This window comes from Sander vitreus, chromosome 12, assembly GCF_031162955.1.
Source record: "Sander vitreus isolate 19-12246 chromosome 12, sanVit1, whole genome shotgun sequence".
Classification (NCBI taxonomy): domain Eukaryota; kingdom Metazoa; phylum Chordata; class Actinopteri; order Perciformes; family Percidae; genus Sander; species Sander vitreus.
Genome location: NC_135866.1, coordinates 11,863,356 through 11,984,632, shown reverse-complemented (window position 1 = coordinate 11,984,632; position 121,277 = coordinate 11,863,356). Strand labels below are relative to the sequence as shown.

Sequence of the window (121,277 nt, the reverse complement as noted above, 5' to 3'; positions counted from 1 at the left end):
CATAAAAAAAACACTGCAATGTAATGATGTTTTTGCAGCGTTGTTTTTGCTATTGCATTGCGAATGTATTTTTCTGATAAGTATACATAACAAAAACACATTTTGTTATTTAATTCTTATTTGGCTTTACTACCCGAGCATTAATATGCTGCAGAGCTTTGTTCTGCCCCGTGCCAGGACACAATATAAATAGACGTATAGAAAAGGAAAATAACGTATATTTTAATTAATTATTTATTCATCAGTTCTCGCATAGTAATTGGTCAATGCCAAAACAAAGACCGCACATACATAACATGCTTTTGTCCAATGACAACAATTGTATTATCTCAACTGAATGTTTGGGATTGTTTTGAAGTCTGTTTTTTTCCTGAGGAGTCAGCCAACTGTCCCTCTAGTGGCTGAGTTTGGACTCGTGTTAGCTGCTGATCAAACCACCTGCCAGTGGTACATTTATAACCTAGCATTGTCACCAAAGGTTTAATGACCTATGCCAGCACTCATTACACCAATTACATCTACAGTAACAATGCATGATGGACTTCATAATTTTGACATTTTAATAAATTTGACAATTTATCATTGTGGTTGTGTTTATACCTGTATTGTGATGTCTTGCTGTCCTCTGTTTGCTACATGTCTGCTTTCCTGGACTGTGTGAGGAAACAGGAGCACCTGAAGGAAACCGACAGAGATACAGGGAGGCACATGCAAACCACCTTTCCACACAAAGACTGTAAGGCAACCCTTTTTCATTAGTCACATTGCACGTTTCTGTTATCTATGGTTTATGTGAGAGTAACAGCTGAAATTTACACACACACACACACACACATAATAACAAAAACTTTTTTTTCTCCATTAAATATGTATTTTGTTTATGCAAATGGTAATGATGTACGTTTTTATTTGCATATAGAATGGGGAAGTGAGATCAAATCACAAATGATCACTCAAGATGCACGTTGAGATGCATGTGGAGACTAATTCTAATGCCGACACATCTAGTGTGAAATTTGCATATCTCTCACAGTATAATGAATTAACTGGACACAAGCTACAAAGAAAGTTCTCAAATCTGAACATATGTGATATGTCTGGGTGGGGCGGTCAATTAAGTCTAATTAAGGAACATATTGCATAATAAATATGCAATAGTTTTTGCCATTTTATTATTTAAAATACTGTGATTATTAACCGCTGAAACAAACAAAACAAATAAGCCAATCAAAATGGTTGTTGTCTTGATCGGTATCCAGCCGACAGATGAAACAGAGTGTGTAGTGTGATCTATACTGGAACGAAAAAACAAGTTTCTAGATAAGGAACAGACCAACACCAGATGGCAGAAAGAACTAGCCAGTCTTGACTAGTACTTGGTGCCTTGTGCTCTGTGTCAGGCTGCTCTGTGTCAGGCTGAGCCACAAGAGAAAAGGTGAGAAGTTTGTAGCATGTGCAGCCCCAAAACCAAGTAGGATGCACATTTAGACTCCCATACCTCAGTCACACACATTCATGTAAAATGAATAGATGGATATACAGATATGGATGTTTAGAAAGATGTATAGAGAGATAGCTGTATAGACAGATATAAAGCCACTGGAAGGATTGCCTTACATATATAAGATACATATATACTGCTACTAAAGTAAGGGGATATATTCAGTGCCTCATTTTGATGTTTTTCAGACACACCATCAGACTGAAGTGAGCAGGACTGTAACTAACAGCACAAAATCAAAACAAATGGAAAATCTAGCACATTATCAGTACTTTGAAACATGACCTCTGGATGGAGTCATTTTATTCACGTACTAGCAAAGCCTGAATTAAAATTGGCTTTCAGCATGTAAAAAGATTCCATCAATTTAACATGAAATGGAAATGTTTTGAGTGCCACTGGAGACAAGCGTCACGTCACTTCAGCTAATCCACCCTTATGCAGTCAGTGACGCAGACATCCTAAATATGTCACTGGAATAGGATTCATAATATCCATGAAAACCATTGTTGGCTCAAAAACATGAGACATCACAATGAAACGTAAATGTTTCCCTTGTTTGATGAAAGTAAAAGTGTGTCAGTGACGCAAATCAGCTCAGCAGGCCTCTATAAAAAAAGAAGGGCATCCCCGGTATGAGGGGGTGGAGTGAAACAGCTACAATATACAGTATGATCATCAGTTATAACTGCTAGTACCACTCAAACAGCATGCTGAAGACATCAAACAGTGAGTCAAGTAGGATCATCTTGCAAGTTGTTTGCACTTAATACTGATACAATCATGTGGTTAAATAAACACACAAAACTGGTTTAAATGTGTAAACGTCAATGTTACACATTGAGGCCAGCAAGGTTGGTGTCTTGTTAGAGAGACTTAACCTCAAGCTCTAAAATGAATGCTCTGTAGCTGAGCATGTGGAGGGTAATGACCCAGGGAGTCATGTAGTAAAAAATATCGACGTGGTAATCTAACTGTTAAGCAATTTGTGTGAAGAGATTAAAGCAATGCAATTTGGTATATCATTGTCAAATAAAAGCACAGATTAAATAGAAAGCACTCAGAATAGGCAAATATACAACAAAGCTGTCAGTCTTTATATTGACCTTTTGGCACGGGGGTCACTATTGGGCCAAATTATCTGTAAAGTCTTCAAACATTAACTACGTTTTTGCCGAATTTAATTGAAATTAATTTTAAAACGTCCAAAACATTTTCACTCACTTACATTACTTATATATTTTTGAAACATTTAAATCTTCTCTTTCATCCAAAAGACCAGACACCTATGAGTAGGTTTTTCTGAAATGTGACACCCAGGGGCTTATAGTATTATAACACAGTAAGAGGACGCAAGCAAAGGCACATTTGTTTTCCCAGACAGAATACCACAAAACTGGCATACAAATTCACATACCTAAAGTCTATTTTGGGCTTTAATCTATCATTAGTCTGCAAATAACCTGATATATGGAGGTTGGGCATGCAGTAGGAGGAAGAAGCATACACTCCCACAGGATAAACAAAGTCTACAGTCTTCCTCCCACTCGCACATGAAGTGGTGCTCTTTTCACAGTAACAGCAGTTTGAACTACATCACTAGTAGAGATCCAGAGACTGCTGCCAGATGATGTGGGATACTTTCACATCAGGCTACAGATACAAGAAGCAATATGGGATGGACTGCTGCCAGAGAAAGAAATACAATAATGGCACATCATGACTCTGTGACTCAAACACATCTCTCTCCCTGAGCATCCCACAGAAAACATCAATTATATGGAACATATGTCCCATAGGTACATCACTCGTGACTGTAAAAGCAGAACAGAAACTACATAAGTTTGAGTCACACACAAACGTTCTTCTCTTCAAAAAAGAACTATGAAAATGTTTCTCCACCTACTCCTACTCTTGGATTAAAAACGATTTATATATTTGTGTTCATGACAATCATAAAGTGCATCTCAGGTGTCTGTGTTCCCATATCCCTTACAACAAAAGTGACCTAACATAAGGTAAAGCAACAATATGCCAGCATGAAAAACTAATTCTTTATATGCGATAAGTCAGTCTATTTAATATAGTCCACCAGAGCAGCTAATGCATGCCAATACAGTTACCTTCCGTTTAGAATTTTTTAGACACATTGTCTATATTATTGAAGATAAAGCACTTGCAGTAGTGCCCACTCTGTCAAGTGGGCACTAATGCATCCCCCATTTAAATAACTGACAATACTGTTTTGTATTACTTAACACGAGTGCCAGCCTAATAAAAGTCCACAGACAGCTTTTTATGCTTTTCACACATCAGCAACTCTCCATCCCACAGCCATTCAGTCGGAAGTGATTCAGTTCCTTCATCTAGTGGGCATGGAGGGATCACCCTCAAACGGACACATATGGCTGTGGAGATGCATGCCTATGAACGCATCACTTTATGGCACTATGAGCCCAGACTGCTTCAGTCTGTGAACACACTACCTCCCACATGCAAGTTTGTCAGTGACATGTAGGCGGGTGTCAGCACACCAATATGAAAACTCATGAATTCTGCCACAAACGTGACGTATCCCGCAGATGGCCTCGTCTCTTCGTCAGAAGGAACAGTGTTGCTGTTGCCCACCGCCACCAAACTCGATTGAACTGCCAATTATAAATTGCAGTAGCCAGGTTATTTGTCATGCCAAACTAAACCAGGTGACATCTGCTATTTTAGACTGAAGACAGTGGAAGTATGAAGCCTGGCATTAGGTTTACTGCTTGCCAATGCTTCGTCAGACAAGGTGCCAGAAAATCCAAATTGAGACATCTTTCAATTGGGCAAACATTTTCCAAAACACATTTTAAGCCTTAATATCTTAAAATTGGAGCAGTAGTTTTCAGCATCAACACTATGACAAAAATAAGGGGGTGTTTAGTCTATATCGACGATGTTTCATTTACGGGATTGTTCCGGTGCCACTGGTGGTGCCACCAAATGTTCGGCAGGATATCCTTCATTTCCGTCTGGATGTCACTCACCTTCCGCTTTCTTTGTGTTGGCATTCTAAACTCTGGTTCCCTCACTAACAGATCAATTTGGGAAACATCCTCCGAGCTAGAACTGACAATCAAATTATATTTATCTTTTTTTTTTAGTAAAATTCTTATCACACACTCGACAGCCATTTTAATTCCAGAGCTCGCCTCACTACGCACATGTTCCACCAAAACAAGTTTCTTCCCGAGTCCATTTTGCAGAGGCACCATACCTGTGTCCGGCGCTAAGCACCACCCAAGATGATTGTGATTGGTTTAAAGAAATGTCAATAAACCAGAGCGTGTTTTTCTCCTATCCAGGAATGCTGTGTGAACTAGCCAGAGCCTATTTCGCAGCGCTGTGGAGATAGGCCTGGCAATGCGAGACTAGAGGGTGTTAAATTAACTACCGAGGCGCTGCCGTTGTATGGGAAAGTATTGACTGGCTAAATCTAATGGTGATTAGAGAAGCTTTAAATTAAGACAGTCTCCTCCATATTGTAGTGTGATGATGTCATGATGGTTGGTTTGGTCAAATGCCCAACCTAGGCATGCTAATAAAATCATACATCTTCATAATAAAAGACATTTTTCTCAAGTGATTTGAAGGGCTACAGATTAAGTACAGCACAGATTAAGAGAGATTTTATCTGCCAATGTGTGTTGAATGATCCGAAGGTCAGCAGTTCAGAGCAGTGTTTTATTTTTTGGTCATGTTAGTTTGATAGGGATTCCATTTGTTACTAATTTTGGGATTCTGAACAGCTTCTCATAAGGTTACATTTCCTGCATGACCCCAATTCACATATGGTTGAAAGATCCTGGGAGGCAGATGACAGGTTGTACATGCCCCTTTTATAAATAATTCCTCTTATTGATCAGTGGATGCTTCATAACAGAATTCTGTCCACTTCTAGAGCCTGACAGGATCCCACTCCCAACATGGTAGTCGGATATATTATTAGATTAGATATATTAGTCAGCAGGCTACAAGCAACACTTCACACTGCACTTGTACAGCTCCTCTTCCAATGATGATTATACATGTATGCCACGTCAATGCACTTTTGAATGAAATAGGTAAGATAAATTAATGTCATCCACCATGTTAAACAAAAACAAGGGTGGTTTTGAATGAAGGACCTTTGATCACTTAGTCCTCAACAGATGAATAGACGGTATTGTATAAATGTATTAAGCACCAGTCGTTTCCGCACCGTCAAATTGGTACTGAAGGGGAAATTAATGTCTTGGGCATATGGAAATCACCTATTAACTGAACTACTATCTCATGTAGATGCTGTAGGCTAGGATGTTTTTCCACCTTTGTTCTCCAAAATCATTGAAAATCTGCCTTACATCAAAACTCTGATCTGATCCCTCTCTCACAAAACAAGAGAGGGCCAATGTGATATTATTATTCAGTTAATTACGATTTCCTACATCAGCAACTTTTTTTTTTTTTTTTTTTAAAGTCAATCAGTGGTCGGAAGTGATTCTGTCCCTCCATCTGACACCAAAAACTGCTGATAGTTCAGATGCATCTACAGGTGCATTATTCATTCTTTGTGATTTCCAAATAAAGCTTGTCTTTAAAAATGTGTAGATGACAGAATGGATACGGTCCATTATATCTTAAATGCCCATGTTTCCTGCTCGACTGTTAACATGGTATCCCTTTATAGTACTGTCTGGAGCCCTATCTGCTTCCATCTGTGAACACACTCCCTCCCACATGCAGGTTGTCAGTGATGTGTAGGCGGGTGTCAATACTCCTATGTGCAAACTCATGTCATTTTCTCTAACCAAACGTGACGTATGCCACAGATGGCGTCAGCTTTCCATCAGCAGGTACAGCCTTGCCGTCGCCTACCACACACTTCCTATGCCAAATTATATACTGCGTCGTCAGGTAGTTTTCATTGAATTATAACTAATACTCCAATAATGCAACAGCCCATAAGAGAGGTTGCTTCATTTGTCAAATGACAAAGCAGATTATTTGGATAACATAACTGCATGTAAACATTGTGTTCTCTACAGAACTCAAAAGGTAGAAATATTAGGGATGTAAATCAATGACATGCAGCAAAGGGCCGCAGGTCGGAGTCGAACCTGGGCCTGCTGTATCAAGGAGTAAACCTCTATATATGGGAGCCCGCTCTACCAACTGAGTTATCCGGGTGCCCGGCTCAAAATTCTTTATGCATTATGGGAAAGCAGTCCGTGTATTGAAGCTATAGTAAGTGATGTTAATCTACTACACTTTTCAGCAAATATCTCCACATGGTCATCTACCTCCATTTTCTGTGTGCTCTGAAAAAAGAATCCAGTGTTCCTATACAGCCCTGGCTTTGTAAATGCAAAAGAAACAGAAAAGAGCGCACGAGCCACACAACACTATTCCAGGCCACACAACACTATTCCAGCCAATCAGCACTAGGTGACGAGTGCAAGCGAGTGATTGAAGCAGGGGAGAGGGGGAGGCAGCGGCCGGGGGGACAGGAGTTATTAGTATCGGACCAGTATAGGCCAGACCTCTCCCCACGGGCTGCGGAGGGGGGACTGGCTAGTCCACATAACATTCGGGGATAGGAGAAAAACGCGCTCGTTTATTGGTATTTTTTTAGAACCAATCACAATCGTCTTGGGCGGCGCTAAGCACCGGATGGATCAACGGTGCCTCTGCAAAATAGCCTCGGGAAGGAACTTGTTTTAGTGGAACATGTTTACGTTCAAAAGTTGTTTTAGTCGTGCAAGAGAAAACTTAGATTCGACAGTCTAGCTGTCCGGATTTACCCTGCAGAGATCTGAGGAGTTAACCATAGTCTTCATAAATCGACCGGAGTTTAGATTGCCAACACAAAGGAAGCGGAAGGTGAGGAACATCTGGCTGAAAATAAGGTACATCTGGAGGAACCTCCGGCGGCACCAGAACAATCCCGTAAATGAAACGTCGTCGACATAGACTATGATATGCAGATATTTTGGTTATAGTCGATCGGATATTTTTTGCTCTTTTTGGGAGGTACCAAGAAGCAGCCACACATAATTAGAATAAATTGTTGTTTTAAATAACTTTGTGTCATCTATGACACAAAGTTATTTGACAAACACCATTTTGCAAACAGGTAAATTCTGAGATTGAAATATCGTTCAGTCCAGCATAGGAGCCAGTCAGCAACAGGTCAACCAGTACTGGTCTGTGCTGAGTCAGATTGTGAGGCTGCTAGTTTGAGATAAAGAAAACCTGTGACTGAACAGATTAGCCTACATGTGCTCAAAGTACAGATGCATATTAATAACTGGCATAAGCACTATTACAACAGTACACCAACAGCCCAGTGAAGGCAGACTTGGTACAGCACATCAGCAGCCATAATACTGGGTATATATCGCCCTCTGCAGGCATACAACAGCCAAGACTCTCAATGGTGTATCTCAATGGTTCTTTACACCAAATTGAATAAAAAGCTTTAAGAACATCTTTGTAAACTGTATACTAGCAGCACGTCTCCTTCTCAATTCAAAGTCAAAAAAGTAATACAAGAATTTGTTTAATTAATTTTTCTATAACATGTACAAAAAGTCAAAGTTGACAATATCAAGAGCATGTGGTTAACAGTATTTTAACAAATGCATGGGCCATAGCATGGGCCTACTATACTTCTGATTTTAACTACATCCTTTCACCCCACAAAATGTGCAAAATTTTACATTTCTATGCCACTATAACATTTCCAGAAGTAAACTTGAGGTTATCAAATCCATTTTCCCCAAGTGTCTTAATACTATAAGGGAAACAAATTGTATAAATGCAAAATGTGGGTGTGACTCAGTATAAAATGGGTTTGTTGTATTGTCAGTTTCAGGTCTGATGTTGTAGTTGACAGCTTAAATATCAGGTGAATAAAGTGGTGGCAAGAGGCACAGTCTCATGGACAAACAAAATCAGATCAGGGATTTTGATAGAATAAGAGTTGATTAGTAACATTTTAGAGGTCAGTAGTGACCACGGGAGTGACCCCGTGAATGAGCAATGTTGGGCCCAGGTCCTGACTCAACACGGCCACCTGGTGGAGGTAGGCATGGTAATGGCTGGTGTCTGCTGGTGGCCGGGGTAAATACAGGAATCGCACAGCAGGCTGAGGGGCACCGTGTCTGCGAATCAGATCGTTGACAGCACAGATATACTCATCTGTCAGCTGAGCAACATTATTGGGAAATGTTTGGATATCATCTTCCTTTTCAGCTTTCTCATCCTCTGGTCTGTCCCTCCTTTCCTCATTCTGTGCAGACTCTACCAGATTCCCTCTCTCTCTTCCTCCTTGTCTCTGCCAGTGCAGTGCCACCACCGGGTCCCATGCCACCATCTGCACCTGAGCTGAAATCCTTAGCTCCTTTAGCATCATCCGGAGCTTCTTCTCCTCCTCTTCTTTCAGACTGCAACCAGCCTCCACACACAGGAAGAGGCGGAGTCTTGCCTGGCTCCAGGCACGGGTCTCTTTAAGCACGCCGGCCAACTGCAGCAGGAACAGTGAGCAAATGTCGACGTAGCCGCAGCCGTCTGGTCGAAGCAGATTCAGAAGCCATACGTCAATGAATTTCCCCGTCATGCTTCGGTTACCCCCAATCTTTCTTCCTGAGCCCATGACCTTCTCCCGGTCAAACTGGTTGAAGTAACGAGCCAGTGTCACATTCTTCCCCATTTTTACAGCGTCAGCGATCACTGACACATATTCCTCTTCCTGAAGGTCTTTGAGTTCCTCAGCATCCCGCACATTATGGAAGAAGGGGGACCATTGCTCTCGGGGGTCTATGGATGGAGTTTCTGTATCCAAGCAACCGCCTGAAGACAGAAGAATTTTACCTTGGAGATGGTCTTGAGGGATGCAGTCATCATAGAAACCCAAGACAAGGGTGTTTGGTCTCATTCCACCTAGATGCAAACAGATGTTTCAAATCTGTGGTTTTGGATAAGAACTGTAACGTTTTTAAGTAAAACGTTCAATGATGGAAAATCAACATTATACAGCAGTAAAGTAAACTTGGCTACCAAAGCCTGTGACGAAAAGCAGGTTCTGAACTCCGTGTCGGACAGAGTCTGCCAGGGTAAGGTTGACAAATGCCTTGATGTTTAGATGGTCCACTAGAGACAGCCAGGAGTCATAATGGCTCTGCAGAGGATCAGAGGGCAACCCATCTGCAGAATCACACACAAAGACTAATGTAAAATCTGTGAGAACAGAACCATCTCATTCCTTCAACGGCAGCATGTGTTAGTTTGTTGTGAGTTACCAACATAAGCAACTCTCTGCAACATACGGCTGCAGTGTATCTAGATGTATTTTGGTAAAAGTATGACTGATGGGAGCACACTAAGTTGTGGCTTAGACTGCAGGAGGGGGTAAGGAAGTGCATGTCCATTTTGACACTTTTTCCCCCTCACCGTGAAAACTTGTTGTCGACATTAAAATTCATTGCAACCGATATGAATTCAAGTTTACCATGGCTGCTGTTCCTTATAGCTTTTAACGACAAAGGCTTCAGCTAGTAACATTTAATGAAGCCACCTTTAAAGTCTTCAATAGCTGAGTTTTACACACACACACACACACACACACACACACCTTACCCAGTGAACCCAGCTTTACATGTCCCAGTACATAGAGGCCACTCTTCTTCAGGTCATTAATAAAAGTCATTAGACCTGTACAGCTGCGAGGGTTTGCCACCATCAGCAGCAGCTGGGGCCTCCAGAACTTCACATGGTCCTTACGCCCATCCAACATCAACAGGTACTTGCGCACCTGAGTGAATAAAGATGATGTAGTAACTCATACAAACTTGCTTCTTATTGTTGCATTAGTGAGAGAGATGGCCTTCTTTATGACACCTGGTGGTAGATGAGAGCCTGGCTTATGTAGCCCCAGTTGCTGATGGGGCCGAGGTAGTGGATAAGCATCAATAGCAGTAGCATAAAGGCTATGCTGGCAAATGCATAAATGGCATTGATCAGGAACATCATGACCAGGCAGCCAAGAATGCCCAGAGTGCAGGTATGCCATGTAAAACAACGGAATGAGGGTCTAAATTCAAAAACAAAAAGACAATGAAAAACTATGAAAAGTAAAAGACCTTTTCAACCAGGATTGTGCAAATAAATTCCAAAACAGAAAGCCTGCCAATATCCTGCACAGTACCTGAAGTTTGGTGCAGAAGCCCATTCAAGAGCCAAACAGGCCAGGTTCACAGCAGCATAGACCAACAAGAAGAAGATAGTTACAATACCAGCAATGGTGTTCAATTTACCAGCAAACAGCACCACCTAGTGGGAAAAATAAAGAAAATGAATTTGGCTTGCATCTAATATCTAATCAATATTTTTGTATCTCTTGCTGCTTAAATATTCAGGTTGCAGCTACAAGTTTTAACATTGTAACATTGATCATTAACATATGTAATAATTCTAGCAATACAAGTGTGCAAGCTTGACACACACATTCATTTAGTGTTGCTGAGAACAATATACAAACATAACTCCCCATATCTATCTACATGAGTAGCTTCAGACCTCTGGATGTCCCTTGACCCCATTATGACCACACTGATAAACAGCTTAACTGGTTTAAATTATAGCTATATTATTCATGCCCATGACTAAGAATAGTGTAACAAACATTGCTATATAGTTAATATACTGATGCTAAGTGGCATGGTTGTGAAAGGAGGAATTCACTTACTAGTGTAACATGACAGTACCCTGCTTTGCCTCCCTGGCAAAACCTTTTAAGCTTTTAATGCTCTTCATTTGACAAATGTTCAGCCAATCAGAAGCTGAGCACAAAATGTTTTGCATCGCGGAGTGGTCCGTGAAAGACCAGTCGATCCAAATCTTAGTTATCCATTAAAAATGGTCAGTTGCTAATTTATCTTCCTCCATTGCAGCTCTACCCTTAAGTTTACATTCCCTCAGGGCAGCACTGCATTTCTTTACCAACACATTTGCATAAACAAACAAGCAGTGGCAATATACAGTATAATGTCAATGTTGATGTCATTCCAGCATTTGTGGATTAAACGATTAGGGCAAGAATGTTTAAACTTTGTCTACTTCATCTTTCTCATTACGGTTACACATTAGAAGCAGAGCGCAAAATGGAAACCACAATTAAAGACAAACAATTATGGTGTAAATTAGTTTTTTTTTTTTATTATCATCTTCATCTTCTGTTCAACTTTAGCTATTAATAATGGTTTATTCATAGCCGTAATGGTAAAAACAACAAAAACAGCTAACAAGTAATTTCACAGGTCAAATTTGTAAACTAGGTCAATAATCTAACATGCAAAAGAGCAATATGAACAGCAAGGGGTTAAAGGACAATTCCGGCGCAAAATGAACCTAGGGCTTAATAACATATGTGTACCGAGTCGACCGTTCTCTGGGACATGTTTTCATGCTAATTGAATGTGTCTTGAAACAACCTACCGCAAACTGGTGAACTGGGTATCCTGCTCTGCCTTTGAGAAAATGACTGCTCAGATGGGCCGATCTGGAATCTCCTCCTTATGATGTCATAAGTAGGAAGGTTACCTCCCCTTTCTCTGCTTTGCCCGCCCAGAGAATTTGGTCCACCCATGAGAGAGAGAGACATCACGGCTTTCAAACGAGCAAAGTGGCAGTTGGTAAAGGCCACACCCCCACTGTCCACCTTACACCCCCCTCTCCTCCTCAATAGTTACAGACACAGAAATGGCACATACTAAGGAAAGCTCGTTGTGGAACTGGCTCTAATGCCTGCACCAAGGCTGAATTTCAGGAAAGAGACTTCAGATACAGTATTAGGAGAAAACTAAGGCCTATATAAAAGCATCCAAAGAGCACCATGTCATGGCACATTTAATAAACTGTCTGTACACTTACAAAGTTCTCAATGCTTCGGTTTACATGTAGGGACCCTCATTATGCTACCGTTGAAGTGTGGTGCTATTTTGAGCCTTGTTACAGACACATTCGATTAGCATGAAAACATACCTCGGTGGACGGTGGACTTGGAACCCCTAGGTTCATTTTGCACCGGAATTTTCCTTTAAGGCCAAGAGAAGTGAGCTTTAGTAGAGCTCAAGCAGAGCCACTCAAAACTTTTTGAACGGAGGCAAACTGTCATCGCACCTTGTTAACAGTGTATTAGCCTACCTGTATAAGCAACCAGGAGACCAGCACAGCAGCCCAGGGGTTCCCACTCTGAGACGTTTTACTTGCCAGAGCCAGGACACCACCTGTAGAGATTTAAAACATTAATAAAAGCCACTTAGTCATTGCCAGTGTTGGGCAAGTTACTTCCAAAATGTAATACATTAAAGATTACTAGTTATTGTCATTTGGAGTAATTAGTTATATTACATTACTCTCTCTGAATTGCTTTACGCTACTTTTGCGTTACTTTTAAGTTACTTTTACCAAAATAACAGTGGAAGTAGGCTATGACTTAGCAGGTAGCTTGTGAATTTCACCATGGGATCCACATATCCATCTATATTATTCCCTTTAATACAGCATAATTTATTCATATTTTATATTATTAATCTGCAAAATAATTAAAGCTTTAAAATAAAGAATGAAATAAAATGTACAATAGCCTACCTGACTCTAGAAGTAGCCTATAAAAAGTAGTAGAAAATGAAAGTACTCAATTAAAAAGGTAGCCTACCTTACAATTGTATTGAAGTACTTATATACGGTATAGTTATACTTTCCACCTCTGATAAAATGTAATGCTAATAATTACATGTAGCAAGCCTAAACATTCATTCCCGACATGTTTATCTGTAACCTGCTCGGACACACAGCTGTCCACTGACGTTACCTGCTGGGTAACCTGCTTGCTTTAACGCAGCGTAAAAAACTCCTAAAAATAATGTCCATCTCGCAAATGTATCCGTCTCTGCAGACATTTCAACCACCGGATTCCAGCAACAGGAAATAACAGTCGCAGACTTTTTTCTGTGCTGAAATGTTTCGTGGTGTTTGGTGAATTAAAAAAAAACACCACTAAATGTTGGGTTAAAATGTGTTGGAACTCGCGTTACTGAGATTGTAAGGGGTATAATATTACTAAGTTGTTATTAGTAATGCGTTATATTACTGCATTACAGTAAAAAAAGAATACATTACTGTAATTGCGTTACTTTTATAAACGCGTTACTCCCAACACTGGTCATTGCTCATGGTCATAAATCAGATAAACAAATGAGTCATCCTGCAGTCCTGAAGCCAATGAGGATTTTTTTTTTTTCTAAGAAAATCACAGCAAGCCATCTGTTGTCAAACGATGCTTTCCAAATTAACATGCCTCCACTCGAAACACGAGAAATGATGAAATTAATAACAAGTGTCAATTTCTCACATTTGAGATGGGAGGCTTCTTTCAACAGATGGCTGATTATTGAAATGTTGACTCAGCTTTATGGAAGACCAGCTAGAGTTGGATATGCTTTCATATAGTCTGGATCAACTTTTTAGCCCTGATCATAACCTAAACAAGCTAGATTAGTACTTAAATCCTTCTATGTCCAGAAATGATCAGATGCCACATCAGTTAAAACCCCATTCCACCAATAAAACAATAATTTGGTATGTAATTTTCTAATGTTGGGGACAACAGGCAAAACTAATTGCAAACATTGGGCAATAGGACATGTTCAAAAATCTCACCAAACAGGTTGTCTTTGGACAGCGCATACAGGACTCTGGAGGCTCCTATCAGGTTACTCATGGCAGCAGACAAGGTGGAGGAGTAAACCCCAATTGTCACCAGGGGCGTCCATATATTGATGTCTCCCAGGAAACTGTAGTCTTTTTGGAGAAGATGACTAAGGATAATGGATAAAATTCCAAATATGAAATAAGTCAAAACATAATTACATAGACTAGATTTAATGTGTTAATAAAACCACATTTAAATCCCTTGTAATGTATACAAACACACAAGTAAAATCTCAAACTACAGCAGAGCAAAAATATGCAAAAGCGCTTAAATGAAGAAAAAAAAATAGTTAAATATTGAAATGCACAGTAGCATTTGGGTAATTTATCTATAGACTGAATAAAAACTTGTTTAATATATTTCAGGGTATATGTACAAGGACTACTTTGTTTGACTGTGTCTGTGTGTGTGTTGGTGCGTTTGTCTAACCGGTCACAGGATAACGCAACCAGCAGGCTAAGCAGATTGTATGTGATGAAAGTTGTAAGAACAGCTGCAAGCGTCCCTCTTGGGATGGAATAGCTTGGGTTTTTCAGGTCGCCTGGAAAATGCATGACAAAAGTTGCCTCTTAAACAAAACCAAAATGATTAAACATCTTAGAATTTTTTTTTGTCAAAGTTCACCCTTTCCCAAATATGTACATATATTGTGTCTTAAAGACCAGGGGCTGATCTACGAAAGTCTGCATTTCAAGACCTGCAATAATTGGTTGGTAGAAGGCTCCTCTGCAAATGTAGCTTTCTCCCCACCCCCCCTACCCCACCCAAGTGTGAAGTATACAACTGTATCATTTGTATCCCTCAGTATTGCATTAACCATGAATAATATCAGGCATAATCACGTGGCCATGTTTATAATTACTAGGTTTTTCTCTCAGGTGGTCAATTGTCACTGGTAAATACGTTATCAGCAGCCTGGATATGCCGTTAGTCAAAGGACACTAGCCTCTGAAAGACCCACCATGATGGGCTTCCTGTTTTGGTATGGTTTCCTTCCTTCACGTAGCTAGAAAAAAGGGCCCTTTGTTTGCCCTTTACAAATTTGATTGAAGTTTTTTTAACACCATCTTACCTGACATGTTGGAGCCTGCCATAATCCCAGTGCAGCCATTGAACATCACAGCGAACACTGTGGCAAAATTCATCATGGCACCAGTGGTGTAGTCTACTGTGTAATTAGCTAGGAGGTACAGGAGAATTGTATGAATGATCATACATAAAAACAATGTTATCTTCTGCTTAAAGTGCTCATATTATGCTTTTTCCCTTTCCTTTATTGTGTTATATGTCTTTTTTGTGCATGTTGTAGGTTTACAAAGTGAAAAAGCCCAAAGTCCACCCCAAAGGGACTTACCATCTCCAACAGAAAACACTGCTCCAAACAGCTCTATTGTAGTTCAGCCTTTAGTTCCGTGACAAATGCGCTTCATTTTGCGTCACTTTGTAACACCTTATAATGCTCACCTAGCTGCTAGCGTGGCACGCCCTCATACTCTGCTTCTGACTGGCTAGTAGTCCTTACCTAGGTACTGCATGACTCGGTAGCTAAAACAGAGAGCTCAACACACAGGGTGAAAAGAGGAGCTGCAGCAATGTGCAATACGACAAAAATATGGTGCTTTTGAAAATTAAACCATGTAAAGCCATTTTGTTACAACCCCTTAATACAATTATGAACCTGATAATGGGCATAATATGAGGTATTTAAGTAATCAAAGTCCTTATTGAACAAATCAGAGCTAACATAAAGGTTGCCTTAGTGATGTTACGTGCGTTGCCGAGGCTTCAGAGCGTGTCGTGTACTCCACGAAGTTTTCCGTAATGTGCGAATCGAGGCTTATATCGTCTTAGACCAATGATGTTATCGATGGCACGCGCAGCAAGATATCGTTCCAGAATAAAACTAATAAAGTCTCCCCTCTACATGATTTACACAACCATATTCACTGCTCTCTGCCAAGTTTACAAGCACATTCACTGCCCTCTACCTGGTTAAAACACTGCTATTTTTCAGTTTTAGAACAATAATTTTGCCCCTGCTGCCATTATGAAACAGTTATTTACCAAAATGACTGTTATACACATTTGATGCATTACTCACAAGACACAGTTATGTTATCCAATCTGCCTGTAATACACACTTTGACCAACAGACGGTTTTGTGTGCACAGCTTCGTGAAGATCATCTCGCCACTACTACTAAATATTGTTTAAATAGGTTTAAGATTATGAAAGCTAATAAAAATGTCACTTACGCAATAGGTTTCCCTCCAAGGTGTGGAGCTGAGGGCCAGTATAATTGGTGGTGCTCAGCCTGGTACTGTTTAGACCAGGCAGAATCACCACAATGGGCCCCACAATGAAAAAACTGATGAAGATAGTAGCCAAAACTGCCGCGACTATGACGATGATAATAAAGGTGGCTTTGGCATAAATGTGGGCTCCAACCTGTAATGACAACACAGTTAAAAATATAGGAACTACTGACTTATGTTAGATATCTATCTATCTGTACCGTAGCACCACTGTCAAGTCCAATTTTCTCTTGACTGTCAATTTGGCCCAAAGCAAAGTATCTTGGAAAAAAAACAAAAAAAACTACCAGTTATAGTTTGCTAGTGGATATTCACTGTTCTCAGTGGATTTTCCTTTAGCACCACCATAGCCAGAATTTATTTTACATATCAGATAAGATAGTACTTAAAGTACACAGTAAAACACAAAGTAAAATGAAAACAATGAAGTCTTACCAAGCAGACAATAAAACACAGGAAGAGCAGGACAGTGCCGTACAGCAGAGACCACCAGTATCCTGAGGGCAACACCTGATGGAGACCTGCAGCACCGTCTGAAGGACAGTGAAACAGGGATGATTGATATATCAACACACTCACATGCCTAGATGTCCCACCTTGTAATAATAATAATAATAATAAATCCTTAATTTGCCAAGTACATTTTACACATACAAGGAATGTATCCTCTCCATTTTACTTTAACTAATTAGGAGCCGTGGGCAGTCATAGTCCAGCGTCCAGGGACCACCTCAAGTTGTAATGCCAGTACCTACGTCAAGGGCAATGGCAGGAGTTCCTAGCACGATTGTCATTATGGTGGGAGGAAACCAGAGCAACCGGTGTGCAGTGCCTATTTTCTGTGAGGCAGCAGTGCTAACCACTGAGGCACGGTGTCGCCATCTCCTAATGTTCCTTACCTTCTGGGATGCCAAAGGTAGACATGATAGCCTCAACCAGACCCAAAACATAGAGAGCACTGCCACACACATTGGCAAAGAAAAACATGATCCCAATGCTGCCGCCAAACTCTGGACCCAGGGCTCGGCTGATCATGTCTAGGGATCCAAGTTGAGGGATTTCTGACTCCAGATTTGTACATGTAAACTAGGACCAGACACAATATCTCACCTTTATAAAGATGATTAAAGATCAACCACTGGTCAGACTTAGAACAAAAAGGAACCTGTGCCAGTGGATACAGCAAATCATGAGGAGAAATAAAGAGCAAGAACATTTTTTTCTTAATCCATTAGTTAGGCTTAATCACAGACAAACACCCAAGTGAGGCTTTTTAGCTACAACATAAGTGTAGTGTTCACAAGCAGTGTGTCGAAACTCTGATTAAACACCAAGTTAAACCACAGCCAAGGAGTCGTAGTAAGTTTGACCATTTGCTGTCACACTTCTTCATTAACATGCTGGTATACTGGTAACTGTAAAGACAATACAAAAATATTCAGTCTGTAACTAAACATTGTCAACACAATAAGTCTCTCTAAGTAGTAAAGGATACAGTAGGCACCTCCAGCATCTAAAGCCCCATTGGTGGAGATGGCACAGACAGAAAGCACGGTCATTGTGATGATAAAGTAGGCCACCAGGAACATGGCAATGGACTGGTAGAGCCCTGCTTGACCCACAACAAATCCTGCAAGAGGTTGGAGGAAATCTTGATAATGTAGTCTAATGTTCACCTCAGGCCAGTACCATTACTTTTGTTTGCAAAGTAAAATGCACGATCATTGTTTCACTGATTTATTCTATTACTACATTATGGACACAACAGATGGAATAAATTGGCGCAAATGCAGTAACGTTAAGCCTATCACAGATGGTTGAGATCATCTGTAATATAATTGCTTGCATAGTTTGACACTCTTTGACTAACAGGTGGTTTTATGTGCACATAAAGCCTCGATAAATTAACGTTAACCCTTTTGCGAAGCTGATAAGCTCCAAAGCTTCATCTCGCTATCCTAGTTAGCATCAACTAATCTCAAACCTGTTTCGAAATGAACCGGAAATGCCTTTATTCAGAATATGTACATTTGTGTTTTTGTTTACTCTAATGTGTTCTTTTTAGGATAATAATGTTCCAGATTTAAGATTAAAGTTGTTTTGCCTCCTCTACTTACCAATTCGCAGAAACAAAACGACGCTAAACATGGACAGCACTGTTGGTATGACCACGCCAAACACCACTCCGAGCTCCCGGGCGGTCTTGTCCTTGGTCCGTCGACCGTCTCTGCCAGCCTTGATCCCGCTGTGTTTAGACACATCTTTCGACCACGGGCTGGTGCTTGGTGCGAGTCGGTAATGTAGAAGAGGAGACTTTTCTGACATGGTGTTAGGTTAGCGGTCGTTAGCGCTGGTGTCAGCTGAAAAAACACAGTTTAAACCGCACTTGCTCAATTTAAGCCTAACCTCTTTTCTATCACTTTTTGCTAACATTCGAATCAGCGTTTAGCTAACGTTGGTCAAGTAGGGCGTAGGCCATGAACCTCCGGACTTCCACACCTAGCCCTAAGCCCGGTACACCTTCTGCAGGTAAACGGTTTGCTAATGAAAAAATGACGTCGCCTCCTATAATGGGCGCATCCAATCAGTTGTAACTAGTTACCCTAACATTAAAAAGTAAACGAACGAAATAAATACATTATCAATAAATAAATGGCCGGATCTATGAAATTTAGAGTTTATTGCATATTATATTGCAACGGTTTTGTATCATAAACTAAATTGTATCAATATAAAGTGTAGCAAAAATGTCCTCTTAAATGCAAAATCCGGGTATTTACATAGACAAATTAACAAAGACACCTTAAGATAGATTTCCTGAATTTGTAAAAAAGCAATACATAAAAGCATGCACACATTTACAGCAAATCAATAACTTTTAAAATAAAAATGTAAACAGAGGTAAGATCTAAAAGTGCATTAAGAATAAACCACATTTGCTCACTAAAGTCATTCCAGAAATGTAGGCTATAGGAACACCTTCCATGATTCTTCAGTAAGTGTCTTTGATTTTTTTTTTTTTCCACTAACAATGTGCAAGGACTGTCTAATGTTAGCAGTATCTTATTTGCAAAAGCGAACTTGATTGAAATTAAAGATAAAACATTTTGGGGACTGGATATGGGCTGTGAGATTTCATCCACTTTTCAAGACCTTTTTACCACTGACTAAGGAGCAAAACAAATCTGATATAAGAACATGAATCCAAACAAGTTGACTTTTTGGATTGGCCATGTAATCAAGCAGGACCACAACCTCTGATGTGAAACAATCATTCCGATTAGGATCATTTTACATCCAGTGAAGACTTGGAAAAGCTGCCTGTAGGCTATGTACTCAAAAAAAAACATTCCTATTTTTATGTAGAATGATACAAAAAAACTGCCCTTCTGTCATATATTCATTTGTCCATAATGTTCATACTTGCAGACATATTGCTGTCCGTCATTTTTCTGTCTGTCTCTACTTCTCCAGCTGTAGTTCCTCCTAATGACCAGCAGAGAAGGGTGTATTTCTTCTTTTTACTTTTTACCGAGTTGTTGTTGTTGTTGTTGTCCAACTTGTGTTACTGGGAAATGCAGCGGTCTTCCAGGTTTATCATGAACCGCTCCAGTTTGCCTATGATCAGTTGGTTGTAGTTAACGAGGACTGTGCTCAGACTCTGCGTGTTTCGAGGAACACAAGACAGTGCTGGACTCCCCACTGGCCCCTGCTGGTCCAAACAGAACACACCAAAAATGAAAATAGTTTTAAAAATGAAACAGAAACAGACAGGAATAAAAGTAAAAGGAGGCTGGACATTAGTCCAAAAAGGATGGTGACATAACCATCCATGTTGATACTGTTGGATTGCACAAAACTTTCTTCAACTCAACAACTCAAAATCAGAAATCATACTGTTCAGACCCCCAAACCTCATCAGTCTTATTGAGAGTGGCCTTGGTCCCCTGTCTGCCATGTGAAGGCCACTGCAAGAAATGTGAGAGTAGTATTTGACTCAGATCTAGCCTTTCAACCACACATCAAACAAGTTGTCCAGTCATGTTTCCTTCAAATAAGAACCATGTCCAGAATCAAACCCATGCTTTCACTCTGACCTGGAAAAAAAAGTCATTCATGCTTTTATCTTCTCCAGACTTGACTACTAACTCCCTCCTCTCTGGCATCAACCAAAAGTCACTCTCTCTCTGTCTATTGGATCCCTGTTTGATTTAGAATAGATTTTAAGATTTTACTGATCATCTGGGTCGCGTTCCAAGCTATATAGCGAAGATGTTACCCCATATCAGCTAGTTCGCAGCTTTAGATCCTCAGGTGGGGCCCTTCTGGCCGTTCCAAAGTCAAGGCTTAAATGGCTTTTACCATCAGGGCCCCTCGACTTTGGAACAACCTGCCTGGGAAAGATAAGGCTCGCAGAATCAGCAAACTCTTTTAAATCACTTTTAAAACCCATTGGTATAGACTTGCTTTCATGTGATGTTGTCTCTTTTTTTATTGCTCTTTATTTTTATTTATTCTATTTTACTTATTGCTTTTATTGTTTTTACCCTTTTTTTTAAAATCTTTTACATTTATTTTTTTATTTTGTCTTCTTTTTTATTTTCCCCAAATTTTGTCTTGCTATCATTTGGCCCCACTGTTAAGCTCTCTGTTGTTATATTGCCCTCTGGATATCCTGCTTTTGCCTTGCTTTGTCTGTCAAAGCACTTTGTTAACTCTGTTTTTAAAGGTGCTGTATACATAAAGTTATCATTATTATAACACCCAACACAGATTATAAAAATGCCACTATTTACTGATAGGAACACTTAAAAAATGATTACTGATTATTGACTATTAATCCACAATTTAACTTTTTGAATTTTATGACATTATGTAAACACAGATCACAGGACATCCATCTTTCACTCTGTCTCACTGGGAAAGTATGCACTGCTATCTTCTTCTTGTCCTGAGGAAGGAAGGCTTGGGGTCACACAACATAACATCATCACTCCCAGGGCACAGACACTCCGGAAAGCCACACATTTATGAGAAACCAGGATATTTCCACACCAAAGGAAACTGATAATGCTTCTGAATCAGATTCAAAACCAGTGAGAGAGAAGCCCATCAACACGTTTTCACTCACTTTGTGTGAATGTTCATCAACACAGTGATACATTTTACTTGGCTGTTTGTGTGTGAATGGCGATAGCTTTGATTTGGTGTTTTACAGGTCAAAAGGCATCCAGACGATAAACTCAAAAGTTAAATTTTCTTAGAAGTCACATCTGTTTCAAAAGCATTTCATTGTCTATATTGATGTGCACTTGGGAGCTTCTCAACTGTGAAATATAGATATTTAAATTGTTATATGGATCCAAGACGTCCATAAACTACCATTTATAGAAACATGTACACTTTTTTTGACCAACAAATTACCAAAATCAGTGCTTGTGTGCTTGTTTGCATGCAGTTTGTCACTGTGATCGCTTCTTACACTCAGCTGAAGGTGTGTGAGAATGAGCAGGTAGTTGTTGATGTTGTTCTCCAGTCTCTGCAGTAGCGAAGCAGCACATTCTGGATGGCTTGGGGATTTCACAACCTTCACACCTTCAATAAGAAGACTCAAGGATGCAACTATGTCTCCTCTCTTCTCCTGGTCCTGCAGTAACACACACACACACACACACGCACACACACACACACACACACACACACACACACACACACACACACACACACACACACACACACACACACAGACACACACAGACACACACACACACACACAGAGGATATTATTAAGACAAGGTAAACCACTAGGAAGCAATTAAGAAAACCACTGTGGTAGATGATTTTGGACTCATACATGTGCCAACATACTGATTTGTTTTCCCAAGATGCTACATGAAGCTCGATACAGGGTAGCTGAACCGGTGTGGATAGGGTTGTCGAGCCATTACAGTTACTCTGCAAGGGAGGAGACAGTTGACACAAGCCAGACAAATAGTTGGAATACAGAGAGACACACTGATGGGAGACTACAGGTAACAGCAGACAGGAAGGAGGATTAGATACATTACCCCAAAAGGAGGCAGAGAGACAGAAATGTTGGGAAAATGTATCTGTAACAGTCCTCACCAGTACACTCCCCATCTCTGCCACAATATTCATAGCCCTCCTGGCACCTTTATTACACACAAATTCTATGGGTTTGGTCTCAGCATCCCACACCTCAGAGGCTAGCATACAGAGCAGCAGGAGTCCTGGACAAACACATAAACACACGCTGAAGCTGAGGCACCACAAGCCAGCATGTTCAGCTTATAGCAAGGGCATTGAAATCCTCACAAGTCAAACTTTTTAGGCTCACTACTCACTGCTTAAAGCCATGCCCTGCTCGGCCGCTCCTGATGAATCCACATTTGTTCCATTAAGAAGTGTGTGCCAGGTGGAAAATGCCCCGTGTCCACTGTAGAGGAGCTGTGTGTCCTTTTTGTCTTCTCACCACTTGATTTCCCACCTTCTCATTCAGTAGTGGGAAGTGCGAATGTTATCTAGCCTGAGAGCAGGATGCGCTCCAACTTCCCTGCTGCGCAGCATAACAAAATGTTATAGACTGAAAATGGCATTTCATTGATAGCAGGACTATTTTGCTTCTCGTTTGGCCAGAGTTGGCTTTCAGGGCGTTGAGAGTCAGCATGCTTGCTGACTAAAAGGTTAATGATTTATTATTGTGAAAGACTCCATTTACACAGCTGACATCAAATATGGTCACTACCACTGGAGGCTATTTACCTTTTGTCAAGGTTTGTTCCAACCAATAGAGGTAGCAGCTTGGGTTCATATAATCCACAAAATTGGTGTCAGAGGGAGCTACACAGCCCACATACAGAATGTGGGTGTGTTTGGTGTGACTTAGCTGTGTCTGTACTTGGGAAAGGTTGTTAATGTACCAGCAAGCCAGACTGTTTTCACATTTAGGTTCACAAAAGTGTATAAAGATCCAAATTGTGCCAGGATTTTGTATTTTATTGTTTTTTTGTATTAACTCTTACATTTTGACTATGCTGCTTCATGTATTCTTACATGCATGTGGTGCAGGGAGGACAAGGTGAAATCACTGCCGACGTGATTACCCCTCTGAGGATCGTTTAATAGCCTTACTGGCTGTATTTATTACCCAGAAGGAGAAGTGAACAAGCGGTTTTCACCCTGATACATACAATCATCCATTGGGTTGTGATGCCTGGGGGTGCAGCTGGAAGACGTGGTGACGCTCCAATTCAATGGGGGGGGTGTGAGGATGTATAATAGCTGTCAAATACACGGATAAGAGAAAACATGGGTCAATGCACCATCCATCCTCATTTCAGACACTTGGTCAACCCCATCACCTCAGCCCGGACATTAACTGAGCCCCGAGCCTCTTCTGATTAAGACACATGTGGTCTAATATTAAGTGTGCGTGTTGTCACATATGCTACAAGGAGAAGGAGAGAGAGAGAAAGAGAGAGAGAGAGAGAGAAAGAGAGAGGGGGGGGGGGGAGATGCAGAGAGAGATAGCATGAACACTAAACACATGCTTTATTTTTCTCCCCCCAAGCCTCCTGCTATCTCTGCAGACATTCTCTACCGCCGTTAATTGAGACGAATGTGCGCCGCGGCTCCGCAGATAATGACCGGAGCGCATGGATTTCTGCACACGAGGAGAAAATTGCGGGCCATGGCACTGACTGTACCCGCATTGCATCACGGAAACGACACCCGGTACCCCGTTGTCTCCCTCCCACTTCAGCTGGAGCCGATGAGGAGACTGTAGCACCCTATCATATGTTTTTCTTTGCCTCACAATCCCATGCAGCCGCGCTCTCAGACGGCTGGCTGTTGTCGTTCCCGGTCTCCAAAGACAGCAGCAGCTGCCTGCTCCGCTGTGCGCTGCTCTGGAGGCGCAAAACCGGTAATTACGCGCCGTGTTGACGACCTGTGGCGCGCTGCTGTATGGATTGCGCATCAGGAACGGGCCAGTTTCTGGGATCTACTGAGATTTCAGACGGGAGTCATCAGCTGCCCGATCACATCATCGATTAAGTGTGTGCGCTACAACCTGTAGCTGCGTGCCCCTTCATTTCAGTCATTGTTCCGCCGAGGCACAATGGAAGGACACAGCTGACGGTTTTGAATCTGTAGCCCGAGGAGGAGAGAAGAAAAAAGAGGAGGAAAGCAGACTCAGGGGAAACCGTAAGTATGCTGCGTCCTGACAAGATAGATCACAGTCTCTTTTCTCTTCCCAAAGTCTCTAATCCATGTATGTCTCCTGAACTTTGTCCATATCTGGCTCAAGGGCAAATGGTAATTGAAGGTCTGATTGGGTTATAGTGTCATTTGCTGGTGTCATTTTGTGATTTTGTGATTTAAATATTTTCTGTCAGCTGAAGCCAACAGGGAGTGACTAATAATTGAGAAACTTGCCATACAAAACAAAAAGAGGCACAGGTGGTTGTACATCATAATATGCGTACACCAAGGACTCAAGGTCCTTAATACTGTAGATGTATGGCAGTAAAAAAGCATACATGTGTGTGAGAAAAATTCATTCGCAGACATTCATGACTAGGATGTCAGATTAAATTATTTGTTACTGTTACTCTCCTGTCCATGATAAAAAATGATAATAATGAATGGTAAGAAATTGTTGATTACTCCTCTGACCTCTCTAAATTCAAGACGTAGCGTTCCTTACGACACATACAATTAATTTAGAATTAAACCAAACTAAACCAAACATTCACTTAATTTTACCATTTCATAATAGGGTCTGGAAAATAGATGTGACTATTTTCTTATGCTTTCCAATCATGTGCACGTTAAGCTCTCTTAATACAGGAAAACCATTGATCTTTGTCTTTACTGTCACACAGGACTCAGGACATTTTTTGTGTGTTTTTCCTCTTGTATTTTGGTACCAATCCTCCATGCAGAGGTGGGTGGTTTATATTTCTAAAGAATCCTGTGGAGATGGAGAGATATGGGTCAGTGTGCTGCTCCTTGGGGCTGCAGAGCACCCAGATCCTCTGCTGCCGGGGCCACAGTACTCCTGCATGTGGCTGCCAGCTCCCTGATAAAAATAAAGTCGGTGACACTCTTTACCCTCAGTTATGAGGTAGGGAGATGATGTAAGGACAAGTTGTAGATGCAAGGTGCATTATGAACCTGAAGTGCATGAATAATGACATTTATGAATGATTTTTTTGTGAAAGTGTGCTTTTGGGTGAAATCCCTCCCATCACTTGACATTCTCAGAAGCCCTAGTTCATTCTGGTGTCTGTGGTCCAGGGCTTTGAACTGGTTGCCTTGCCAACAGCCAATCAGCTGCAGTCTTGTGCGGGACCATTTTTATCTGACAGTTAGTCAGAGGCAGTGACTCCCAGGGGAGTTAAGTCTTTTAACCTGTAAAGGATCAGAGCGTTTGATATTCAATGCTCGCAGGCCTGTGACCAGTTAAATTGTTTAATGTAATGCCATCAATTTAAAGCTTAATTTCATGAGTGAACTTGGTGGTGCAATCTAAAACAATGGGGTGGTAAGGCAAGCATATTTGTTGGGGCCTGAGAAAGTTCTGAACTCCTGAAAATGTAAACGATATGAATTTCCCATCAAACGAAGGGCATATTGGCAAACATGAAGGACATTTGGCTCCTGACAAAGCAACAGCAAATCCTTGGAACAGTGGTTATCTTTCGGGTGCGAGTCTCACTTGGCTCCACATCTTTCAGTGCAGTAGATATCCCTGCCAGTAAGTAGCACCTCCGAAAAGCCTTTTGTGAAAGCCTGGAGAGATGAGCTTACAGTATTGTTATACATGTGTCATCTGAGGAAAGAAAGTGATCTGAGAGTGTAACAAACCTTCATGTGTGAGCTTAGAGTGTTTGATACAATCTCTACTGAGAGGTGCTTCTGCAAACGCACACATACACTCTAACACACAAGGCAGTTTTATGGCATATAAGCCTCAACAGTGACTGCTGCTGGTGCCCATGAGCACGGTACTTCACTGTGAAATGCTCCTTATGGGGCTGTTTGGCAGCAGAAGATTGTGGCTCTTCTGAGTAAAATATACTCAAATATGAGGCAGTGTATAAATTCCAACATAAAGTGTCTTAGTAAGGCTTTGGACCACTATGAGAACAGATTCAATGCTCATTGATTCTACAGATCGCTGAACTTAGAGGGGTGAACACTATTTGCCCACTTGATATTGCCTCATTTGCTTTGATGATGATGGTGATCTGTCCAAAACATCCAATAGGTGTTCAGTTGGGTTGAGATCTGGTGTCTGTGAAGTCAGTCAGTCACATAATGTTCATACTCATTCATTGACCTTTTGTGCCCTGTGGATGGGGCTGTTGCTGGAAAGTCACTTTAATTTGTCAGCCATCTGTACACTGCTTGTGAAAGTCTTTACATTCTCTTCACTTTGGTATTGTTGTTCTTTATGTTTTCCATCTTTCTAATATCACCTGAAAGCACTGAAAACGTAATGCTTCCATTTTTCAAAAATAACAACAGCCTGTCTAAGAGAGTAACTGTTATTCCAGTTCAGATTGTATCAATGTGAGAACTTTCAAAGGGGCATTCCACCGATTTTAACACATGAAGTTTAGTTAATTCGTCATTCACCTGTGAATGTCATCAGGGTTACCTTGAGTTGGGTTCTAAGAATTTAGATGTTTTAAAAGATAGCTTGTAGGAAGGTGTATTTAAATACATTGAGTTGCATTATGGGAAATCTAAGATCCCGTTTTTGGAGCTTGACCCAAAAAGTATGTGGCCCTTGAAGAACACCTAACAAGTAAAATAAAATAAATAATTGAATGAGATTTAGAAAGATTATCTAAAATCAAATCCTGAAATTATAAACTGATTGTACAAAATACTGGAGCCACTTCAATTGAAACTACTTATAGGCTACACGACAATGAGGTACAGACGAAGTAAAAGGCCATGGCTACTATAAAGTCTCTGGGGTCAGCCCTATGTTCCCACATTTCTAAGATTTTTCTTAAAATTAGGCCCTATGTTCCCACATTTCTAGGACATTTTCAAAATTAGGTCTTGTGTTCCTACATTTCCCTTCAATTTAAGCCCTATCCTCCCACAAAAATTTTTTACGGATAGGATTAGGGGTTAAGGGGATAATATCTGATACAAATTTATGAATTCAGAGAATTTAGAAATGTGGGAACATAGGGCTGTGGGAACATAGGCACGCTCCAAAGTCACTAATGGGTGCTCAGCCACCATTCTGTATTCACTTAAAGGGATAGTCTATTATAGGACTGTAAATATGTCGTTATGACATTGACAGAGCCATATATCTGCCTAACACAAGCCTGACCCTTGTGAATTACTCATCACACGTTTGATCAATCCAGTGATGACTCAAATCGGGAGCAAAGGACGGATCAGAAACACCACGCAAGAAAAGAAAAAAAACAAAACATCCAAACTGTCTTTTATTACAACTGTAGCCTATCTGCTCCTGCCTCCGCACAAAAGCACAAAACATAATCAAATCGAGTAACTCCAGAGAGAGAGAGACAGTAGAACAGAGAGTGGAGGAGGGGGGCGGTATTTTGCAGTCAAACCGCACCAGCGCTGCTGCGAGGCTAGCCGGCTATAGCCTACTCTCATCTCTCGCGCACACACACACACACACACACACACACACACACACACACACACACACACACACACACACACACACACACACATCGCAGCGGCGGCGTTTTGCATCATGCAGGAGTGCTCACGATAAGAACCCTGTTAAACGCTGCCCATGTGATGGCAGGCATCCGCGCCGGGTCCTCCTCCGTAGATTAATTAGCGGATTTGCGACTTCTGAGAGTCTCGGATTGAGTGTCTTAATGAGGATATTGCGGCAATGGTGAAGGACAAGGCCGAAAACCGGACGCTTCAGTATCAGCAAACTTTGGTGAGTTTCGGTTGAGGTCATAGATGATGTTTTCGGGCATAGGGGGGGTGTCATGGATGCCGGATTTGGCCGAAGGATGGAGAGCTGCCGGTTGCTCAACTGTGTGGGAATTGTGTGTGCAGCTTTTTTATGGAATATTCCTATATAAAAAATCTGAATCTTTATGCGTTGATTTGATTGCCTTTTGCTCTGCTTTCCCTCTAGTTGCTGCTATGCTGCTCTCCATACATTTACCTTGATCCACAGGTGTTGCATCACTCTCTGCCTGGCCTGCCTTCATAATTAATTCTTATTCATTTGGATTTTACCAAACCATGTCAGATTAATTTATTTAGCTTGAAGAAATGCATGCATGTATGACTATCTCTGATTACTTTATGTGTGGCCTATTAGGTCATTATTAAGATGTTAATATCCTTGAAGTATAAGATAAGAGCCTCACGTTGCTTACTGAGCTCTAATGTATTTTGTTCACGTCCTGTGTCTTCCTTATCTCCTCTATTTCTCCTGCAGATCTTGTCCCTCCTCGTGCCCCCTTATGTATTCCTATGTCATCTTCCCCTTAGCCCTTCCTGTTTGCTAGAGCGGCCCCTTTTTACTTATGAACCAAAAGTGGAGTGTTTCTGAATATAAATTGCCTCATGCACCAGTTTCCCATGTCATTGCAGGACTGACAGTGGTACCCTGGAGCAATCCACGCAGGGATATCTATATTCAGATAAAGGCACAGACAGATAGGCTGGCAGTCAGTGGATTACAGTCTCCTTCCACCCTGATTTGTGAGTCTGTAGCAGCAGTTATCGCTCATCTTCCTTTCCTCTCTTCTTTTTGTGTCTATGTATTTTCACATGTGCACAAACTGTCGGTCAGTCCGTGTTCGTGCAATTGTGATGGGCCAGGGGTACAGAGGTGTTATTTCTGCTCTTTGTTGTTGTGAAGATCAATGCCGTGCTCTGTGTCTCAGTGCAAAGATCAATAGTAATATAAAATGGCAGTCAGAGTCTGAGGATTGAACACCCCCTTTTTGACCATAGCACTTAGATCATCCACTCCCTGCATACCAGTCCATTACCCCTAATGCATGTGTGTTTCTGCACATGCAAGCGATAGCGCAGTTTGTGTCCCGATACTTTCCCAAAAGTACACAGTGGCAACACTATCATCAAATACCTTACCTCTGGTAAAACAAAGCATCTTTGTTTTCCTCTTAGAAAACTGAATGACACACAGAGATATATATTAACCATACATTTAAATCAGATAAGTGAAGGCTCACAGAGTTTTTTGTCTGCATAGCTGCAGTCTAAAATTGGATTTTAGTGTTGACAAAAGGATCCTCTGTGTTTTATTGTTTGCCATCAGCAAGATTCAGAAGTTTTTCAGTCATGTGGTTGCTTGAATTTTCTGGCAGCACAGAACCACTGATGCTGTATTACGGGATGGAGCAGATGATTTGAAGCAGATAGAGAAAAATATAGATCTGTCTGATAACTTCTCCCCGAGGAAGCAGCACAGAAATGTCATCTCCTCATTCATAGCTCCTGTACTAAAAATTGCCATTCCCTCCATTGTATATACATTTCTAGCAATACTCTTTTTATAGAATCAGCAGGCTATAGCTATAGATTGGCTATAGTGTTTACCAAGACAATGGAACAAAATATCCCTTTAATTTATGGCTACTGTTTTAGAATCAATGAGCATTGCTGTGTCAATCCATTAAAATAAAATGTGGTGGGTGTCATAAACTTATCATATAAATGAGCTGAACAGCTGAATAATTGATATAATTACATTGCAAATGGCCATGATTGCATTTCCCATTGTGCAAACTCATCCCTAAAGAAAACAATCATTTTATATGTAAATGATAGCCATTCATATATCATACACAGCAGCACTGATGCTGTATTTTCAGCCACTGCACCAAACAGATTTCGTGGAAATTTCTTAGAAAGCATCCCCACTAACCTCTCTGAACTCATTATCCAAAGTAAATAGTAAAACAGAGAATAAACAGGCTATTTATAACCATTAAGATATTCATGAATACAGCAGTGTGTAGAAACTCTTTATCTTAAGCAGCAAGATGTTATTTTCTAGGTCCTGTGCAGAGATGCAGGAGAGATCCTTTGAGCAGCAACTGGCAGTTGGAAAGCAACCAGGGTCTGGTGCATGGGTCAATGGCTTCTACAACTGCTGTCAGGTGCAGTGCATGCTGGGATAGTGGGCAGTGGCTGTCTGTCTCCTTGGTGTCGCGTGGGATGGTGGGATGGAGCAGATAAAGTGGAGAAGATGCAGGTCAGGGACTGAAAAGAAAAGAGGCCGCTGGTGTTGTGGTGACTTGGTGTTGCAGCCTTCCATCTGAATTCTTTTCAAAAGCTTTTTTTTTTCAGAGGTGTAGGAGGTCTGGATGTGACATGTATTTTCTCTTTTTAAAAGCGTGGGCAACTTTACTCTTGCATTTAGTGTGTGTGTGTGTGTAGGCGGGTATGCACTGTGTACCTGCCTACACATTCGTGCTTAAATGAGTGTGGTGAGTCTCTGTCGAAGCAGATGTTAGAGACGGCATGTTCATGTCCTTCCAGCAGCGGGAGGCTTTGGCTGCTGCAGGGATCAAAGTGAGTCCACCTGAAGAGAAAAAAGCCTCCACCCCACACCTTCCCTCACCCCGCTCCCCGCCACAGGGCACTGCAGCAACGCGGAAACCGTACACAGCACACAAGCTGCCGGCCTTTCTGAATGTATGCGTGTGTGTGTTGTTTCTGAGCAACCTGCTGAACTGACTATCAAGACATGCCACTAAGAAGATCCAGTTCTCACCCTTCTCCTTCCATATGTCTGTGGTTGATTCATATTTAAAGCAATGCTACTGCAACAAAGATTTATGTAAAAAATATGCATAAAATGGCGCAGGAGAAGAGAACACCGTCTCTTCTGTCTCACTGAGACAAACTGTTGGCAGCCGATTTGTCTAAATTCATTGATTATGATTTCTCCAGCTACAAAAAAATCTGTATGAATACAATTACACACACAGTATTAAGACTGCACATACTTATATATTTGTATACTGTTAGTTTGCACTGTGCAGCATGCGGACAGAAGGACAGATTGTCTTTCTGAACAGCAGTGAGCAAGCGCTCTGTCCACAAAACACTAGACTGTGAGATCTGTTGCCTCTCTCTTCTCTTTTGTATTGTTTGGTGTAAAGTATCACAGACCAGTTTGGTTGGTAAATATGCCGTTTGCAATTGACTTCCATCGCTTTAAAGGATTTTTGCGTTTTATAATGTGTTTCCGTACATCTTATCGCCATTTGGTGCAGCTTTGATGAGAAGTTTTATGAGAAAAACTCATATTTTTAATAGAATTTGACTGTCATACACATCTCTGTTGTATCTTAGCATCTCTCTTTCTCTCCCTCTGTCACTGTTACACATGGACATAAAAGCGCTGTCTCTTCAGGGGGGTCTAGTTCCTCATCGTCAGCATTCTGTCCCTTTCTCCAACGCAGAAGCTGGCTTCAGTCCATTTTAGCTCCTGTCACTTGGAATAGTGCTGTTACCTGCACACCACTGAACGGGCCACTGCAGAGACTGCAGACAGAAAAAATCCATCTCAATTCATTTCACAGTTAAAACAGACCTAGCTCATTGTACTGTACAGGGTGTACTCAAGAACTAATTCCCCAAATATATACTTGTACACTCTTTTATAAAAAAAACCCTCAGAGGATGTAGGGCAAAATCATTTGTAATAAACATTAAGCCTAGTTGATAACCCCAAATGACTATTATATAATAGTGTGTACTATTGTGAAATATGGAATTAAGTATTGAGATCCTTTACTTGAGTAAAAGAATGCAAGTATTATCAACCAACTATTTCTTATGCAGAAGGCCCTTTTTAATAACATTATATATTATATTATTCTCCTATTATTAGTATTATAGATGCATTAATATGTAAGCAGCCTTTTCATCGATGTGGAAATAACTGCTTAATATGCTGTAATATGCTGTCGGGTAGTATGTTTTGTATGTACATTTTTACTAATGAGTGGCTATATCTGTCAGCTAGGGCTACACCTAGTATTTTCAATATTAATGAATCTGTATTATTTATTCTTGATTAATTGATTAAAAAAAAGATAACATTTAATCTACAATATGTCACTAATGAAAAATGCTCATCACAACTTCCTTCAAATTTCTTGTTTTGTCCAACCATTAGTCTGAAACCCAAATATATTTATATTGTCATATAAGACAAAAAAAGCAGAACGTTTTGGTATTTGAAAAGTTCAAACATTAATCAATTATCAAAATAGTCGGCAATGCATTTTCTGTTGATCAACTAATCGATTAATCTTCTACTTGGTTAAGCTCGTCTGTCAAATAAATGTAATAGAGTAAAAAGTTTATGACTTCTTCTAAAATGAGGAGAGAGAGCAAGGTCGCCCATTAATCACAGAGTTGGTGGTTTGATGTTGACATGACCTAGAGCAAGACACAATTCCTCCTGATGAAAGGTTCTGCCATCGCGGTGGGAGAAGTGCTCTGAATAAAAGCACTACATATTCAAATGTAGTGGAGTGTAGAAGCATAAAATGTAAATACTGACTTTATAGTAGTTAGAATTACAGTTCGTAAACTTACATACTTCAAACCAGTGTTGGGCAAGTTACTTCCAAAATGTAATACATACTACTGTCTCTGAATTGTAAGAAAATGGAAATAGGCTACCTTATAATTGTACAGTATAGTTAGTTTCCACCGCTGTTAAGATGTAATGCTGTAGCAAGCCTAAACGTTAATTCCCGACATGTTTATATCTGACAAATCTACAAAACCACAGACAGACTTTCAGTGTGTTTATATCCCTGTTCTAACACCTTACGCTCATTTTAAACCTGGTGCAAACGTAATCTCTGTGGATGAGTGTCATGATGTTTGCAAAAACAACCAGCTTCCCTCCTCAAGTCTTTTTTTGACAAGATGTCACTCTCTCAGCTTGATCCCTGACATCAACCTCCTCCCAAACCTCTCCTATCATTTGTGCTGCTTTCTACTAATATGATCAGAGTGTGTGTTGGTGTATTTTCACTTGTCACGCAGGGTCTGCTCGACAGCATCAAGGTGTGTGTGTGTGTGTGTGTGTGTGTGAGAGAGAGAGAGAGAGAGAGAGAGAGCTCTGACTTATAGGTAACTATTCTGAAAGCAGCCTCCGCTACTTTTATTAATGCAAATGTAGACAGTGGGATGAGTCAAATTTGTCACTTTCTCCTCTAATTCAATTTTCAATCTTGTCCCTGGAAGCTCAGATTAGTCTGAGTGCTTTAGTCCTCCTGTTATTCCCCTGGTCTCTCATCAATACACACTCACCACACGTTTAAGTAATCACACCGCCACAACAGTAGGCTGTGTACTATAGGAGTTTAAGGGGGGGGGGGAACATCCATCTTTCCTCCGCAATGATGGGTCCCTTCACTCTCACACGCTACAAAAAAGAAGAGATTGAAATCGCTTTATGAATATTTATTAGTGAAAAGCAGCAAGGATGAGAGTTTTAGATTTTCAAGCCTTCATCATTGTAATGTGTGTCAAATATTTGTCCTTGCTGTTTCCTCACAATGAATAAATTATCCTGCAGTGCCTTTGGAATAGCTAAATAACAAAGAACTTTTTTTTTTTTTATCTCATCTGTTGTGCTAGGGTTGCACGTGGTCTGACTGTGAAAGGCGGCAAAGTGAGCGATGTAGCAGTAAAGTGGGGGGTCTGACGCAGTAGAAAGTTGGTGGACATGTGGTGCTCTTTCCGTTTTACTGGATAGTTTTCTTCTTTTCTTTTTTTTCGGTAGGTGATCTTGTGCGGTAAGTAGCGCTGTAGAGTGACATGTAATTGCTGCAGGATAGCTGGTAGTAATAATGGTGCGGCCCTTGTTAGTACATAGAAGTGGTGTGTGATATAGCCTGTCCAATACTGGATGTTTGAGGATGTTTTGAACACATAACATGAACAAATAATCTTGTATTTTTTATTTTTATTTTTTTTTATTCTGAGCAAAATCCATACTGAGCAGGACAGTTGAAAAATCAAGTGCTTTCTAATGGACAAAGTATGTAATGGTGACACCTTTTTTAAATTACCTTAAAGCTAGTTCAGCATTTCTGCACTGCAATTTAATATTGCTTATCAACCAACATACCGATATGTACGTGATATTGCTGTATCAGCATGACATAGTAAATTTTCTGGAAACTTGTTTGAGGACCTATTTATAGATAAAATAGCTAGAAGAGAATGTCCGTTTTTGGATAATCCAATCAATTCATTTTTTGACAAATGAAGGTGTTTTATCACACTGATGCAACAATGGTGTGAATCCAATGTTTTCACAGTATCTTCATATTGCACCCCTGTAAATTACTATCGGTTGTAGTATGGGAGACACATGGTATTGAAGTGTCCAACAGGATAAAATGACAAAGTGGTGATATTTTGTCTCCAAATGGTCAAAGGTCAACTTTACTGTGACATCATTATGTTCTGCAAAAACACCTTTCTGGCCATTATTCAACGCCATAACTCAGGAACAGAAGGTGAGATTGTGTGACCATATTTCACTTTTGATCGCATACTCAACTGGTGACACTAATTTTGGGTGCCCACCTTGAAACTGTGATGATTGTATAGATCTTCTGTGCTGCCGGGTAAAAGATGTGTGTGAAGCATCCACGTTTTAAAATGTGTAGCTTCTTCGCAGCAACATCCACATTTGAGGCATTTTCTACTGTCATGCAGGGACGTCGTTAGGCCTATTTTAGGGGTGCTGAAGCTACCCCAAAATGTTCCTAAGCCCCCCCAAATAATAATAAGAAAAAGAATATATATTTTTTTACAGTGCACTCTGTATCACTCACTACTTTTAATCAATCTTCCTTCACCATTCATCTGTTTGTGTCGTCGTGCACAGCAGTCTGTCTGTTTTATTTATATTTCACAAACTGTCAGCTGGTGGAAAAGGTAGAGACAGAGGCTCAACGAGCCCGCGTGCACGTAACGGTATGTGGACAAGCGAGGTAGAGAGTGACTGAAGAGAGAAGAGCGCCTGGCGGCATTAAAACAAAGCAGTAAATCCGAGAAATAAAACGTTTTTGCCGATTTATCACTCGAAATGCAACTGTAGCAAGCATCTCACTATCGCTAACGTTATCCAAATTCATATTTAGAAACAACAAATAATATATCCAGCTCCAAAAATGCCGGAAAGTCAAAAGTTAGACAGAAGTACAAAGAGTCGATGGCTATGAAGATGATACACCGTTCTGTCCCGTCTCATTGGTGTCTTTCTTTGGTCTGAACTTGCTACTGCACACACAGTGAGTGATACAGAGTGAAATTGTAAGTTGTTGTTAATGACTTTTACTTGCTTAACTTTAGCTACGTTTACTTGAGGTAAAGATAAAGGGATATTTTAGCTGGCTATGGTAAACAATAGTCTAGCTAGAGTGAATGAGTGAAATATAAGAAATAACTAATCTAGTTAGCTATCCGAAGTTCTCTATTCTTTGCCATTAATATAGTATGCTATCGCTATAGTATTAAAAACAATATCAGTCGCCACAGAATGTTGTCACTGAAAACTAAATGTCATAGTGTCACTGTTAATGCTATTGTACCGTTATATCCTTCAATTTATTGAGCAGATGGATACTGGAAGATATTTTGGGAGAGAGGGAGAAAGAGAGGGAGCGAGAGACAGAGAGAGAGAGAGAGAGAGAGAAGCAGGAGTTTGGCAGGGCAGCTGATTCTGAGGAAAGTGGCTTGATTGAGGTCAGTAAGTGGTCTGCTACAGGGCTAAGAAAGTGTGGGGTGTTTTGTTTTCTTCTAACAACTATAGGCACTAAGGCAAAGCCTTAACTAAATTATTTTATGATATTATATATGCTATATTCTGACCAACTTTCTGCATTCATTTGCTGTAATACATTCAACAATTATGTAGATGTTGTAGGCTAGGCTATACATGAGCATACATATATACATATCAGTCCCTCCAGGAATTTGTGATGTCGCGATCGCAACAATTCACGCGAATTCAACCAATCACCGTGGTTTTTATTTTTAAAGAAGTATGCAAAAAAAATCAGTTGCAGTTTTCACTGTCTCTCGGAACTTCATTGCAACAAAAATACCAAAGACATCGCAACTTTTATCCTCTACCATGCAGTAACAGTAATTAGTGTAATTAAATAGTCTTATTTTGACCTCCAAATTATCTAATAGAGAGAGGAATTAGGTGGTATTACTTTATCACACATTTACATGAGCAGATGGATAGCATTTAAGTCATAGCCTACAGAATAACTCAGCAGGAGCACAGTCCGGCCTAAGTACGTTCCCCCCATGCAGCTTTGATGTATCTAAAAGCTAACATTAGAATAACGTAAGTAAGATTTTGCAAGGGAAAGTGTTGCAAAGCCTGGGGGCTAAGCCCCCCCTGTCTTTCAATCCTAGTGATGTCCCTGCTGTCATGAATACAACTTTGTGTTCTATCCTGTTCCTCTTGTCGTCCACCACAAGCTCATTGGTTTTGTTGATGTTGAATGTCCCTGAATCTGTCCTCTGAACGCCTCTGTAAAAAGTCTCTATAAGAGATGACAGCATGTTTCTCACTGGAAATTATTCACTGGAATACATGTCAATATAGTGATAACTTCCATTTTGCCAAGAAATACACATAATACATTTTATTCCGTCAAAGTCTTCACTTCATATATTATATGAGTCTGGACAGACATGGATGTAAATTGCAACTTGACTGGTTGGTGGACGCATACAACAGTAAGGCGGTAATTCTAGTTTTGTGAGATGTTTGAAGGCGATTGTTGGTACTACTGACTAAATACAATACAATATTACAATATTTATTCATATTTTTGTTTTATCTCAGTAGAGATGGTCATCGCCTTGTAGTCCCAGGATATCTGGACTGAACAAAAGCTGCAACTCTGAGTGGTAAAGCTGTTCTAAAAGACTCAGGCTGCCGTTTCTCACCAGATGCAAAGTCAATATTTTCTTTCCACTAAATGTTTGGGTCTGAATAGGTAATTTTACTTAATCTCATTTGTTAACTTGGCAACTACGGGAATTGTTGTTCAAATAAGGAGGAGAATTATGACAGGAGCCATGTTTGATTGACACATTCAGCCTTGGTAACTACTGCTCTTCAACTCACTTAAGCTTCCTCTCCTTTTTGTCCAAATTTGGATGTTCTGGATTTTCACGTTTGGATGGAGTGTACAATTGAAATAGTTAGATGAATGTGAGTTGGATTGTCTTTCATCTTTTTACACCAATTTATGTGTGGTAAACATAATTTCATCCCATGTGAAACTATTTTGCACCAAACTGGAACTCTACTTTCTGTAGGCATTACAGCCTATGACAACCCAGTCAGTAGCAACCTGTGGGAGGCAGGAGTTGTAGAGGGTTGTGATGTGGGAGGTAAACTGACTAATGTAGATACAGAAGTTGGTCACATGGGAGGTGAACTAGTTACAGATAACAGCTCATTTAACCCACAGGGTCCCACCTGCTGCTCTCCCAGGAGGCCGTGCTCCAGATGGCCAGTGATTGCTTTCACACAGGCCACATAAAGCACCACTAACAGGCCCCGTTTAAACTCCCAGTGGGTGTTTGTCTGGTGCTGGTGGTGCGGTATGTGTGTCTACAATATACTGTATGTGTGGGCGCATGAAAATGTTTTTGCCAACACACAACATTCAGTAATAAAGTTGAAATTAGTGTAGCTGTGAATAGATTTTAATTCCCCAGTGTAGTGATGATTAAAATATAGACCAGTTACCAACCAGGAAAACCAAGTGTCTGTCATTTTTCCTCCATGCACGACTTCATTGGTTAAGATCTTTAGAAGACAGATATGGTTCATTTAATTTAGGAAATACGAACACAGCCATATTGATTGTCTTTTGATGACGAATCATTTTGGGGGTTTCAGATTCTGTGTGGATACTTTTTTCTCATCTTAACTGCTTTCCAGCCAAGGCATAAAGCCAAACACAATCTTAATATGTAATTACTAGCAATTATATTGTTGCATATTTGAACGCCTTGTGGAGTTTTAGAAATTATGTTGACCACTGTGGTGTGAAGGTTGTGTTGTCTTTGCATTAAAAGCCCCACAAAGCTGGAATACTAAGTTGCACTACTTAATTTTCTTTTTTCATTGCAGCTTTAAAACCCAAAATAATCCACGTCAATGAATAGCACTGAAGAAAAGCAAACCTTGTCAATATGAGAATTTGCCAATTATTTTATACCACTATCATTTGTATGTAAGAATAAAAGTAGATCTGGATTCTCTTATTTACGACGAAGGGTGATAATTTGGTCAAATATGACCATGTTGAAGAGCCCATTTTTGCCTGAATAGTCTCGGTTTAACACTGACTTATTTGCTTAATTCTCCTAATATTTGCCATTCAACTCACATGCAAACTGCTCTGCAGTCAGTTTGCTTTATTTGACAGCATTTTTAACCAGTGTCAAAACATTTTTACATTTCACTCCACTGACGTGTATGCATGTTCACAACGGCTGTTTGTCAGCTGGCACCTATTGGCTGATTCCTCTGGGATTTTTTGGTTTATAGGTGAGGCAGTGCTGCTGTCTGAATATGATGTATAGCTACATTTTGCTTAAATGCTTCCCAGCAGGTTGGAGGTCTAAGTGGATAGAGATAAGCATCCCTGACAGAATGGTCCTCTCTGCTCGTCAGACTGAACCTATACGGCTGCTCTGCTTTCCCTCTGCACCGCCTGTGCATGTGAGCAGTAAGAGGGAGTCTGGAGGAGTCGTGATGCCCATCTCAATGAGAGGAGGGGGTGGATGGGTTGGAGTGGGACAAAAAGGGAGGTGGTGTGCAGAGCAGGGAAGGGAAGATATCGCAATTTGTAGCATACAGAGAAACCTAGAGGGACTGTTATCAAATAGTGTGTGCGTGTGTGTGTGTGTGTGTGTGTGTGGGGTACTGTAAAGCTGGTTTCTAGTTAAGCACATTTAATTTCACAGCTTTGTACATGTCTTCGTACTATATTGTTACATTTTCAGTTTTGTATTAGCAAGTATTTAGTTGTAATGCAACCTTGTGATTTCTCAGCACAAATAAGGAAGAGGGGTTGCATTAAATGCTCAACTTCACTGCCTCTGCACAAAATCTAACTGCAAAAAAAATATATATATATACACACACACACAGGTGCTGGTCATATAATTAGAATATCATGAAAAAGTTGATTTATGTCAGTAATTCCATTCAAAAAGTGAAATTCATTCATCACACAGACTGATATATTTCAAACGTTTATTTCTATTAATTGTGATGATTATAACTGACAACTAATGAAAATCCCAAATTCAGTATCTCCGAAAATTAGAATATTACTTAAGACCAATACAAAAAAGGATTTTTAGAAATGTTGGCCAACTGAAAAGTATGAACATGAAAAGTATGAGCATGTACAGCACTCAATACTTAGTTGGGGCTCCTTTTGCCTGAATTACTGCAGCAATGCGGCGTGGCATGGAGTCGATCAGTCTGTGGCACTGCTCAGGTGTTATGAGAGCCCAGGTTGCTCTGATAGTAGTCTTCAGCTCTTCTGCATTGTTGGGTCTGGCATCATCCTCTTCTGCATTTCCATAAAGTTGGTCAGCAGCAGGAAGCATGAAGTGCTCTAAAACTTCCTGGTAGACGGCTGCGTTGACCCTGGATCTCAGAAAACACAGTGGACCAACACCAGCAGATGACATGGCACCCCAAACCATCACTGACTGTGGAAACTTTACACTGGACGTCAAGCAACGTGGATTCTGTGCCTCTCCTTCTCCAGACTCTGGGACCTTGATTTCCAAAGGAAATGCAAAATTTACTTTCATCAGAGAACATAACTTTGGACCACTCAGCAGCAGTCCAGTCCTTTAGCCCAGGCGAGACACTGACACTGTGTCTTGGTCAAGAGTGGCTTGACACAAGGAATGCGACAGCTGAAACCCATGTCTTGCATACGTCTGTGCGTGGTGGTTCTTGAAGCACTGACTCCAGCTGAAGTCCACTCTTTGTGAATCCCCCCCCATTTTTAAATGGGTTGTTTCACAATCCTCTCCAGGGTGCCGTTAACCCTATTGCTTGTACACTTTTCTACCACATCTTTTCCTTCCCCTCTCTATTAATGTGCTTGGACACAGAGCTCTGAACAGCCAGCCTCTTTAGCAATGACCTTTTGTGTGTCTTGCCCCTCCTTGTGCAAGGTGTCAATGGTCGTCTTTTCGACCGACGTCAAGTCGGTAGTCTTCCCCATGATTGTGTAGTCTACAGTACTAGACAGAGACCATTTAAAAAGGCCTTTGCAGGTGTTTTGAGTTAATGTGATTAGAGTGTGGCACCAGGTGTCTTAAATATTGACCCTTGTCACAATATTCTAGTTTGAGATACTGAATTTGGGGTTCTCATTAGTTGAGTTATAGTCATCAAAATTAGAAATAAACACTTGACATATATCGTGTGGAATGAATACATTATACAAGTTTCACTTTTTAACTGAAATAAAGCAACTTTTTCATGATATTCTAATTCTATGACTAGCACCTGTATAGCATGTGACCTTCAAGTAGGAAAATATAAGACCAGACCCAATTGTAAGCATGAGCTTTTAACAAGCTTTTTATTAAAAGGCTAAATCTGGCTGCCATATCTGACGGTCATCTCGCTGATTTGAAAGGAGCAGATAGTCTCTTCTCAGTCAGCATCACCTCTCCGCTTGATACTACAGCCCTCTGACTTGAGGAAACTTTCCTTATTGCAGCCACACTTCTTCCTGCAAGAAGAATGGAAAGTACATCGTCACTTAACATGTTCATAATCCCATACAAAAGTGATAGTCATTTTGTAAAGCACAAATACAAACATTTGGTTAAAGCTTCTCCAAAGTAAGAACTGCCTTCCCATTTGCACCAATCCATCTAGTCGGATCAATAATTTTCCACCCCCCCAAATTAAAAATGTAGATACACACTCACTGCGAGGAGTGTAACATAAGGCCAATGACCATAGTGCTAACAACTTATTTGGCAGCCTGCTGTGGCTTAAAGCTTTTAACAGGAATACCATTTCATGACAGAAATGGCATTTTTTTTTAGTGGTCTCCAAACCTGCTCTTGGAGAGCTACTACCACACCTTTTTCAGCTCTCCAGTAGCAGGGTTGAGACAAGCTGTCAAAATCTTCGGTTACTTACGTTGCCGGTGGCATGACTGTTCACAGGAGTTAGTGCTGCTGGGAGAACACACTGCCGTAGCACAATGGAGGAACACCTGAAAAATTAAAAGTTGCATATTCTGTAGGAAACTACAACTAGACTAAGTTGTTTTAGGGACTGATATTGCGCCATGAGTATATTACCGCATCTTGCTTCGTAGAATAGGTGTCTTGAGCCACAAATGTGAACATTTTAACGCTGAAACGTTTGTAGTGCGTTGGGTAAGAAAGCCCAGAGGAGCCATCCACAGGAATCACTGTGGTTAAATAACGGTCATCATGATAGGGACAGCCGTCAACCAGAAGGTCCCACTGTGGCAGGCTGCGAGGATTGGGTGCAGAGGTGGCCCAGCAGTGCTCCAGGTTCAGAATGAGGTTCGGATCTGACCTCTCCAAGATGTTCACCTCCACATACAAAGGTTCTCTCAGCACTTTAGTGATTGGGTAGTCCGCTGCAGTGTAGAAGGAGCTATACGCTGCCTCTTCTGCAATCACAACATATAGTTTAGTATGTAAAATTCTAAACTAGCTAGCATCATTATAAGGCTCTTGTGCCACTCACCCTGCACACACCCCTTTGAGTGACACTGCCCGTTGCCCAGTCTGAGCTCCACTCTAAGAGGTCCTGTAGCAGCGACCGACACAGGTGGAGGAACAGCATTCACCTCCATAACGAGAGCCTCCACAGCTGAGCCAGAATACTTGCACTGAAACAATAACCTGTTGGAGAGCAGAACTTGTAAATCTCAGTGGACCATAAAACCAATAAGGAGATCAATTTTACACACTCACTCAAAATGGCTGTCCCTGGTGATCGATCCTCTGGGTCCAATTCCCACTTCATACGAAGAAGACATGTGGTTCTCGTATACCACGTAACTCTCATCCTCCTGCAGGAGGAAACCAATTCGTCATTTATGAAGGCAGACATTTTGTTTCAATCTTAAATGTGACAATTGCCAATATCTCGTGTTTACATCATTGTAGACTGAATTTTGGGCCAGGGTAACACATGCCAGCCTTCCTTAATTTGACATTTTATAAACATGAAAAAAATTTGTCAGACTTAACTTGTATAGTAACTAAAGCAAAAACTGCACCAATCACCTTGAGTGTAGTACCACATGCAGTAACAGGGAACTGAAAGATGGCAAAAGCAGAGGTGACGCCCACAGGGGTACAGGAGGGGTCATTTGTTTCCAGCAGGCTGACCGACTCCACATCTATGTGGGGCAAAGTGGCATCTCGAGCCACGACCACCACAAACTGGCCATCCCTGGTGCACTGCACGGTCACTGGGTGAGGAAAAAAAATAGATGAGAAAGTTGCAGATATTTTACCCTTTCCATGCAGCGTTTGAGAGGCACTGGAAACTAGTCTAGAGCACATACCTGCTTTCCCATAGTAGCACTGCTGCCCATCAAAGCAGCAGTTTATGTTTTCACACTGTTCAGCAGTGATATCTTCAGTCCCACACTGGATCTTGTTTTCCTGCATCACCAGGCATTTATCAAAGGGAGCTGCAGGTGGAGGGACATTAAATGGCTGTTGAGACCGCTGAGAAGGAAGAGGAGGTTGGTTTTGCTGCTGAGGTAACATCCAGTGATGCTGGGCAGTAACATCACAAGTCAAAACAACAACTACTACAACCATCACCCCAAACAGATTTTTGAAAAGTTCCATTATGGTATTAGAACTGCACCAAAGCTCTAACAGCACATACGGATCAGACGCAGGCTTTATACATGATTGATTATGCGTTGTTTGCTGAGAACTCCTCTCATCGTTAGGTGTCAATTGTGTGGCAGCCCTGCAGAGTTAATCAGCTGGGAGCTGGCAGGTGGAGCTCATTGTCTGCTCATCTCTCTGAAAAGAAGTCATTACACAGTCAAAACTGAGTGGATTTTTATTTCTTAAAAAGACAGGCAGAGTTGCAGGCAGTGAATTTTTCGACACCTGGCCATGTTTACTCTGAGTTTGAACCTTAGTGTGTTTACACAAGCTGACTACCTTTACTGTGACCCAACACTGTATTATGACATTTCTTTTACTGCCTCCCACTGCCTACCACCTGCATAAAAGCTGTCTTTTTTTCTGTCTTTCATGCGCACAGATGTATGGGCGGTACACTCAGGAGCTGGGTGTGTATGCCAAGGAGGAAGCAGCCCGCCTACGAGATGGAGGAGTGCGGAGGAACACCAGTGTTCGCAGTCGTGCTGCAGATCTGCTGGATTATGAGAAAGAGCCATGTGCAAAGTGCCATTGTAAGTGATAAAGGTCTAAATCGTCTTCACAGTGTTCTTGCAGAGACAAAGTGTGCAGGTAGTGTAGTGCTCATGTTCGGAATGTCAGACTGTGTGTGTGTGTGTGTGTGTGTGGGTGGGGCACTCTGGCATGGGTTAAAGTTGTGACAACATTGAGTACAACAGAGCGGCTACCTGACAAGGGAGCAGGAGAGGATGTGAACATGACTGATCTGAGCAATGACCTCCAGCCAATAAGGGCTGTCTCAGTGTTAGACAAAGACTGCCCCCTCTGCTGGCTGCCAGTGGCCCACCGTGTACACAAATGTGTGTTTGTGTACTGTGGAGAGATATTTGCTTTGGGGTGTGTGTATTTTTGTGAGAACTCTGATCTGAACTGTCAGATTATTTTATGTCTAGTCTTCCCAGATGACTGCAGATAATGGAGTGGCACCGGAAGAGAGCTCTACTTTAGGTGTGTGTGTGGCAGACTTTGCTTATTTGTATCTATTTATTTAACCTTCATTTATGCAAGTTACTGAAATCAAAGAGATTTTTTTTGCAAGTCACCCAAATTGAAACATTAGAACTACTTTCCCCTGTAGAAATAGTCCCCATAAAACTATTCACACTGAATACACCGAGAATTTCCTGGTTTTCCTAGACTTCTATCATCATAAACTAAATATCTTTGGGTTTTAGGGGTTTAAATATATTAAAATCATAGAAAAAAAGACACTCTTCATTACTCCAGAACTTAGCTGATTTTCAACAGTATCAATGTCATACAGGGATACTGTAGGTGTTTTGTACATCTATTGGCATACTTTTATGGTGCCAAAATGTAAACAAAGATAAGCTTAGAAATTGGCTCAAGTTTTAGCCTGTGGTGTAACTCTTTGAATCCATGATGACAATATACTTCCTGTTTACATTCCCTAAAGTATGGGAAATGTAGTTGCAGTTGTCTCAATTCTATATTGGGGGGGGCCCACAGAGTTGAACCTGTCCTGGACAGGTTAGTTGCACCCCCAGATTTAGTTGAACTGACCTTTTTAGATATAAAAATCAACACAAAGTCTTAAAACATGATTAGATAATCTCAAAATTGAGAAAATGTACAAGGAGAGAAATCCAGTTTGTTTTCACATGTGTTTGCACAAGTGAGCCAGTATGGCTTTTTTCCCACAAGCCGTTTCTGCCTCTTTGTCCTGGTGACTAGTGATCTGATTAAAGCTCGATACATTGCACCACAGGTGAAAGCTACACTATATCAGCCTAGCCTCGCTCGCTCGCTGTAATGGAAGCCATTTAAAACAATCAGTCTCAGATCAGGAGCCAGCCAGAGTGATTTGTGTGCTTGCTGTCAGTGTGCTGTGTGCTCGTAGATCAAGCTATGTTTGTATTTTTAGCCTTGTCTTTAGATAGACGCTCAGGCTGGACGCTCAGGCTGGACAGGCTCTGCTGTTGTCTTGTCAAGTCATGTGTAAAGGAGAGAACCTTCAGATTTGGAGGATGTGGGAGTTTTAGTGTTTTCCTCTCATGGTGTATCTGTGTGGGAACATCATCTCTGTGGATGATGGACTATGAGTGTGCCTCGGTTCAGATCAGTAACTGGAGCTGCAGCTTTTGAACAAGGCAGCCTACACATGCAGCCAAGGGCTCTGCTACTGGTCGTGATGAAGAGCGGGAAATATGTACTGCCTCACTGCATTTATTTTGACTCGGTGTGATCTTTCTGGGATTTTATAGCATCATTATGTCTTATGTCACATCATTGCATATACTGTTTTTAGTAGAATTTGTTTTGGTATTTTTAGATTTATTCCTGATTTACATATAGTTGGCTTTAAGTGATGCAATGCAGGACTAGCAGAGGTGGAGAAAATGTCTGGCGTTGGGTGTGACTTTTATAACGGGATCAGGAGAAGACATCTGCGATCGCCACTGAGCCTGCGGATGTTAGTGCGAGCCAAGGTGTGTGTGTGTGTGTGTGTGTGTGTCTTCCCAGCTTCGTCCACATGGATCTGTGCAGTCTAATCTGCACAGATATGCTGTATTTATGTTTAAATATTTCTCTCTGACATTGGTGTATCCACTGTGTGATGGGTTTGTCTGCACATGAGTGAGTTTGTATGTGTATGTTTTCTGTTGGCAACTTACCATCCAGCAGGTGGCCTGGCCAGGCAGCCTGCCCCGTCATACACACAGTTCCCTCAGGAGACTCCGCATCGCCCCCTGACCCGAATTCTTGCACCAGAAAGACTGATGCAATGTCATTTAGTATATTGTTTATGATTGTCTAGACCGTAGCAATGTCATTCAAACAGCAAGAAATATTTGTGAACGCTATCATGAAGGGGAAGTACTACTATTTTTCCAATTGTACAAGCGGCATAGTCACAAATTTGACTTATTGTAGAAAAAGAAAAGTTAAAACTATGAGTTAAAACAAGGAAAGGATAAGGGGGGTAACAATGTCTCTGTGAGATTTCTGTCACGTTATGTTTATGTGATTTTAGAAATAGTTTGAGCCATTCTTTAATTTTTAAAGCTTGAAACTTTCCACAAGTAAAATGTCCAGATGAAATAGTTTTAAAGTGGAACTCAATTCAGCCTTAAAGGATAAGTCTGTCGATATTCTTTACTTTTAACAGATCCTATTAAAGAAAATTCTATAACCAGTGATGTGTTAATCCCTCTGTGACTTCCATACCTTGTCTGTGGCTATATGACTTCAAAGCGGGAGAGTAAAATATGAAATTTATGAAATATGGATCTGGTAAATGTGTTAGTAGCATATCTTTAGCTTCTCTTGGGATGGGAACATCTATGAATGCTCTCAATGTTGAAGTGAATTCCAGGTTTTGGCTATCCGCAGAGAAGGAGAGGAAATGAGTCCAGTGATGCTTCTTTTAGCTGACCTAGCTCAGAGTTATAGATTATAATGTAATGGTAGAATTTAAAACTGTGACCCATTTTTGTTTTGTCTCTGTATTTTTGATATTTGAGGTGGATGAAGCGATGCTCACATTCAACATATTCACCACATAATAACCTCCAGTTTGTTATTGTTATTTCAGCTGCTCACTCGCACCGGTTAAATGGATAATAGCTCTCTCTGTCCAATCTAATCATTGTATCTTTATAATACACCATTCTCCTTTTTAGTTTTTCATGTGAAATTGGATCCTTTATTCACACAGCATGATAATTGTTTTTTTCTTTCTGTTCAGGAAATTTTAGCTAATTCAGAATGATCTTACCAGAGTAGAATACAACAGAATAGACATTAATTTGCTAAATCTTGTCTACAAATCTCTCAGTAGTTTAGGACCAAAATACATTCCTGATAGGGCTGCAACTAACTATTATTTTCTTTATCAATTAATCTGCCGATATTTTTGTCGATTATCCTATTAATCATTTGGTGCCTGGATAGCTCACCTGGTAGAGCAGGCCCCCATATATAGAGGTTTACTACTCGACGCAGCAGCCGCAGATTCGACTCCACCCTGTGGCCCTTTGCTGCATGTCATTCTCTCTCCCCTTTCATGTCTTCAGCTGTCCTATATAAATAGAGGCCTAATATGCCCCCCCCCCCCAAAAAAAAGTCAGAAAATAGTGAAAATGTCCATCCCAGTTTCTCAAAGTCCAAGGTGATGTCTTTCAATTGTTCTTTTAAAGAGTCACACGAACAAATATATTTCTTCTGTCTCTTTTCACACCTTGAAGATTAATTAGAGATTTTACTTTTGCATTTCCTCTGTCCCTTCCTGTCTCTGTGTCGTCAGTGTGTGCATCCCGCTGCCAGAAGTTCCTGATCTCGCGGGTGGGGGAGGACTGGATCTTCCTCATTCTGCTGGGGCTGCTCATGGCTCTTGTCAGCTGGGTCATGGACTACGCCATCGCCTTCTGCCAAGAAGGTAGGAAAGAGACAGAGAGCCAGAAAAAAGAGGAAAGGGCTAGAAAGACAGGTGGATAGAAGACAGTGAATAAAGGGCAGCAAAGTATTAACCCAGGCCTTGTCCGGTGTGGTGTGAAGATGGTATTAATACATATTACTGGCATTCTGCCGCAGAGTTGTATTGAGCTAATAAAGTTTTTATTTTATTTTTTATATTTAAAGGATCCAAAAATTAGATTTTTAATTTCCACATAGCATCAAATGCATCCATCTTAACACTGACCCTTGAATTAATTCACCAGGTCCCTAAATGTATTAACTATAAAGAAAATTTGTAATGCAAAAAAGAAAATCCTCTGAAATGATTAATCCTAAAACAGTACATTACTATACAGATAACTTTTTAAGTCCCTCTTTCACGTCAATACAATATCTGTAAATAATGAAAAGAGTATCACAACTGGTATACACATCAATTTCCAAAATCTCAGTCACTTTACACTTCTACTTCAGTTCAATTCAAAGGCACATATATTTATTTGACAGCTATAGTTACTAATTAGTTTTCAAATACATTTTTTTACACAAAAACATAAGCAAAACAATGCATTGTTACAGATGGATTCATTTAAGTTCAACAGTTTGAAGCCAAAAGATGTATCCAATATTTAACATAAAATCATCTTCCCTACTCCATGACCCGTCTCCAACCCCTCAGTATTTATCTCGTGACCCTTTAGAGGGGCCCATCCTCTAGGTTGCGACCTACTCAGTCTCGCTTTGCCAGACCCTCCTCCAAAGCGCGCTGGAGGAGAGTCTGGCTACAGCAATCGTCTTGGGCGGTGCTAAACACCGGAGAAAACCCCGGGGTGCCGCTGCAAAATAGGCTCGGAAGGTTTTGGTGGAACATGTGTTCGTTTTAAAAGTTGTTTTAGTTGTACAAGAGAAAACTCAGATTGGACAGATAGTCTAGCTAGCTGTCTGGATTTACCCTGCAGAGATCTGAGAAAAAGTTAACCATAGTACTCATAAACAGGGGCGTCGGACTGGGGGGGGGGGGAGTACCCAGGACCCTCATGTGAGGAGGGCCCAAAAAGATGCTAGAATGAATAGCTGTGGATGCGGGGAGGGGCCCATAGAAAATGCCTTTCTACAGGGCCCAGAATTTTGTGCTACGCCCGAGTTTAAAATGCCAACACAAAGGAAGCCCAAGGCAACGGATATCCGGCCTAAATGAGTAAAATCCGGCGGATTTTCCGGCGGCAACGGAGCAATCCCGGAAGTGGATCATCAAGGATATAGACTACCCACTGGACTAAACTAGAGAATAGTTAAATAGGCAATTTTATGTGTAAAGACTAGCATACTTATTAAAGTATATATTGTTGACATTTCTGAATACAGGACTTTAACTTGCAATGGGGTAGTTTCACATTGTTGTATTGGTACTTTTACTATTTTTTTACTAAAAGGTTTAAGTACTTCTTCCTCCATTGCCCTGCCCAATGCAAGAGTGTTGTTTTCGCATTTATCCGCTATGGAGTGTGTTTTAGAAAAACTCTGCTTTTAGTTGTGAAAAATGTCGGCCTAATGGAAAGAAAAAGATGCATTATGGATGTAGATATATGGACAAGAAACGCTTCCTCTAATGTGTTGGTCTGTATCTGTATGTCTTGTAATGTGTTGTCTAATAAGGAAAAGGAGGCCACAACGCTGCTACAGGTGCAGACCACTGCATGAATAAGGCAGAGATGGGAGGTCAAAGGGTGGGAATGAAGTAGGGCTGGGTTTCGCCAATGATTTTCCAAATCCATTCGATTCTGATTCACAAAGTCCCGATTAGATTTTTCAGTTTCAGAATCAATTTTGCTTGTATATAAAAGAGATTCTCAGTGAATGTATGCTGTAAATTGTACAAGCAAGAAGCAACCTAATGTTTACATTAAGAATTGACCCCCAAAAAGATCATTAAAACAAAGATTGATTTTAGTTGGAGAATTGATTATTTTAACCCATAGTGAAGATCAGAGGAATTGGGTGAATATATTCACAACCGATAAATATTGTTAGATGGGGAAACTTGTTGTTAAATGGTTTAGTTTTCTACTGCATTATACTGAGATGAAGTTATGTGTGTGTGTGTGTGTGCAGCACAGAAGTGGATGTATGGTGGACTTGACAGTAACATGCTTCTGCAGTACATCGCCTGGGTCACCTACCCTGTAGTGCTCATCACTTTCTCAGCAGGATTCACACAGATTCTGGCCCCTCAGGCTGTGGGTAAGACGCAGATACACACTTACACACATTTGAACAAGTCATGCATAAACACATGTATTCAAATTTCCGTCATATTTCTGTGTTTGAATATTGTAATTGACTCTATAATGCACCATAAGGCCTCCAAGGACATATGCTGTAGGTGTCTTAGTGGTCACGGCTGCAGGAAATCCATACAATATCCCTCTGATGAGATGTGCACACAGAAAACTATATGCAAATCAATCATCTTTTCCCCTCACCCACCTCCCTCGCTCTTCATTTATTCCCCTCATCCCTCTCTCTGTAATTACTTTTCTTTCAACTAATCCTTTCTCGCCACTCCATCACCACATCCCACCTGGCATCTCTTTCTTTTTCATTACCCAGGTTCAGGTATTCCTGAGATGAAGACGATACTGAGGGGGGTTGTCCTGAAGGAGTACCTGACGTTTAAGACATTTGTGGCCAAAGTCATCGGTCTGACCTGTGCTCTGGGCAGCGGGATGCCTCTGGGGAAGGAGGTAGAGGGTTTCTTTTTCCTTCATCTCTTACCATCACAGTCTTCTTGGCTATACTAATGACACATGACAGATTGCTTGACAGTTTTTGAAGTTTCCTGTTGGGAAGGATATAATAATTTTGCTTCTTCTAATCTCATTAAAGTCGCGGCTGCGAAAAAAAGAAAAGGGGAAAAAAATGAAAGTGATTTACTGCTAATAACACTTGCATTTTCCTATTTGGGGGGTTGTAAAGTTGTTTTTAATTTGAGTCTGAGCAGGCTTTAATCGTGCAAGGTTTATGCCCCTGAACCTGAGTGCAGCAGGCTCTACTAAAATGTGCTTTTAATCATATCCTGTCTACTTACATCCTGATTTCTCTTCATCCTTCCTCTCAGGGACCCTTCGTTCATGTTGCCAGTCTGTGCGCCGCTCTCCTGAGCAAATTCATGGCTCCTCTTTTCGGTGGGATTTACATGGTGAGGATGGTAACCACATTTAAAGAAGGAATGCCAATTTCCTGATGCACAGATTTTAACCTGTTTGAGTTTACTTTTAAAAGAGACCTATTATACACTGTTTACATATAATACCGCATCTGGGTAGATGCTAGATCGCACCAAACACACGTGTCAACACTTGGGCTTCCCTTCCCGTCCGTCATTGCAGCCGAAGACTGACTGTTGCGGAGTATAGTGGCACTTTCTATCGTGAGAAATCACCAATAAAGGCTTCTAAACCAAAAACTACACAACCGGACATGTTCCAGTGGGAATGTGATCCGAAATTGGGAAGAAAATAACATCTGCAACCAAGATTACAGGTTTCCCTGAAGTTAGCATGTCGCAGTCAGAAGTGTGCCTATTCAGGTTCAGAGCAGATGATCATATCGACAATGGGCTCGGTGTGCCTTTATACCAAGCCGGTTGTCTATATATGGTCCTCTGCTCCGAATTGAGAGATTAGACATTAAATCATCGGCGTTTTTTAATTAACATGCCATTATATTTACAGTAGTTGGTGATCTCTCTACACTTAAATATTTAAAAAATATTGATCATGTTTGTGTTAGGTCATACCAGTCCTGTTGACGACGCAAATGCAAAATATCTTCTAACTTAATCACTTCAGTTCAAATTCAGTGACACTGCACGGCACCTCCAACAAATCCAACATCACATTACAGATTGCAGCTTTAAAGGAATAGTTTTCGATTTTATGAAATTTTGCTTTATGTCCAAAAGTGAGACGAGAAGATTGATATCACTTTCATTTTGAGTTCCACAACAATCCTGTTTTAATGTTTTTATGTATCTGTGTACATGTAATAGCGGATTATTTTTTTCTTCGAATAGGCTTGTTGTCCTTTTATATTTGTCTTTAAAAAAAGACAAATATACAGCTTTAATTTGCATATTGCATTTTATGCATATGAAACTCGCGAGGCGGGGGCCGCGACTGTATCAGGGTGGCCGTCGCCACTGGTGACAGTACTTTAAAACATAGGTTTTTTTACATAGCTACTTGATTAGACTAAATTGAAAGATTTATTTAAAGGCATTTTGGGTCCATTTGAAAGTGTGAAAGTATAGAGAGGCAGCGTGCACGCACACACACACACACACACACACACACACACACTCTCACAATCACAGATATTCCTTGTCTTTATGTTTTACTTGACTTTCTGCCGTTCCCCAGGACACACTCTCACCTCCACTCATGGCAGTGGAAAGTGTGCAATGCTTCTCCTCCATGTACCAGCAGCACCAGCATCACCATCAATACAGAGGAAGATAACCTGCAGTGATGAGGAGGAAGAAAAACTCATGTCAGCGCAGTTAGACAGACTGAAATAGTCCAGGGGTCGACTGTGCAGCCATTAAACATAATCATTTTGGGAAAATGATAATACAGTTCACTGCCGAATCAAGACTGTGCTGAAGCTCATTCGCCGCTTGTTTTGATTTTGTGTGGTTTGGATAATAAGTTGGATGTCTTCCAGGAGCAGAAATAGAAGGTAACCTCTGCACTTGTACAGATCGCACTCGCACACATTTATGTCTCTTTTTTTTTTTTTTTTCTCTTCCACTTTCACTGCTAAAGGAAGAGCCCTTTGAGGGAAGCAAGGTATGAAATGCACGAGTCGGATAGTTTCTTTTTTTGGCATTCCATCAACATTAGTAATCCATGCTGTCCATTTCAGAAGCAGAGTTAGATTGATGCTTTTCCATTGGTCTGCGCCGTTTGATTCTGTTCAGCGAACCATCACAGCGAGGCATTGATTTCAACACTCAATCCTGGGTTTTCAGTTATGGCCTCCCATATCTCACCACTCATATGTAATCTCATCCAACATCAAAAGATACAGCAGCAGCTAAAACCGTTGCATTTGTTTTTTCATGAGACATGCATTTGTTGTATTGTGTATTTGTGGAATTTGCACGTACATGTACACCTGTGTGTGTGTGTGTGTGTGTGTGTGTGTGTGTCTGACTCTTTTCGGACAGAACGAGCTGAGGAACACAGAGATGCTGTCGGCTGCCTGTGCAGTGGGTGTGGGCTGCTGCTTCGCTGCTCCCATCGGAGGTAAGACAACATAGCTGCAGCCTCTGATTGAAAGGTATCTAGTTATGGTCGATAATTACGGGAGCTAATTAGATGGAGGAGAATATTTACCCCACTAGCAGGAAAGCAGTTGCCAATCTTGGTCAGTCTGTCTGTCTATCTCTTTGATTCAGAGCAACAAAATGTGTCTCAGCAACTATTGGCAACGATTGACATAACATTTTGAATGAATAGTCACGTTAAAGGATGTTTCCAATTGTTTTAGGTGACCCCGTAACCTTTCCTTTAGAGCCACTGTCAGTTCAAAATGTACCCTTTCATCCAAACTTGGATCCACGTCTAGAAATTTAGATTTTAAAAAAACCCCTCTGCAGATACATCATACATCCATACATCACTGTATGTATTTAATGTCTTGTCTGTCCATGTATGTATCATATATGTATTTTTATGTGGTAGCCAATTTGTCTAAGACAAATCTCCCTTGGGACAAATAAACTAGTGTGTGTGTGTGTGTGGTGCAGGGGTCCTGTTCAGTATTGAGGTCACTTCCACGTTTTTCGCGGTGAGGAACTACTGGAGGGGCTTCTTTGCAGCCACCTTCAGTGCCTTCATATTCAGAGTGCTGGCGGTGTGGAACCAGGAGGAAGGTAAGGGGGAATTTTTTTTATGTATCAAGTCCTTATTCGACATTTGTATAGCAGTTTTTCTGCGTTTGTGTAACTCTGTATGTGACGTTGCTATGGTGTGGTTTTTTGTTTTGTTTTTTTTCAGTTTTCTGGATTGATAATAAATAAGATCTCATAAAATTAGAATTGGAAAAAGCTTTAGGTAGTAATTTCATCATACTTTATATTATGAATCACTTTAAAGGAAAGGGTCAATGTTATTATTTAAACCTCCATGTGTAGAATTGAACATCACGTAATTTGTGATTCTGTATCTGTAAGCAGATATTTTAACACAGTATACCAATATAAACATGTGGTACTAGTGTCCAGTCCCTTTTTTTAAAAGGTCAGTGTAATATATGTGCATCTGTAACAAATAGACATATTACTATGCAGTCTACACACAGTGACAACAATCTTCTTTTTTCTCAGAGACCATCACTGCTCTTTTTAAGACCCGTTTCCGTCTTGACTTTCCGTTTGATCTTCAGGAGCTGCCGGCGTTCGCCATCCTCGGGTGAGTGTGTTTCTCTGGACTGACGCCACATAAAACTGAGTTCTGATCCCAGACCAGTTTGGAGCCTGAGTTACTGAAGAGATCATTGTCTGTAGTCTCCTCCCGTTCACATTCCTGCTGAGAGTGATGATCGGGGCATGAAATTGACTTTTTACTCTGCTGATTACAAGTAGAGACTGTATCCACATCAGCACGTGCCAAATTTGATTAGTTTGATGCCAAAATGTTTTTATAGAGAAAAACAAGAACCTAATATCGGTTGGCTTCCTGTCAAAAAGCCCCAGAAAAGTGACTTAACCAGGTGCAGTCAAATTGTATTTCAGTGACAGTGTGATTGCTTTTCAGTTTTGTCCCAGGATGCTCTTCTGTTTCACCTTCAATAGACTGAACAGGTGTGTCTTTGTCTGTCTGTAGGATTGCCTGTGGTTTTGGTGGTGCTCTGTTTGTCTACCTGAACCGGCTGATTGTAGAGTGCATGAGGAAGCAGAAGACTATTAACAAGTTCTTGCTGAGGAAGTGAGTATCTTATTCCTGATGTTACACAGAACATTTTTGGAAATGCACTTATTTGCGTTCTTGCCGATAGTTGGGTGAGAGGATCGATAGCTTTCTCATGAGAGGGGTATCAATCTTCTCATCTAATACTTTGCAAGAAAGTGAACATGTGTATTTCCCAAAATATTGTATTTTTCCTTTTAAAATCCCAACAAATATCAAGAAGCATCTCGAAAATCCAGATTTGAATCAGTTAAACTGTAACTACTCCAAGAAGGATCAAAATCATGCTTATGTGCCCCTAAACTTGTATTTAAATGTTGGTTTGCTTATATCACAATGTTAATGTAGTATTGAGAGATGTAGATGATGTCCTTTGTATGAGTTGTGTCAGTTTCACACATCACATGGAGTTATTTATAGTTCTTCCATTCTCACCACCCAGAAATCAAACATGCACATACAGTGTGACAAGCACACCCATTAATGACCCCACAGTCCATCTCTTCCTGTCAGGCGTCTGGTGTATCCCGCTCTCGTCACCCTGCTGATCTCCACTCTGACGTTCCCTCCGGGCTTCGGGCAGTTCATGGCGGGACAGGTGAGAACATACTTTCACACTCTTATGACAGCATGAATGCCAGCCTTGACTGTTGTTTCATGATTGATGGTAATTTCAAACGAAGTGAGAGTTGGTTGTGTGCTCCTCTTATTACAGTATATACTTCTAGCATAAACTGTTCAATAGCTGTGTTTTTTTTTTCCTGATATGGATTACTATAATGATAAAGCAAAGCTAAAACAAGTTTTTGCTTTTGAACAAATGCAAACAACAGAAAACAAATGTTTGTTGTCTTAGTATCATTTTATATTTAGGCTTTTCTACGTGTGCTTCTTGATTGATGAATGTTAAGAGTTGCTAAATAAAAGACTTGCCAGATGCAACGTTGCAGCATTTGTGCAAAAATAAAACTATACACCTCTGGTTGCAGACACTTTGTACTGCCACTGGAAATGTCTGACAATTGACACAACAAAGTGAAATGTAGTTTGAGCTTTTTTTAGAGATACAGCAGAGCACACCATTTTAGTGCTGGTGTTGCCTCTGGACTTGCCACACTGCACAATCGTCCTGCACAACAATCCATTTACATCGGTTTTGAGCCTTTCAGACTGTCAAAACAAGAAAGAAACATCTGCTAGTGAGTTGAGAGAATAGCTTTTATTTGTCCTGTGCAGTTTTCAGACAGTGGAAAAGTATTGTCAAAATCCTGACACAAAACGGAATAAGACAAGTTGCTGAACTGGCATCAAAAATGTTACACTTTGTTTTTTGTTTCTAGACAATATTGGAAACAATTGGAGTTGTAAAGCAGGTGAAATGCTCCTACCCTGATAGCAGTTTATTTTTATTTGTTTTTAAGTCAATAACACCCAAAATGACAATTTAAAATGTAATAAAAATGTAATCTTTGTAGTCCACAGATTACAAATTTTAATTTAGTTCAATATACTTTATTTCACCCGGGTAATCCACTCAGTATCATTAATGCTATCATTAAAGGAGTCCTGGGATTTATTGAAAACAAACTGTAATAAAACAATTAAAACATATCAAGTATCAAATGCAGCATTTTTGGCTGCAGGGATTTCCAGCAGATCCCAACACAGCCTTTGCTGCTGACCTTTTAAGGCCTCCTGCACAGGTCTGTCAGGCATGGTAGAATAAGAAACAGACATTCACATAGCCTTTCTCTCTCGTCGACCTGTCAGCTGACGCAGCACGAGTCTCTGGTCGCACTGTTCGACAACCGCACGTGGTGCCGCCACGGCGTGGCGGAGGAGTTTGACTACACCAGCCACCACCACGCCTGGAAACACCCACAGGTCAACGTCTTCATCACACTCATCCTCTTCATCATCATGAAGGTAGGCCTTCGACATAATGATGTCTAGAAAATGTGTAGGATTTGATGACTGACATGATTCATCACTTGTCTCTCTGTTTCAGTTCTGGATGTCTGCCGTGGCCACCACCATGCCGGTTCCATGCGGGGCCTTCATGCCAGTTTTTCTTATCGGTGAATAAATTCCACTGTTTTCTAATGTTTCTACTGCAATGTAAAGAAACTCTTTTAATAACTCCTTCCTCTCTGCGTGTGACGGACAGGTGCGGGATTTGGCAGACTTGTTGGAGAGGTCATGGCAACCATGTTTCCTGATGGCATACATGCTGATGGCAGCGTGTATCCCATAGTTCCCGGCGGTTATGCTGTAGTTGGTGAGTTCTTTTTTTCGTTTTCTTTTCACACACTGTGCTTTAAATCCCCATTTTGTATCTAATTTGCCTTGATAACTAATTTTCAGGCCAATTTTCACTTTTCCTCTCTCCTGTGTGATTGAAACCGTCCCCCGCTGCAAAGCTACAGCCATTTTAATCACTTCATACCAGCTTATAGAATGTGACTGATGAAAACTGATTCCATTTAAGCTGAACACTACATTTTGGACCGAAGTAAAATAGAAAATCGTTCCATACGAAATTGTCACGGTCATGACTCACTGGTAAGTGTGACAGGGTGGCGCTAAATGTTATGAATTAGAATGACATCCTGCAGAAAATCTGGTTTGGATTTGCTGTCTTGCAGGAAACTGTTATCTGATTAATAACACACAGCTTGCACATTTAACATCAAATATGAAACAGTCTAATTTTGTAATTCCTCTTAAAAAAAGGATGCCTGGTCACACACTAAAACCTCCCCTATTAAGTGAATGAATGGCTTTAAAGAGAAGACAGAAAAAAGATGTTTCTTTAATTCCCTCCTACACAGGTGCTGCAGCGTTGTCTGGAGCAGTCACCCACACTGTATCCACAGCAGTCATAGTGTTTGAGCTGACTGGTCAGATCTCCCACATCCTGCCTGTGATGATCGCTGTGATCCTGGCCAACGCCGTGGCCCAGTCGCTCCAACCATCACTGTACGACTCCATCATCCGCATCAAGAAACTCCCTTATCTACCTGAGCTGGGCATGGGACATCACGAGTGAGTCTTTGTTTGCAGCGTTCCAATGAATGCTCAGAATAGAGTTGTCCCTTTTTTTTTTTTATATTTGTTATTCTTGATTGTGAAGTGATTCTGTGCCCTTGTTTGTTTTGTATCTCCTCTCTCATTCTCTTACCTTTCATTTCTTTCCCTCTCCTGTATACACATCTCTCATGCTCCCTCTTCTCATCACTTCCTCCCCTCTTCCATCTTTCAGGAAGTACAATATCCGAGTGGAGGACATCATGGTCAGGGATGTGCGCTACATCACTCTTATCTCGTGCTATCGAGACCTGCAGGAGATGCTGCTGACTGGTCAGCTCAAAACACTGGCCCTGGTTGAGTCTAGTGGTAAGTAAAGTCTCGGCGTTCAACTTGATACTAGTCAATTGATCCTGTCAATTTTTAGAACAAGCTGCTATTGTTTTCGATACTAGTGCTGATGTAATACCTGCGTTTCAGTATAAAAAAACAAAATCATACTTTATCTATACCTTACTTTCTGGATTATAGTCATGCTTTTCTACCATTTTGTTTGTTTTTAAACAAAAAACAAACCATGATTATGAAATGCTATGAAAACACAATCAGTCAAAATAAAATAGACCAATTGGCAACATTATGATTTAGAAACTGAAGTGAAGAAGAGAAGCAATAGTTGTAATTTGACCGTTTTTAGAACTTAATGCAACAAGCATTCAATTGTTTCCCAGTTGAAATGACTTCACCCCTTTTCAATAGGATTATTCAGAGAATATCATAAGTAAAATGATCATTTTAAACCTACAGTACACTTAGTCAACCTGCAGTCTAATTTAACAATCCTGCAATAAATCCTGTCTTCATGAAGGTTGTTCCTTGTATATCAATGAGTGTAGACTAAATCTCCGGCTTACTAAAACTGACATTTGTTGAAGTGGTTGTATCAGCATTGCTGATACAACCACTTCATGACAGTTTTTATTTTTTTATTTGGTGTTCCACTTTTACCTGTTTCTTTGTCTGCATTACACTCCCTAACACATTTCCTGTCACTTTTTTTCTTCCTCTTCCTTCCTTCTCCTTCAGACTCGATGATCCTGCTGGGCTCCATAGAGCGACTGCAACTCCAGTCGCTGCTCTCTTTCCAGCTGGGCCGCCAGCGGAGGCTGGAGTACCTCCGCCGGCTGGCCCAGGACAACGGCAACCACGATCCCCTGCCCAGCCTGAACACCGACAGCACGCCCAGCTCCCCCTGCTCCCACACCCACATCAACGCCTCCACCAACGCTCGCCAAGTGGTGCGCTTCCTGGTGAGCACCCAACAGGTGTGAGGCGTGCGGGGGCGCCAGGGCTGGGCTGGGGCAAAGTCTGGCTTGGGTTGGGATGTAGCGGTAGATTAAATAATGGATCAGGCACAGCATGTGTACTGTGAAGCATGTAGCAGTAGGTAAAGGCACAGATGGTGTTTTTGGACAACACTGTCGTGGTAAGTGTTAATTGTTAACTGTATAAATGTGCTTTATTTCTACATTTACATTAATACATGTCTTCTGTGTCTCTGTCGTCTGTGCCCTTACCTGTGCTGTCCTGTTTTTTTATCTGCATGTGCTCGTGTTTGTCTTTTCTGTGTCTTCTGGGGCCATTTGTGTGTGCATGCACGCTTGTGTCTGGCTTCCTCTGTTAATACATTTTCCATGTAGATATCCACAGAGGAGTCTTCCTCCTTCAGCCCAGGGGTTTCCAACGTTCAACTCCCTCTAAAATCTGCCTTGAAAACTGTGTCAGCCATCAGCGACCCAGAGACGGCAAATAGTACGTGCTTTACATTGCTGCAAAAGAACACACACACACACATTAAGCCACACATTAAAACACTGACGTAGGATACTGAGAACAAGCAGATCCAAATGGAATAAACTCTGTTTTTTGTTTTTTCTCTCTGAGGTTCTCAGACCCTCTCCTGTGCTGACCAAGACAAGGACTTGCTGGAGGTGAGAAAGAGAGAAGGATATATGTGTGGGTGCAAGTGTACTTTATGAATGTGACACATATCGTATGCGTGGGTGTGTGTGCTCTCTCTGAGTCCACGCATATGCCGTCCACGTCTTCTCTGCTGATTGGCAGGATCCACCCACAGGCAGCAGGGTTTTCCTGTGTGATCTCATGCTGTGGAGTTCTGTTTTAAAACTTCTGTGAGTCATTGCCGCCTCACTAAATAACAGATTCACCGCCTGTCAAACGTTTTTGAACATTTTTTGGTTACCTTCTAAGCAATACATGATGGTGTCAGGCAGTCAGGTAAAAATGTTTTGTCTATTTTTAAACCCCTTTAACATTGCTGATGCACTTGGGTCAGTCATTGTTCAAACCCGCAGAACTTTATTAAAATAATTGTGGAGATCCTAAAGTTACCAAATATCAGCTTTTGGGAAAATGTGTATGTCACATGTTTACATTTGATGTAATGATGCAGCCATAAAAAACATGGAGTCTTGGTTTCAAATATTTCCCTCAGTGTAAATATCATGCAGCCCCGACTGTGTGATTCTTTCTTTGTTTCTGTTGTGTGAACAACACTGCGAGTCTACGGTCACACTAGCAGCTCCGTGAGGTTGTATTGAGGCACAGCGTTCCATTGAGCTAATTGCTACCATCCAGTAAGCGATTTAATGCCATTCCCCTTGTTAGCAAAATGACCAAAATGCATGGCTCTAAAATGAAAAGTCATATGAATATCAGTTATTACAATGCAGGGATACATGGAAGTTTGAACAGAATTTCATGGCAATCCATCCGATAGTTGTCGAGGCTTTTCACTAGAAACCAAGAAGCTGATTAAATAGTATGTGATAGTGTCAGACAGTGTGGGATAAGATGATTTTTTTTTTCAACCTTAAGCTCCTTAAGGGAACAATTACGAAATATAGCGACTCAAAGTGCTAAACAAAACTGTTAAAATGTTCAAAAACCTTTATTCTGGCAGTGTATCAATCATGTACAGATTTTGTGCCCTCACTTTCATCTGTCGTGTAGTAATTATACCCTTTCAGCAACATTGTGCTCGCATCTCAGGGACTTCTCCCAGTAGTAGTCAAACTGGATCCAATGTTGCAGTGACACCGTGTAAGATGCTCTGTTAATGTTGTGCTGTGTTGTTGATGCCTTCTCTCCCTGGTTGGAAGAGCCCGGCTGGGCCGGCTCCTCCTGAAAAAAGAAAGCCCAAGTCCAAACGAGTGAGGATCTCCATGGCGGTAAGATTGTCTGCCGCCTAGAGACTGTTGCTTAGTAACCGTTGCCTTGCGACACACACGTAATGAGTGCTGGACCAAAATATTAGTAGTGCGCCAGTCAAAGCATTAGAGTGGTTTTGCAGAGAGAGCAAAGTGTGTGTGTGTGAGAGAGAGATGAGGCCATTTTTTTATTTATTTTTTTTTTAAAGTGGCAACGGTTTCATCTTTTTTTCAACATCAGTGTTAAACCAAATGTTTCATCAGCGTTCACTTTAAACTGCTGTGATGCTTGTTCTGCGTGTGGTGGTGTCATCGTGCGTCGAAATTTGTTGTGTGTTTAATTTGAAGGTGCTTGATTCTTAAGGTTAATGGTGTTATTGGTGTTGTCAGTATGGTTTTATGGGTACTGGGTGGCAGGTGCCCTGCTTGAGCCATAAACCAAACTTTTCTCTCAGCATTTCCTCTGAAACCCTAGATATGTTATTCAGATTGCTCCCTGTGTAATGTGTATGTGCTGGTACACTATGTAGTGTACACAATGTGTAAACATGGGTAATGTATGTCTTACTTGATTTCATCTTTTTAGGAATCTACTGAAGTGGAAGATGGCATGTCCCCATCAGACGTGAGACACACAGTACACTAGAAATTATGCAAAAATGACTTTTACAACTCAAGAGTTCAGAAGTTGTAGTGTCTTGGCATCCTTCTCATTGCAGATAGCAGAGTGGGAGGAGCAGCAGCTCGATGAGCCGGTGGATTTCAAGAACTGCAAGATTGATCCCGCTCCCTTCCAGCTGGTGGAGCAAACGTCTCTGCATAAGGTACGATATCAACAAAAAAAGCTCTAAATGACTTTGACCATTTTACCATAGTAGGCTATTTTATTTATCATATGAATATTTTACAATAATGTCCCAGATATTTTTACAGCAGTTACCTAGCTAAGTCCTGTTACAAGTGGACCGAAATACAAACTTGATCCTTTCAAAATCTAGTTTTATTGTGAGTTTAACCACTAGCCTAAATGTCCTCTCTGGTGTTAATGTTATAGGTTAACATACAGGACATGGCACGAACTAATGAGGTCCATGAATCCTTGTTGAATAATGCCAAATAAAGTTAATGACACGCAATTGTAATATAATTCGTTACTGGTGTTTTAATGGTTTGATTAATGTTGGAGGATATCAGCTAAATGAGCATCAGGAGGGACAGTTGCTCATTTTATCTCATGTAGTGTGCAGTGGAAGAAGTACTCAGATCTTTTACTTAAGTACAGTAAAAATAGCGATACCATAGTGTAGACATAGATTGTACTCTGTCATGCATTCAAAATGGCATACCAAAAGTATTCACATCAAAAAATACTGTACTTAAAGTAGCAAAAGTACTGTAAGTAAAGAATGGAGCCCATCTTCAGGGCAAATGGACCTTGATTGGTTTAACTTTCACTTCCACGTCCTGGCACCTTCTTATTACCTATGTACGTCACACAATGTAAAATATGGCAAGCTTTGATTGGTTGGGATCCAAAGCCATGTCTCACAGCAAGAATTTATGTTTGCCTAGTCCTAAAAGGCAAAAATATCATGTTGTCTGATCCTGGTATAGCAATTTTATATGACCCTGATCCAAAATGCAAATAAAACCCCTCTCTGAGACTGTACCAAGGCCATGACCCATCTCTCCTCCTCCACAGACCCACACTATCTTCTCTCTGCTGGGTCTGGATCACGCCTATGTTACCAGCATGGGGCGTCTGGTTGGAGTGGTCTCTCTCAAAGAGGTGTGCATGTTTCCTTTATTTGTTTAAGCTTCTGATAGATATTTTTTTCAGTATATGATCATTAATGCTCACCTTCTCTTTCGCTATTCCCTTTTACTGCTTTCTTCCTTTTCCCCCTGCCGGCTGGGGCTCTGTATCTCCAGCTGCGTAAAGCCATAGAGGGCTCAGTGACAGTGACTGGAGTAAAAGTGCGCCCTCCGTTGGCCAGTTTCCGTGACAGTGGGAACAGCACAAGTGTATCAGAGGTAACGGAACTACACAAGCTTTGCATCCGCCACAGGGGGCTCTCATTGCCACGCGAACCCAAGCGTCCTGACGTGGTGGACAAGCCAGATCTCCCCTACAAAGAGATTCCCATCAACTTCTCGGAGCAATCGAATTTGCAGTTTGAAACCAGCCCCGGTGACGTCTCAAGTCAGTCGTCGGAGTTGGTGCTCCAGGAGAGCCCCTCGTTCACAGAGGAGCAATCAGAGTTTACTTTTGACTGCAGCCCCTCCCACACTGAGGAATCAGAGCTGGCCTGTGACTATGACCCCCCCACCCACACTCCTGAGCCAGGCGACATGGAGCAAGAACAGCGGAGTCCATCTATGAGCAGGGACCAATCAGAACCTGAGGGAGAGGGTATCCCCGTCCACACTAAGCATCAATCAGAATGATTGGAGGGGATCCATACTGTTGCCTCATGAATGTTGACATGTCTTACATGTGTAGAGGTCACTCACCCCTCAAAAGTCCAGCCTAGATACCTGTGTTTCTAACATTGTGTGGCGTGAGTGAGCGAATGAGCGTGGGCATGAGTAGATGTGACATTCATTATTGTGCTTCAAATGCTTGTTTTACAGGATAAAGCTCTTTTTATTCTATATTTTCATTACTGCCAACAAAATCCCATGAAAAGACCAAATCAAAAACAGGTTTGTCTGTCTCTTTCTGACTTCCCTGTCCTGTCCATGGCTCTTTGATTCCTATTAAAGACACATATCATTAAAGAGGAACACCACAGATTAAACACACCAAAGTCTGTTTACAGTTGTTGGGGAGTTTTGTGGAAAAAAAGTTGTTTGTGGCTACAGAGGGAGCGGTGTGAGGGCTAATAAAGTCAACCTGGTTAGATCTGAAGAATACAACTTTGGAAATTAAGACAACAAAGTGTGGTGTTAGAAGGAAGTGAGCTTCCCAAAACCTCTGCAGCTTCTCATCTCTGCCTCTGGGCTTGAGGCAACATTAGCTGCTGCTTGAATAACAGGCCTGAATCTCTGACCGAACTGTCGGTGGTCAAAACCTTGAGTCTACATTATTCACTAATATAGGCCCAAGGTTTTGACGACGAATGTGTGGAATATAAAAGACGATATCTCTGGTTCTGCCACATCAATTTTGAACCATTTTTGTATCTATCCATTGTGAGACTGACAATGTTGAAGGCGTGCAATGCTAAATCAGTGGGGTAACAAATGTTTAGCGTATCTGAGTTTGAACTGCTGTTTTTGAGCTTTCGATTATATCAGCAGATGGAGTTCGCCCACCTGTCATGGAATTGTAGATGTTAAAATCTCTGTTTTTACTAAACACTTTAAGGACTTCTGTTAGCTTAAAAGTTGAGTTGAGACTACAGTTTCCAAGGTCAAGAATGGCCTTGAAAACTACAGTTTCATGATAACTTAGCAAGGTCTGATTAGGTGAAATTATTGAAAGCTTGAGCACATCTAATAATGGACCTTTAGGTGAGATTAGTTAAGTAATTTCCTGAAACGGCTGGGCACTAGAGGTTATATTACTCAAGTAAATAGTGCATTTTTTTCAGCCGTGGATTTTAGTCTAGTGAGCAGAAGGATGGGGTGTGTATATAGAATTTGACTCTTTTTAATAGTTTTTGTGGAGCTCTGTGAAGAAGGCAATGACACTAGTTTGGTCTTTTCGTGGATTTTGTTCAAAATAAAAGTATAGAATGTGTGTGTGTGTGTGTGTTTGTGAGAGAGAAAAAAAATCTGGACTCTTACACATAATTTGAGTCTTCATGCCAAAAACCATCCTGTTACATGACTTCAGTTACATTGCAAGCAGAGAGAGAGAAAAAAAAAAGGTGAAAATAAAAGGAGCAAATAATAGACAAGAAAGCACAGAAGAACAAAGACAAAACATTCTAATGAGCACATGATGTTATCAATTCAAACTACTACCTATTTACTAGCACTGGACTAATACATCAGAGGGCCATAATTAATGGCTAATAATAAAATATAGTGGTGTTGGTTATATGTTGGCTGATATGCAATAACTACAGTAATAATGCAGTAGAAGGTGGTTTAACAGCTACAGTGTCATCAGTTTGTCAAGACTCCATTGTTTACAACACATATAATAATCAGTATTTTCTTTCATTTTACTAGCCCCCGAAATCAACTGGGATCTGCTGTTCAAAGGCAGCTTCCAAAGGCCTTTCAAGCGTATTACAGGGCTCCAAATAATTGTGAAGCACATTGTAATTACCATGAGTATCATTTTTCTGCACACATAGCCTTGTTTGGCTTTATAGGGGCTGATTCAATAAGGGCAATGTAGACTGTCAGTCTTGTCACTTGAACTGCCTCTGCATTTTCTGCTATGTGAATTTAATTGTGTGTTTAACGTGTTTCTAGCATGATAAAGTGAACAACACTTGAGCTCAGAGGGAAAGGAAAATACTGGCTGTTGTACAGAGCACACAAACGAGCACACACACACACACACGTGTGAATGCGGCCTGTAGATATTAACACCGTGATATGTTACACGTATCTTTATGACAGTACATTTAATCCAGCCTTGCCTCTAATACAATGTTGAGAAATGTAACTACTGTATGAAGCACAGTGATACCCACAAACTGTCATAGAGCAAAGGGTCTGTGTGAGTCCTCGTTATGACCCTCAAATTGATGTAATATTTTTAGCTTCATGCTGTCGCATTATTGAGCCATATTTCAATCTTATGTGATATCATCGCAACACACAACTCGGTCTCATTTTTTTTTTAAATATGTAAACATTTGTGCAACGATTTATTAGCGTGGTTACTTTTCGTTTGCATATAGAATGTGAAGTAGTGCTTGCCATATAAGATAACATAAGGAGTTAAATGTAGAGAGAGTATAAGCTAATTTGCAGCGTATCTAGTTAAGCAATAAGTCTGTAGTATCTCCCTTTATATGGCACTGGCCTGTATATGCTTTGTACATATAAATACACTGATGAGATCTACGTACATACTATTGTACATAGGAGAATAATGCATTTAAAATCCAACCGCCATCGTTATTTTTCAGAGAACATGAAATTGTTTTTGTACATGAGTGATTGATTAAATTAATTGTGTTTTTTCCTTATATGTTTAGTTTGTGGGAAAAGACGACAAAATCTTTCCAAAAAAAAAAAACGTATTTATATATAAGCAGGACATTCAGACATTCAGTATCAAACATAGCCCGACCCACGACACAGCATGACCCAGAAAAACAACAATACAAAATATCCATAGAAAACCAATGCAACACATGACTTCACAAAAATGTACAAAACTAAGTTTAAACAACAGCTTTACATTCTGATTGAACCCTCATTCATTATTATTATTATATATATATATATATATATATATATATATATATATATATATATATATATATATATATATATATATATATATACATATATACACACACACACACACATATACACACACACACACACACACACACCAGATCTAGCTCGATCAGTACATGAAAGGCCTGGAGGATGAGAGACAGAAGGCAGCGAGTGGAGAAGAGATGATCAGGAAGAGGAGGAGGTGGAGAGAGGTTTACAGTGAAAGCAGAATAGATTATGTCATATCCAGAATCAACACGGACTCAAAGCGACATAAAGATGGATGACACATCACATCAAATACTCTTTCTTCTCCTCTACTTCATCTCTCTCCTCTTCATCGAAGGACGCCACTCCAGAGGAAGCCCGGTCGGAGAAGAAGCTTCTCCGGCTGGAATGCCACGCTCGAAATTCATGAAACACGCTGCCTTCCTCCTCATCCTCCTCCTCCTCCTCTCCAGGAGACTCCGAGTGAGAGGTGGAGTAGCAGGAGTCACACCTGCTGCTCCTGGCCCGAGGCCTCCACTCGGGCTTGTTGTGGATGCAGACCTCGCTGCACTGCTCCTGCAAAAGGGCCGGCTGCTCCATGTGACCACCCAGCCTCTCTCCCTCCTCTTCCTCCTCCAGGAAGGGACTCATGCAGTCGCTGGCTAAAGTAGGTGAATTGGTCTGGGATGAATGTGGGTCATTGTAAGATGCAGGCCTACCACAGAGCAGGCTGCCCCTGCTGCTGCTGCTGTCGGAGGGCGGTGCCTCGCCGCCATCAACTTCAGGCTGGCACGGCGCTCCGCTGATAGGATTGGACGTGGCGACGTCTGAGGGAGGAGCAAAAAGTCAGAACACCTGGGGATGGATGGAAAATTGGGGGAGGGGATGGGAAGATGAGTTTGTCAGTGATGATGCATTAATGAAGATGATGAGTGATAAAAATGAACAAAATGGTAGCGACGGTGGATACCTGCGTTCTGGCTGGAGCCGGTTTGAGTCCGTCCATTGGTGTGGGAGTCTTCATCGTTTGAGTCTTCCCCGTCGTCATCATCTATAGAAGCCCAGGCACGCAGCTTAGCCTCAGCGATGGCAAACTGCTCAGCCACTCCTGCAGAGACACAAGTCCAATAAATGAATGACCCCTTACAATGGAGGAAAAGGTGTGTGTGTGTGTGTGTGTGTGTGTCTGCCTGTGACCAGTTAAACCAAAGGGTGATTTTCTTTCCTTGTTTTATTTAAACTTTCAGATGTAAATAAAAAAAACATTAAAAGAAAATTTCGGATCTTGATGCCTCAGATTTGTCGTGCGACTCCTTAAAGAGGATGGCAATCAGTTTGTTTGTCTGTTTGTCTGTCATCAACATCTATATTAAACAAGGTAGAAGTGTTACTACAACTTGTACCTCTTTTTTGAAAGTTAATTTGTTTCCATATTGCCAGATTTTACAAAACGCTTTATGTATGTCTGACATTTTTTAATAATGTCGTACATTTTCTTCCCATATACCAATTTAAATCAATTTTAGGAACCGATGAAAGTTTATGTCAGACTGAGTCAAATGTAAGGCTTCATAATCTGCTGATTACTATTTAGTAATAGTGTTCACACACATTTCCCACAGCCGGAGGGTACATCTTCAAATTGCTAATTTTGTCTAACCACAGTCCAAAAAATATATATTCAGTTTACAATGAAAAGCCAAAAAATACTCACATTTAGTATCAGCAAATGTTGCTTTTGCTTTTAAAGTGACCCAAACAATCAATTCATTATCTAAACAGTCAATGTTAATATTTTGTACATCTAATAATCGTTAAATTGACCAATTGTTTCATCTCTTGTCACAAGCCTTTCGGAAATCTACAATGCAGGAAAAAGTGTTTTTAGCAATAATCAAAGTGTAAAAAAAGAAGATAACGACTTTATGAAGTACATGTTGTACAGTCACTATGTAACCCGCTTCTCTCGCTCTCTCATCCTCTCTCTTGATCAAACCACGCCAATGTCCTCGGCACCAGACAGGATGAGTCACAGCAAAACAGCAGGAGCTGTTGTACCATTGGTGGGCAGTGAAGTGTTCTGGGAGAGTGTCTAAATAATAGGCCACCATCTGCTGCCAAGACAAGCCATCACCCAAGAGACAGCGCGGTGGGCGGAGCGGACCGCTGACATACAGAAGTTTTAGGGGATTAGGTGCATGCCAGAAGGTGGCAGCCTGCAGGAGATGATGCTGGAACTAAACCAAGCTAAGTACAAAGCTGCATGCACAGAGACCAGCTAGTTACACAGTCTAAGCTGGATACAAAACATATTCTTGGCTAAAGGTCTCAAAGATGACAGTCTATATCCACGACCTTCCACTCCGGGAAATTCCACCATATGTCTTTCATTTTGGCCGGATGTCCGTCACCTTACGCTTTCTTTGTGTTGGAATTCTCAACTCCGATCGATTTATGAGGACTATGGTTAACTGCTGATCTCTGCAGGGTAAATCCAGACAGCTAGCTAGACTATCTGTCCAATCTGAGTTTTCTGTTGAACGACTAACAACCTTTGAAGATACACATATTCCACTAAAACAAGTTCCTTCCCGAGCCTATTTTGCAGCGGCACCGGGGCCATGACGATTGTGATTGGTTTAAAGAAATGGCAATAAACCAGAGCACGTTTTTCCCCCATCCCGGAATGCTGTGTGGACTAGCCAGACTCTCCTCCGCAGCGCTGTGGAGGAAGGTCTGGCAAAGAGAGACTACAGAGATGAATACCTGCAGCAAACCGGGCCTCCTTCTCTCCTTCAGTCAGGTGGCAGTAGGAGCTAAAGTGGGCGGCTGGCTGTGGGTTTGCAGGTTTGGGCCAACCTTTCCACTCAATGAGGTGGGCGACCCGGCCCTGAGCCAGGGAGGTGGGCTTCGTTACATGGTCCTTCATTGCCTGAGAGATACCTGGACACAGAGCGAGGTACAGGAGAGAGTATGAAGTTGTAACTTTAATCACAGACATTCCATCGTATTTGAATAACACAAAAAGTCAAAAGGCCATTACCATTTAAGGAGGACCTGGCAAGTGCTGCAAACTCATGGATCCCGACACTTTTCCTCGAGTCTGCTGGAGATTTTCCTGACTTTGGAATCATTTCACTCTCCTCGAATTTCACCTGCGATACAAATTAGATTTAAGCAAAACTCCTTGTTTTGCACCAATGCACAAAAGCAGCACATAAGCTCTGTTGTGCGTCACATCCAGCACTAGTCTGCTATTTCAGTATTCAAAACAGTTAATGTTTACTTTTCCAATATTTAGGCTGTGAGAAACATTCTAATAGGATCTAAATAAAAAAGCTCAAATTCAAATATGAATCACAGGACAAACATACGGCTGTGGCCTCCATGCCAAAAATAAATGCTTTATCCCAAACAAAGATCTACACTGCTTTAAAAATAAACGTTTCCTACCTCTTCCTATCTTTGTCTCTCCCTTCTTTCACTACTCCTTGATCTCAGCCTCATCGTGGACATACAGAGATGGTGTCAGAGCGCAGTAAACCAACACAACTAAAAGTCACAGCTTGGGTTTACTGGTTTAAACCACCAGGCAGACGAGAAAACAGCTATGCCCTACATTAACTGTAATGCTAAAGCCACAGTAAGCCGGTGAAACCGGTTAGAATGGTTGGGGTTAAGGGAGGTGAGGGCAGTCTCCTTGTGGATCGGGCAATCACATGGCATTTGAGCAGCTCTGGTAAGCAGCTCCAGTCAGGCCTGCTCACTCCAAAGCTGCTGATCTCTATTAAAAGTGATCTTGCTACACAAATACCTCCATATCCAAAACAATTACACACATGGCTGCACCCAGTAGATCAGTTGGGTCAGCGAAATCTACTGGAGTAGCTTGGAATATGTCTTGTTTTTAAGGCAGGTGAGTCTTTCAACAAGCAGGATACATGTTGCCTGAACACAACTGTGAGCGTGTGCATGACTTGACAGATATCCTGAAGCAGATCGGCTCCCAAAGCAGCTCAGGAAGCTGACTTTGGTTAAAGGCTTATGTGCTTTAAAGTAAAAAATGACAGTAAATGTGTGTCAAAGGCACACAGGCAGGTAGGAAGCTGGGAGGCAGTGATATGAAGACAGAGTGGCGTTCAACACTCCTCAGAGGTAAGCTTTAGCAGAAAAAAAATATACCTGTGAGCACCGCAGACAACACTCATGCTCAACACTGATAAACACTCCACATGTTCAGCCTGTGGTGTCAGCTCCCTCCTGAGACTCAGACACAGATTTCAGCACCATGGATGTCTTAAATCATGTTGACAAAATAAGACACACGCAATGGAAATCAGCTTTTACTTTGAACTATTAGAAATGGGGATTATTTTAGGTCATATGCCAATTAGCATGCATTTGTCACCACCTACACACTGTATACCAGCAGTTCCATTCCCAACCTTTTTAGTTTGTGTCTCAGAAAAAAAAAGAAAAGAAATAGCCCTCGTCACAGAGCCTTTGAGTTCTGCCAAATTTAGATTTTTCCCTCCGTTTGAAACGTTTGATTTGGATAATCTTAGCGATCAGACGAGGTTGGGGGACGAAAAGTGTGCTTTTGGGGAAATTGTTGGTTCTCTGTAAATGTTAGTGTGGTCTAGACCTACTCTATCCGTGTCTTGAGAGAACGTCTGTTATGATTTGACACTATAAATAAAATTGAATTCAAAGAGCAAACTTTTGAGAGAAGGCAGAAGATAATATAAAGAGATGTAGTATAACTTTTTCCTGTTTTCTATCCAATTAAGTATATTGTGATCACTCAGATTGATCTTGTGACCCAATGAAGGGGTCTCGACCCCTAGGTTGGTAACCACGTGCTGTAAACAGTTTGTAGGTCACATCCCTGTCATCTGGTTTAAACTTGTGATCCCTGTTCATCTCACTATGTGTTCACCTGTTGATGCAGTGATCTGTTTTAGTGCTGATAACCGGTTTAAGTCATTGATTCACTGGTTCCAGCTTCTCAAATGTCTGTGTTTTTTTGTTTTATCCATCATTGTAAACTGAATATGTTCATGTAATGATTGACAGATGAAATCAATAATGAAAATAATCATTAATTGAATGACTGTTCCTTTGATATTTTTTTTTATTTTTTGAACCGGTGCACCTGCACATGATTGGGCCTCTCTGGAGCAGTTCATTGTGTGGTGCTGCTTTTGAAAAAAAAAAAAAAAAAAACTCCCACTTCAACATGCTGATTACCAGCTGACAAGTGCTGTTTGTCTAACTAATTAGCATTCATCCTAACAACAACATGTGTAGCAGCGCTTGCGATCTTATGACCTTGTTGCTTTAAGTCATTCTTCATGAGGTGTTTGGATTATTTTGCCCACTCCCTGCAGAGGCAGACTGCTGTGTGCCTCTTTGCCATGCACATGACTAAGCGTGTCTAACAGGATGATCGTCCGACATCCACACAGCCAGTGATGTGACTTATATAGGACCAACAAGTGGGATGGAGGTAAGCCAGTTTGACTGCAGCCAAACATCTCGTATTTGGCATGAATGGAGGGAGCTGCAGTGTTGATGTGATGCTTTTTTCTCTCTCTGGAAATTTAGAGCAACAGGAGCGACACGCTGACGACTAAATAACGCACACAATCACCCCGCCATTGATGGGTGCAGGCCTAGTAGCGTGCAATTATGGGGAAAATAATGCACGAGAGACGCGGATGCAGCAGCGGGTCTCCTGGCAACCTTTGAATTCTCTATCTGCATACCTGCATTGGATAAACAGCACGAAGATGCCGAGAGCCCCCTGCCTTTTATATGCACCTCCACAGCTCTAAGCATACTCGCGTGCTTATAATATATATAACATAATGATTCCCCTGTCAACGACTCTGGGTACCTACCTGTAAGTCGGACCGCGGTGGCTCATGATAATGCGCTTAATTGTCTCCAATCCGATCAACAGATGATAGCGCGCGGTTTGTCCCCCTGCAGCAGGCTCTGCAGTGGATCATTAAAGCCACTCAGTCTGCGGAAACATCTTCCTAACTCCAGCATTAGGTCTCCAGCACAGACGAACCATTTGTTGGTCGGTAGGATGTATGTGTTACATAGGCTGTCCAAATGTCTCCCGATGGCAAGCGTCATCAACGCAAGGCGGTGTCACAGCCCCACAGCCCCACAGCCCCACCCCCCCTCTCCCCGTGCAGGCAAGATAGTAGCCTAACCTGCAGCTTTGGCCCCGAAATGCACTGCAGCTGTTTTTCACCTGTCGTTCTATAAAAATACAGGCCTACTTTACCGCGCACATCCGCAGTCATTTGGTTAACATACTCAACAGGACGCATGCAGAGTGGACATGTGGCTCATGTGCGAAAATGTAGCCTACTGCAGTCTGATATCAAGAAAACGCTGGTAAGATCTAAAAAGAATTGTGATTAAAAAAAAAAAAAGACTGCCATCATGTCTTATTTGTCCAGTTATAGCTACAGCCCGCAACAAGAGACTTTAAGAATTTGAAAATACAAATGCATTCAACCCAAGGCTCGATTACCAACAAGTGCCACATTCACTGCCTGTTTGTTGCTTGTGATTATATATATATATATATATATATATATATATATATATATATATATATATATATATATATATATAATACACACACTTAATACATTGTTTATAACACACTAGAATGTGGGTTTAAGCAGCAGATAAAATGACATTAAAGTGAGTATGTATGCAGCCAACAGTATTTTCAACAATTATAACTTCTTAGGTAAACTTATTTTATATGATTACAACTGTTTTACTATATTGTCATTCATTATGTGTTTATGCACAGGTATCACTATGGATGCTGCACAGGTGGTTATCGTTAACCCTAAATATTAAAATGTTCTGCTTACAACTATTATGTCTTACAAAACATTGAACTACAATGTTACCCTTTAAGCCATGAGACAAATATAATTTTAAGATGTTTCATGTACATGGAGCATATTGCTAAATGTTTCACTGAAATACCACTAACTAATTTAACATATTCCTGACATAACAGTGTGGATTGTATCTGGAGCACCAGGTTCATTATTAATGCTGAAATGATGAGCGGATTAATCAATACACTATTTTAATGTTAAAAGTAACTTAGAAAAAATGCTAAACATTTTCTGGTTCTACCTTCTGTGAGGATTTCCAGGATTATTGTATATTGTAGGCTATATGGAATATCTTGTACATATTGAATGCATTCAAGAATATTTTTATATTTTTGTTTCCAATTCAAAATCTCTACTTCACTGCATGTAACGAATTAGAATTATTTGAATGTAAATGTAACGTGAGACCTGGGTTGCGTTGAGTCGATGACTGAATTAAACAGACAACGGAAACATTTCATTTTTTTATGACCTTGACTATTCAGTGACATCATGGCTGATAACCAGTCCCCTTAGTCGATTTGGAGCGTCTCTATGCAACCAACCATAACCACACACAACCAGAAAATCCCCAGGGACATGTTTCAGCCAGACTTACGCAAAACTCTACTCAGCAACTTAATAAGTCCTTTATTTGCAATGTTCCGTGACCTCATCTGTCTAGTTTCCGATGCAAAAGAAGCAATAATTTCTTAAATAAAGAAAGCAAAAAAAAAAATATTTACAAAATTCCAATACAACTAATAATCAATGGATTATCTAAAGCACCTCTCTGCATCTGGACAACTGCTGTTTCTGTTGGATACACTGCAATTACGTCAGCAATTTCTCGTTTCTGAAAAATAAACTGAAAAACATTGTTTTTTTTAATTATTATATATTTACAGAATGCTCCTGAAATAAGTTTCCACTTACAGTAGAAAAGGCTTTCGGATCATTTCTGTGTTGTTTTAACTGTATATATTTTCATCAAGTCAATTTTCTGTAGATTTCAAGTTTTAACGGTGATTGGGTCATTAAGTGTCCTCTACGACAGCTCAGGTTTAGGTATAGAAGAGGTAAAGATGAAGAGTCAGTGTGGTTTACTACTGGGGATGGGAGAGGATGGCTTAAAGGAAGCATTAAGACCACCCCCTAGTAGTCAAAGGTCAACACCAGTCCATGTTTCTGTCTAAGTTCATCATGGGAAACAGGAAGAGAAAATACACAACCTTTGCATTAAAAACTCCATTCATCAAATTAAGATTAGTTCATGTACATTTGTCTATCGAAGTTTCGTCCACTGTATCATTAATAGAAACACACTTCAGTCATGCTGCACACGCCAGTAAGGGACAAAAGACATAAAAGCCGAGTCTGGATTGAACACACATTATGGCATGACGATACCCACATTTTAGGGAACCCACTACACCACACGCCCTGCGGTTCATCTTGCAGATCAGATAGGATTTTAGGCATTAGAATTATCTAGAACCATAAAAAAGCAGCCTGTTGGTTTGCATTATTGTGAGAAAAAGAGTTTCGTAGTCATGTGGGATACTTCACAACCTCGTTAACAAGCAATCCTGCTGAATCAGTTTTCAAGTTTATTTGATGAGGACACTTGCTGTGACAAGCAGGTGGGGGAAATAATGAGGAAGCAAGAGAGGAAGGGTAGAGAGAAATGATTGTTTTCTGAGTCCATCCCTCAAAGAAAAGAAAAAAATAATAAAGATTTATCCTCATTGAGGATTGATTTGAGTCTGCCTCTCTGGCAATATTGTCCATGACTCTCTGCAAAGCCCCCACCCTGCCAGAGGGGGGCGGCAGCTTTCAGTTCAGTCTTTTATTCCTTGTCAGACTCCTCCTCGGCCTCGCGGAGCCAGGTGAAGAAAGCGGTGACTGATTTCAAGGCCACACCTTTGCCCGTTTGCTCCGCAGGGTCTTTGCTGGTTTCCCATTTATAGAAGGCATCCTCTTTAATAACGTCCTCGTCGTACAAGGCGTCGAAGAACATGCGCAGCAGGTCTGCAGAGACAGGATACAGAGGTCAATAAAGTCAATTCTCTTTAAAAAAACACTTCTTTTCCTCTCTCTGATGTCACTTTCCCACCTACTAATCTGAACTTAATATAGGAATGAGCACAATCCACCACAAACACTAGTAGTTCACTCTATAGTGAGGAGTAAAGTGAGATTTCACATATGAATCGTTTTGTGTCATCAGGCTCGGTGTTACATCTATCAATCTGTCTCAAGCTATGGTCTCAATAATGGCCCTATTTGCGTATTGAATTAACATTAATAACAGGCATAACCCAAACGGTATATGCTCCACCAACTTCAGAATTTGTTACAGGGCAACGGTATGAAAAAGGTATTTGTTTTTTGTCCACCTGTGTACATTTAGCCCCAGCACCTTACTGCTGGCCCTCTACAAATAGAATACTACTCACTCGCTGGCTGCTCCATGTGCACCATCAGAGCCTGGAGGGCGTAGAGGGCCTGCAGCTCCTTCTGCTCATCAGACAGGTATCTCTGCAGCAGACTGGCCCTCTGACCAATCTGTCCTGCGTCCACCCTGTACGGGTTGTCACCTGAAACAAGAAGAAACAAACTCATTCATTGAGATAAAACTTCTTGTAGGCCATGGAAATGTTTACTCTAAAAGGGTTGCAAAATCAATCACATATTGCGATTTGTGTTTCTACAATTCATCGTCACAGAACATCGATATCTCAGTAATACTGAAACATTTTCAACATGGAGAATTAATGCCACCGCTGTGAGATGAAAAGACAAACCGACAAAGAGAAAGGATAATTTTAGCTCAAAACAGAGAGCCCTTACAGCTATATACTTACATATGATTGCAGACTGACACACTGATGTCATCAATGCTCGTACGAACTGGTTGGAAGCAGTTTGCTGCTCGTCCAAGTTAGCCTGGGGAAGAAAAAAAAACAAAAACAAAAAAAAACTGTTAAACAGAGGAAACAAATGACTCATACAACTTTTAAAACCTGCATGGGATATTCAAGTCTGAAGTAAAACATGAGCTACATCAGAAGTACATTTCACCCACCTCAACCCAGTCTCTGATGCGCTGGTTGTTGGCCTTGTCCTGGAGGAGTCTGTCCAGCTGTTTGCTGAGCTCCTCTCCAGTGAGGACCTTCTTCTCGTCCACGTCCTTTGACTCCATCTCCTCTCCGGTGGTGAACTCCACTTTCTAAATTACATAAACAAAGATAATTGAAGATTCTCTTGTAAGTGATTAACTTAATTATTTTGCTTTTAATTCTTGAATTTTTCTTAAATGTGAATGACGAAAACACAACAGGACATGAGGGGTATGTAGGTATTGACATTAGGTCTGCATTGGTGTCAATTTGCTGCAATTAAATATCTTTATTTCTATATGATAAACAATCAAGACGAATATTGGCACATTATGTTTCTGTTTTCTATGAGATTGTATGAAGTTTGTGTTTGTGTGTTTCACTGTCTTGTAGTACTGTAGCCTACAGACCTGATCGGTGACAAACTTGTTGACATCTTCATCCTCGGGCAAGAAATCACTCCAATTGAGCCCACCCTCAGTCCACATGGCCCCGACCTTCTTAGGGGTCTGATGGGGAGAAAAAAAAACAAAAAACATTAAATCCAGTGAGTCTTAACTGTCAAACGGCACAAAGTATTAAGATGTTAATGTACAACAAGGTGTAATGAAACAATATTAAAGGTTGCACTCATTATAGACAGAACGAATGGAGTTTTGGGGATTTATGTAGGACGTACCATTTCTTTGCAGAGCAACTTGAGGATCTGTACCAGAAGCACGCCAGCCTGCCCCAGAGGCACGAGAGGCTTTGAGATCTCCCTGAAGATGCAACACACACACACAGAGTTATTCATTCCATTTGCTTTTAACTAAATTATTATTCAGTCGTTTTATTTATTACCATAATTAGTAAAATCACAGTTATACTTGGGTTTAAAAAAACAAAAAGTACAACGTGAAGAAAGGGAATGATGATGACAAGAGAGTAACTACAGACACCTCAAATATTTGTGAGAAGCTGACAAAGGTGTCCCAGTTATCCCACTGACTCAGATTTGATGTTTTTGAACTGCATGTGTACAATATGTATTACTGTGACGCATGTTTAGGGCCAGAGCACTGCCTACACCCTACAAATGTTGCTGGGTCAAAGGTAGCAGTTTCTGACAGATCTCAATCCACAGGAACTAGGCTTGCTGAAGAATTATTTGATTTAATTATGTTTGCTGACTTCCAGCACTGTAGCTCACCTGAAGAGCTGTCCCATAGGGATGCCTCCCTCATGGAGCATGGGGGTAATGAGTTCAGCCAGGTAGAGCCAGATGTGAGGTATATCTATGGCCGTGTCTTCCGCAGCCTCCAGGGTCTCTTCTAGCCTACGGTCCCAAAAAGCACAAAGCACTCAATCTCACTTTAACACACACATTAGTTAGTTTATTTTGCATAAATCAGTCCCTCAAGAGTAAACAAGGATGCACTTTAGAGACATCGGAAACACAGTGTGGTGTTTTTCCTGTTAAAGCTCACCCTTTGTAGTACTGCGCTGTGGGCAATAAATCTGCCTTTACAAGTTGGTGCAGCAACAAGCCCATGTGTGCTCTAGCAATGGTGCTGCGCTCAAGCGTCGACTCCACACCGTTCCGGACAAACACATAGAGCAGTGAGGCGCTGTTGAGTTCCGTCACACACTGCAACGCCTCCTACAGCAGCAGAAGAGGACAAGATGTTGGCCATCAAAGTGGTTTCATATTCCAAGCATTTGCAGGTAAAGCCTGACAATATGCGTACATTTAAGGAAATGCACTTCGTTGCATGCAAGTTTACATGGCGTCACGTTTGTACCTTCAAGTCATTAATGTGGAGGTATTCTTCTATAATGGCGTTTGACTTCTTCTCCAACTCCTCTTCACTCAAGGCAGGTTTAGGGAGAGAAGGAGGAGGAGTGGGGGCACTCTCACGCTTAACTGCAGAGAAAAATTAGTTAAATATTATTCCAATCTCTGTGTGTCCACAGCTTTTCCTACCATTACATCCATTTCAAATCTTCACTTTTGCTCAGTGGGTTTTTTACCTGGGAGATCTTTGCTTGGGGCCCTGTCCTGGCTTCCTCTGTCTCTGCTTCCTCTATCCCGACTTCCTCTGTCCCTGCTTCCCCTGTCCCTATTGTCGGTCATGCTGGCCACGCGGCGCACTGGCTCAGTCGAGGCCCGGAGGTCACCGGCCCTCCCGCCGCGCTCCTGAGACTCTCTGCTGAAGCTTCTCTTGGTGATTTGGTTCCGGGTGCTCCTGTCGTCACGACCCTCCCGTCCCTCGCTGCGATCAAATCGGTCAAACCGATCCCTGTCGCGATCACCCCTGTCTCTGTCGCCACCACGCTCGCGGCTTGAGCTTGACCTAAAGGTTGTAAGTGAAACAAAAAGGTCCACATTTATCATAATGTGCCATGAAATCTGATCTGATATTAAACTGGTTGCTATACAGGTCTTCATTTATTCAGTGGAGGTGGTAAAGAAAACAATAAGAGCAAAGTACGAGGACAAGACATTTCACTTGGTGAGAAAATATCTGCAGCTGCTAAATACCTCTGAGGAGCTCTGCGATCAGAGTCAGTTGAAGACAACAACGAACCAGACTGTTGCAGGGCTGAGAAGCGGTTGAGGGTGCTGGTAGCTGGACGACCAGAATCTTAAAGTGGAAAAGGACAGATTAGCACTCCAACCACTAAAACATCTTAAAACCACACCGTCTTTTTGAAGAATATGTTATACCCGGCTCTCCGCTTGCTGGTTTTGCTCCAGTTCCTCCACTGCTGCCTTTGCCCCAGCTACCCCACATTCCTTTTCCCCCTGGAGCCAACAGTTGATTGTTGAAGTCCAGAGAACCAGGCTGACGGTGAACACAAAAGTAACCATTACAAACAAGTTAAATAAACATTTACGCAAGTCCCAAATCATCAGGTCAAAAATAACACAGTTTCATTCTAAAGGCTCGTGATTTAGCAGAATACGAATAAGTGCAAGACTGGGGCGATTTCTTACAGTGCACCCAAAACACACTTCAAGACTCAGGACTTTAAACACTTTATTTGACTATACTGTCAAGTTAAACTGAATGAAAACCTGAAGCTGCAAATTTTATACAGTCAATTAGTGACAACTTCTGTGTTAGACTTGGACATTACCTTTGTGATCTTGCTAAGGCGAGTGGTGTCGATGGGTCTGTTCTTGGAAATGGGCACAGTGTTCCATCCCTCATCCTGAGGCTGGCTAGTCCGGCCACCTCCTGGTGTGTGAGAGCCACGGCCCCCCATGTTCCCTCCCATCCTGCCGCCTCCTCTTTCTCCTCCTCCCTCCTTCTTGGACAGGAGCTGCTGCTGAACTTTGATCTGTTCCCTGTGCTCCTCCATCTCTGCCTCCTTGTGGATCTGGTCGATTGTTTTAGGACCCTGGTCTCCTCTACGAGGCACCCACCCACTCTGTAGACCAAAGATGAAAGATAGTTATAAAAAACGGTCTGTAACTGTTCCAACATCGGTCAATGTCTTCATTCATGTTTCCCACGCGACTCCTAATCCCTGTGGAATACGTCACACAGTTTAAAACGAGCCTGCTCATTCAGGAATACTTCTTAGCATTAGTCACCACCATAAATGCTTATTTTCGGCTCCGGTTATGGATGAAGTAATATTTACCTTTCTGAGGTCCAAGACGTCTTGTAGCATGAAGCGGATTCTGGATGAGGTCTTTCTCTCTTTGATGATCTTGTCCATCTGGTTGAAATATTGATCCATACGAGGCTAACAGGGACACAGGAAAAAAAGCGGCTTTTATGAGTCATGGCTACAAAACAACAACAACCTCATTATGAATAAAGAATTGAGACTGATTTATACGTAGAGAACTGTCTCCTCAGTTCCTCAATCCCATCACTAACAATCAGTGGCCCAGACACGTAGCACAAAAATAAAAGTCATCACCGGAGACGGTTGAATGTGTAAATACTTAGGTTTTCTAGGGGTGTCCCCGACTAAGAATTTACATAGCCAAATGGGAATGGTTAAATCTAGCCTATAGTCGACTCATATTACAATCATTTCTTTTTGTTTTTTTAAATTAAAAATATATATTTAGTGCTCTGCTCGTATTCCAAAATAGGCTATACAGTATATCATGATTTATTGGGAGAAAGCAAGCAATTCTAGGTCAAATTTGACATTCAACACCCCCATATTGACCGAATGGAACGATACTTTGTTTTTTGAATGACCACATTTTCCGACAATTCAACGGTCCTTTGATCAAATCATTGAATAGTCGACAATTCGGGGTCACCCCTATTGTGTTCATGCTTTATTTACCTTGGCCTTCTCAAAGTCCAGGTCTTTGCCAATTGTGGAGAACAGCCTGCAGAGACACTCCAGAGACTCTTCATCATGATTCTTCAGTAGTTTCACTACGCAGTCGTGCATGATGGCCTCTGTCAGCATCTTCAGCTTGAAGAGCTCGCCAATGAACTTTATGTTACCCATTGAACGGCGGCGAGCCTTGTCTTTGAAATCCTGCAGCTCCACCTTCAAGCGCTCACACTCCTCTCCCTGAGGGCAGATACAAGTAGGAGTTTGTGCTTAGTGCTGGGGTAATATGATCAGTTTAGTCTAAGTAAACAACGAAACCTGTGGTGGTTGCAACAGTGCGGGTAAAGGATCACATTTCTTACTTCTTTGGCAGCCTCTATTTCTTGTTGCTTTTTCTCAAAGATTTCATCATCATCCTGGTCCTTCTCAAACTCTTTCTGGCAGCGGTTGAGCAGCAGTTTGCGGAAGTTCACAAAGAGTCCTGGCTTGTCAGGGATGGGGACTTTCAACTGAAGGAGGAAAACGAGTACAATTAAACATTTTTAATGAATATACATCATCTCACATATAATGATGTGGCCTAAAGCGTGATTATAAAAGTTAAAGTGAACAGTGATTAAAGTGTCCTTTATTATGAACATTCAGTGGCCCAGACATGTGGCACAAAACAGAAGTCATCATTGGAGCAAATTATAAGACCCTGATAAAAATCACACGACTTACCCCCAAAAGGCAGCGGCACATGTTGGCATAGGCCACAGAGAAGTTGGGCTCTGAGATGGCCTTCTCAAAGATGAGGTCAATGGTTCCCTTCAGCCTCTCCTCTGTGTCTATCGTCAGCTCTGTCACTTGTTTCATCAGCTCCTGAAACTTCTGAGGGGTCAGCTTGTTGAGGATACTGCGCAGACGCTTGAACAGCTCTTGAGTCTTGGCCTGTTCGGGATCGTCATCTTCGACTTCCTCCGCGGCGCGGGTTCGAGTGGACTTCTTTACCGTGGGCTTCCAGGCCTTCTCAGCCTTGTTGAGCTGCACGTCGTCGCCGAGGGACATGCTGCTGATTATCTTCCTGGGCTCTTTCCTCTGGCCCTGCTGGGAGCGACGTGGCCCAGGTGGCTAAAAGGAGGGGAAGGGATGCATTTTAAAAAAGAAACCATGATCAAAAAAATAAATACATAGAATTATGGTTAAAATCACCAAAGAAAGAGAAGAGACAAAGTCACTGTTGCGTGCTGTGGTGTTTGTGTCTGCTCTCTCGTGGGTCTCTCCAGGTACCTGCCAGCCTTGCAGCTGCAGTAAGTGATTGAGTGTAGCTTATTTCAATAAGTAATCAGGGCTGGGAGTATAAAGGAGCTGGAGAGCTACGGACAGTTCCAGTGGGCCATTACGCCAACATCCATGTGTGTACTTTATACGTTAATAAATTCCTTGTTTGTCCATATACTTTAGTTTCCCGGGTTCTTTATCCCCAGGTTATCTTTATTCATTTTATTGTTACTTCAGTCATCCCCTGGGCTATTCAGGTAACATTCACTCACCGGGCCTCGTGGTCCTCCCACCGATCTGCTCCCAAGGTTACCCAAATACGAGGGAGTAAAATCAGGACCCACATTTATCATTCGAGCTGGGTCAGCAGGCCGCATTGGAGTCTTGTTCGCCTAAAGTTAGAGTAAAAGGAAAAACAACCTTAGAGTCCATACAAAACACTGACAAGACAAGATGGACGTCAAGTTTCCTAATTTCAATAATAATAAACATGATATATAAAAAAAAAAATGTTATGCTAATGAGGTCAAAAGTTTCATCTGTCATTAATCTCACACATGAAAGATATTCCACAGCATAATTATGTAAAACATCCCCTACCTTGTCCAGGACCACATCACTGATGATAGGCAGGCCATCGGGTTTGTGCATACTGGCGCTGATAAACTGGAAGCCCAGGAGGAACTCCCTGTCGTACCGCTTCTTGTCTTCTGGGTCTATCGGTTTCCATTTTTCTAAAAGATGTACGAAAAATGTTAACACACACACACACACACACACACACACACACACACACACACACACACACACACACACACACACACACACACACACACACACACACACACACACACACACACACACACACACACACACACACACACACACACGCCATTTCTAGAGAATCTAGTCAACCTACCTTCTTTGTACTGGTATTTCTGCTCAGTTGGCTCAGACGTAACTTTAGGTTCTGCATTTTGCTTGTCTTCTCTCTCCTCCCAGGTCTCATCTACAACCTCAGCTGGAGGTTCAGGTGGAGCAACAGGGACAGGGTCGGCCTGAGTGGACGAGGGTTCAGGAGCAGGCTTGGCTTCTTGCTCCTGCGGCAAAAAAAACAAAACACGAAGAGATTAAAAAGTATTATGATAACCCAGTTAGTCACAGAATGCAGTGTTTTAAAACTAAACATCCTCAAAAATATTATTGATACAGCTGAAACTGCTGAGACACTTAAACACCATGATGACCTTGCGTTAACTTCGATCTTTCTTGTTTTCATCTGGCCTGACACTAACCTCTGTGAAGGCATCCAGGAGGTCTCCAATTGCCTCTTTCTTGTTGAACTCCTTCATGTTCTTCCTCTTCCTTGGCACAGACGTTGCAGCTTCAAGAAAATGAATTAAAATTAAAATGGAGCACAACACATGCGGCAATCATAAATGCGAGCCAGATTTAACTCCACCCTACCTTGCATAGTAGGTTCCTCTGTAGGGCAGCTAACAGAGGCAGGAGGGGCATCCTCACTTTTTTCGTTCCTTTCTTCCCCTCTCTCTTTCTCCTCCTCCTCCTCCTCCTCCTGGGCAGGCATTGCCGTTTTAGCCACAGGTGTGGATTCCTGAGATTGAGAAGCATCAGGCTTGTCAAGGGGTGTAGTGTCTGAAAATGCCACATCCTCAGACAGTTCCTCAATGTCCTGAGGAAGGCCGTTGGAGAGAAGAGGCTCTGCTGCTTCAGCCGGTGTGGGTTCCGGTTTAGGGGCGGGGCTCTGGGTGGCGTTCTGGGTTTGTGGAGAAGAAGGTTCCTGTGCAGAGGGTGGAGGCGTAGAGACTTTAGTTTCTGTCTTTGTAGCCGTTTCTTCTTTTGCCTCGTCAACAGGGGTAACTGTTGCAGGAACCTCAACTGCAGGCTCAAACTTAGCACTGGCCACTTGCTCCTTATTTTCCAATTTCTGCAATTCCTCTGCTTTCTTTTCTTCCTTTTCTGGTACCTTCTCAGTTGGAGGTGGGGCAGCCTGTGGTTCTTCCATTTTGACAGGCGCCTCTTGTGCTGCTAATGATGCAGAAGGGCCGACAGGAGCGTCTACGGTGTCACCCACTTTAGTATCAACTTTATGTTCTGCCTCAGGAGGAACTGTAGTAGTAGTAGATGCTGCTGCAGGGAGGGGAGACTGCAGGTCCTTTATCAATGGGGATGGCACCTCTGCAGCGGCTGTAGGGGCTACAGATTGTATGGCTAACTCAGCAGGCGGTGTCATCTGGTTGTCTGTTTCCTGTTTAGCCTCCACCACAGGCTCTGTATTTGCTGTGGCAAGAGGTGGTGGGGTTTCAGCACTAGCAGGGGGCTCAGTGTTTTCATCTGGGCAGTGAAACATGAAATAATCACAATAAGGAAAATCTGGAATACAGCCATCTTGCATTTTTTATGTAAACCAAAACAAGAAAATGTACTCACCTCTTCTCGTCACTGTAGTGGCAGGCTGTGTAACTTCACCATTAGTCTGTGCAGGACTTCCATCTGCTGTGGAGGCCTACAGTCACAAAACAGTATTAAGTGTTTTTAAGCTCTGATGATTGCAATGAAAATACACAAATGTACAACCATTTTATGATGCAATCTTTATGAAATCATTTTCATTTTTAGTTGAGACTGCGTCAAAGACGTGTTGATTAAGCTCTATGGTGTTCTTTAAAGCGTAACTCTCGCCAAAATGCAACCTAGAGTTGTACCCGAGTCAAACTTTTGTTTAAAAAGCATATTTAGGACGGAAGCTCCACTTTTAAGATGTATCGTATTTTTGTTTTTCGGTCAAATGGCCTTTTGAATGGGAGTGATAGGGGCACTTTTATGCTAGCCTCAAAATAGCTATTTTTAAAACACTAAGAAGGCTCGACACAACATGAAACTTTGCTCCGAAGTATCACCAGGGTGTCTACACATGAACCACCCAGAGTTTACTAAAAAGAAAGGTTTTGAACAACTCACCGTAGCTCTTGTTGTTTCCGGTCGCTACCACCTCGGCAGTCAAAACGAGTCGATATCAAAACAAGCAGCCACAGATTTAGTATATCCCTTGTGCACCGGTGTAGTTAAGGTGTAGAGCCCCTGGTGATACTTCGAGCAAAGTTTCATGTTGTGTCGAGCCTTCTTAGTGTTTTAAAAATAGCTATTTTGAGGCTAGCATAAAAGTGCCCCTAGCACTCCCATTCAAAAGGCCATTTGACCGAAAAACAAAAATACGATACATCTTAAAAGTGGAGCTTCCGTCCTAAATATGCTTTTAAACGAAAGTTTGACTCTGGTACATTCACAAAAAGACCCTAGGTTGCATTTTGGCGAGAGTTACACTCTAAGACTGTAGTATGTCCTGTGTATTGTATTGCATTTTATAGTGTAATAATAGTGTTTCAAATTTTTTTTACCAACCCAGCTGGCAACTCAATGTACTTCTTAAGCTGAAAAAAAGACTAGCCTGAAAATAGAACAACAGCTCAGAACATCAGTGCTGTGCATTTGCTTTGGCAAAAGTTTGTTCTGTGAAACTCTGTGCAATATTTGTACTGTGCTGATAATAAGTTGTTATCACAGATGTGTAAACATGCAATCCCCTATGAAAATAAAATAAGTGGAGAGATGGTGTGTAAAGAAAACGTATTTTCATCAAAATTTTACAGTACAGTAATGATCTGCTAAAGCTGTAGTTTTTTTTTTTTTTTTAAATCAGTTATGTTCTTATGTGCAATTAAATCGTAAGACATTAAACTGTAAATAAAATTTTTGGAAAAAAATACTCTATTGTAAAATAAGCCAACTACCACTGTAGATAGTTTCACAGATAGAACGGTCTACCTTCACTTTATTTTCCACACACACGGTACCTTAAGCCAGCACAGAATAGCTGAAAACAATTTAGATTTCTAAAATAAGAAAAACTAAATCCTAATCACAGATTAAAAAACGTGTCATTATTTTTCAAGATTTACAATCAAAGAATCAATTCTGTCTTTAACCATAAACACAACCATGCTTGCTTCAGATCAGAGTTTAAATGAGTCAATAAAAACTGGTCATCCCAAAATGCTTTTTACCTGTGGAGGAGTCGGTGTGGTGGTGGACCTTCCACCTGACATGATCTCCTCTGTGATATCGCGCCCTCCCTGGTTGGGGTCTCGTATCCTTATCTATAAGCAGACAGGGTCAATATTGGTTAGGTTTCCACAAAACACGTATCCTTTTTAGAACATAAAAATACAGACAGTATGCAACGATGCTGTCACTACTGATCTACAGCTGTCACCCATCATGATAAATGCTATTGTTATTTTTAGGTAAAAGGGAAAGTTCCACATTGAACAGACAATACACTTTCTGTCCATTCAATTTTTTTTTTTGACCTCAGACAAGAGGCGGGCTGCCCTTTTGTTGTGACACACTACCGGTTTGCGTTCCCTCTTTGGTGGCCCTTGTGACTGTGCGGCTGGTTGCTGAGGAGGCGGGGCTTGTTGCTGTTGCTGGGCGGGGTTGATCATGACCGGTGCCGGCTGGACAGACTGAGAGTACTGCGGCTGAGCTGGATAGTATGCTCCTGCTGAAACAGTAAAATGAAACAAAACAACAACAAAAGCATTAATGAAAAGAAAACAATACTCGCGCGAAAGACGAAGCTTCACACTAAAACAAAAAGTCCATCCGGGAGTCACAAGATTTTTATCCCGTAGTTATGACCAAACATGACAACCCAGCAAGGCTGTTTGTGGGTGTGGACCCTATTCATATAATGAACTTAGCACAAAATAAAAAATAAAAAAAACATCTTGGAATAACTGAGTGGAGATTCCTGTAGGAACACAAAAACAAGAATTCACACAGAGCCTATATGAGGTGTGTGGGTCAAGATCAAAGCAAAATATAATGTGCATACAGTAAATATATACATATAGGCTAATTTGCAGGCTGGTTAACGTGTTTTGCAATCAGTTTTAGAAATAAAGTCACTAAGAGGGTTCGAAAAATTGCTGATACTAGCAAGAAAGTCGCCAAGTTGGCATGTTGGCTGTGACAATAGTCAGTTACTGTCCATCTGTGTGCTCAAAGTAAACCATCATCTCTAGCCATTACTGTGCTGGCAGGGTTGCACTAAAATAAATAGAAACCACAGATATGTTACAGATAGCCTGTGGTGAATGTTAAAGTTATTCAATCTCAAAAACACTAGTATGAAATAGGGGTGTTGAAATTAAGCATTGCATGGATGCATCGCGGACCTTGACGATATTCTCTCTCTCTATATATATATATATATATATATAGTGACGCGTTGTGATGCATCGTGACATTGAATCGATTTGAAACGTTGACAGGATAATCGTAATCGAATCGTGAGACCAGTGAAGATTCACACCACTGGTTATGACACAGGCTTTTGAAATACCCTTCACATTCAGGCTGTGAAGGTCGGACGGAATAGCATGTTAACATTCCTGTGCAGTAAATGAACACAGCCAACATTACTTGCAAGCTTACAATTACAAATCAAGACACTTGAAATCCGCAATTTCTTTCTTTCATTGTCATCACATGAAATACATCATCAAGTAAAAATCTGAAGCATATCACTTTGTTAAAAGTGGAATTTTGGCCCAGCTAGCAAGAAATCTGCAGCCTGGCAGCCGAGCGGCACACTGCAGGCAGACTTTTTAGCTCGCCATCAGCCCTGTGTAGGTGGACTGCTCGTCCTCAGCAGTAAATTAGGGTGAGCTTGATTTCAAGGACGAGTGCTTTTTTGCTCCTTCCCCAAAGTTGAAGGATATTGTTTGAGCAACTGATAACAGCCCAGCATGTGTGGTTTTGTTAAATAGTTTAGAATTTTTTAGATTATAACCTTTATTTAATTGGCAACTAAATTGATCACTCTACAACCTGATTTAACCTATACTGCACTGACATGTATGAATGAAGGTGTACTTTCTTGTGGTATCATCATCATTGAGAAAAACCAAAATACCAAATGCCATTATTTATTTTGGTAAGGCGTCACTATTTTAATCAAAAATACTTAGTGGAATGATTTTTTTTTTTGTATGTGACATTCACTTTGTATCCCATTTGCATATAATAGTAAACGTGGGTGTTAGCAAAAAATAAAAATACATCTCCAACGCTATCAGCGACAGGAAGTGCCACAGAGATTTTTGCCACTAAAGCCTGCTGACCAACACACAAGCACACACACTACTCACCAGGGTAGCGCTGGGAGGTGAGAGGAGCACCGTGGAGAGAGAGACGGCCGTTCTCTCGCCCGCCCCCTCTCCCCCCACCACCCCGCCTCTCCCTCGCAGCAAGAGAGGGCTCTGAACCAACGCAGCAAACAAGAGGAAGGGAGTGAGGGACGGGAGAGGGAGGAAAGAAGGAGAGAGGGCAAGAGACAGATGCAGAATGAGTTAATGAGAGGATCCAGAGGAAGCAGGGTGTTAAAAAGGTCCCATGAAATTAACGGCTTTAATGTATATATTGCCTTGTGTTCCTGGCTGCATCTTATTCTTATGTCAACTGTTTATTTTTCTTCATATCTTTAAATAAAAATCATAAATTTCTTAATTTAAAAAGGTCCAATATGTAATCTATGTACTGTAATAAATCCAAAAATGACACCAATGCCTCATCAGATATTAAGGAAACATGTTAAGCTCAAATACTATCTTTTTGACAAAAAATGCTAATGTCAATATTTTTTATTTTTGAAATTTACGTTCCGTGACGGAATTTATGTTTAGGCCTGTGTTGTTATAAACTGCCAAGTTTGACAGCCAGGCCGGGTTGCCAGATATACCTGTGGAAATGTAAACCCAGCACGCTACAGCTGTAGTACAGCCATGGAAGCAGCACACAAACGAACGGGATCAACAGAGATAGATTCTACATGACCTAAAAAAAAAAAAACTGCATGTTTATAACAGTTGCGTGACCAGAGACATAACAAACCCCGGGTAAATATTGGAGCTGTATTTGAAAGATGGAGACAGCTTAAGGACGCTGAGTTGGCTAATTTCCTCCTGAACAGGTAGCTAAGCATTAGCTTCGGGCTAATTTATCACAGCTACAAGGGACGGGCATTTTATGTAATTTAAACATTTGTGTACTCACATTGAATTATATAGCTAGAGTACCCGAGTTGGTTAATCGCAAAAACAATTGAGACACAGCCAGTAAAGTGATCCCGACGGATCCTGGCTAACGACGCTATGCTAACTGCTAACGTTATCACGCAAGCAATCCATAGCTGTTTACAACGTGTACAATGGTGAGTTATGAATCGGAAAGAGAGGACCGTGAGTTTGCAGTGTTTTTAGCAATTGTTGCCACAATTCTAAGCCAATGAAATGTGTTCAGTAGGGTGGAATAGGACGGCAAAGTTTTATTTTTAGTAGTTCCTATCCTGGCGTGTGGAGAGGACGACGGGGTTGTCGGGTTTTTAGTGGTTCCTACTGTAATTCTAAGCCGAAAAAGTGTGCCTGTCAGTTGGGTACAGAGCTCCGCGGGAGCATGGGCTTTTATGACTGTCAAGCATCTAACGTTAGCTACTCCACTGTCTAACATTGTTGGATGCTGCGCTCTCAGCCTGGCAACCAACATGAACTTTCAGTCTGGGCAGGAGGGGGCGTGGAAGACGACTCTCTCCAGTATTTTGAATTTGTAATGCAGTAACTATTTTAAACACTAGCTGTCAGTATTACATATTGGACCTTTAAGTTCTGCTCACCGTTTCAATGTGAGCCAATGTAATCGGTTTATATAGGTTTTAGTTTTACCCACACAATGCCTCACATTTAAGAAAAAGTGTTGTTCAGCAAATGAGTATTTGCAGCAAGAACACAAGTCCCACAAGAAGTGTGTTTGGGGTGGCATTTTCAGAAATGTTTTTTCAAGTGCAGTGGTTGCGGCAATACTCCAAATGTTTGCCTTGCATTTTAGAGGCTTTGTCCTGGATACTTTTGAACTCATTAATATTCAAATTAGATCCATCTTAACATTAAATCCCACTCCAACAGCATGTTTATATGGACATGCATCCAGCAAAAGAACAAAATTCTTGTCTCAAAGCCATTTCATGGAACCTGTAAGGCAGTGTCCGGTGAGACTGCAGATAGAAAGAACACAGGCCAAAGCAGAATCAAGCCAGACCACATGCAACTGGCGGTTCACCACATACAGTGTTTTGACCCAGAAAGACATTAAACACACCAACCAGCCAAGCAAAACCACGATAAATCCAGCAATACCTTATGGGCAAAGATGTGCGCAAATGGATATGGACTAAAACTACATGTTTATACTTTAAATGTGTTAAGTGAGGGGTTCTGTTGTTTGAGATTTCATCCCCTTTAACTGATAATCCTCCATGTTAATAGTTGTGCTTGGTTGTTGTTGGTCTTGGTCAAAAACCCTTACCATAAGCAGGGTATTCAGCAGGGCTAGTTCCCGGATAGAAGCCTGCTGTACCACTGGTCACAGGATACTGCTGAGTAGGAGGCATATATGGGGCCCGGTACTGCAGACACAAAATAAAGGGTCAGAGACAACAATAGATGGAACAATTAAGTTGGGAGAGCGTCAGATCAATCCTTGCCATCTCAACAGTAAAAGATCAGACCCTTTTTCTAAAGTCTGATTTATGGTTCTCCGCAGACTCCACGCAGAGGTTTCGCCATAGTCTATGTAAGTGGCCTGAAGTTTATACTTGTGCGTTGGGTGTGTGTGTGTGTGTGTGTGTGCGTGTGTGTCGATCTCTTTAAGAGAATAGCATGGCTGGCATGTGTGTCAAATATTGGCCTTATTACCCGTTTTTGGTATATAGAAACTCGCACATTTGTGTAGCTTGTCCAACTCTCCTGTCAGGCTCTTGGAAGCAGACGGAATGATTCTCTCTGGCAGTTAGCATGTTTCCCATTATGACATTCTGTGACACTGGTAATTCTAGGCTGCTTCACAAAGGAGTCGGTCCTCAATCTGTTTCGTTAGAAAACGCTCTCAACTTATTTTCACTTGCCAAAAATTGTATTTCTCTGTGGCAGCAAAACAAGCTAAATGAGCTGTCAGAAACTCCTGTAGGTTAAACTGGGTTCCTAAACGGTTTTAGTTTATGCTCACTGTGTAGGAACAGATACTCTCTCCTTTTCAAAAGAGAACATCTACAGTTGTTAGGTCGACCGCTAATATGGGTGTCATTTTAACAAATGGATGATTTCTAATTTGAACCAACCTGTCCAGGGGGGATAAAGTAGCCCTGAGGGGAGCCAGCAAAAGACAGCTGCTGCTGGGAAATCATCATCATCTGTGAGCCGTGCGGGTAGACTTGAGTGGGTCCGACAGGTCGTGGGCCACTACTCGTCTGTACCCTTGGAGCACTGGTGGCCATGGCTGGTCGGTTTTGATAGTAACTCTAGAGAAGAGATAAGGAAGAACAAGGAAAGAAGCATGAAGAGTGTATCACAAGCAAACATTTTGCTCTTTGTGTTCATTTAGTTTCTTTACTATGGTGGCCCTAACCTGTGTTAGAGCACACACACACACACACACACACACACACACACACACACACACACACACACCCCCCTAACCTCAGCTGGAAGCATTCACAACAACTGCCAATGTGTACAGCAAGTTCAGTTCTTGGGTTACACCGAGTCTAAATTGTACTGAATGGCATGTCTCCCTGCTACACTGCGGTTAGCCAAAGTTAGGAGGGGGGAGAGGGACGAAGAGAAAAGCTGTTACCTGTAATGCTCTGTATCCACCCTTCAGCCGCGCAACACATGAGCAGAGAGCAAGAGAGGGAGTGAGATTAAGGTGAAAATGAGGACAAGAGACAATGTGGAAGGTTGAGGTTACAAGGTGCAAGAAGGAAGAGTATGAGAGGCAGCAGCAAAATATATCTCTGCCATGAACAGTAAGCTCAAACAACCACATGCAACTCTGTACAGGTTTGCATAAAAGTAAGATCCCCTGAAGTCCTGCGGGTCCCAGGTTTGAGTGGATTAAAGAATCACTTTAAGGGCTGCAGGTGCATGCGAGCAATGAAACAATGTTAGAATGCTGCAGGTACTAAAATCAATTCACTAAATATTAAACTGTTATGTGCAGGTGCACGATGTACGAAGAATAATGAGGCCTGGGAGAATTCTGCTATTAAAACATTGTGACCCAGCAACAACTATTTCACAGGGTGTGCATAAGACTCACATGACACCAGTCATGAACATAAAAAGGAGTCTTTACAAATCTTTCAGACTGTTGTCATTAAGGGTCATTTGTAGTCTGGCTATCACCAGACCAAGCTCAATCTTTTAAGACTGAACATTAGTCTGGGGAGTCTGCTCTGTATTTTCTACTGCACAAGAGGCGTGATCAACGGGCATAGTTCAAAGGACTCTGTACGCAATTGGATAGTCCTTCAACCAAATCAGACCAATGATCCGGGTGACGTACTTTGCAGAGTGAGGCAGAGCGAAAGCCGGTCCTTTGAAATTTTTTAAAACAGCAGGGTTGCTGCGTTCCGGTGGCCGTCATGTTGAATCTAAACAAAAAAGCTGCTTGCCTTCGCTTCTCTATCGTCATCAAGATAAAACCCGCCAATAGCGCGCCAGGTGGATAAGCCAGTTTATGATTGGTTCCCGCAAATTTGTAACGGAAGCAGGATAGATAAAACGTACAGGTTTCCAGCCTGAGCTGCAGTGCAAAATCAAATCGCCGGCAGATCGGGCTGGGTTTACCCAGTCTAGCTCATTTGGTAAATGATGACACTTTTAATGCAAAGTTCACATCGTTTGAGATATCTGGTATGACAACTTGACATTAACAAAGACAACAATGTCTGTGTTATGATAAACTTGACATTAACCTAGACAACATAACCTGCAATAAATGTGTCATAGCAGGCCTAATTATCAAACTTAAAGAAACTATTTAGCTTTATGTGTTAACATTACATTAAACTGCCATATGTGGTTGGTTTTGACATTGGCTGTCATGAGACCATTATAATTGTGTCATGAATATTTTCCTTGACCTCAAGTAAAGTAAAACAATTTGGACTTGTCATAAAATTGTATTACACTGTCAAATGCTTTTATAACGGTGATATAAATAACTCCCTTGACCTTAAGTAAAGTAGTACTATTTGGACTTGTCCTAGAGATGTCATAAATGGTATAAGGCCAGTTTGACATTAATATTTACAGAGTTTTGGACAGATAGCTTTACTTGTTGCTAAAGTAACCGGCCATTAGAAAGTGTACCATGTTCATGACAGGTGTCATGTCAGTCTTATACACACCCATTCAAATAAAGTGTTACCAAAAAAATGGCACAACTTCCTACTGAGAATTATGCATTTCTAGAATGAGATATAAACCTCAATTTAACTGGACCTCAGTTAACTCATCTAATAAACGGCATTTTCATTTAATTCTCCAACCAGTGAAACTGAAAGTATGTATTACACTAAAGAGACAGTGGGGATGTAAGGAAAAGTGAGGAGTGTTAGTACCTGTTGGTGTAAAGTACGGGGGCCTGCAGCAAACTGGGAGGACAGCAGAAGAGAGGAAAGAAGTCAAGATTGACATTTAAGGAGAAACATGGCACACAGGCGCACGCGCGCGCGCGCACACACACACACACACACACACACACAGCCTTGTAGCAGAAGAAGCCGTGTCAGAAGTCTTTGTGAAAGAGTAGGAAAGGGAGGGTTCCCATACAATGCAAAATGTATAATATAACGTAACAATATAATGTCTAACATACTTAGACACTGAATGCAAAAACCTTAGCAGAAGAAAAAAAATAACATGCTGTGAACAATACCTGTCTTGGCTGAGGTGCAGAGTTCATTTGTGGAGGTGGAGGGGTGGCAAAAACAAGAGAAGGGGGCTGTCCAGGACCGTAGGCAGCCTTGAGAGGAGAGGATGGGGGGGGAATATGTTACCAAACTTTAATCTACCAAAACAACTTACATTCTAAAAGGTCCATTTATCTCACCTGTGTCAATCCAGGGGATGGGGCAGGATTTGGGACAGAAGTGGGTCCCGTTATAGGCAGTGGTGGTTTGTTCATTTCACGTTCTTTTATGGTACTGCATTAGGGTGGCTGTGTGTTGCCAGCCTCTCTGTGGAAAAGGAGGAGGAGCAAGGAATACAAAAAAAGATGAACAATTAAGAATTAACCAAGTGTTAAACAAAGATATTGAGAGGAAATCGCTTTCAGCTCAAAGTTGATCTCTACATATGACAATTGCAGTCATACAGGTTAGATATCACTTAACACTGTATAAAGAGAAGACATGAACCTTTAGCGTGGCATCATCAAGCCAAGCAGTGAGGGTGTGGTCTGTGGTTTCGCCTATGATAACACCACCACCACCTCCCACAATGTTATTCACTTGCATATTGTCTCATGCATGCAGTCTTATGGACAATTAGTGTTAAAATAATCTGCAGATGCATTGTTCAAATCAGATAACAATGAACTCATTTGTTTTAACCTCCACCCAAAACTGTCTGTTTGAGTAGAAAAGGGGTCATGGTGCTATTTAATCAATTCTAAAAAGGGGACTTTACGGTGTAAAAAAAAAAAAAAAAAAAAAAAAAAAAAGAAGAAAAAACTGACCATGACTGAGTTAAACTGCAAATAGCTAATAGGGATGACTTATAATGGCTTGGAGATCTACTTCAATTCATACATGCCTGCCACCAAATCAGTTGGACTGTTTCGTTTTGAGTGAATTTAAGAAAATGGATACCTCAGGTCAAAGTTCGTTTACTGTGTTAACAGTGGCTTCAATGCCCCCTGGTTGTGCTAGCTACATGTGCAAATAGTCCACTCAAATAACGTCAATATCCATTTAAAAACTGACTGCAGTTTTCTCACGAAGATAAATGATCGTATAGGTGCTGGAATAGCTCAGTCATGCTGGATTAATAAAATCTGATGAATTCTACTAGCAGACGTGTCATCCACCATCCACCTGCTGACACAGGAACTATCGTTAGCTGCTAGCTAATGCCATGCTTCTTTTAACAGGGCATCAATGTACAGAGCTACCATATGGTTCCGTTAGCAGAGATGGCTACCAGTCTTATGAACAATCAGTAAATATGACAGGTAGTCTAGGAAACGATTCTCATTGTGTCTTAGCTAAGTTATAGTGTGAAAGGACATTTTACTGGCCCGCTAACAAGGCAGCATTCCCGTCCGAAGCAGGTTAAATCGTTAGCAATCAGCCAGCTAACGTTACGTGTCCCATCATAGAGGTTTCTGCCTAGTTACGCTACGTGGCTGAACGTAGAGTCCACATTTAACCTTAAAGTATACAGAGCTCAGTGTGATAGTTTTACTGTGCTGATGGACAATATGACTAATCAAAACTCGAGTACAGCAAATAAGCCGGTCCTCGCAATAATGTTGCAAGACTTGACACTGATTAGGTTACAGTTCAGCTAACGCTGGTTATCGGTTTAGCCCTGCCCTACTAAGTGTATTTAATTACAGGCCCAGCGAGCAAATGAGACCATCAACCTGACATTAAACTTGAGCCAATAGTGTGCCAACAAGCCAAATAATATCAGGGTTTCAAAAAAACGGTTATAATAGAGAAGTTAGCTCTTAAACAGTGAAACGTCGTTTTTAAACCATGCCCCAGTAGCGTTAGGGCTAGCTAACCTTACGAAGCCTCAATGATAACGGGAACACCAAATTAAGCTTAGCCACGAGAGCAAGGGACCCTGGCTGTCACTTAAGTTAACTACGCAGCTCTAAATAATGTCTCAAGATTAGGTACCTACCTTTTAACCACCTTTAAAACATTCAAATTAATTTGGTTTCATCATTTTTCGAATTCTGGGAAAGAATCGTAGGATAGCTATCCTAGTGTGTGGACTGACAGCCGGCAGGGCCTCAACCAGCTAACATTAGCTAGCTAGCCTGTGTGCCTTTGACAAAAATGAAGCTAAGCTCGGGTGTACTCCAAGCTAGCGATAGCACCGTCAATTGGTTTTATTCTTACCAGGAATCAATAGTGAATATGTTGTAAGATGGTAACTCGGGGAATCGGCCTCTGATCAGTCTTCTGTTAATACAAGTAGTGGTGTTGCAGTTTCCTTGTCCTTTACTCCAAAAGAAAAGTGATGCCCTTCTTGGCTATAGACTTAGCGAGCTAGCTAGCTGACCGGCAGATGGGAGTGAGTGCTACTACTGTCACTTCGGTTTAAATCCCCGGGCGTGCAAAAGTGACAGTGCTCAAAATCAAATAATATAGTACTTAGGGAGTACTATTGACAACTCCGATGGCCCCGAAAAAAGCCTCTGGACCGGAGGTCCATGATCAAGGCGTCGATGGTGACGGATTGCCGGTTAGGTATGTACACAACTGTCGCATCAGTAGGTTCAGAGCGAGGCCATAATGCGATGTTTCTGGTCTATGGAGCCGGTGCGCCTCCAAGTCGCATGGGTAACTTCCGGGAAAATTAAATTTTGATGCCGTTTCCTTGGTCATGTGATACAGGAGCTCAGCTCAATTCATCAACCGTCGCCTCACAATAATCTAATACTATTAGCTGAAACAAACACAATATATTCATGTCAGGAATGTAAGTACCACTACAGAAATTCACAAAGTCTGTAGTTGTACTGGGCCTACACAGTAGTCCAAGTATTACGAATTAATACTACTTGTAGTTCTAACAAACATTAAATAATTTGATTAAATAATAAATGACTTATTGCCAAAGTAAGTTTTCACTTGCATGGAATTTGCCTTGGTGTGTTTGGTGCATACAATAAACATATGAAAATGGAAAAAAAAACATAGAGCAAACTGCTACAGTTAAGAACATAAAATATGGAATAGAAATATTACAATAAAAGTATGTAAAAGACAACTGGTTTTGTGCAGGGTGTGCAAAATATTAATATGGATGTAAAAAAAAAACTTACAGTATAACATAAGTCACAGATAATAAGTTAACCATCACATATGTCTAGAAAAACCGCAAATCCCCACATCTGAGAAGCTGGAACAATCCCGCTCCTGGTTTTTACTTAAAAAATGACTTGGTGACATTAATTGATTAGCCTATCAAAAGTTGCTGATACATTTTATATATACTATTAATATTACTACTACTACTACTACTACCATATATTACTAATACCAATATTGCTAAAACATAACATCAGCTGAAATGATAAAGGCATTATGTTGTGTCCTGCATTATAACCTGCACAGTCTGCATAATTTGTGGAGGGGCACATTTCTAAATAAATTTGAGTTGAAATAGCCTTCATTGCCAAAAACAGGCGTTTAATAAGGGCCTTAAGTTAATTTTTACCCTGGGGCCTCAAAGCGGACTTGTTTGGCCACAAGTTTTGACATGAATGCTCCCTCCCTCCCCCTCTAATACAATTTATATATGTATTTATTCATTCCTTTCAGAAGTCTGTGGAAATGCAGCTGAAGGTGCAGACTGACTGACATGGCTGCTGGAATGGAAAAATGACTTCCCTTATAGGTAAAATTATGACATTAACTGATCATTGTTTTGGTGATTATTTAGTAGTAAGATATTTTGTAGTGCATATCTTATCATGATAATTTACCTCAGTTATGTTAATCAAGTCCATGCACTTTTTGTACAAGTCCTTTTATACTCTAGGGGTGTTGTACAGTTACATTACAGCCAATACGTCACAGCGATTGTTCCAGACTGTTTTTGCCATTGGAAGCAAATTTGATAATATTGTTCTTTTTACTCTTTCAGTTATGACACTTCTTTGTACTTTTTTAGTGATATTTAAGATGAATGCCTAAACATTACACTTTTACAAAAACAAACCATACTGTCACCACAAAAGAGCATTAAAAAGGCTTTATTTGAGAAAAGTCAGGGACATGTTGACAAAACATAGTTGATCCAATAACACAGGTAATGAAACATTATGTTTCATCAGCATGAAAATAGCTACATATGGACATGATTGATCACAGGATAGGTGATTTGTAAGTTGTGGTAGTGCAATGTATCCATTTGTTGGTTGTACTTCTAAAAACAGTCTACAACACCATCAGTAAGAAAATACACAATGCAATTTTTGGGTTGAGTGTGCAAAGAGTGGGTAAGGTGCTCGAATCACTGAGGGCTGAATGAGGCACAGCATGGTCTATGGTTGCCACTAGTTTTTTTGCTGGCAGGAATGGAAAGTGCAAGATTTCTCCAGATCTGTTGGAAACAGAAAAAGACAAAAACTGACTTGGGAATTTCAGAGCAGGTACATATCTTTATGGTGTCTGTCTAGAATACAAAGATACAATTTTAATGTGAATCTGTTAAATTGCAGTCCTGTTAGTCTTGATTTGGCCAACAACAGTAGTACAAACCTGGAGTGGTTTCACTGCACTGTCTGAGTGACTTCATGGAAATCATGTATTGTTCTCCCAAAAAGTCTGCATATGTTTTTCCAGCTTGAACCTCCTGGAGACACTTAGTAGAGTCCTTGAAGAGGAGGTTCTTTCCTGACTCTGACTGGAACATCCTGAATGAGGCATAAGGGACACTGCTACCAAACTTGGCCTGTTAATAAAAATAAAAATGAAGATTTCAAACCAACATATTCATCAACATAAGATCTGATCTACTTATATTATTTAACATCAAGGCCAGAAATCAACAGGTGTTTAAGGGTAAAAGTGAGGAAAATACCTGTAAACTTAAAAACAAGCGTGCGAAATGCCCTTTTTAAATTTTACCCTGTATCTTATGCCTCATGACTTAAAAAATCATCACCAACCTGCTGATCCCGGAGAACGCTAACAACCTCGCTGTGGCTCTCTGGACGAGTCACCACAGCGTGGGCGGGCACGACAGCCAGATGACAAGAGGCATAATCAGTGACTGGCACTGGAGCCTTCCCAGGGCAGATCAGCTGGTAGTCAGCAGAGTTCACACCACTAGCCCATGGCGCTACACTCTTGCCTTTGACAAGAAAGGTGGAAGAATGTTTGGTAGTTTTATTAAAAAAAAACAAAGAAAAAACTTGTGTATATTTGAGATGAAGACAGGCCAGGGTCAGTCTCTTACCATCACTGTTTTCTGAAACAATTGTGTGTTTGATGAAGGCAACATCGCCGGCACCCTCAACCAGACATCTATAATGATATGCAAAACATAACTTGGGCAATATGAAGATGAGGTTTACTAGCCTGAGCATGGTACTCTGGAAGTGTAATTAAAGGGAAGGAAGGTTTGTCATTTTTGAAAAAAACATTTAGTTGCTTTGTTAGATGAGAACATTGATAACACTCTCATGCCTGAGTGTTAATTAAGAGCTTTAGTTGGGAGGCAGTTAGCTTAGCTTAGCCTAAATAATTAAACAGGGGAAACAGTTGGCCTGGCTCTCTCCAAAAGTTTTTTAAAAATATGCCTATTAACAGCTTTAGAGTTGTTGGAAGAACTTTAGAGAGAACCAGCTAGCTGTTTCCTTCTGCTTACAGTCTTTGTGCTAGTCTAGGTTAACAACCTCCTGGTTCAAGATCCATACTGAGCTCACAGACATGAGAGTAGTATTAATGTTTTCTAATTCTCAGAAAGAAAGCAAATGTGCATATTTCTCAAAATGTCCTTCCTTCCTTGAACATACTGTACATGCACGTAACATTGCAGAGCAGAGTAATTGCACCGTTGCGACCTACCTAAAGGCTCCAGCATAGCCGTAGTACTGCTCTTCAGCACTGGCCTTGCACTTAGACTCATCTCCCACAGCTTTGCCACTGCCACGACAATTAGTACAGAATGGAGACGTGATGTTAGCTCCAGGGGCACAGCCGCTACTGAAGAACTGGGCTGAAGAGAGGAGGAGACATAATGTGTTGGTGTTGCACTCAGAGGTGTGGAAAAGGCTATAATGTCTGCTAACAATTATATTTATACACTACAGAATGGTTTCAACACATACATTTTGGAGGAAACGTAATATCTGCCTGGATTATGTTCTCTCACAATGTTCCCAGTCCAGGAAATGTTATGGTATTCTACACTACAGAAGTCGTAGGGAGGTGGATGTTGGGTATATGCAAAGTACAGAATTTAGACACTTTGGTTAAGGTTAAGGAAAGATTGGGGTTGTAACTAAGACCACAATCTTAACCTAACCATAACCAAGTGCTTCAAGTTGCCTTAACATATTGCAACCTAAAAGAAAAGATGTTTTAGTTGCTACAAGTGGACTTTGTAATTAAATATGTAAACAGTTTGCAACCTTACAGATACTGTGCGTTCAAATATTTCCTCACAGTGTTGATAGACAAGATCATCTTGGTGGCATTATGTTTCTTTCTTAACATATTTATTTCAAATTGTTGTATATGGACAGAATGTATTGCAGAAGAAGCACACAGTCACTTACTGAAGTCACAGTCCTGAGTCTGTTGGTGGATCAGACCCATAGGGATGTTCCAGCCAGCAGTTCTGCCGATGCCCGTGTGGCAAGACCTCTTGCCCTGCAGGGTTTCCCAGGTCATCCCTGAATCCTTCTTTACCACAGCAACAGCATAGTAAGACGAAGCTGTGGCTACAAAAGTGGAAGTACAGAAGGAGATGAATCAGAAAACTATCTGCCTTATTAGTTATAGTTAATTTAAAAGTTTAAGTTAAGATATACACACATATGTACTGCTCTGTACTTTACAAATAATTTCCTAATAATTTCCATGAAGTGTCCTGGAAAGAACTACGCCATTTGTTACTTTTTTACAGGAAATAAAATGTTCACTTCGTACACTTCCAATAATCAATTCCAGTTAACTGCTCTAGAATCTAGAAAGTCGTTTAGCCTTAACATGCCACAATGTGACGTTTGTCTATAGTGAAGCACACAACTCCAGATAGATGGAGAATAAAGTTTAAATAATAAATGAATAGGCTAATTAATGCAGATTTATTTGGATTCAAATGGAGTTTCTCCTTTAAGAAAATTCCTATTTCCTCATAATTATCACCAAATTACATAGTTTTTTCCCCCCAGGAAATATTAGGAAATTAATCAACACATAGACAAAGTCTTATTGACTAGATTTTTTGATTTTGTAATATACTGTGGTGACTTCTTTTGATGATTTCCTCAATTCTACATTACAGCTAAATCCCACACTTTTCTAACCTAATTCCATGATTATACATGATGGAAAATTACCAAGTAATTATATGTTTTTAATCTAATTTTGTCCATACCTCCAGCGGTGCTGCACATGTCTGTGGAGAGAGACACAGATTCAAATATTAGAATTATGTAGAAAAGGTGGAATAAAACACAGAATTGTATGGGATGGTTTCTGTGCTATCTAAGTCTCATACCGCTATCATACTGCTCCACCATAGCAGGAACCAGACCACACTTCCCTGCTGTGTACACCTGTCCTCCATCCACTGCCATTGCGTCAGCCTCTTTACTCTACAGGATAATTGAGATCACAAATAATCAGAGACAAACACCACAGAATGGAACAAAACAAATTCTCACATTTTCATCCAAGACTGTTTTACCATAATCATTTTCAGGCACTCTTCAACTGTGGAACCCCTTGCACATTCAATGGCGGCGGTGGTGTCATCCCTCACACTGTTGATGCTCCAACTGTCACACTTGGCTGTCTCAGCGTGGCCCACAGCACACCATCTAATGGCAGTGGATGTAGTGCCTGTCGGCTCTGGAAAGTGAAGTACAACCATTAGCCAATGTCTGCTGTCTAATAATGCATTTGCGTGATGGTTTGTATGTTAATGTGTTTTTCATCTGCTTATGTTTACAGTACCTTTCTTAAGGGAACGGACAATGCTCATGTATTCAGCACCCAAATACAGGAAGGAATCTGTGTTTGCGGGCACCTGCACCAGCTTCAGTGTTGAGTCCTTGAACATCAGGTTTTTGGCAGGTGCATAGGCTTCAGAGGAGAAGAGGTCAAAGTCCGGAAGAGACTGAAGAGAAAAAGCTCATTATGTAAGCACTGAAATACATTGTAAGGGAACTAAAACACAATTAAATGAATCCTTTTATATCGTGATTTACTGCATTTCTCCCTCATCTACCTTATCAGGCAACTCTACTACTTGCTCTTTGTGCAGTACAAATATTTTGTATCGTACCTGTACTGAACTAAGGTGAGTCCAGATTAATTGAGCCAGCTGTGGGTCCTTGCGGGTGACAACAGCATGAGCTGGTACTTTGGCCAGGTGGCAGCTTTGATAGCTGTCGATAGGCGCTCTGGTGTTATCTTTGCACAGCAGCTTGTAGTTGCTCTTTTCAGACTCTGAAAGTGTGCCACAACAATGTTTTAAGTTTTTTTTCCTCTTACAATCTTCTAGTTCTAAATAAATAGATTCCTATCTATAGGTACCTATCTTCTTTCTGTGTTGTATGCTTTCCCAATCATGTAATCTACATAAAAAAGTTGCTGTCCATAATATTCAGTGATTGTGATATAGATGTGATGATGCCGGGCAACAGTGCTGTTACTTTATTCTTTGGTATTGAGGAATATAGGAATATCTAATTTAATAAAGAAAATATGATTGAACAACTGATGATCGTGTGATACTGACCAGGTACAGTAAGATGTTTCACAAAAGCCACATCTCCAGCACCGTCCTTTAGACACCTATTAAGTAGACCAATCAACATTAAAGGTTTGTTTGTTACCAGAGGTATAGTGTATATCTACTGGGTTTAAGAAAGCATCAAATTAATCAAATAATAAAAATGTCACAGGATTACAGACTGAGCTGTGACAGGTTATCATATTTGGAAGATAAATGTGTAGAGGTTGATAGAGGACAGTAAAAGTCATAGTAGAACTGAGAAGGATCAAAGAAAGACTGATACTGACTGGAAGGCTCCGGCGTAGTCGTAGTAAGGCTCATTGTGAGACCTGGAGCAGTCTCCTTTGCACAGCTGACACAGTTTGCTGCCCCTTGTTGCCCCCGGGACACAGCTCTCCGAAAAGTACTCGCTCACCGCTGCAAAACAAAAAGCAAGGCCGTGGCGGCAAAGGTTTTAGAAATACTGAGGTTATGCTTCCCCGCCCACACCCTTAGGAAAGTTTGACCAGACTGTTTCAACATTGTTTTTGGTATCCTTTGGATTTTTATTCTGTATAGTGAACTCTTCTTTTCCAATATGAAGCTATTTAGTAACATAATATTTATGTTGGTCCTTAAAATAGTAAAGATTATTTATTGGGTATCAAATCGGACTATAGAACATCCACTATGTTAAAGGAATAGTTTGACATTTTTGGAAATGGGACTATTATTCACTATTTTAGCAAGAGAGTGATGAGAAGATTGATATCACTCTTATATCTGTGTGGTAAATATGAAGTTACAGCCAACAGACAGTTAGCTTAGCTTAGCATAAAGTCTGGAATGGCTTGCATTTTGCTTGATTAAGAACTGAAGTGTAAAAACATCACATGTGGTTATGTACCAGACTGTTGCTTGGCTGGGCATTCAACTTCCTGCTTACAACTTGCCGATTTACACTTCAGCAAATTTTGTTACCTTTGGACAAAGCCAGGCTAGCTGTTTCCCCCTGTTTCCAGCCTTTATGCTAAGCTAAGCTAACTGGGTTATGGCTGTAGCTTCATATTTAACTGACAGATATTACATTACATTAAATCACAGTTGTCTAAAACTAAATAAAGGAAATAAAACTTCACAGAAAGTGTACTGGGAAAATACTGATTGTCCTCAATGGTAGGCTATAGCTGCAGCTCTGACTAAAAGTATAAATAATATGTTTGATTGTCTTTGTCTTTGGTGACTTTCATTTGAGGATTGTGCTAAACATTTAGTGTAACTCACCCTCCTCCACAGGTTTGTCTTCAATGCCTGCCCACTGAATCAAATTCCTAGACACCAGAGTTCCTATGGGGATGTTCCAGCCTGCAGATTTCCCCAACCCAGTGTGGCAGGATTTCTTCCCCCTGAGCTGGTCAATGGTAAATTCAGTGTCCTTCTTCACCACAGCAACAGCGTAGTAACAGGTTTCCGAAGCTGGATATATGCAGAACAATTGTGAGCAAAGAGTTAAAACACGTAGCTCATACAAAATGCTATAAGACAGCCTCTTTCTTGTGCAGTAAATATGACTGATTAGTAAACATACAGGTGCCGTAGTCCTCTGCAATAATGGGCTGCAGGTCGTAGTTCTTAAGTCCAGCAACGTAGATGTCCCCTCCATCCAAAGTGATGGCATCTGCCTCACCAGCCTGATGAACAAAACACAAATTGTTATCAACCAGCAACATGATGTTGGATCTCTAGCTGAAAGATATGTGACGAATGGTTTCTTCATGTCCAGTAACTAAATGCAGTGGTGGAAAGTAAAACATTTATTCAAGCACTGTAACTTTTTTCCATGCTGTGTACCTTTTATTGAATGCTTCAATTTAATACTACTTTATACTTCTACTCCACTTCATTTCAGGAGGAAATTGTATGTGTTGCTCTTCTACATTTATGTGATGGCTGTAGTTAACAGTTATTTTACATCTCTACAACATATTCAAAACATATGATATATTTCATGCATACTGAATACTTTTGCTGTTGATAGCCTACTTTTTTTCTAATAATACGTAGCCGCCATAATAATATTAATGTAATGCTTTAAAAAGGGGCCATCCTGCATAGTGTGAACTTTTTCCTTTGATACTTCAAGTTTGCTGGTAATACCTCTGTACTTTGACTTGCAGGACAAGCTTGTAATAAAGTATTTTTTTACATTGTGTTGTTGATACTTTTACATGAGTAAATGATCGAATCCTTCCTCCACTGGGCACATCAACACTATATTTTTGACCATTGCAATAGCCTTTTCATTTATTAGCCATTATTATAGGCAACAAGATGAAATAAAGAGAAGACAGAGCTATGAAGAATCATTTTCTGATGGGATTATTTATGCAGCACATCTCATTGAGTGTGTGCTCTGTATAATGTTACTCTCCTCACCTTGATTGCAACGATGCAGTCGATGGTGTTGGTTTTCTTCACGCAGGAGAAGGCAGGAGCTTTGGCTGCAAGGGCCACACATTTCTCATGTTCTTTGTCCGACTTGACGCACCATCTCACACTGTTAGCTGGGGCCGCGAACACGGCGGCTGCAAATGCAGATGGTTAAATAACAATGCAGATACACTGAGCGTTTAGTAAACCTGTGTAAAAGGTGTCTGTGCAATAATATAAAAATGTCTTTACCGAGGCATCCGAGCAGCGCAACAAGGAGGAGAGTCTGCATGTTGGACGGCGGGGTCTCCAGGTCAGCAGAACAGAGTGTCCGGCAGGCAGCTCAGGCTTTTTATAGCAAACCTCGGACCGAGCTGGAAGAGGGAAAAAAAAGTTTGCTCAGGTTTCCTAATGTGTGTGTGCATGGGCGCGTGCGCGTGTGTACTTTAGTGTGCTGGTAGGATACACGGGATGGCAGAAAAACTGAGCGATAAGGCTACATGGGCTATCTGAAATTTCAACATACTGGAAATTAGACTATCAGACGATCCTCTGAAACTTCTCAACCATTGTTTGAACTATCTGAAATCATCCATCATGCACTTTGAAGACAAATAACCTCCATTACAAGTACAAATCCTGCGTTAAAAATTTCAGTTCAGTATTATCTACAAAAGTACTTCAAGTATCAAAAGTAAAGTAAGTCACATAACGGCTTCCATCAGTGTTATATTGTCATATATCATATATCATTATTATGCATTATGATTACTATTTTATTTATGTGTGAGCAGCATTTTACTCCTGTAGTTGATCATGATGGAGCTCATATTAACTAGGCCTACTTTATAGGCTATAATTGATTGGTTTAAATGATAGCTGTGCATCATATTTCATAAATTGATCATGTGGTTTGTGAGTAAAAAAGTAACTTAAAAAATAACCAGAAATGAAGAAACAAATCATAAACATAGTGGAGTAAAAAATACAAAATTCCCCTCTGAAACGTAGTGGATTAGAAGTATAAAGTAGCATAAAATGGAACCTCTATCTCAAAATTGTACTCAAGTACAGTACTACCTAAGTAAAAGTAGGCCTACTTAGTTAATGGCTTTGGGGTGACTACTGCTTTATGAAGACAAGGAGAAGTTCAGCAAAACCTGAATACTTTACTGTAAGTAATTATCCAGCCACTTCAGGCAGAAGTGTAAATAACTCTGTCACATTCATACCATCAGAAGAAAAAGGCAAAAGCGTGTAAGAAATTGCATTAATCAGTGTACTTTACTTAGAAAAGCTGCAGTGTGACCCACATAGGAGTCGTGTTTACAGAGACAATGTTGCCCAACCCAAGAGCAAATTTTTGTAGCCTTAATCAAACCAATATCCAATATCCAATCTACCAAACATTGAAATATTACCAAATAACTTTCACAATATATTTCATGTTTCACAAGGGGCCTTTAGTGGTGAGATCCGAGATGTGGTGCTGGACGGAGTGGATATTTTTACTGTCGTGACATTGGCTATTGCTATATATGTACACGTACAGTGTCTTATAATAAAACATTTTCAAGTCAATGGGATTTACAGGAGTAAATAATCATTTAAAAATGGACTAAAAGTATAAATGAGAATCAGGTGTTGCAGGAGAAATGCAGATGGAGACATATCAGTGACAATGAAATCTGTCTGGAGTTATTCCTCTTATTGATTTTGCCCTGTAAAGCAAATATTTGAACATGAAGCTTGAGTGGATTTTCCCAATAATGAAAGGGGATAAAAGGTAAAACTGTAGCATTATGCAACCATACTCAAGGCATTATATTATACATTATATATTATATATATATATGTATAGTATGTCAGCAGGTGTAAATGGACACGTGTATCAAAGTATTACAATCCTTGATCAGCAAAATCAAAATGCTTAGAAAAGCACATTACACAACATTTTATTTGCACAGCTGAATGTCCATTACATGCCCAAAGTAGTGCACAAAATGCCCTTTAAGCTGAATCATTACACACTATGTAACCCTGACCTTAGTCTCACCCTCACCCTAACATGACTAAATATTTATTTTAACCCCCCCATAACATAGACTAGAAAAAGATAGTACACAGACTATCAGGAGATCATAAAAGTAGTGACTGCTATACTACTACTTCCAGTAGATTCTTGATTCCATGCTTTCTCAGTTGCCTGTAGAGTCTAGTGTCTGAAAACGTTTACTACAACAAACAAGTATTTTATTTCATGTTAAAGACTGAAAACAAATGCTGAATTGTACGCACTGCTGCTGACAATGTAATACAACAATAGCACCACGCAGTTGCTGCAGATTTCTCGGGTGAACACCCATAATGAGAACCTCCCGTTCCACTACATCCCAAAGGTGCTCAATTGGAGATCTGGTGTCGGTGGAGGCCGTTTGAGTACAGTGAACTCATTGTCATGTTCAAGAAACCAGTTTGAGATGATTTGAGCTTTATGAGTGCTCATATTATGCTCATTTTCAGGTTCATAATTGTATTTAGAGGTTGTTCCAGAATAGGTTTACATGGTTTAATAAAAAAAAAAAAAACATATTTTGTTGTACTGCACATTGCTGAAACTCCTCTTTTCACCCTGTGTGTTGAGCTCTCTGTTTTAGCTACAGAGTGAGGCATCTCACTTCTATTCCATCTTTGTTGGGAGTCGCACATGCGCAGTAGCTAGGTAAGGACTACTAGCCAGTCAGAAGCAGAGTATGAAGGGCGTGCCACGCTAGCAGCTAGGCGAGCATTATAACGTGTGTTACAAAGTGTCCACGTTTGTCACGGAAGTAAAGGCTGGACTACAATAGAGCTGTATGGAGCAGTTTGTGAACAGTGTTTTCTGTTGGAGATGGTAAGTCCCTTTGGGGTGTACTTTGGGCTTTTTCACTTTGTAAACCTATAATGTACTATAATAACATGCACAAAAAAGATATATAACACAATAAAGGAAAGGGAGAAAGCCAAAAGGCATAATATCAGCACTTTAAACAATGCTCAATTGGTAATAAGGGGCCCAAAGTGGGCCAAGAAAATACCCCTACACCATTACACCAGCCTGAACCGTTGACACAAGGCAGGATGGATCCATGCTTTCATGTTCTTTACGCCAAATTCTGACCCTACCATCTGAATGTTGCAGCAGAAATCGACTCATCCTCATTTTTTTTAATCTTCTATTGTCCAATTTTGGAGAGCCCGTGACAATTATAGCCTCAGTTTCCTGTCCTTAGCTGACAGGAGTGGCACCCGGTGTGGTCTTCTGCTGCTGTGGCCCATCTGCTTCAAGGTTCCACATGTTGTGCGTTCAGCTCTTCTGCCTACATCGGTTGTAACAAGTGGTAATTTGAGTTACTGTTGCCTTTCTATCATCAAACCAGTCTGGCCATGCCATGCTTTTTTCTCCTTTTGGAACCATGCGTGAAAATCCTAGTAGACGATCTGCAGAATTTCAAACCAAGCATCAGAATGGGGAAGAAAGGTGATTTGAAAGTGACTTTGAAGGTGGCATGGTTGTTTGTGCCTGACGGGCTGGTTTGGTTAAAAAAGAGAAAATATCCAGTGAGCAGCAGTTCTCTAAGATAATATAAGATAAGATAGACTTTATTAATCCCACACTGGGGAAATTCCTGTGCTACAGCAGCTCAAAAGAAAAAGAAATGTACACATATCAGAATAACACAAATACACATTAAGTAGACATAGGAGAAAAAATATACATAAAGTATAAGAAATGATAAAATAGAATTAGTTATAATAATAATAATAATAATAATAATAATAATAATAATAATAATAATAAAACAAACATATTTACACAGGGTCACAAAGCTCAAATCATCTCAAACTGGAACATGAGTTATGACAATGAGTTCACTGTACTCAAATGGCCTCCACTGTCACCAGATTTTGACAAATCTGCAGCCACTGCGTGATGCCATCATGTCAGTATGGGCCAAAATCTCGGAGGAATATTTCCAGCACCTTGTTAAATATATGACACAAAAAACGAAGGCAGTTCTGAAGGCAAAAAGGGGGCCAACCCGGTACTAGCAAGGTGTACCTAATAAAGAGGCCAGTGAGAGTATACTCCTCCTCAGCCAGCATTCACCTGTTTACCCAGATTGTCTATGTTGCTTTACATTTCCATCCCAGTTTTTGATCTTCCTTCCTATGTGTGAGATGTGTTTGCTTTTATGGAATTATTGCTCTTTGACTGATTAAAGATTCTCTCATTATCTGCCTGGTGAGTCAGGATTTTAGTCTTATACCTGTGCCTGTTTCCTCAACCCCCACAGATTATGATTACTGTGCCTTTGTCAATCACTGCTGACAAGTCACTAAGCAGCATTACTGTAATGACACCTCTTGACAACACAGCCAACTCAATAGCATTACTATCCTGTAATCACTGCACAAGCTGATATTTACTGCATACTCTTGTAGAATAATAATGTTTCTGTTCAAATGAGCTGGATTTCTGCTAGAGGCACCAGACAAAAAATCAAAAACAATATACAAATGAGTCTAAAAACACAAGATAATCTAATGATCTAAGTGATAGATATTTGTTGCAGTAAACATGCACATGGATATGTAGGGATATTAATCAATAATTTGTAATATTTGTCTAGATTTTTTGAAGTCCCCCAGCTTCCTGAAATACCTCTGGGACTATTGTGACTGACTTGCATGTCTGACAGTGACTACAGTCCACAAAGCCATCCTGACTTTGGTAAATCAGAGCTGATAAGCTTATTATCAGTGACTGTTCTCTTGAAACATGCAGAGCAGGGGGTTAACAAGGCATTATAGGTTGGACATTACACACAAACACTCTTTCAGTCTGTGACGCAGGCCTCAAGTTAATTTTTTCCTGCTAAGCTCTGCGTATAGGCTCTAGTACATCATTAAAGCAACTGCCACTTCAGATGTACATGAAATATTGTACAAATAATAAAAAGAAAAAAAGAAAAGTGTTGCCAAGGGAAGGGGTTGTGCATTTTGCACTTGACTAAGATGTAAAAGTCGAGTATAAGTAAAGGAGTGAGCGGTGACATAATGCTCAGCCAGTGATGATTCATCTTAAATACCCACACATGAATCAGCCCCTTTAAAAACTGTTTCTAGAAAAACACATCTGGCTGGTTAATCAGGAAATACAGACCCTGCTGGTCCCAGTTGTTAATGATGTTACGATGTCACCTCCTGCAGAGGTGGAAGAAGTAGCCAGATACTTTTCTTCAGTAAAAGTACCAATACCACGATGTAAAAATACCCCATTACAAGTAAAAGTCCTATTCAAAATCCTATAGCAAAAGTACAGAAGTATTATCAGCAAAATGTAAAGTATCAAAAATTTGTAATTATATATAAATATAAGTAATTGTTCTGCAGAAAAATATAATACAATAAAATATGATTTATTATTATATTACAATATTTGAATATTAATGCATCAAGGCATTTCACTGTTGTAGCTGGTGGATGTGGAGTTATTTGTAACAACTTAATTAACAGTTTAGTTTGGTTTAGGCCCCCTTCAAACAGATATGACCCCTAATTAAATCTCAGGGGTTGTGAGATGAATAATGGGGTATGAAAGATGAAAAATCCTAAATTCTGCCAAACAAATTTATGTTCAGTTTTGCTTTAAATTAAATAATGAAGCGCTTTGGGCCTTAATCAGCTACTATAATTAAACAATATTAGAAGTTTATGGGTCTTTCTTTGGTGGAACAACTCATAGACAGTTTTTTTGTGAAGGGTCTTAAGTTAAAAGAAAAAGCTTGGGAATCAATGGTTTAATCACTAATAATGCATTATTTCATAAACTTATCAAATGTTTTTTAAAGTAAAATCATTATCTGAAAAGTAACTTGTAGCTATAGCTGTCAAGTAAATCTTGATGAGTAAAGAGTACATTTTTCCCTTCTGAAATGTGGAGAAGTATTATAAAGCATAAAATGGAATGACTCAACTTTAATACAAGTACCTCAAATGCTTACTTAAGTGCAGTATGACCCTATGTAGGTTGAAGCTTGAGAGGAGGGTGACATTCATTAAGCTTATCAGGTCTTTGTTTGTTTGATCACAGTGCAAAAGTGATCCTATTTTATTTATAGCTACATCCAGCAGATTTTTTTGCAGGATGGGAAGGACTGCCATATTATTTTACCGAGCCAATCTGGTGATTCAAATCTTCCATCCACAAACATGCTTCTCTAAACTGCAGGCTCCTGTCTTCTGCATATATTACAGGTACTCCAGTGATATATTTATGCACTGTCATAAAGTTGCGGGACTCACAAGAGACAGATTAAAACAAGAATGGTCAAAAACGATGCAGCAGAGGCCAAGAAAAACTGGATCCTACTTCCCTTAATGCAATAGCATCTTCTATTAGTCCCTTGGCTCTTAAATGCCCACTTCTTTCAAACTCTACACCTCTAGTTTGTAACACAGGCTTTCCATTAAAGAAAATGATGGCTTAATTAGGAGAAAGCCACAATGACTCTTTGTGACAAATAAACTGAACTTTGTATGTAAAATTGGTGGAGTGCCCCTTTAAACTCAGCTCCAAGAAGGCTCACTGATCACACATTAACTATAATTGATTTCTTACTAAGAACTAGCTGACAGGTCCATAGATGACTGGGGTCAACATACTTCTTATGCAACAGACAAAACCTCAAACAAGGGTCGTGCTGAGGGCCCTGTCGTGAAGCACTGATGAATAAATGTAGGTTTCAAGTGAAATAAATGCAGGTTATCGCTGTTAAGTGAAAACATTTAACCTCCTCAACATACAAATTTTGCAGGATATTAGATCAGTCTTGCTTTTTTAGCTTGTTAGTATTTTTCCAGCTGGGTTATTAAATGTTTTTATGACCTGCAAGCTCAAAAAACAGCAAAACATCAAAACAAGCGTCACATGTCAACTATCCAAAGCAATGTTGATAGTTCACTGATTTAAAAGATGACATTTTGACCTGTGATTTTGTTGATTTTGTTGATTTGTTGATCAAAACAAGCGTCACATGTCAACTATCCAAAGCAATGTTGATAGTTCACTGATTTAAAAGATGACATTTTGACCTGTGATTTTGTTGATTCCAGATGCCATTGTGCAAAGAAAACCTACAACCTCGGCTGTTCTGTATTTGAGGCAGCTGATCAGCAATACAAGCATACATTTCTTTTTCAAGTTAAGAGGGAAAAGGATTCCGTACTTTATTCAGCGCTGCCCTTTGCCAGCACATTTCCCCTCATTCTCCTTTTGTCTATTACACACACAAAAACGGTGTTGAAGGAATGCCCTTCACATACTACAGTATCCAAACAGCGAGGGGAGTGACACAGAGCCCTCATCTGTTTGTACAGCTTCAAGTCCTTTTCTTTCACCTCTGACTGTTGCCCTGTACACTGTTAGCATTATCAGCTGGGGACCCTCATTCAAAGGGAAATTTAAAAAAAATGAATTTTAAATTTTAAGATGCTAACGTCGACGTTCTGTGACAAAAGAGACGGGGAACTTAATGGTTCTAAGTACTGTAGCAATGGTCACATTTTCCTATTTTTATAATTGTAGATTTTCAATATTTATTGATTTATTGACATTGCTATTTACAGTTATACCCCTGCATATATGATATTCATTATATCCAAATCGCAACATTTCCACAAATCCTTTAAACGACCTGTGAATGTCTGTAATCAAAAATGAATTTTTACCACATAGCTTATTCTGATATTAGTAAACTAACATGGCAGCACACATCACCTCCATTATTTTAGGACTGAAGTGCTCAGTAAAAAAACCTTTGAAGGTCCCATATTATGCTCATTTTCAGGTTAATACTAGAACATATTTTTCATGCTTTGTTGTTTATGCTTACACATGATTTTTCTCATACTGTCTGTCTGAAAACGCCTATATTCACCCTCTGTCTGAAACGCTCCATTTTAGCACCTGTCTCTTTAAGCCCCAATCCTGAAAAGTCCCAGTCTGCTGTGATTGGTCAGCATTTCCAGGTCTTACACATCTCCAGAGTCTCCACACCATCATTGCAGCTGGGGAATGACTGTAACAGCACTGTAGCAGTTCTTTCTACTTATATATAGTAGAGTCCTGACTGCTCGTTTAAAGACGGGCTGTGTACATTTCCCTGTGGATTGAGTGTTTGATATTTTTATAGTATTTATATAGCACCTTGACCTGCTTTATAATAAAAAAAAGAAATGGAAATCTCACTTTTTACAATAAGGGACCATTAAAAATAGAAAAACGTTGAATAGAAAAGGAAAACAGCTCATCTCCAGGACAAACTGCAACAACTTGAACTTTTCACCAACAAACATTAACATGCTTTGTTTTGTCACCCAAAAACATCCTTAAGGATGAAAAAACATTCTGTATTCATTTCCTTTTTCATAAAACATTTGTGAAGCTCATTTAAATATTTTTAAAACTTCATTATTTGCACTGGCTAGTGGTCTTCTTTTTCACCTTATTTATTGAAGGATTGCTGCTATTTAAGGCACATTACTGCCACCAACTGTCCACATTTGAGCTAATTAAAGCCCACATGGTGCATTATTAAAAAGCTATATAACTATAAGCAGGAGTTCCAGACACTACAGATCCTATCACGAATTGCCAGATTGTTGAGGCATTGGTTGGTACTCTGAGGTGGTTCTCTCAGCCTTATACAGCTGTTATCATCCATTCAATTACTAAACATTGTCAGTCTTTGATTTAAGCCTAAATAACAAATCCCTGGCTAGCAACTAACAAGAAATCATATGAACATAATTTGATTAAATACGTCACAGGCTTAGCTAGGTGCATACTGAAACACATTTTCATAACAGAGTAGTACACATCTGCTTTCTAAGTGGTGGCAGTTGATTCTCATGAGTTTTTGCGTTTCTCTTTTTATTACATGTCTTTCTAGATTTGTTTTGGTATTGGTTTGAGTTTTAACCTATGACATTTGTCTCATCACATGCCTGTGTAGTTCATTTAAAATGTGACAAAAGACCAAGCAGAATCTCTCTTGGTTTTGGTGGTTATATTTCAACATCAGCATATTTTCTTGGCAGCATATAAAAAAAGAAAGGAAACATTGACTACAGCTAAATATCAGTCTCTCTAAGCCATCTCTGTACAGTGTAGGTCCGACTGATGAGATGTACCACCCTTCATTCATTCCCTTCTGTATCAAAAGTTGAAATCCAAAAACAATCTATGAGTCTCTAATTAACCAATAGAAACTTGAGTAAAAATGTGCAGATCAACCCAAATCCTCTCAGATCTACACAAGTGTGTCACAGATGTCCGACACATTTTCTTGATTAGTCATTTCCGAAACCATTTCTCTTAGTGCCCCTGCCTTCCAAATAATTACAATTGTTCAAACAACGACCGTGTGAGGGACCAACTTTGGGTCAAAATAAACAAGAATGAGCCTCTCTTAACCTGTCCCCAGGTAAAGAAAATAACAAGAGCAAGAAAATAAACTGACATTTATCATCCTTTCTGGGAGGTAAAAGTCTTTTTGTAAAAGTCCCTGGTGCCTCATCATCAATCAGCGATCCATTATTTAGGCTTTGTTTTTATTTGAATATGAGCTATCGTTTATATATATATATATATATATATATATATATATATATATATATATATATATATATATATATATATATATTTTTATATATTCTATCCAGATGTGCCTCAGTGTTCAGAACAAGATGAAGCCTGCATCAGAAAAGAATATATTGCATTAAAAAATTAAAGAGTGTCGGCATCTTTTATCACCTTACTGGCCAACTGTAGCGCACTACAAAGGGATTAGGCTGTCAGTAGAGATGTCAGTATTCAGACCCGTGGAGTGGCGGGGAAAGTAGTCCATCCACAAAGAGTTGTCTTGGCAAAAATGGGGCCTAATTCCAGGAGAACAGAAGGTTATAGGATCAAGGCCAGTGACATTGTCCCAGATCATTGGTGAAAGGGTGAGGTCTAGCAGAGAGATACAGACAAGCAAAAGTGAGTGTGTCTGACAAGGCTAGTTCCTCTCCTGAACAAATACAGTCTCCTGTGGACAAAGCCCTGCCTCCTGCAGCGTGATGTCATAGTCCAAGTGGGCAAGCTTCCTTCTGGGAAAGTTGGTGACGAGTTCGAAGCGTTCATTTGGGTAGCCTTTGGATTGGACGTGTCTTACCAGGGTCTTGATGAGAAAGAGTAAAATACCAGAGGTGAGACATTGTAAGCAACAATCAGTTTGTGTGATAATATTAACTGTTTGGAAATGCTACCATTTATTTTACTCAAAGCAATAGTTTGACATTTAAAATACGCTTATTCACTTTGTTGCCAGGAGTTAGATGACATGACAGATACCACTCCCACATTTGTACAGTAAATATGAAGCCGGAACCAGCAGCCAGGTAGCTTAGCTTACCTAGAGCCAACCTAGCTCTGTCCAAAGTTAATAAATCCACTTATCAGCACAGCTAAAGCTCACTAATAAACACATTATACTGTACCTCGTTTGTTTCATCTGTACAAAAAAAACAAAGGCTAAAAAATACAATTTGCTGTTATGTAGAGAGCTCTGTGCCAGACTTATTTCTTGGCAAGCAGCACCTTCCTGGAGTCTGGCAAAAACAATTCAGTTTGCATCCAGTTTTATGCTAAGCTTATATCCTCTTGGCTCCAGCTCCATACTAAATCCACATTTATATGTTTTTTTATTTAAAAACGCATATCTTTTGCTACCTTTACGCCTGGTTTCCACACTACTCCGGCATTTCCAAGGCCCTAAACTACAACATTTGGAATCACTGCTGACCCCATTTGAAAACTCCAGGGTTCCGTTGTGGTCTTGATGAGCAGAAACGACGGCACACGCGAGTCAGTCTTATCAGTTAGCTAGGCAGGCTTATATACCTTTCAGTAACAGTTCCACCTCATCCTCGGTCCAGGCAAATAAATCCCTGGTCCTACTTTTCATCATTCTTTCTCCTAAGTACTTTCTGTATTTTCAACCTATACATCCATAATAACCGCAGATCAACATTAGACAATCTGCTTTCTGTTTGCACGTGCATGCCCATTGTATGCGAATTGTCATGTGATATGCGTTGTCAAATGTGTTTATATGGACAGAGATCATTTCTTATACGGAGTCTAAAGGCACGTGTGGACGCAGACCGCTTTTGTTTTACCGAAATGCTGTTCAACAATGAGAACGTAGCAGTGTGGATGCAGCCGTAGTGTACAGACATGAGTGTGACATTGGCCTTCTTATCTGACTCTCGGCAACAAATCTCAGAATCGTATTTCCAAAAATGTATGAACTATTTCTTTAAAATAGTATTGTAGTGTGTTCTCACCAAAAGTTTTGCTTTAGAAGACAAGGAAATTTGCTCTCTCTGTCCATCAGGGTAACGGAGCATCAACCTGGCTTTGGGACCTGTGTATTTATATAAAAAAAAAAAAAAAAAAAAAACATGGTGGTAAATAGCTTTAATACATTAACCGTCGTCATAACTGATCGAGGCTTAGAATGATGCGTTGACGTACCATTGTCGTCAGGACAGTCCACGTCACAGATTTTGGTGGTGCTAGTGGTGGAAGGTCCAGCGCTTTCGTCTGCTGGGGGACAGTGGTTACCTGCAGAATCTGCGTCAGGCTGAGGATGACGAGGAGCAGCAGCTGAGGGCTCCAGGTGGTTCTTTTTGCTCTCCTCTTTCTTGTGACTGTGGTTGTTTTCTTTGTATGGAGACTTTCTATGGGAAGAAGTGGAACTATCGGGGTGTAGACGCTGCTGGGCCGCAGTGGCCGGAGGGGGCGGAGTGTGTTTGCTGGTAAAACTTTTCTCTTCGCTGTCTGAGCCATCAACAGATATGGGACCCTCGCTATCAGAGAAAGGCTCTGCATCTGATTCGTCATCTGATCGGGGGGAATCAGGGGCCTCGGGGGCATTTGAGGACTCGTAGTGGGTCTCCTGTAGAGAGGCTCGTATCGCTGCCTCCAGCTGACTGTCTTCACTGGCATCAATCAGACTCTCCTAGAACAAAAAACATAGTGTGCAGCTGTAGAAAACAAATCAAAGAGCTGGGTAAAATAACACAAAAACATGGTATTACTTATTACACTAGCCATGGCTGTATTGGCCAATACTATTTTTGGGGGTAACTAACGGTGCTATTAGAGCATAAGACGTGTGCAAATTTTGAGATACTGTCATCAGTAATAAGACATTGATGACCAAGCAGACACAAGCATTTTTCTTGCAGATAGTACAGTGTAAATAAGTTCACAAAAATGTAATATTTTACATGTTATTCAGCCTTTAGAAGTTCTATCATGATATATAATAACTAAAATAACAAATAAAAGCTCTACAATTGATAAATAATTCTAATTTGTGACATTCCAACAGAGTCCCAGAGAGAGAGAGAGAGAGAGAGAGAGAGAGAAAGAACACCTATTACAGCAGAAAAAAAGAATGAGAATTAGAGGCGACACATGAGATGAGAGACCCACAGAGCGAGCTCGTTTGGCAGGGGGTGCGTGGCAGGATGGTCCATCGAGCTGGCCGTGCTCTGCCAGGAAGCCAGTAGTCTGCTCCAAAAATGATGCCACATCCAGCTGATTCCATTCCACCATTTTTTGACCTGAAGGGAAAATGTTTTGAACACCACAGGTCAAGAGCAAAATCAATTATAGAACATTTAAGCAGCAAAAGTACATGTGTTCAGCTTCAGCTTCATTGATTTAGAACTACTTTGCAGATGTAAACAGCGAGGGCGAGACATCTGCTCATCGTAGCGTTTATATATCATCATTCATCTTTATTATTTATCAAGTGAAAAACCCTATTGTTGGCCTGTATTGATCCAAACACTTAATCATCTCTTGCTCAGTCACGCACCATTATTCAAGGATGTTGTATACTGCTGCTTTCAAATTACTTCTCCTAATGCTGTTGTGTTGTCTTCAAAATAGTATGCATGCATGAGATATATATGCTGTCCTCCACCCCAAACAACAGCAGATATATGGTGTCACTGAAAATCAAGCATCAGAACTGTGGATAATGCTGTGACTAACTTCTAGGGTTGCACGATATTGACAAAATGTGATATTGCGATATTGATTATGAATATTGCGATAGCGATATTAATTTCGATATTTTTAAAACATATGTAAAATTACAAAAGTTACGGGAAAACGCATCAAAATAGATTCATAACAAATACAACACAAGGTTTATTTCAACTGACTGTCATATTGGACTGGTCCAACATGAATAAATAAATAAATAAGGACCATGTCTACAGAACAGGACATGTTTTACTGGTTGGACAGTATAAAATAAATAAAGAGAACAGGACACAACTTTTCTTTCTTTACTCTGATTTGTTCCGTTTTGTTGTCTCTATCAATTTCTTCACTTACACTGTCACTCTGTTGAAATATGCACACATGTGGTACGCTCCATAGGGTTTGTCACGTAGTGGACCCGTGCGCTAACGTGCACCAACATGTGCAAGTGGCACGGTCACTGGCCAATGAAACATGATCATTATAGCGTTTCAAGCGAGCTCTGAATCAAACACAACTAAGCCACACAGCCAACGGACGGGACGCAGCGCTCCACAAAATAAACTAAATATTGCATACTTATTGCGACACTTTCGATATATCGCAATAATGATACTGTGTCGATATATCTTGCACCCCTCGATATAATATTGCGATAACGATATTGAGTTGATATATCTTGCACCCCTACTAACTTCCCATGAACACTCACCTGTGCGGGGATCAAGGATGGAAATATAGGGAAACTTGTTCAGCTTATAGAACTGGATGTATCTTTGTCCCTCTTCACTATCATGATATACCTGTAAAAGAAAATGCACAATACAATTCAGACATGAACCATAAACCAGATATACTCAAATTGAGTGACATTTATGTGAATATTAGGACAGGATCAGGCTGAATAAGGTCAGGCTGTTTGCAAGACATTTTCTACAGTAGAAGAAGAAATGGGTACTACAACATCATTGTGTACTTAAAAAAACGTTTGCACCGTAAATGCACTGCTTTACAGTTCTTGCTTACCGTTTCCGTTGCTGTACTGTCGATTGTTTCCATTTTTGCATCACTGACTATATTAATTTCTCAAATAAATAATGAAGTTCAACTCGACCTTCCCATCAAATGAGTTGCTGGACCCTTGCAAAGACCTCAACACAAAGTTTGCAGGAACATGAAAGCATCACAGGCCATGAATGAAAACAACATACCTGCCAGAATATGAAGTGTTCTCTGATGATGGTCTTCACTGCATCATTACTCCAAACATCCCTGTTCAGGCATTGGCAGGCAAAGTCCTGAACATTTTGAATGTTGATCATAAGCCACTTGTTCTCAAGCTGTCCACAGTCTTTTGCCTGTAAGCACAGTAGAGGAGATATATGATTTGATTTTTATTATTGGGTCATACATAAACAGAGTTTCACCAAGTAAAATTTAGGACGTCTTAAGACCATTATGAATAAAATTTAAGTCCTTTATCACAACATCAACTAAGCCCTAAATCCCGTTTTTTTCAAGCCAAGCATCGCTGAACGTGAACTTCACCACAGCCAAAGAATAACATAAGTTTTATGTCTGTGGTACAATCCGAAAGAGACTCGCGCCAATAACACGACAGCTGATTGGCTGCAATAAAAGTTACACGTCGGTCTCATTTGTAGTCATAATACAGTGAAATTATATTGGGACTAGCGATATAAAGAACTACAACACCACGGAATAATAATGAAAAATTAGCATAATGAGGTAGCATGCATGGGCGTAGGAAAATGTAAACCTGTTTAAATGATTTAAGACCTACAACACAATACTTCAATTTAAGACTTTTTAAAGCCTAAAATTTAGATTTTTAAACTTTTTTTAGACCCCGCAGAAACCCTGATAAATAGCATTATTTATAAGGAAAAAAAGGAAAGAGATCCAGAAACCAGAGTAGGAACATACACTACAAATAATACTAAACAAATAAACCATCCTGACATTTTCCCCAAGCTTTAAAAACAAAGACAGCCAACTTTATAAGCATGGAAATTAAACAACCATTCCATTTTGTCATCATCAGTGCACCAAAATATTTCTGACATTTCATTTAATACAGATATTCTTAACTCATCATATAAAAGGACAACACAAAATAAAATGTGTTTCATTCTCCTTGCATTATTCACACAACATGTTGTCCTACTGGATGTTTTTAAAACTGCCAACGTCAAACGTCAGAGGAAGGATTCCTGTTCTCAACTGTGCAACTAAAGACCCTTGACTCCTAGATACATTTGCTAAAATTAAGGTTCAGTGCCATAATTGTGCTTGATTTGAATATATGTTCGAAATTTTGGTTACACGATATCTTTTAACTGTTTTTCTTCAAATCGCACAAGTAACTTTCTTCTAATTGTGTTAATGCTGCATGATAAATTATTACTATACATACTGTATATATCGTAATTCAGCTTCTTAAAAGACAGCTCTGTAGCCCATTGAGAAATATGTGATTTATGTGTATTCTATTCTATTATATATAGAATAGAATACATATAATAGAATCAGAAGAAAACACAGAAAATCAAGATGATTTAGTCAATTGCTGAGAGATGTGATTGTTAAATCGACAAATCTGGAGGAAGACCAAAAGAACATATGTGGTTAAGCTACAGCTTGATGACAAATGATAAAAGTCTTGAAGTAAACGTGTCTCTTTATGGAGAACAATCATAACC

At 40.6% G+C, this 121,277-nt stretch overlaps 8 protein-coding genes and 2 non-coding genes across 14 annotated transcripts in view; 1 reads left to right on the top strand and 9 right to left on the bottom strand.

The window, feature by feature from the left end:
- Window positions 1–8,519: 8,519 nt before the first annotated feature.
- Window positions 8,520–18,934, bottom strand: LOC144526578 (solute carrier family 12 member 9-like). The gene is made up of 14 exons (XM_078264133.1): window positions 18,727–18,934; window positions 18,105–18,239; window positions 17,509–17,646; window positions 17,045–17,142; window positions 16,550–16,742; window positions 15,367–15,474; window positions 14,724–14,835; window positions 14,243–14,400; window positions 12,725–12,807; window positions 10,728–10,852; window positions 10,421–10,613; window positions 10,160–10,334; window positions 9,581–9,727; window positions 8,520–9,463 (listed from the first exon to the last, which is right to left on the bottom strand). The coding sequence occupies exons 1-14, from the start codon at window positions 18,932–18,934 to the stop codon at window positions 8,520–8,522; spliced, it is 2,817 nt and encodes a 938-aa protein (XP_078120259.1).
- Window positions 18,935–20,074: 1,140 nt separating this feature from the next.
- Window positions 20,075–28,869, bottom strand: thpo (thrombopoietin). Its single transcript, XM_078264313.1, is given in 7 exon segments — window positions 20,075–20,318; window positions 22,092–22,256; window positions 22,478–22,564; window positions 22,736–22,860; window positions 22,975–23,038; window positions 23,041–23,117; window positions 28,824–28,869. Coding segments are annotated over 7 exon segments (708 nt in total). The 3' UTR covers window positions 20,075–20,174.
- A 12,505-nt stretch (window positions 28,870–41,374) lies between these two features.
- LOC144526693 (zona pellucida sperm-binding protein 4-like) lies at window positions 41,375–43,612 on the bottom strand. The gene is made up of 7 exons (XM_078264312.1): window positions 43,321–43,612; window positions 43,037–43,224; window positions 42,722–42,819; window positions 42,492–42,649; window positions 42,074–42,414; window positions 41,910–41,985; window positions 41,375–41,490 (listed from the first exon to the last, which is right to left on the bottom strand). The coding sequence occupies exons 1-7, from the start codon at window positions 43,610–43,612 to the stop codon at window positions 41,375–41,377; spliced, it is 1,269 nt and encodes a 422-aa protein (XP_078120438.1).
- A 430-nt stretch (window positions 43,613–44,042) lies between these two features.
- clcn2a (chloride channel, voltage-sensitive 2a) lies at window positions 44,043–66,485 on the top strand. The gene is made up of 24 exons (XM_078264723.1): window positions 44,043–44,193; window positions 47,967–48,098; window positions 50,231–50,359; window positions 50,729–50,862; window positions 51,237–51,326; window positions 52,945–52,968; window positions 53,349–53,427; window positions 53,931–54,056; window positions 54,510–54,594; window positions 55,009–55,110; window positions 55,588–55,690; window positions 56,863–57,018; window positions 57,101–57,170; window positions 57,260–57,370; window positions 57,924–58,137; window positions 58,355–58,488; window positions 59,206–59,444; window positions 59,820–59,931; window positions 60,064–60,110; window positions 61,302–61,370; window positions 61,936–61,974; window positions 62,069–62,173; window positions 63,052–63,138; window positions 63,282–66,485. The coding sequence occupies exons 1-24, from the start codon at window positions 44,043–44,045 to the stop codon at window positions 63,795–63,797; spliced, it is 3,054 nt and encodes a 1,017-aa protein (XP_078120849.1). The 3' UTR covers window positions 63,798–66,485.
- Window positions 66,486–66,839: 354 nt separating this feature from the next.
- Window positions 66,840–70,344, bottom strand: fam131aa (family with sequence similarity 131 member Aa). Its single transcript, XM_078264722.1, has 5 exons — window positions 70,206–70,344; window positions 69,796–69,907; window positions 69,519–69,695; window positions 67,723–67,860; window positions 66,840–67,579 (listed from the first exon to the last, which is right to left on the bottom strand). The coding sequence occupies exons 2-5, from the start codon at window positions 69,884–69,886 to the stop codon at window positions 67,056–67,058; spliced, it is 930 nt and encodes a 309-aa protein (XP_078120848.1). The 5' UTR covers window positions 69,887–69,907; window positions 70,206–70,344; the 3' UTR covers window positions 66,840–67,055.
- Window positions 70,345–74,306: 3,962 nt separating this feature from the next.
- Window positions 74,307–96,855, bottom strand: eif4g1a (eukaryotic translation initiation factor 4 gamma, 1a). 5 transcript variants are annotated; one of them, XM_078263808.1, is made up of 31 exons: window positions 96,410–96,855; window positions 94,387–94,513; window positions 94,213–94,299; window positions 93,896–93,928; window positions 91,610–91,789; window positions 90,799–90,898; window positions 86,745–86,938; window positions 86,439–86,531; window positions 84,805–84,880; window positions 83,821–84,708; window positions 83,649–83,737; window positions 83,273–83,453; window positions 82,954–83,087; window positions 82,626–82,745; window positions 81,814–82,203; window positions 81,453–81,599; window positions 81,094–81,330; window positions 80,428–80,532; window positions 79,918–80,211; window positions 79,505–79,622; window positions 79,319–79,421; window positions 78,808–79,130; window positions 78,579–78,700; window positions 78,264–78,436; window positions 77,987–78,112; window positions 77,474–77,555; window positions 77,205–77,303; window positions 76,761–76,904; window positions 76,540–76,621; window positions 76,132–76,272; window positions 74,307–75,703 (listed from the first exon to the last, which is right to left on the bottom strand). In XM_078263808.1, exons 2-31 carry the CDS (start codon window positions 94,459–94,461, stop codon window positions 75,522–75,524), a joined length of 5,118 nt encoding a protein of 1,705 aa, XP_078119934.1. In that variant the 5' UTR covers window positions 94,462–94,513; window positions 96,410–96,855; the 3' UTR covers window positions 74,307–75,521. The 5 variants fall into 5 exon arrangements, with proteins under 5 accessions (XP_078119934.1, XP_078119939.1, XP_078119935.1 ...); XM_078263813.1 differs by having other exon boundaries at window positions 86,787–86,938; XM_078263809.1 differs by having other exon boundaries at window positions 86,745–86,935.
- On the bottom strand, window positions 80,641–80,717 carry LOC144527232 (small nucleolar RNA SNORD66). The gene has a single exon (XR_013502802.1). It is a non-coding gene; the product is annotated as a small nucleolar RNA SNORD66 (small nucleolar RNA).
- On the bottom strand, window positions 81,714–81,776 carry LOC144527233 (small nucleolar RNA SNORD66). The gene has a single exon (XR_013502803.1). It is a non-coding gene; the product is annotated as a small nucleolar RNA SNORD66 (small nucleolar RNA).
- Window positions 96,856–98,574: 1,719 nt separating the features above from the next.
- tfa (transferrin-a) lies at window positions 98,575–105,693 on the bottom strand. Its single transcript, XM_078263560.1, has 17 exons — window positions 105,654–105,693; window positions 105,408–105,556; window positions 104,560–104,662; window positions 104,256–104,447; window positions 103,280–103,409; window positions 102,996–103,051; window positions 102,540–102,703; window positions 102,209–102,371; window positions 101,940–102,103; window positions 101,751–101,847; window positions 101,628–101,648; window positions 100,804–100,968; window positions 100,091–100,241; window positions 99,480–99,547; window positions 99,190–99,374; window positions 98,780–98,972; window positions 98,575–98,621 (listed from the first exon to the last, which is right to left on the bottom strand). Exons 1-17 carry the CDS (start codon window positions 105,691–105,693, stop codon window positions 98,575–98,577), a joined length of 2,088 nt encoding a protein of 695 aa, XP_078119686.1.
- Window positions 105,694–114,499: 8,806 nt separating this feature from the next.
- ubxn7 (UBX domain protein 7) overlaps window positions 114,500–121,277 on the bottom strand; it is a 10,062-nt gene continuing 3,284 nt past the window's right edge. The window contains exons 6-11 of the mRNA XM_078263855.1: window positions 119,766–119,912; window positions 119,267–119,357; window positions 117,994–118,124; window positions 117,028–117,514; window positions 116,838–116,917; window positions 114,500–115,669 (exon numbers count right to left, since the gene is read on the bottom strand). Coding sequence (XP_078119981.1) covers window positions 115,508–115,669; window positions 116,838–116,917; window positions 117,028–117,514; window positions 117,994–118,124; window positions 119,267–119,357; window positions 119,766–119,912 — 1,098 coding nt within the window. The 3' untranslated portion in view covers window positions 114,500–115,507. The remainder of the gene's footprint in view (window positions 115,670–116,837; window positions 116,918–117,027; window positions 117,515–117,993; window positions 118,125–119,266; window positions 119,358–119,765; window positions 119,913–121,277) is intronic.

Excerpts from the sequence above, each read along its gene's own strand:
- clcn2a (XM_078264723.1), top strand. The coding sequence starts at position 44,043 with ATGTATGGGCGGTACACTCAGGAGCTGGGTGTGTATGCCAAGGAGGAA. Across the intron at positions 44,194-47,966 it reads GCCATGTGCAAAGTGCCATT|TGTGTGCATCCCGCTGCCAG; the intron begins GTAAGTGATAAA and ends CTGTGTCGTCAG. Across the intron at positions 54,057-54,509 it reads GGTGTGGAACCAGGAGGAAG|AGACCATCACTGCTCTTTTT; the intron begins GTAAGGGGGAAT and ends CTTTTTTCTCAG.
- LOC144526578 (XM_078264133.1), bottom strand. The coding sequence starts at position 18,934 with ATGTCAGAAAAGTCTCCTCTTCTACATTACCGACTCGCACCAAGCACC. Across the intron at positions 14,401-14,723 it reads GTTGCGTTATCCTGTGACCG|TCATCTTCTCCAAAAAGACT; the intron begins GTTAGACAAACG and ends CATTATCCTTAG. Across the intron at positions 12,808-14,242 it reads GTCCAAAGACAACCTGTTTG|GTGGTGTCCTGGCTCTGGCA; the intron begins GTGAGATTTTTG and ends AAATCTCTACAG.
- tfa (XM_078263560.1), bottom strand. The coding sequence starts at position 105,693 with ATGCAGACTCTCCTCCTTGTTGCGCTGCTCGGATGCCTCG. Across the intron at positions 104,663-105,407 it reads ACTGCATCGTTGCAATCAAG|GCTGGTGAGGCAGATGCCAT; the intron begins GTGAGGAGAGTA and ends TTTGTTCATCAG. Across the intron at positions 99,548-100,090 it reads GGCTATGCTGGAGCCTTTAG|ATGTCTGGTTGAGGGTGCCG; the intron begins GTAGGTCGCAAC and ends ATATCATTATAG.
- LOC144526693 (XM_078264312.1), bottom strand. The coding sequence starts at position 43,612 with ATGGAACTTTTCAAAAATCTGTTTGGGGTGATGGTTGTAGTAGTTGTT. Across the intron at positions 43,225-43,320 it reads GTGCTACTATGGGAAAGCAG|TGACCGTGCAGTGCACCAGG; the intron begins GTATGTGCTCTA and ends TTCCTCACCCAG. Across the intron at positions 42,650-42,721 it reads ACCAGGGACAGCCATTTTGA|GTTATTGTTTCAGTGCAAGT; the intron begins GTGAGTGTGTAA and ends GCTCTCCAACAG.
- eif4g1a (XM_078263808.1), bottom strand. The coding sequence starts at position 94,461 with ATGAACAAACCACCACTGCCTATAACGGGACCCACTTCTGTCCCAAAT. Across the intron at positions 84,881-86,438 it reads CCACACCGACTCCTCCACAG|GCCTCCACAGCAGATGGAAG; the intron begins GTAAAAAGCATT and ends TTGTGACTGTAG. Across the intron at positions 76,905-77,204 it reads ACAAGTTTGTCACCGATCAG|AAAGTGGAGTTCACCACCGG; the intron begins GTCTGTAGGCTA and ends TATGTAATTTAG.
- fam131aa (XM_078264722.1), bottom strand. The coding sequence starts at position 69,886 with ATGATTCCAAAGTCAGGAAAATCTCCAGCAGACTCGAGGAAAAGTGTC. Across the intron at positions 69,696-69,795 it reads TGCCAGGTCCTCCTTAAATG|GTATCTCTCAGGCAATGAAG; the intron begins GTAATGGCCTTT and ends CTCTGTGTCCAG. Across the intron at positions 67,580-67,722 it reads CGGCTCCAGCCAGAACGCAG|ACGTCGCCACGTCCAATCCT; the intron begins GTATCCACCGTC and ends CTCCTCCCTCAG.